This window comes from Indicator indicator, chromosome 4 (genome assembly GCF_027791375.1).
Source record: "Indicator indicator isolate 239-I01 chromosome 4, UM_Iind_1.1, whole genome shotgun sequence".
Classification (NCBI taxonomy): domain Eukaryota; kingdom Metazoa; phylum Chordata; class Aves; order Piciformes; family Indicatoridae; genus Indicator; species Indicator indicator.
Genome location: NC_072013.1, coordinates 28,616,996 through 28,739,995, shown reverse-complemented (window position 1 = coordinate 28,739,995; position 123,000 = coordinate 28,616,996). Strand labels below are relative to the sequence as shown.

The window sequence follows — 123,000 nt, the reverse complement described above, 5'->3', positions numbered from 1 at the left end:
GATATATACAGAAAATTTTAAAAAGTATGCGCATTCCCAAAGTGACGTGAGAACAACAGGGGATGTGATCTGAGGCCTTCTGACCTTTTTCTCCCCCCAAAACTCTGAGGGAGCTCCTGTTTTTCCACCTAGCTGTTGTCAGAATTAATGATTTGTGTCTCATCTCCCCAGCCGTGAGCTGCCTTTGAATCCAGTCCAGCCCAGCTCCTCTGCCAGGCAGACTGGTGTGGGTGGTGCTGACTGTACACTTCACCTAGCACTGCCAGTAAACTGCTGCCCTAGGGTGAGGCCAGGAATACATTTATTGTGAAGTTTTTAAGGAACAAGATGAGGCTACTGCTGAACTGAGGCTAGAAACATGCTGTGAGCTGAAGTAATTAACACTGCTTTGATCCCAGAAGTGTGGATTGCTTTCTGTATGGCTGTATAAGTATTATGGGCTTACAGGTTGGAGTGAAAGGTGTTAGTGATACTTCTTCATTAACCTCATCCTTCAGACTGGCATTTTGGATATTAAGTCCTGGTTTCCATCTCTGCCACCAATGCTGGTGTGTGGGCTGTTTTACCCTTTCCCCACTGTGCCTGAAATCTCTTCTGGGCACAGACAGAAGATGTTATACGGGCACTCCATATTGCTCCCTGAACTGTGGTATCTCAGCTTGGCTGACATCTTGAAAGTGCTAATGTGATGGAAGTTACTGTTTTATCAAAATTGGGTTCATTTGTCACAGAACTCCAGATAAATGAAGCGAGTCTGTCCATGAGAAGGCAGGCTGCCTCCCCTTTGCCTGCAAGGGGCCCTGGCTTTTTGGCTGCCTCTTTCTCACTGAGGGCTACCTGTACTGCTATGGGAGCTCTGGTTTCTGGATTATTCCTACAGACAAGCTGTGTTTACTTGTTTATACCTGCAAAACCATGGAAGATGCAAGGTTGCCTTCTATTTGGTTCTTTGACAAAAAGCAGTTCTGAACAAAGAGTTGACAATGCCTTTTGTTAAGTGAATAAATCTATTTTTTCTCCCTCTTTATTGCTGTTCCTTTTCCTATACCTTTCCCATTGCTCTCCCTACCTTGTGGTTTGATGAAAAGTGATGCTGGATCTTTGACTGCAATAAATTTAAGACAGTTCAAGGCACGGCTTAGGTGGTCTGACAGCATGATTGCCGCTGGTGAAGTGAAATCGAACAGTAGTGACCTTGTGCTGGATGAGCATCTGGCATGCCATGTGTTATCCCAGCCTGCTCTGGCTAGCCGTTGCTTGTTTTACACTTGGATTGCCAAATGCCAGCTGAACTCATGAATATCTGTGCTGAGTCCACATGTTAATCATCATGCCAAGGAATGATCATACAAGCCAGTTCAAGCCTGGGAAGGTGATGCTGACTGTTAGGAATGCTGTGTGTGATGCTGCCGAGCGATGCGCAGATGCCTTCTGCTCACTGTCCAGGCTCAGATACTCAGCAAAAGTAGTGATGTGGACTCTGCAGTGTTCCTGGCTGTGGGAGCTACTCTGGGAAGGTACAGGCCTGCTGACCCTCGTGCTGCAGCAGCTCCATGGGTGCCAGTGGGGAAATACGCTCTAGAAGGGAACAAAAGGGGGCATGCTGGTTTCCCCTTCTCTGCCCCGCAAGGGAACTGGAAAGCCCATTCCTAATGGATGCTTTGGCTGTTTTATGGAGTGCTGCGTTTTGTGTGTTGGGTTGCTTCGTGCATATTTGCTTTCTTCTGAAGACAAAAAGAAATCTTTCTTTATCCTGCGCTCTACTTTGCTCTTGCCTGGCCATCATCACATGCTGCTCACTCTTGTCTTTTGCAGTCTGTGAGTGGCCAGACTGGGACAAACCAAAAGATCCATAGTGCTTTCCCTTCTCCCTGCCCTGCATGCCCTTGTAAGAGCTCTAAAGAGGGCAAAATTACTGTGCTAGTGCACAGCAGTGACTGGGAGCATCTGTTGAAGCCACAGAAGAAGCAGTAGTAGTAATTTTTGCACAGCTACTGAGGGTTTGAGAGAATGGGCGTGACAGACAAGGACCTTTCTGCCCACATCCTAGCAGTGGACTGTGTGTAGTGGCATGTGTTGGGGTGTCCTGCTGCCCCAGGCAGAGCAGCCCAAGCAACCCCAGTAGCAGCAGGCAAAGCAGGCAACATTCCCTGTCAGGGCAGCTCTCCTGGATCTTCTTTCAGATCTGTCAGTGGCCAGCACAATCAGTATCTGCCCTGGCTGTTTGCCAGCACTGCCAAGGGCAGAGGCAGCACAGCTGCTGCTAGTTGAGTGCATCTGCCTTGGAAGGGCACATAGACCCTGTACAGGAAGTCAGCATCCAATAAGCCTGTCTGGAACACTTGGAAATGAGGTTAACAGAAGCAGAAGTTTCTACAGCATGCCTACCAAGTGGCAGCTCAAGTTGGCCCAGAATGCTGGAAAGCACTTTTTGGCCTGGGCACTTTTCCATCTACATCCAATCTGTGCAGCAATCAGTCATGCTAAAGAACAGCGATGTGACTCTCCCTGGGCCTGACTTGTAGAAGGTAAAGCACCATATGGAAGCTGATAGCTCAACCTGACTGTGAAAGGTGTCTACAGAGTGAGAGAGAGGAAACACAGGGCCTACACCTTTAAAGAAGGGTGCATGGGTGCCATTTCCTCAGCAACTGAAGCTGTTGCAATGTCTGATCTATCTGTAGTTTCAGTCTCTCTTCAATAGCACTTTTGCTAAGGGGACTATTGGGAAGAACTTTTGCTCCACAGTAAACCTTCAGAGTAGACCGGGAAGTGATTTTTCTTGTTTAGCTCATACTTACTCAGCAAACACTGTTTTGGGGGGGTTGGTTTGTTTGTTTGTTTTTGTTCTTCTTTTTGGGGGTTTGTTTGGTTTTTCAGATTTGGTATTTTTAGTTTCATCCATGAGATTTTTACTTTGAGCTCTGATGGCTCTGCTTTCCTGCTATATCCTTAAGGTTTTATTTTTGAGTTTCCATCACTCTCTTTTTTTTTTCCTGCTTATTGTTTTACTGTAATCTCCCCTCTGATTTCATGTTTCCTCCTTCTTCTCTCAGAAGTTAAACCCTGGAATTCTTCACTACCAAACCCAAGCACTATTTCTGCTACAGTGCCTTTTTAAAACACTGTGATAGTTGAGTAGTGCCAGAGTTTTAGATGTCTGTCTCGTTTGCTGTACCTAAATTTGATGCTCTTTAGACTCAGCCTTCTAACATAGAAAGTCTTCTTCAGGCAGAAACCCATGGGAAGTGTGGGCACTTAGCACTGAATGAAAATTGAGTACTTTGTGTCTCAAGGTGGACAGCCAGAAATTAAAGTGCTTTCAAGCCTGGAGAACTTGTAGAAAATGTTTTCTCTTTCCCTAGTTATCTTTTTATGATTTGCAAGATTGGAGTAGTTCTGCTGTGGAAGGTAGCTGTGAACATAGTGAACCGGTGGTCATTTTTTGTACTCTTGTAATTCAGAATGACAATCCAGATCATTAAAACTCAGTGCATGTGTGCTTGATATTAAACAAATTAGATAGTTCTGAGATTGCTTATTTCTTCCAGAGATACGGGGATGAATTGAACCGAAGCAGTTTGCAGCCCAGCATGTTTCAGCTCAAGGCTGCTAATGACGCATCCTAGAAACAGAGAGCATCAGCAAGTCCTTTGTACTTTACTAATATTTTTCATGCAGTAACAGGAGAGCAATTACAGCTTGGAAGGATGGGAGCTGGAAGGCTGGAGGAGATGAAAAAAATTTGAAGAGGAAAACAGGATTTCATGATGTGAAGGCAGGGGGTTGTGTGGGTGGGTGAGGCATCTGTAAATAGCTGGCACTGACAGCTGCTTTTGAAATCTATAGGAATTTGGAAAGAGAGAGGTAGAACAGCTACAAGTGTGTATGTCTTTTATGGAAAGAGGAGAGCAGAGTGCAGCTTAAGAGGGAAGGAGCAGCAGAGCAGAGACTCCATGGAAGACATCAGAGAAAGTGGAGCACAGACAGAGTGAAGTTGGGGAAGAAAGAGACTAATTCAAAGAGTTTTTAAGGAATGAGTATAAACTACAGTGAAGCTGATGTGACATTCACTGTTTCACTAGTGACTGCCAGGGAAGGGAACAGTGCTGGGGCTGCCTGGTTCCAGCCTGTCCTCCCTCCCCCTAAGTTATCTTTTGATTTATAGTGATAAGAAATTGCCCTTTGTAAGAGCAGGTCGTGGGGCTCGGCTGAAGGATTAAAGCTGAGTCTTTGACCTCTGAGTGGATTGCAGTGGTCGTGAGTCATTGACTCATCCTCAGTATTGGCAACTTGATGGATTCCTAACTAGGCTGTTAGTGGCATCTCAGTGTTGCTGCCAGTGTGCTTTCTGTGTTTAAACTCTGACTTGGAGAAACAAGTTCATTTCAGGCTCTTTGTGTTTCTCTCCTCCTCCTTTTCTCAGCTTTTGCTTCTTTAAATGTAGACTTCTTTTGACAGATCATCTCCATGGTAACTAACAGGACCAGGCTGCCTACAGAAATTGTAGTAATAAAGTGGTTGGTTTTTACACATGATGAAAAGATGATGAAGCACAATGATAGGTGATAAAGACACAGGTAATTGCTCTAGAATAATATTGCTGCCAAGAGATGACTGAACTCCCACACAGAAGATGAACAGATGGTGTATTTATTGAAATTCATAGGCTGAAAGAAGAAAAAAGTAATTGATGGTTGTGTAGGTTTTGTTTCAGTTTACTATGTGCTGACAGAGCCGGGAGAGCCATGTGCCAGCAGATGGAGCCCGTATGCAGAGCTGCTGGCTGCTGTGTTTTGTGACTGGAGAACTGGCGTTTCACTTGAGATCAGAATTCCAATCAGAGCCGAAGCATAAAAGCAGCAGAACTGCTAATTGCTCTGATGCATTTCACTGTTTTAGATCTGTCATACAGCCCTGTTCTATTTTAGAAAGGGTGTTACACTTTTGTAAGAACAGTAGTGGTAGATTATACTAACGTACCGGGAATGGCAACATAGAAGGTAGAAAAGCAGATAGTTGCAAAACTTGTGCTCAGTACAGGTTTGCCAGGACCAGGTATGTGTTTGTGTTAGCAAACAGCAGCTCTAACTTGTTTGTGAACCTTGTTGCTGGAGACTCTCTTCTGCTGTGGCAGTCTGCTCTGCTGAATCCACAGGAAGGCAAAGGCAGAGTGTTTTGCTCTGGTTTCTCTCTCTGTATTCAAGTATAAGGGATAACTGGTCAATTTGATGTTGAGGCTCTTGTGTTGTCTCCTGTGTGGCAGTACCATGGCTCTGGTTTGAATCGCTGCGTTGCTGCTTTGTACTGTGGTGCAGTGGTCCTAAACATGGAGTACTGTGGCATCCCCTCCCACAGGGCTTGGTACATTCAGCTTCCCAAAATACTACTTCAGTGCTGCCAGAAGAACATAAATGTCTCCAGGAATCATTGTCTGAAAGGTCTTTCTCTGAGAGGTGCAAATAACCTTACTCGCTACAAGGAATACCAGCTATGGAGCATAAATTTTTTCTCCCATGTGTAACAAATGCTAACTGTTGAGAGAAATACTGTTGGGAGGAACTCTTTGAGGTAAAGTGCTGGTGGCAGGCTGCTGCCTTCCATGTGGCTGGTCTGTTCTCAGTAGCTTTAGCACCCCTGTTGTGTCTCTGCTGACTCCCATAGCACCATGATTTATTGGTGATAATGTCTGGGTGCTGTTTAGCACATAATATAATTCTCTCTTCCTCTACAGACTGGTGCTACTTTATTGATTGTATAACTCATTTTCTCATCGAGTTTGGTAAGGAAACTGCTTCCCTCTTGGGTTTACATCCAGCTGCACCTACTCACATATTGACTACATTTGTAGGACTTGCATGCAAGGGACTTTGAGGAGGCGTATAAATAAAAGAAGAAACAGGTTCTTTGTGTTACAATGGTAGTGTCAATGAGAATGAAAATAAATATGTAGGTAGTACAGAAGAGATTCTTTCTCAAGGACAATTTGCCCTAGGGAAGAAACTAAAAGTTGCAGGTTTATCACTTGACAGTGTTTGTGTCAAATTCACCCTTCTTTTTATTTCTTCCCTCCAGATTGGCAGGGCCCCCACATCTTCTGTGGCACCTGAAAAACCTGATTTGCATGCAAATTGCTCCCATTTAGGTTAAAACATTGCTGTCATTCTTTCTTCAAACTTCTTTCCTTTTTTTTTTCCTGCAGAAAAGAAAGGTTAGAAAAAGTTACTTAAGCAATACACCTTCTCTGTACAAGATTAAACAGAACTGAAAGTGGAAAGACATGCTTTTTCTGAGACCTGTCAGCCAGCCAACAAACAGCATTAAGTTAGAGATGCCAGAGAGATGTGCTATATTCATGAAAGAACAGGAAAAGAAGGGAAGAGCATGAATCTGAACTCTGAAAGAAACCTGGGCTACCAGATATATCTGGGCAGTTATTCCAGTGCATGAAGCATGGCTGGAGTCATATTACTGCAGCTTGGTGATTGTCATTGTGCTGACTGGTTCCTAACGAGCCTTCTGATTTGTTTTTGGCACCAGCCATTCCCATTGATATATCCAGGCACCTGAGAGGCCCTGCAGACCGTTCCCAGGAAGCTGCCAGTGTCTGAGTGATGTAGGCAGCCTTATGGGATTCTCAAGATGGTACAGGGCATCCTTCAAAGGATAAGCCTTTCTTGAGATAAGGGGCACTGGATGTGTTCACTGAACACAGATTTGTCAGGTGCTTGGTGGCCTGGGTGCTGCCAACTTCTCTCTTGTCTCTCTGGCTTTTTTTGCTGCCCAGCTGCTGGCCTCTTGTCTTTTTCCCCTCCCCGCTGCTGCTCTATCCTTCAGGGCTAATTGAGTGTTTCAGGCAAAGCTGGTCAAAACGTTTTTATTCAAAACTTACTTCCTGGCAGCTAAGCTTGGCAATATCAAATAAGATAAATAAAAAGATACTGTCATTTTTCTGGGAAAAATTCAAAGGTAGAAGCTGAACTGTTGTCACCCGTTGGAGGTGGGGGGGAACATTTCTGATTGCTTTCTCCTTTTCTACTTTCTCTCCCTTATTCCTTGTATATCTGTTCCCCCTCCTCATCTATCCTTTTTTTCCCCCTTTTTTTTCTTTTTTTTCCAACTCCTGCTTGGCTGTGTGAAAACTGCTGGAAAGGTCAAGGTAATCTAGACTGATGTGAAGACTTCCTCTCCGAGTTGAGTGTTTTTCATTCCAAAAATAATTGGATGTTTTTCAATCTGCCTTCTCCCAAAACGTAATGGTTATTCCTGGATTGGTTTCTGCCTCAGATGGACTAAAGTTTCTCTGGTTTCCTTGCCCATCAGGCAAGTAACAGCCACTTGTGCAGAGCTGGGCTGGTGCTGTGCACTGGCTCCTAGACTTCTCCAGCAAGCAGCAAAGCCCATCCTTGAAACTATCTGTCCCTTGGGTATCCCACTGCTTATGTGCACATGGCTGAGGCTAAAGGGAGGATGCTGCTTCGCTATTGCTGGGATGACCTTACCTGGCCAAGAGAACTACTGCTTGTAAGTGTTTATCCTTGTGACGGAGGAGACCCCAGGCTGGAGGAGATCGTGATCAGGTAGAGGATTCATTACTAAAGCAGTGACCTTTCCCTGTGCTACTTGGCATGAATTGAGAGCACCTTAGTAAAACGAACCTTCTGAAGATACAGCTCCAGATTAATGCCTCATATGAGTTTAGGGGAGAGCTGGGATTATGCGATATTTGTGTTACTTTTAAATGGCTGAGTTGCAGGACCAAGAGACTGATATTGACTGATGTCACTTGGGCTGGAGTGGTATGGCAACGAGGCTGGTGAGAGGCCTTGAGCACAAGCCCTATGAGGAGAGGCTGAGGGAGCTGGGACTGTTTAGCCTGGAGAAGAGGAGGCTCAGGGGAGACCTCATTGCTGTCTACAACTACCTGAAGGGAGGTTGTAGCCAGGAGGGGTTTGGTCTCTTCTCCCAGGTAACCAGCAGCAGAACAAGAGCACATAGTCTCAAGCTGCGCCAGGGGAGGTTTAGGCTGGAGGTGAGGAGAAAGTTCTTCACAGAGAGAGTGGTTGGCCATTGGAATGAGCTGCCCAGGGAGGTGGTGGAGTCACCATCCCTGGAGGTGTTCAAGAGGGGATTGGACGTGGCACTTGGTACCATGGTTTAGATAGTCATGAGGTTTAGGGTGACAGGTGGGACTCGATGATCTTTGAGGTCTCTTCCAACCTTCTTGATTCTATGATTCTATAATTCTATGTTGTGAGTTGCCAGGTGATTAGCAGCATGAACTAGCTTTCAAATACCGAGCTTGAAGCAAATGATCGGAAAGGTTCGTATGAAAGGTGAAGTTACTAAAGCACGTTATGTGTTTGATTGGATGAGCGAAAGCTACAAACAGAGCAGTTAATTTTTTGTCTTTTGTTAACAGCTTGCAATCTTATGGGTTCAGATTACTTTTAAATATAAAAGTAATTTTAAAAGTTAAAAGAAAAAAAAAAAGGAATCTGTGGTGCACTGCCAGAAGAAAGGTTGTGCTGTGTCAAAGCAAAGAGCCCAGATGCTGGCTGGTAGTAAGTACCTGAGGAGATTGTTTAAAAACAGAGTTTGTCTATGTGTTCCCAGCTTCTGTTAGTCACCATAGATTTCAGTGTGGCTTTTGATAGCCCACAATGAACCCATACTTTAATTGTCTGGTTTTTGAACCCATTTATGCTTCCAGCCTCTGCAATGTCCTGCAGCACTGAGTTTCATAGGCTTGTGTTGCATTAAACATTATTACTATGAAACATCGTGTTTTGTACCTGATACCTACTCTCTTGTGGACCCTGTAGTTATTTTCTGGAAAGGAGTAATTACAATTCGTTCTTCATTCACCACCTCCATACCACTTACCATTTTCCTACCCCTCCATCTCTGCTCTGATTCCATAACTGCCTCTTTCTCTTAAAAAGGCAGGCTTTTTCCTCAAGTAGAAGCTATCTCAGACCCCTCATTGTCCAAGTTGCCTGTCTCAGTATGCTTCTACTATGACCTTTCAAGACATCTGCACTGTAATGAAGAAAGGAAGTACAGTATGGATTTGTAGTGGTAATACTGGTTTTGTGGTCTTATTTACTAGTTTTCATAGTATTCTTTATTTACCTTGTTGCTTAACACTGACCTGTTTTCAAAGAACTATTTGGATAGTCACTGAGATCCCTTTTCTGAGTGAAAACAGCCGAATTTTGTCCTTCAGCTTCACTGCAAGTAACACTGGTGCAAAATTTGGCTTTCGTACTCTAGGCCTATTGTCATGAGTGTCCTTGCACACCTTTATCAGCTCTGACCCCACTATTTCTCAGGAAGGTGTCCCATTTCTACAACACTTGAAAAAGAGCTGTAATTTAATTTTTATGCTGTTAGGAAGTTGTTTAAAGGAGTTGGTTTTTTTTTGGTCTGCCCTCCCATGATTTTGCATTTAACTTGCCAGAAGTTCACAATTTATTTTTTTTGTTTTCCTCCTCTGAACATGATATTTGCATTCTGAAGGATATTCTTTTTCCCCTTTTTGTCTCTACTGCCAGTAATTGCCTCAATCTGCAGTTCAGCCCTGAACAACAAATTGATTTTTTTGGGTCCTTTTGAAGTATTTTGAATTGCTACAAGTATCCTGATATTTTCCTATAGTACCACTACAAGGTCTCCTGGAAGTATTTCCACCTCTGTAGCTATTTCTTTTTACTGATTTTTATGTAGTTCTCCTTTTTTTTCAAATCCAAGCTCCTTGCTTAGATTTCTGTGGGCTTTTTTTTCTTTGTATGGGGTGTTAAAGAATAGCTGTTCTCATGTGTCACTAGGGACTAGCTGCTTTTCTATTGCAGATTTTTAACTAGTTATTTATAAAGTCTAAAAATAGTGTTTTCATCACTCTGTCAAGATAGTTTCCCAGTCTGTGTGGGGTAACTGTAGTCTCAAATCATTCCTGTTTTCTGTCTGCATAGGCAGCCTCCTGTAGCCCTCTGGACAGTGTCGCAATCAGGTTGGTTTTAAACTAATCTCAGACCATGCTATTTTAACATGTCATGCCATTTCCCCACTGGCCTTCCTTGCTCTTATGTTCTACTGCTTCTTGTATTTGGGGAACTCCAGCTTCCCACTGGGCTTTTTCTTTCCCTGAGCCTTATCTTGCTGTGTCTCCCTTGTGTGAGTCCCTCCTCTCCTGCAGCAGCATGGGGCTTGCCTGCTGAGAAGTGGGACTGTGTTGGATGCAGCCCATGTCTCTGCACTCCTTGGCACAGAGCCTTTTGTCTCTGAAGATGGGGAATGGCCTGATCTTGTAAGAAGGCTGTCCTTTATTGTAGGAAACACATCACACTGTGGTGTAAACCCAGAATATAGATCAACAGTGTGGATGTGTCTAGAGCTGGGCGTGGTTGATGACAAAGACTTGTAAAACAGGATCATCAGATCACAGAATGTTAGGGGTTGAAAGCATGAAGTTCAACCCCCCTGCCAAAGCAGGATCACTTAGGGTGGGCTGCACGGGAATGCATCCAGATGGATTTTGAAAGTCTTCAGAGAAGGAGACTCAACAGCCTCTCCAGGCAGTCTTTTCCAGTGTTCTGTCATCCTCACCACAAAGAAGTGTCTCCTTGTGCTAAGGTGGAACCTCCTGTGTTGTAGTTTGTACCTGTTGTTCCTTGTCCTGTCACTGGGCACCACTGAACAGAGACCGGCAGCTTCATCCTGACACCCACCCCGCAGATATTTATAGATGTTAATTATATCCCCTCTTAGCCTTCTCTTCTCAAGGCTAAACAGCTACGGTTCTCTCAGTCCTTCCTCATAGGAGAGATGTTCAAGTCCAGCAATCATCCTTGTAGCTCTCCACTGGACTCTCTCCAGCAAACCTCTGTCTCTCTTGAATTGGGAAGCCCAAAACTAGACACAGTATTCCAGGTGTGGTCTTACCAGGGCAGAGTATAGAGGGAGGGGAACCTCCTTAGACCTGCTGGATATGGTTTTCTTAATGCACCCCAGGATGCCATTGGCATCCTCCCACCCTGTCCCCCTGCAAGTTCTGTGTCATCAGTGAACCTGCTGAGTGTGCACTCATTTCCCTCATCCAGGTCACTGATGAAGACATTGAACCAAACTGGACCCAGTAGTGATCCCTGGGGAACACCACTGGCCACAGGCTTCCAACTGGGCTCTGCACTGCTGACCACAAGTCTCTGAGCTGTGTTGTTGAGCCAATTACCAATCCACCTCATGGTCTAATCATCTACCTCACTTTTCTTGAGTTCACCTATGAGGATGTTGTGGGAGACAGTATCAGAAGCCCTGCTGAAGTCAAGATAGATGATACCACTGCTCTCCCTTTATCTATCCATTTGGTTGTGCCTTTGTAGAAGGCTATCAGATTAGTCAAGCAAGATTTCCCCTTAGTGAATCCATGCTGGCTACTCTTGATATACAGAGTTACGCAAGTACGAAAGAAGAGGTGGGCAGGGAGTTCGTGTTCACTGTCTCACAAGGCTTGAGAGGTATCAGAGGGAGCTGCTTCAGGAGAAACAAATCTTCATGCAGTGGATGGTAGATCTGCAGAGATCTCTGCTGAAGGGTGTGTTTGGTGCCAAAAGTTTACCTAGGTTCAATCCAAGGCTAGTTAAGCACCTGGAAGAAAACAAATCATATCAGGCTTAAGAAGTCCTTAGAAATGGACACGTTTGAAGGTGAGAAGGCTACTCAGGAGAATGCACATTGGGTGTCCCATTTCTGCTCTTTCAGCTGTGGTTGGAGAGCAGGCTGCCTGAGGGAAAGGTGTCCTTACAGGGAAGAAAGGCTGCTTGGGATTCACTTGGGCTGAAGCTTTTCCTATAGGTTTTGATTTACGCTTCTGATCTCCACCAGACCTTTGCTGAATTGAGTAGGTTGACACTGTCTTCTACACAGTAGGCAATTAATCAAAGACTGACTAATCAGCTCTAGCAATGGCTGGCACCTTGCAGAAAGGCTGGGAATTCCTTATGTTCTACCTTCACAAACCAGTTTTATGCTCTGAGATTTATATCCAGTTAATTCTATTGAACTCTGTGGATTCACTGTAAACTTTAATTATTAGAACCTCTGAAATATAATAAAAGTTACTTTACTTAGCAACCTGAACTGGGAATTTAAAAACTAAGTTCTGTAGATACTTTAATTACATTGAGTAGTTTTACCACGCTATTAAACTTTAGCTGAAATCTGTCATCTCTCTGAAATGAAATACCTTGAAAAATGGTTGGTTGAGCAATACAATCTAGACTTTTATGTAGGGTTTAAAAGTAGCTTTATTCACAGGTCTTAATTTTCATCTAAATCGCTTCCAAAGTTAATGCTTGACACTGCTGAAACCTAGAACTTGACTTTTGAGCTAAGGTTTTCATTTACCAAGCTGCAGTAGTTAATAATCACTCAGTAATGTTAACTGCCACCTAGGAGGAGTTTTAAATTGAAGATGCACTGTGAAATAAGATAAAATTCAGCAAAGCAGAACAAACGTGTACAAACAGTGTTGCTGCACAGAACAGGCTAGCATGGTCTGTGCTGGGACTAAAGCAAAGGGCAGCAAAAGGATTCAGTTGGAGCCTGTAGCACTGTCCCAAAAGGAGCAAACCCCTGCTGACATCATTGGCCAGAGTGACGTGAAGGTGATTTATTTTTTTTTTTTTTTCAGCCAGGCCTATGTATGAGCTCCCAGGTGGTTTTCTGAACCCCCTTTTGACTTCATTTTTTTCTGCAGCAGAACAGTAAGCAGACTGTACTTTGTGTTGTTGATGCTGAGTTTTACTATGATGCTCCAGAAAATCACATCTGTTCCCTTTCTGGTAACAAATGTTCAAATTTCTGATTTACCAATGATAATACTCTTACTTAAAGTAAATTGCCACAGGCAACTGTGGACACTGTCTCTTAATGTACTGCAACTTTCTTCCGGTTCCCCTCCCTATCACCCTAAACTCTGGAGATCCTCCTCTAACTTTTTCCATTGCTTTCCACAACTGATTGACAAGTGGAGCCCAGATAAACTCATCTCTGCTATGTTGTGTATTGTAGAGGCTGCCACCTTTGCTTGGCTTTTTCTTAATGACTTTGGGGTCTTTTTTGGTCAATTCTGTGACCTAAATCATACTGCCGTTGCTAAAAGCACAATCTTTTTGTGGCCCTCCAGTCAAATCCCAGGCTGGTCTATTCTTGAAACCATGTTTTACTGATGGTGAATCCCCAGTCTACATTTTGCCTGCACTGTTAGTCTTGTGGCTATCTTTTAACTGTATGTTTTTCTTTTCATTGCTGGTAGGTAACTGTGTTGTATTCAAGCAGAGTTCCACAGACTCTGGAAGCGTAGTTAATCTGTTGAAAACGTGGATTCCCTGCGTGTTCAGGGGCATGGGCATTTCACCGTGCATTTGAGTTTTCTCTTCAGAGTTACTGAAAGTTTTTGAGGACCATTGTTTTGATATCCATTGTTAAAGTCTTTGTTCCCCTCCTTGTTTCTATCTGTATGCAAACAAAAAAATTGTTGTTTCAAAGCATGTCTGGAGCTGAACTGGGTTGGCAGCACATCCCTAGCATCCTCCTTTCTCCTGCTTACAGTGGTACACTCCCGGCAGATCCCTGGCTGTCATTCAGGTATGCTGAGCATGGACAGATGACAGTGCTTGTGCATGCCACATAGTGTGAAGGTTTCTGATAACATTCCTGGTGTTTTTGGCTTCTTATTGGCCACCTGTATTTGTTCATGCATCTCCAAATGGTTTTACTGTGTATCACAAGCAGCTGGTCTCTTTCCTTCAGTCTGATACTGCTGCTTATCAGTGTCACTGGAATTAAGTTGCCATGTTTGTATGTGGCAAGGGTTTGAATTATCTAAAGTTGCTTTGGAGGCATCTTCCTCTTATTTGGCAGTGTTTTCAATCAGTGCACGTGCTGCTTTTGGCTGTTGGTTTGTTTTCTTCCTGAGGTACTTTGTTCAGTTTCCCTTATCTTTGTCAAGTTAGCTGTTAGTGTGGATATTTCGCTCTCTGCCATTTATACTACTTTTCATGGTAAAGTAGTTGCTACTGCCTGTAATCCAGGTCTGTCTCATCTGTCCAGCTATATTGATGTAGCCTGTGTGCTAACTTAGTATTTGTGTTCTTGTTTTGGTTACTTCCCTGGACAAAACTATTGCTACAGCTCTCTGCTTGCATTTTTTGAGATTTAGATCTGCTGTTCTCCATACTCTTGCTTGTAAGCTGGACTTGTGTAACCCACATGATCTCCATTTAGTTTGATGCTTTCAAAGTAGCATGAGGACTCAGTTGCAAGGTGAAGGACACTGATCTGTTTCTTGATTTCTGATCAGAACTTTCCATTTTTTGTGGGTAATTCCAGCCTCCCTTCTTCTTGCTTGCAGTTGTACGTTTGGGTTGTATTTCTGGCAAGACTCTTTTTGGGTGCTGGAATATTATTCTTTTTAAACCCATCTACCTTTAGTTAGAAAAAGAAGATCCTTGCCATTGATTTTCAAGTCTCTAAGTGGGCTTGAACCAGCTTTGTGTGCATAAACTTTGGAAATCCATCTCTTATGGAGTTTGAGTTGGACTGCCTGCTTGATGTGTTTGAGTTTGATGTGCTTGCCAGCTTGCTTTTGGTGGGCATCCCACTAGTCTGAGTGTTACACCAGACAGTCCTTCCTCCCACCTTCATTGTAACAGTGAAAGAAACGTGAGTTGCAACTGAGACCTGAGAACCTGGGTTTCCCCTAAAACTTCTGCAAATTTCTGTGAACTGGAATGCTCAGATTCACTTCAGACACTTTAAATCAGTGGGAAACTTTTTCACTGGAATAAGTGAGCACTGGAGTCCAAGACTGGGATAGAAGTCAGGATTGAATCCAAAAACCCATCTGTGAAGTGTGTGGCAAGCCTGCCCATCAAGCAGCACATACTGGAATAGCCACAGGGAAACTGATCAAATTGCTGCTGACTTAACAATCTAAATAGATATTCTCTCTTTGCATGCTTTGGCAAACCAGGTCAGATTTCTCTACTAGAGGCTTAGCAGGCACGTGGATTTTGTTGATATGTTGGATGATAGGCAACGCGGACTGTGTTACTCGTGGGTGATGGCTTATGGTCTCATTTCATTCAGTTTTCAAGTGTGGTTCTGGGCAACCAAAGCTGAGTTTGGTCTGTGCCACTTGATAGGCATTTTTGTGAGGAAGTGCTAGCAAAGTGAAAGCATGAGTTGTTGCTGCATGTGTGCAGTTTTATTGCTATTTGCTGCACAATAATGGCTTTGTTCAGCCACTGGTGAGTGCTGTGTTCATTGACAATGGTTTCACAAAGGAACTCAAATGACAGTGGTGCATGTTGCTGTTGTGTCAGTTACTGGTGGGGTGTCATGGAAGATATCCCATGGCTGTTGCTTTGTGCAGGAATGAAATACCCATGCCAGTGCAAAGACCCTTGGCATAACTGGGTCATGCTGGAGTTGATTTTTGGTGGGGCCCCGGGTGCTCATGCTGTTCAAGTCCTCATGAGTTCTTCACTCCCCAGCAAGGTATGTGGCAATATGGGGCCTAGGGATGGATGGGGGGATGTGAGGGGCAGCTGGTAACTGGAATCTTGGGAAACCCTGGCTCCCTCTTTCTCCCAGGATTTGTAAAGCTTCCTGTTTCCCCTTCCCTCACCCCTTGATAACTCATCTGGGTCAGTGCGAGGATTGCCCTGTCAGGTAGCTTTGCACATAGTAAACCAAATTAATTAAGTAATTAAAGGGAGAGTTGATATTCCCTGGCTGAGTAGTGACTACAGGGAAAGTGCTGGCCTAGTTTTGCTTCAGGGCTTCTACAGGGTAACATGCCTTATGTTCCACATAGATCAGAGAGGGTCTGAACAGTGCTCATCTCAATTTGGCTCAGCATGGCAAGCTGCAGCTTGTGGGGAGGAAAAGTGTGGCATGTGAAGGCACCAAGGCCTTTGCATGGCTTTAAAAAGACAAATTCAGATCAATGAAAAGCTCAGACAAAATACCCTCTCACCAGTGCACATTGAAAAAGAAGGATTGGTAATCAGTTTATGAGGAGTTCTCTGAGGTGCCTTGGCAAAGGGCTTTCAGTGGAGCTTTGACAGAGGGTGTGGCTGGTGGAGCACCAGGTGCTGGACACCTGCAAGGGATCTTGCTGCTCAGCTGAGATGGAAGAACATTACGTTGCTGGGGGAACCAGATGTGCCATGGCTCCCAGGTGAAAAGATGTTTGATCTTTAAAATAATGGCGTAAAAGTTTGTGAAACACGTTGTCCAGGTTTGATATTTAGTGGAACACAAAGGGAATATTTCTATGCTTTAGCTGATGGTTAACAAAGAGCAATAAAAGCTGAAAATGTTTTTGAATTTCTGTCAGTTGTGCTCTAGCTCTTTTAATATAGTGGTTCTGGAAAAAAACAAACAAACAAAACCCAAACCAAACCAACTGAAAACGGGCAGTAGAGTTGAAAAGGATGAGAGTTTATTCTTCTAATGTTATTGTGGCATTCTTTCTGGACTACTTTTTCTATTGCAACTTTATAAATTATGGATTTAAGAGTAAATTTTGGAGTAAGAACTTAATGTGGGAGAGCAAGGAAAACGCATGGGAGTCAGGAATGGAAGAAGTAAATGGTTTCTTGGTTTCTTACTCTCCTTCCTAAATGTGACAGTGCTGATGAATTCTGGAAAAAATTGAGTAAAAGTGAATACACATCATATTAACACAGAACAGTGGAAGTTACAATTGGAAGAGTTCAAGAGTAAGGAAATAGTAGAACAATCCGTGGGAAGAAGTTTGGAGTAAGTGACTTCTCTGTTGCAACGTTAGTGGCAGTGGCATGGGTGGAGGATGTTTTTCCTTGGTGCTGGGTAAGCTGTGTTGAATCTGAGACCTTCCTCCCTCTTTGGCAGCTCATTTTCACTACTTCACTTTTCAAGCCGTTACTTGGATGTTTATTTTCAATCATAGTGCTGAACTGTCCAGAATCCTTTCTCATAGCTGATCTCAGCAGATCTTTAAGGGATTGTTTTCAATTCTGAATGAGGGAGGAAATTTCCCACTGGCTTAGCAGATGAGGCAAATCTCCTGGGCACTGGATGAAACTTGCTTAATCAGTTGCTTCAGTGACTAGTGTGACGTAACTAAACTTTGTGTTTCCCTTGTTGCTTTGCTGCATCCTTGTATATTTTTAGCTCAGTGCCACAGCCATCACCTTCTGCTCTGGGACCTCACAGGGCTTATCAGCATGATTACTCAGCCATGCCTGATGTTAGCATCACAGAAACAGGGAGAGGCTCTCGGTTGGGAAAGAGCCCTGTTGAAAAGCATGTGTCCCAGTAGTGACCTTTCACCTTTGCCTTTTGCCTGCAGCCATCACACAGCCCAGGGAAACAGACACCCTCTTCAGTTGCCTGATCCATAAGGAATCTGATGCAGCAAGACTCACTGAAGTCAGGGGGATTGATACCTGCTCAGTAAGACTTTTTCTCGCTTTTGAGTTCTAAGTAACTTTTATTCTGAAGATGCCATCCTCTTTAAGATCTGCCAGGCAGCAGCTTTTGCAAACAAGGTCATCAGAATGCCTTTTTTTTTTTTTTTTTTTTTTGTTGTGGGTGGGGCAGGGTGGGGCAGGGAAGGGCAAAAGAGTTGCATTAGGAACGCCTGCAGAAAATTGCCTTGGAACAATTTGCCTTAGGCAAGATACTGCTGATAGCTGCTTAAAGCCAGCTTACAAATTGATACAGACAGTGGAGCCAGAAGCCCTTCTGGTTGGGAGCAGTCCTGTCTGAAAGCCCCTGCTGAGCGTACTGCCCTCCTTCCCCCCATTTTCTGTCCACTTTTCCCTCACTCTCTCATGTTGTGAACATTGTGAGTAGATCAGTTCAGATGTGTGATTTTGTTTTACAGCCTTTCTGTGCTGTTTTTGGGGAGCACCAGATATTCTGGAAGTTGAAAACAAAATTTTGTACTCATTAATAGATTGCTGGGACGAGCTCCAGTTTCACTGCAGAGAGACCTTTTACAGGCAGAGACAGTAGAGGAGCGTTTTCCCTGAACCCTGGGGAAAAATAATCCTTCTACTAGGAACCAAATTTACACCCAAAATTCACATTCAAAATTCACATTCAAAGGAGCATGAGTTCACATAAAGTATCACCGAACCTTCCTTAAATATACATTAAAATAAAAAAAAAATAGGAAAAAACCCAGGAGTTGAAATCCATTCTCTTTTTTCCTCTGTATTCCCCGCCCCCCCCCCCCCCCCCCCTCCCCCCCCCCCGCTTCTCCTTCCCTGCCCCCTCAGTGAAATGTGACTTTATGTGTCAGAGGTGAAATCTCCAACTACTCATGGGTATGTGTTGGGATCAGTGCTGTGGTTACGCATTTTGCTCCAAGAACGCTTTTTACCATGGTCTATGCAAAGCCCATCAGCAAGCACAGAACTTCTGGTGCAGCTTTGCTCTTCTAGCCTGGAAGCCCACAGCAATGGAGCAGGGCCCAGCTACAGGCTGGGCAGAGATGTTCAGGGAAGTCATGAGTGGCTGAGGCCTGGCAGGCACAAAGGGTAGGCTGCTTCCTGAGGAGGAATGACTGCTGTGATGCTTATTGTACTTTTTCACTGCAAATCTGTGGGAATCCAGGATGGAAAAAGTACATTTCTGAAGTAGGTCCAAGATATTTATGACCAGAGTGTGACTATAAGCTGATAAATTATATTTGTACAGGAGAGAAAAAAAAAATCACCCACAGTTTCATGATAAATGAATGGTATCTTTTTATTAGGCAAATTTGTCAGCAAGGTAGTTGTTAAAAGAAAGATTTAACCCTCATTATGTGAGAGAAGTAGGAAAGCTACAGGTGAGGCTGTGTATTTTAAGCAAACCCCATCAGAAGCAGTGCCAGCTTCTTTATCTCTTATTTCTGTGGCTAGCATTCTTTTGGTGGCTGTCACATGTTTACTAACCAGCAGCCTTCCTTCTTCCTTGGGCCATTAAATCAACACACACATGCAGGGAAAAGAGCATGAGCACTACTCCTGCTTTTGAAACTCAGGACTTCCCTTCAACTCTGCCCAGCTGTGTGAATGCTGCAGATCCTGAGGATTTTGCAACCTGTCCCAGGAGGAAAGCTTTGAAATGTTTTACTTGTGAGAAAAGTGTTCTTGTGAAATTCCTTTGCTGGTTTGACTTGTCTTACTGCTTTATGTGAGCTTGGTTAAGGTAAGTCTCACGTTTTGAATGGTTTCTGGCTGTTTCTTGGTAAGAAGGCAGCTTTCCTAATTTGTTACTTTGATGACAATTACAGTTTGAAATACAAATCCAAGTGTTGCAAACAGTTGTTACCTTTGACTTGCCGCCTTCTTTGGCTTTTCTTGAAATACAAAGGTCTTGGAAATTGCAAGTAATGAAATAGCAGTTAGGCTTCTCTTCTGTTTTCTGCTTTGACGCTGTGGTATTTCCTGCTGTTGTTTCAGATTTTACTCTAAAGCAATAGTAAGATCATAAATCTAGATCCATAATGAGGAACACAAGTGCAGAGTATTTGCATTCTGCTTTAGCAGAGAGCACACCTGATCATTGTGCAAGGGGAAGACATGGATACTTGCAGGTATTTGTGAGTGAGGTAGGTTAAGAAAAGGACCTAAATGTAGCACGGTGGCAGCAGGAGGAAATAACTGAAGGGGTCCAAATAAAGTAGCAAACAGACTCTGTAGCTTGGCTCGTCATGTCTGAAAACATCCAGCGAACATGTTGCACTTTATTCTTGTGGTCCTTTACGTCAAGTGTTTTGCAGAATGCATGTGTGGTTGTTTGCTCATGTGGGCTGGACCGAAGCATCAGAACTGCAGAAGCCCTTGATATATGTGGAATCTATTTTAGTCTCTCTCAATTGCATCTGTTTTGGCTAACAAACACCTCTCTCTTCATCCCTTCTTCTCACTCTTCATACTCTGAAGCGGCTTTCCATTTATTCCTGAGAGTGGTCCAGCATCACAGCTTTAGCTTGAAAGAAACTCTGGGCAGATGCTTTGAAACTTGTTAATGCAAATGAATCCAATGAGACAGCATTGTGGTTGCTTTCATCTAGAGGGGGGCCTGTCTCACAGATTTCGTAGAGCCAGGATCCTGCCTGGCACATTGCTTTTTCAAAGGAATTATGGATGATGTCTTGCATCATCAACATTTATTTTCTCTGAGATCATCCCTGCTCCCCATTAGCTGGGTGACAACTCTGCTTTTGATTTCCATGTGTTTGATTTTCAATGCCCTGTAGAGACAGATATTTTGGGCATAACTCCCAGGGTCCATTTTTGATGCAGTCTGCTGAACTGAGATTAAGCAAGGCTGTGGAGTGCCTGGAATAGAAAGAAGGCATGATATAGGAAAGAGTAAGGTTAGGAAAGCAAGTGTAAGGAGCCAGCTGTTTTCCTGGCCATGGAAACCGGCTCTGATTCCCTCTTTCTCATGCCTGTGGGACATCATTGCTTCTCTCTTATCACAGAGCCTTTGGTTAGCTGAGCGATGACCTTCTCCGTGCAGTTAACTGGTGTGCTATGCTAATGTGGAGAGAGAAATGTTCACGTTGATGTGCTAGAAGGTGGCAGTACTTGCTAAGTTCTCCACTCTGTTAAATATCTGACTCTAATAACCACTGGCACCTTTTCCCCCAAGCATTTATTTTAATGGCTTCTGTTATTGTTAGAACATATTTTTCCAGGGTGTAGGTCACTTGGTCAATACCAGAGGCATAGAACTCTTCCACAATATGCCCTTTCTTTGAAACCACACCCTGCTTTATGAGCCTTCTGCTTTTAAAAACTAACAGTTCCTTCATCCTGTTCCTCAAGAGCTGAAGCCTGAGCTTGGTAACTGGCCCAGGTCCCAGGGAGCCACATGGTGGGACAGCATCTCCCTTGCAGGTGTCCTTCATACCAGGACAAAAAAAATATCTAAGGGTGCCCTGCACCAATTGTGACAATACAGTGAGTTAATCTGGCAGCAAACAACATGTGTGGAATGAAACTCAGTGTAGGGCCTGTGGCTTTTAGGTTCAGAGGGTGGTGGGTTAGTGTCCTCAGAGATGCAGTAAAGGATGACCCAGGAGAGGTCAAGGAGTGCCAGAGTGCCATGGTTGAGTCTGCTGTTCAGATTCTCTGATTCATTTTGGCAGTTGCCTGGAAAGGTCATAGTCAGGTGATCTTAGGTCACAAAGTGCTGAGGGTTGTTAGATGGTAATTGGTGAGTTCATGGATATGAATCTGATCGCCACCAAACAGAATTTCTTGCTTTAGCACCAATGTGAATGTAGAAAATTCATCTGCTGTTTGTGCCTCTCTTTGTGGTCCCTTGGTTGTGCTAAATGCCAGATTTATCATCTGTCTTTGTGGCTGGGTTTAAATGCAGGGAGTGGAAACCTTTAGTGGGGCTGTAGAAAGGTTGGTCTTGCTTCTTTAAGAAGAATTCTAAAAAAATCAGTTACTGTTTGTGCTTTCAAGGCAAATTTAGCCACCAAAGCTGCCCTTTTAGCACTATCAATTAGAGGTTTTAGAATAAGGCATGTGTTCTATGCTGCAGTTTGACAGCAGTCCCCAGTCTAGGAAGGTCAAGAGATACATGGTTGTCCCACTTTCTCTTTTTGGTCAGCAGTCGGCCACTCCTGCTACTTGTGTTTAATGGGAGCTGGAAAAGAGACAGTGTGGCCTGAGAAGGCTCAAAACATGTAGCACCAGGCCTGCAGGGAGTGTATATTACCAATATTGGAAATTTTTTTTTCCAAAGGTCAGGGGTAGAGGCATAAATTCTGTGATGGTCTTGCTGCCTGCAGGCAGCACTCAGTGGGCAGCCAGCCTCCTCACTGCCTGTTCTCTCTGCAGCCTGCTAGGCATGTGCTGAGTGCAAGTGTGAAGTTGCCATGAAGACCGCAAGCACACAGGGGCCTCCTGCTGTCCCTCACCTCTTTCTGTAGTTGTCAGGAGATAACTGTGGCCTACAAGGAGCCAATAAATGATGGGTTGAGGAGGAGCCAGGGGTGTGTTCAGAGGGTGCCCTGCTTTGTGTGGGTACATGGGCTGCTCTCTGCAGATGGGAAATCATCTAAGGATTAAGAGATTTGGTTTGATTAGCTGAAATCTCCTGTTGGCAGCACATTTCCAGTCCCTGGAGCAATGGAGATCAGACAGGTTGCCAAGGCAACGCACAGCCTTCAGTGAGAGGTTTACTGCAGTATCGTCCTTGGTCAGTTGATGGAGTAGGGTTTATTTAGGTCTTTGGGGAAAAAAAATGCTGTCCAGCCTTTTGATATTGTGAGTCATTCTGCCTTGGGTCAGATCAGTGGAACTAAGAACAAGGTTTTGTGGATGAGAAAAATAGGTACATGAGAGCATAAAGATCCCAGTTAGATTCTTTTTTGAAGAGGTGAGAGCACTTCAGTTTTGAGTGGAGACAACTGATTCTTTATTATCCCCCAAATAAGAGAGAAACAGCAACTGAGATCTTCCTTTCTTCTCTCACTTCTACTTTTTCCTTTCTCTCCCAAATGTAAAATACTTGGTTTTGTTTGCTAGAAGGCTCTGTGCTCACAGCTGAATTACTGACCCATACCAGTGATCCTTCCAGTTTGACCTTCTGTCACCCTCCATTCCCCCTGTTGCAGAAACCTTGATAAATTCAGCTTATGTAAGTTTTCATGCCGTTATGTTATTCCTCCTCTTTGTACAACTTGGGAGATGGAAGCTCATTAAGTCACCACTGTGTATTGGCCTTACAAATATCAAAACGTTCTGGTGAAACTTAAACTAAATATAGAGGAGATATTTTTAAAAAGCTCTAAGCTCCAACTCTCCAAGCTGATTTTGTTTGAACAGGAAGAGCAGGCTCCAACTTCAAGCTTCCATTGTAATTAATGATTACAACACATTCCTCTGCTGTATCAGATTTAGCACCTCATTAATGTGTGTGGTATTTTGCTTGTACGGCACAGCTGTAGTTAAAGTTGAATTAGTGTTTCCATTATAAACCCATGCTTTTGAAGTTTATTACTCAGACACATAAGGTTTAGTCTGAAATGAAAATTGCCATTGAGTTTGTCAGTTGGGAAGCAATTTTTGGTCCTTCAAAATTTGGAAGGAACAAAACACACACACAAGTAAGCCACTCCGCTTATTAATAATCCACATTTTAGAAAGCATTGTAAATACAAGTTTACATGATAGCCTGTGACAGCTCCATAGAATGTCAACACCCACACACTCCTGGGAGATGTGTCATCTTAAAAACCAAAATAAAAGCCACTTCTTTACACCACTTGATGGGAGGCAAAGAGAAGGGAAGAAAGACTTAATATCAATGAAGGAAACTTATTAAAAAATTCAATATATATTCTTTATTTAGAAACATTAAAGTAGGACCTTCAATGGAGAAAGGCATGATTAGGAATAATTTCAAATACCATTTGTACTTTTAACTTTTTGGTGCCTGTACTTGGCTCAGTAAATGCATTTAGCAAGAAGCAGACAGTCTCATTGTCTTCTTATCACATGTAGCATCCCAGCCTTTGACTGTCCCTAAATACTGGACTCTTAAGGTATGACCAGATCATGCTGTTTGCAGCAGCTATGCTGCACTCAGTGTATGAGGCAAAATGTACAAGAAAAAAAAACCTCTAGGGGCTCCACAGTTTGTGACTGTGCCCTTCTACAATTGGCTTTAAGGCTGAACCACTGAGAAGCAGAACTTTTAATTGGGATGCTTCTGAGGCCTCTTCTTGGCTGATTATTTCAGTGGTTATACACTTATGACATGCAAAGTTACAAACAACTCTATGATGAAATTACCAAATTCTCAGTTAGCACCATTACCAGAATGGATGGATTTTTTTTTTTGTTGGCTGAAAAATGGTAGAATGTTATTTTTGTAAAAGAGTAAAATTCCCAGTTAGTTTGACTCCAGAACTCATGGGTTTACCCAAGACATAATGTTTCCAGACAAGAACAAACACATGAAAGAGGATGTAGTAACCACTGTAAGAACACCAGGATAGGCATATCCTTTCTGAGCAGAAAGGTAGCGTTGCTACTCAGAACTGCTCACATTTTGCTATTCTCTGGATTAGCAAAACACTCCCACAACAGACAGAGAGTGGGGAGTGTGCTTTTTTTCCAGTGTTCCCCCCCATTTTTCAAGAGATTACTTCAGACAACAAAAGATAACAGGAATATGGTAGCAATCACGTGGCCATTAAATCATGTTTTGGAGGTTATGAGAGCCTGTCCAAAACCCTGCTGTTTTCCACACAAATAACCCAAGACACAGCAAATGGGTCTATCTCCATCCTCCCACAAAGGAAAGCCTCAAGAAGATTCTGCATATCAAAAGCAGCATACTACTGTGATACTTAACAAGGCCCTTATGAACTCTGGACTTTTCTTTGTAATATTTTATTGCCCCTTGTTGTTCCAAGCAGAGCATCTTGTTGATGAAGTGGAAGAGGACTGCAGGGAGGATAATGAAGACTCCAACTGCAGACAAAGACCCAATGGCCTCAAGAGTAACTAGGAACAGAAAATCAGAAAGAAAACATCAACACAAGTGGGAAAAACTACCCAGTGAAAGATGTTACTTGACCACATCTGTATCCATGTCCAGCTTCCCCATCCTGCCCCCCAGAAGAAATAGCACTGAAATTCATCAGAGCTTGGACTTGCATAAATTGGTAGTTGGGCCAGTCCACTAAGGCCATCAACAACATGGTACATTACACCTGAAACTTGGTTCTGATTAAGGTCTTCATTTCTGTCACAATAGACAGTCCAGAGGAAAGACCCTAAGTGATAAATTTTCATATCAATCAGAATTCTACCAGCTTCATGAGACAGTCTCAAACTGTGCTGCATACTCTCTATTTACTCTAAAACTGTCAGATTGTACCTTAATGGTAGTCACTAACTTCATTACATTTACTAAGAACCAGGTTAATGTATAGCCTGAGATCCTCATTAAACTGCTACTTTACCCTTAAGTAAGAAGTATATTACTGGACTACATAATTATTATTTGCTGCAAAAGACCAGCATCCATCTTAGGTAATTAGTACAGTTCTCTTCGTGTCAGGTTTAGCCACATGCAATGATCACAGTGGTTCTGCACCAGCTTCTGACACGGTCCCACATATCAACATTGCTGCACTGAACTGTGGAGAAATAGTTTTATTTCAATTTATCACATTCTGCCTGTCCTATTGGGTCTGCAACGAACTGCAGGCGCCAGCAAAAAGCTTTTAAAGCTATTTCATCTCTCTCACACATATCAAAATGCCAAAACAAGGGGCAAACACTACATACATCATCCAGTATGGATGGCAAGGGCACACATGTTGAAAACAGTTAAATGCCATCTGCAAAAACATTTAAGAAGTAAATTAAAACCAAAACATCCAAAACAAAACAAACAAACAAAAGCAAAGGACTTGTTATTCTGGTAATTACCTCACCAGGACAGGGTGAAGTTCATTTGTTCAAGTCAAAGACCTCATAGAAATTAAACATCAGCAGCATCAGTGGCACACCAGGGATGCCTGTGATTGCAAAGCTGCATCTCACAGATGAGTTGAGCAGGGGGAAAGGATGTAAACAGAGCCAGCCCCGCTTATCAAAAATTCCAGTGGGAGTTTACAAGGCTTGACTCAGTGAAAGACTTAGGCTAGAAGAGCTACACTGTCTCCAGTTACAGCCTTGATTGTATGTAGTAGGACTGGAGTCCAGGGAGTTGAAAAAAAACCAAACCAAAAACAAATGAATACAAGGCAACATACCTCAGTTGGAAAAAAAAGATTGAATAAAATCACCCATGTGTAGCAGCAGCCCACATGGGAAACAGATGAGTGTTTGAGACTGAACCTAGAGGAATAGGGGTTACACAAACTTCGGAAGTGACTCTGACCTTGCTCACTCCAGCCTAAGGAAGAAAGAGAAATATGTGCTGAATTACAGCAGCTTAAATGGCAACAAGACTACGTCTATGTTCCCATTGCTCTCTTATGCATGGGCACAATTTACTTCTCTGTAAACTATTTTCTGTGTCTCCCTTGTGCCATACCAGCACTAAGGAGGGTGCATGAAGACAGTGGGTCTCCCTCCCAGCCCTGAAATTTGGTGCCACAGCTTCTCTGGGTAACTTGGCAGACACATACCAGTCATATCTTCCCTTCATAGCTCAAACCAGGGAGCCAGGCTGAGGATATGAAAGTGGCCAAGTGATACATCTACTCTGGCTATTTTCAGCTGCTGAAGTCACCATTAAGTGGCTGCAAGAGCCAAGTATAAATCAAAGTAGTCATAACCTCAGAATATACATGTCAGCCTGGCTGGATCCCATCACTTCTTTTCTTGAGTTTAGCATAACCAGGAAGAAGGATTATGTTCTACTTTATATATAACAAGATGCAAGTTCATCACATCTCAGCATATAGGGGTATGTGTGCAGGCCTGTGTATGCACAAGCTCTCATGCATGCATGTCTGTAGCTGGAACAGGTATGTAGCAATCTGACAGTCATGTTTTGAAGGTTCTGTGTGAGTGATTTCATTGCAAAGGTGCAGCAGGATACCGTTCATACTATTTATTAAGCTCTTTGATAAAAATCTCAGTTCAAAGAGATACCAAGATACCCCATCTTGGACAGGACACAAGCAAGTCAACAATATTTTCAAACACAAATTGTCCGACACATGCCCCGATACACTACATGACCCCCAGCTGCAGAAATCCTCAGAGTGCCCCTTTCTCCAACAGACTTGCATGGTACCTTGCAAAATCTCAGAGGAAAAAGCAGAATCTTGACTAGAGCAGGTGTTTTGAAAGAAAGTTTGGAGACTAATGTTCAGCTGCTCTCCACTTGGTTTAAGGGATCTCAGACTGGCACAGCAGCGTTATTGCACACCTCTTCTTGTCTCCTAGTCTGCCTACAGAGGAAGAAGAATGTAGTATTATAGTGGTGTAGGACTCAGCCTTCGGGCTTCTTCTACTCTTCTGCTCCTCGAAGAAGAGACATAAAAGGCACCTCCTGTCAGAGCTCACAAAAAGTCCAGCAGCAGCTTCTAGGAGGAAGCTTTCAAAGCTTAATTCTAACAACTGTGTCCCTACAGAGGCAGAGGTTTTGAGAGCACAAGTATTTCTGTCTCGACACCTGGTTTCAAGCTGGAAGCTTGTAGCCCTCTGCGATGTTCTCTGCTCCTTCATCAGTGAGAGGAAAACATACTGCACCTGCGTGGTCCTGACCACGTGGTGCAGCTCTCCTCTCAGTCCTAAGCTTGAAGTGCTTTTTCTGCAGACTTGGAACTGCTGGCTAAGACTATGCCCCAGAAATTATTGTGAAACTGGAGTGGAGCCTTGTTCTGGCTTGTGGTGAGACGTCTGGGCCTGGGAGGATGTTGAAGGGAAAGAGAAGCAGAAATGCACATGTCACTTGTATTACATAATTGCTGGAGTGTGTCGGTTTCTCACATAAGTGAAGTCCAGCCCTACAGCAGTAGACAACAAACTGTACCTGAGGGCACGAAAAGGAGACTTAGTGAGGCATGCAGCTGCTGGTTCAGACCCTGGGCACCCAAGTCCAGGAAAGGAGCTGGCCACCACCACACTTTTGAGACATGAACAGTCTGTTCATCCAGAACTCTCTCCCACTCGTGTCTAATTTTAAGCTGAGAAATTAATGCCACAGGTGCTTTTGTGTGACGCTGCAGTGAGTCCTCACATTCTGTTGCCCCAGGTAAGAGCACAAGCCAAGAAATGCTGTTTGTGCTGCTGGCAAGTTGAGGGACACAAAACTGCACACCTTCCTTTGTGTACACTGCTTAAGAACAAATGAGGTGCAGTGTGAAGGGCCCCAAGCTGAGAAAGAGGAGATCAGAAGTTGAAGAGAGGTCGATACGAGACATATGACAGAGGAGTCAGGGAGCACAAGACATTGCAATGTTCCTGCTCTGACCTGTCCTTCAAAGCTACCTCCACACTACAAGATGACTTCAGAGGAGAGTCTGTCTGGAAGAGCAGGAGTGGAGTATTGGCCACACTGTTAACATGCATGAAATCTCTGGGTATTTTGCTCGTAGCAGGTTCCACAGCAATTCTGGTCACAGACTTGGCCCCTCCAGACCCACCAGGACCAGGAGAACAAATGCAAGAAGTGCCACAATAGATTGATTCAGAGTCCACCATTAGCAAAACCTTAATCCATTCAGCTTTGCAAGGGTTAAATTTTGCATAAAATCCTATTCCAGGCAAACAGCTCTTTAATTCCATTTGCTACCAAGCTTCCTGCAAAAGGAATGTTTACCGGTACTTTTTAATTACAAAAAACCCCATAAATTGTCTGTTTTACTGTCTGTGCTAATTGCATTTCATTATATATCTGGAGTAAGCTATGATTTTCCTGCTGGTTCCCATGACATTTTTCATTATCAACCACTAATTGTCTAGCATGCACACTGCATTGTGAACCAAGTAGGCTGATGCGTGGGCAGAAGTTCTAGCGAAAGCTGCAAGGCAGTAGAAGTGCACACATTATTACTACTGTTATTACTATTATGATGTATTAAAAGTTTCCACCTACTTGCATACCTCCATATCCTCATCCCTATAGGCAGTGTCACAGCAAAGCACAGGAGTCCCTCTGTAACAAGCAAGGCTCAGCAGCCATTAAGGGAAAGTTAAATCGGGTGGAATGATGACAGCAGCCCTACTGTAATGACAGTTCCCTGCTGGGTACAATGGAAAGAGCAAGAAGGTTTCTCAAACACTTCTTCTACTAGTCCACACCCAAAGCGTGTGGGTATCAAAATCCTGTCACTCTTCCTGCTCACAAGCTGAGGACAAGATTATAAAGGAAAATAGTGCCATTTGTGAATTTGCAAAGGAATGGGATAACTAAGGGGACCTTTCTGAGAGAGCAAAACCAAAAAAAAAAAAGTCTATGTTTAGCCTCTATCTGGGGCTAAATTTTAGCCATTGCTCTACTACCCAATGACCCTTCCCCAGCACAGAAGGAGGATCAAGACAAGGAGAGAAAACCCATGGATTGAAAATAAAATGTATTTAATGCAACAACAAAGCTGGTAACAATGCATGTATAAACTATATAAAGTTAAACTCAGCCCAGCAAAGGTACAGAAGTCACAATAAATGGGGAAGGAGTCCTTGGGAGCAGAAGAAGGAAGAAGAGTAGGGTCAGGAGTCCAAGCAGGAAGTCTCAAGAAGGTCCCCTCTCCTCAGCAAGCTCCCCCCTTTAAAATGAGTGTGACATTTATGGTTTGGGATACACATGTGAGCCTTGGCTGACTCCGAACTGATAATGGCCTGCAGCCCATGGCTGGCCTGGGATTCTGTCCCAGCAAAACCAGGACAAAAAGGTTAAAGTTTTCATGAGCCACAACTAACATTGCTTCTATTATAGGAAAACCTCTAATGAATCCATATCTATGCAAGCTCAAAAAGTGGCACAAAGGGCAAAGCAACTCCTTGTGTGCAAGATTTCATAAAGTCAGGCCAAGGGGAGCTGTAGGCACCGATTCTTCATGCAGCAAACTGCTAGAGTAAGGAGCACAGGACCACTGCTCCCCAGCTCATCGTTATCAGCCTCGGACAGGTGGCAATTCTATTCATGTGCACCACACACACACAATACACAAACACTTCAGAAATAAATGTGTGTTTTCACAGGATTGCAGTTCTCTCCTGATATCGTTTTCAAAGGAGACAAAGCCCGACCCTTCTTAACAGCACTGTGAGGGAACAGTTGTATAACTCCTCCTCTTCTCCTCAAGGTGATCCACAAATACATTATCAGAAACTAAATGAGACCACATTCAGCACTGAAGCAGAAGGGTGAAATTCCCACCCAAGGCAGGAGGACTTGCCCTGCATTGGGGCTCAGTTTCACACACTTTATGTGCTGATTAACAGATAGCAAAAATGAGGAAATTCTCCAGTCCTTTTATATAAGGAGCACGAAAGACTGTAAGGTACTTTCGAACTGATAATACTTCTATGAACTTTGACTGCAAAGCATGGAAGAATGAGCCCATCCATAGCTGATGCTGCTGTATTTGCAGGTCAGCTTTAAAGATTTAAGCTTCCCTTATGGTGTGACCTAGGCATGAAATTTCAAAGGTCTCAGAGACAGTACAGCATCTTCATCCCCCTTCCTTCCACAACCCACATAACCATAGTACTCAAACACCTTGCAGGCTTTAATTTGTTTATCACCTGAGCAGCTTTATGAGACAGGGAAACACTCACACAACAGTTCCACAGAATGAGAACCCTGGCACAGACAGAACCTAAAATGATGGAAATTAGACTCAAAAAAACAATCAAGAAAAGTCTAATCCATTTACACAAGCACTTCAGTGTCTAGAAGTATCTCACATTTCACTCCAAGGCTGAGGATCCCAAATAGAACATCTATAGCAGTTTCTTGGAGATGACTCCATCTCAACAGGCAGGGACCTCCAGGCATCTTCTCAGTTACTTCAGATCACCTGAAAACAGGACTGGAATTCTTCCCTTAAAGCCTAATTCTTCTTAGGGATACAATCCAGTAGAGGTGCTTGACACCTTCTGGCAGTGCTGAGTTCAAGGAAAGTCACATCAGGCACAATGAGGAATGAGGAGACAGTGAAATTAAGCAAGAGCACTCACCTAAGAAATGAAAGGCCTGAGATGAATTCTTCCTTAAACCCACATTTTCCTTTTCTCAGTATCGTATCCCAGGTGCCCTCTAAGGCTGAGCTTGGCTCACTGTGCTGCCTGTTTTAGGGCCAGCTCTAGGGCCATCTCAGATACACCTGATTTTTCGAGCTGCTCACCTTCATTGGCATTTGCCAGTTAGAAAATATGAAGTATTAGTTTTACTGGATGTGTTTCAAATGCCTGTGAAGCACTTGTTCAAGTCAGCAGCAAGTACGTGGTGTTTGCAAAAAATGATGCCTGGTGTTCTGCATCCAGAAGAGTCCTGACTTTCACCTTGTTCCTCCATCTGTAAGCACACACACCACAAATATGGATAAAATGAGGGAAGAGAAATGTGTCCTAATGGGCAAGGGAGCATTCACGCTAACAGAGGTAACTCAAGTAACAACCAACACCTCCAAAGGGTGATTCAGAGACTAATTGTCAGTTGTAGTAATAATCTTAGAAAAGGCTCTAATTCAGCATAGTATTTAAAATTCATTGAAATTAACAGGGCCAGAGAGACTGAGAATTTGAGCAGCATGGCACATGGATTGCCATTCACAAACTGAAACTGGTCCCCTCTGTGTGAGGGCTGAAGAGGTTAAACAGGGACAGCACAAGGAACTTGCAGGATGTTATGCATCCAGGCCTTGGTTCTCCTGTACCAGTACTGGTCCCTGCCAGGACTGATCTCAGACTTAGGATAGCAGCTGAAATAAAGTGTAAACCACAGCCTTCACAACTGTTTGTCTCAATCCTCCTCCAGACCAGTGAAGAAAAATTAGAACCAGGCAGAAAATTACCTTCCTAGTCCATAGTCTAAGAGAAACCCTTGCACTGAAGTAATTTCTTCTCTGTCTCAACATTCACGCTAATCTCCAAGCAATGCTCAAATTCTCAGGTTTGCATGCTGTAACTATTTTCCATTGTCAGAGCAGCCATCATAGAAAGCAATGAGGGAACTAACTTGGTGGTCAAAGCTTTCACCTAAGATGTAGGAAAGCAAGAAAAAGGCAGTGCTGATGACTATATCTATACAATCTGAATTGGATCAAACGAGAGAAAGAAACTATGCCTTAAAAGCCAATCTCCTGCTGCTTAGGGCTCTCATGTTAGAGATGAGACCTGTACTCAAATGAAAGTCTGTGTCAAGCACTACAGAGACTTGAGATTGCCCTTTCCATGAGACCTTTTGAGGTTTGAGCTCCAGAAAACCCACCACAGTGCAAGTGACAGCTGGTTTCTCTCACCATCCCCATGCTCTGCTCAGAGACAAATCCCATCCTGAATAAGGACGCAATTTGAGTCTAGGAAAGTATATTCATGATCATGTATTTCTTAAAAAAGGCTATAATTTAAACAGAACTTAACTGTCCAACAAGAGCACGTTTTCTCAGAAGATTCTCAGCGTGCTCATGCTGTAGTAGATTGTCTTTGATCATGTCCCAGGCTTGTTTGCAGTCATAGTACCACACAGAGTTCATATCGGATACATCTTGTCACAGCTGACACCACCACTGCCTTACTGGTAGAAAAAGAAGGCTGAGGCTGTCAGTCTGTCACCTTTCTTGAATGCTGAAGTCACACCTTTTTTTTTTAAATTTTTTTCCCCCCAATCCTTTTCCTTAAAGACAGCTTCTTTGTTGCCATGGTATCACTAATGCAGTATTTTGAGACAGAGAAAGAAGATAACCATGCATCATCACAGTGCCAAATCTATCAATTGCTATCCTCTCCAAAAGGCTAAATAAGTAAAGATGCCAATGCAGACTTTTAAAGGTTCCTTCACTCTTTTAAATTTTTCTCCTCTCCCATATAAATTGCTGTCTGCAAAGGTCATGCCTTGGTCTTATGACAGAGAAAGTCAGGATTTGTCTCTCAGCAAGCAGTGCCTAGATTTATTTTTTAATTCCTTCTCCTTTCCCCATGCTGCATGACACCAGCTGAGGTGCACGTTCACAAGAGAACAGAAGCACCCTCATGTCAGAAAATGCCAGCCTGGCTCCCTATGTTAAACCATGTGGTGACTGCTTCATAATGCTTGTTTGTACAATGACTTCTTCCTGAACTAACAAAGTATCTACTTGCTGAGCACAACCCACATTTATCCCAACAGTAGGAGAGATGAAAAAGGGCACTCTGAAGGTGTCTTCCATGTTCCACCTTCAACTCACCAGGTGTGGTCCTGTTTGCCGTGTAGTATGTCTTCGCTATTGCTGTCAGAATTACTTTAAAGAAACCTTTAGCAGCTTAGAAATTCATGGGCTTGCACTGAGCACAACAGCACTTCCCTCCTTGACCATGAATATGAGAACGTTGCATCAGGTCTCTTCCAAAATTCCAGGGAGAGCTGGCACAACCCTGTAAAACCAGAGAACAGTCACACAGAGAGATGCTCCTGTCCCACACTCACTGACTTTGAGTCCGTATCAATGAACAGGCAAGGACAGACTGAATATGCATATATGAAATACTAATGCTTTTAAAGGACAGTAGCATGAAAGAATAGGTTAAACCCTGGGCTAACATAGCATGTCATATGGCAAATGTAAAAACCTGGGGCCTGAGCTTGGGCTGGGAAGCCAGGAAAGGCTGTCTCTAGCATGGCAGTTGCCTGGTAAGGAAGCTCTCCCAAGAGGAATATTGATGAGCAAAAGATTATTTCAAATTCAGAACCTGACTTTGCTGGATAGAAAGGAGCAGGATGGGAGTGTTTGTAATGTGTAACTTGGTTAGCATTCACTTTTCATCTTCTCAGCTTCTGATGGGCTGTGTCTTGTACAAGGACATTCTGATTCTAAAGGCTCTGCTGTTCTTTAACATGTAACCCACTAATGATTGTTCTTCCAGTTCTAAGTTCTTAAAATGGGAAATCTTTTTGTTTCTCCACATCTGTAATTTAGAGTGGTTAGAACATCCCTGTCTGTTATGGCTATCAGCTTTATAACTGCCTAAACAGGAGAGAAGGCATTTTGATCCCTCTGGCGTAACTGTAACATCTGCAGTAGGACAAACCCCAATTTGCAACAGCATAGGTAAATGAAGGCTGTAAACAAAGAAGCTGGGTTTGTGTTCAGTACATGAGATGTTTCTCTTGTCCTTGGATCTAGTTGAGTTTTGAGTTATCTACCAATAAAAAAGAGAGTTGGTATAGGAACATAAGCAAATCTGTCTGCTTTGCGCTTTGCAAGTGCACAGGCTGATATTCTGAAAACGTACCATAAAGTGTCAAAGTCTTTGTTGTTGTTTTGCTTTTCTGTGTAAAGCCTGAGCTCAGAATGTGGCAATTGGCAGAACGAAATAGGTGTTTCCATCATCATGGCTCTAGGATGCATCTAGCTGGTTTGTTCCTAATTTAATTTTAATTGCACAGTTTATGTCCTTATGAAAGGAACCAGATAAGAAATCTTTGTGAAAATCAATAATTAATTGAAAACTTTTCAGGAGACTCCAAGACAAAAGCTCTTAGTTACTGGAACATAATGGATAATGGTTTTGATACTACAGGTTTTTGTGGATGCTGTTCTTGAGTGCCTCACTGACTTTAGTCATGAGTCCATCTCTTGGGTGAGGATATGCTGCCCTGATTGCCTCTCACTCAGCTGCAGGAGTCCATTCACTGCAGGGGCTGGAGCTCACCTGAACAGAGCCAGCTTGAGTTTATGATGGACTTGGCACTGCAAAGGAGAGTTCAGAGCAGGTCTGCAAAGCTTGACAGAGAAGCTGGTAAAGGCTTAACCAATAGGAGGATAGCACAGAGTTAGCTTCATGTGTATCAAGCTTACTTGGCTATCCCTAATCATGCGCAGAAGGTGGCATGAAGCAGTCCTGAGCTGACTGAAGCAAGGTAGAGAAATGCAATTTGTGTGCAGAATTCTTTAGCAAGAGAAAAATCAAACACCACACCTTTGGTCTTAATGGAGGCAGCTGGAGTGATTCCTCACAGCACTGGTGATATTTCAAGTGTTGGAGGAGTGTGTGTTGGTGAAATCTCCCCATGGAGCATCTCCCTGTGCAAGGAAGAAGACCTGACAGGTGAAAGTGCTGTCTCATGTGGGTCCTTTTGATGCTGTGATTGTTTGGTGTCCCTTCCTGTTCTGTGAATTTCAGGACTAAGGCCTGATGCTGCTGCTCTTATGTATGGAGTTTATAGTGCTGCTGAGCCCTGAGCTTCCAAAGTTCAGGGGTGAATTGAACTTCATAGAAATGTGTGACAGTGCTGGGCAACCACTTGTGTAAAGAGTAGTATCTAACAGCGTGCTTCAGTTCTGTGACTCAAAAAGAAAAAGGGACCTTTTTGGTCTGTTCTGTAATCTTTTTATAATGATGTAACCTGAAACCAAGAAAGAAACTAGTTTCCTGACAGTGCTTTCTTCAAAAATGTTCCAGTTGTGTTTTGTCTTGAACACTTGTCATGATAGAAAGGATGTATTCCTGATATGTGAAGTCAACTTAAACATTGTGAAGTTTGAAGAAATTTTTTTCCCCATGTTTTCCTTCTATCTTCTCAGCCTCAGGAGCACTTTCAGTTCATGCTTTCAAGCTGTTCTGCCCTGCCTCTGCTTTAGACTCTGGGTCTAGCAGTACACTTAAATAAACAGAGATGCAGTTCTTATATAAACCACTCATTTCCTGCAGCTGAGGCATTAAGGAAAGCATCAACACCTGTAACACTCAACAAAGGCAGGAGTGTTAGCAGTCCTTGCTTTGTCAGGGCAGTCCTGGACCCAACTGGCCCTGGGTACCCATTGTGTGCAGTGTGTGGGACTGTCACATGCTAGCAGAGGCTGAGCTTCATGTTTAGAAACAAGTAATGTGGGTGAGCGTGACCGTACCAGTCTGGAGTGCACATTAGACTGGCTTCCTGCTACAGCATTGTAAGTCATGGAAAGCCCAGGAACATCTTTCTCTAAAGAAATGCAGTTGTGGTTGGTCTTTGTAACCCTGATGCTGAGTACCCAGTACCTCTGTTGTCCTCAGCAAGGTGCAGATTGAAAATGGGACCATGGTTATTCAGGTTACATTGTTGAGATATGGAGCTGAGCCCTGGCGTTAGGTTCCTTGACCAGCCAGTGGAAGGAGGGAGAGGAGCTCTTGAAAGGGAAGTTTATCAGTACCCAAATGTCTTTTTTTCTTGGTTGCTTCTGTAGAGGCTCAGAGGAAATGTGGCTGGGTGTGGGAGTTGGACCCAATGATCTTGAGGTCCCTTCCAACCTCTAATATACTGTGATACTGTGGAACAGTGTGACTGTTGCCACTGATGCCTGTCCTAGACAATAGACAGCCTGGTTTGTAATGAGGCTGAATTAAATGAAGCATAAGAATAGTTGAGGGAGCTGTTGCTAAGTTGGTAGAGGCAACTGCCTTCTCAGTTCTGTGGCTCTAAGTTCTTTTTGGAACTAGGTCTGTTTTTCCCAGCATGTCTGGCTGGACTGGTGGTTAACTAAGCAGAAGTGAAAGGAGATGAAAGCTATGGACATAGCCATGTGTGCACACAAAGATGGATCACTAGGAATAGGCAATCATCCACTGTGTTTGCCTCTCAAGGCTGTGGTTCCCAAACAACACTGTCTGCACTGCTCAGTGGTGGTCCACACAGAGCACTTTGTATGATGGAATGTGTGAGGGGGAAGAGGGAATAACAGTAATTGTTTGACTCCTCAAAGTGTTTCTAAAATATCTTCATTGTGTTAAACAGCTAGAGGTGCTCTCCCACTGCTAATTTCCATACAAGTAATTGCTCTGATTGACCTTGGCTTGTTCAGTTCTGCAGTCTGGGTAGTGTGATTGCAGGCAGGGTGGTGACTTGGTCTATTGGGTCTGCTCTGTGCAACAGCTTGACAGTGGAGGTGGGTGGATTGGAGTGGTGGTGGTGTAAATTGGTATTTCTCCAGGAAAGCCTTTGGAACTTGGGATTTTCTTCTGGCTCCTCTGTCTTCCTGCAAGCTGACATAGCAGCTCGATTACAGAATGTGCTGTAATTTCTGACTGCAGGTTTCTTCTTTCATTCTGCTAATCCAGTAATTACAGATGTTTCTCACTCCTTTACCATGAAAAAGCACAGTTGCCACTACTAACACCACTTTTCTACTATGCTTATGATTTGTGACTTTCTTTATGCCATTTTTGTAACCCTTAGTTTGAGAAATATAAATAAAGTTATTCACTGTTGGTTTTTTGTACTACTACTTGGCACAGAACTGTTAGTGTTTTGTGCCTATGGTGACAAGTGGCTCTTTAAAAGCAAAGGACCTTAATTTAATTTGGAGGATGTCACTGGCCTCAGTGGAGTGACTCTGGACATAACAGGAGTGCCAAGGCAGAATTCTTCTCTCCAGCATATCCAGGCCAAATCTTATTGTCAAGGAAGATGTTTCTGTTTTATCCCTCCTGAAAAGTCCCTCAAGTTTTCTATTAACAGTTTTGGTGGCAATAGTATCTATGCAGTCACAGATTCCTGTTGGAAACAAATACAATTCTGAGTTCAAAGTGTCTTATAATCTAAGCCAAAACAATGGGGTGAAGTGATCAGGATAGGAAATTACCATCAGCCTCTCAGCCCCTTTGCTGGTGGAGCTTCTGAGCATAACATTAAGATGCTGGTCTTTCCAGGAGCGCTTTTTTTTTTTTTTTTTTTTTTTTTTTTTTGCTTGAACATCAGTGTGTACTCTATATGGCAGAGACCTGGGGTTTTTGAAAAAGACCTCACAGTTTTGAATGATTAATGTCACATTTGCATAATTCTTTTTCTCTTCAATGCCTTTCCTCTTCTCCCTATCCCACTGAAACTGTGGGGATCATTTATTGTTGCCATTATTTTTGGCAAAGGGAGAGTATACAACAACGGAAGAGGATGAAAAGAGAAGACACCATGGGGCTAAATATCCTGATCAAAACCACTTCTGTCATTTGGGTATCAGTTGCTACAACTAATTTGGCAGAGCATCACTAGTAGCAAGCTGCTTGCAAAGACATGAGCTGATTTGGGAGTGACAAATAAGTCTGCAGGCTTCCTCTCCGTAGGCTAAACCCCATGCAGCAGGGTGCATTGCTGTCTGTCTGATCTCATCTTTGGTTTCGCTTCTCCCTTTTGAGGCCTGCAGGACCAATGCGTTGCTGCCAGGGGTTTATTGCCGTGTTGATTTGTCACCCATCAATGTTTCCAATGAGATGTGTGCTAATTTATTGGCATAAGCCATTAGATCTTCCTTGAATGCCCTGGCGTTTTTGAATCATCAACTGAAAACTATTATTACAGAGCACATAATCACTTGGAAAGTGCCTCCGCCTTCTCTTTTTAGGCCAAGAAGGTACCGAAATGTTCTGTATTTCTGTTTTGTCTTACTTTAGAGAAATTTGCTCAGCAGTGACTCTCACCATTGATGTCAGCTTTGAGTACCATCTCTGAACTTTCTTCATAATGCTTCAGTAAGAGGCTGCAATCAACTGAACAAGTGCACAGGCTGCTTTTGGCACTGTGATAGATTTAACTGGAAGGACAGTTTCATTATAGCAGTGTTTGATTATCCTTCACTGCGAGGATGAAAGGGTTTTGCTAGCATTTTGTTAAACGTGATTCTGCCAGCTACAGGAGTGAAGAGTCCAGATTGTTTCCAGAACTAGGGTAGAGGATTTCTTGGCCCAGTGCTGCTGCTGCTGCCTGCCTTCAGCAGAGTACATTTCTAATCTCCCCTCTGCTAATGTGTGCTAATCAGGCTCCGGTCCAACAGGAGTATCAGGCTCATTATAGTTTTCTATAGCCTAAAAAGAGTTATTAAATCATCTTACCCCTCCAAGCCTTCCCTAATTCCTCCTTTTATGAACAGCAAAATGACCTTACCTTTTGTGCAGACCCTTGATGTTCTGGGCATCAGCTTAGATTTACACCTTGTTTTAGGTCTTTCCTCCTAAGCTTGGAGCAGGCCTTTATGGTGGGTCTGTAATGCTCTTCTTATGTGTCCTCACAAATAAAGCTCCTGTCCATGATTGTGGTGTGGGCATGATGGGCTGATGCTCCCTGTGTGAAATCAGGAAATAAAGGTAAATCATTATCAATGTCTTAATTAAAATTTCTGAGAAGTGAGGAAGGCAGGAGTCATTTCTCTGGGTGCAAGTAGTATGGCTGACCCAGCACAATGGTCAGTTTCAGCTGTGGACAGATGGATTCACAACTTGGCCAAACTGTTAAAAAGGTGGTTTTGATACAAGTTTCCTGACATTGACAAAAGAAGTGCATCTTTCTGAAGCAGTGGTGGGACAAAGATATCTTCTCATCTCTGGAAGCTGGGAGCTGATTTCCTCTTCTTGAGGTTCTGTGCAGGACAGTATGTTCCTAGGCAGAGAGGTGAGGCTGTGTATTTCTTCCTCACCTAGTGCTTCAGAAATAAGCACTCACTTGAAAATTGGTGTTATTATATGTTGGGGCACTGTTTTCAACTTGTGCTCTACGAGGGGGAGGTCAGTCGAAACTTTTGCAAGGGCTGCACAAGTGACTGAAGAAAGGGAATTTTGTGCCTATGATCTATAATAGCTTGAATAAGGGAAATCATTGTGAGAAATGCACATCTGATGGCAATTTTTTTAGGAGGCTGCATATCAAGAGGACTGAAAGACACTTTGCTAATATTACAAACCTCTGCATTGTGACATTGTTCGAAATTCTGCTAATAGTTGCCTTTTTTTAGCCCTCCAGTAATTGCACCTCTCAATGGGAGTGCTACTCAGGAATAATGATCCTATCAAGATGAGGGAATATAGATTGTAGTAAAGGTTATGATGGTTTCTGCAAGAGTCTTAACATTGATGATTTTAGGTGTCTGATTTTTCAGGAAGATCTTACAAAAAACCCCAAACCAAACAAACTTTGAGTTAAGTAGACGATTTGGTGTGAAAATTCTTGTGGTTAGTTTTAGAAGATGGAACTTGAAGTGAACTTGCTAAGATCTTTTTTTTTCCTATTCTTTTCTTTTTTTTTTTAAATGGATGCTTTTAAAAAGAAATTGATTTTTCTTTCTCCCACATTTTAAATGCTCCTCTCCGTTACTTTATTTTTCTTTTCTAATGCAAGTCAAAATTGTTAGAGCATTCAAAAGTGAAAATCTGTGATGCTGAAAAGGCCATGTTGTGAGATATATCATAAACAGCCCATTAGAGCAGGGCTCACTAATTAAGGAAGAGAGCTCCTGGGAAACAGCAAGCTTATAACAGAGCTCAACCCCCTTTGGTCCTCTGTTGAGTTTGTAAAAAATGTTGCCTGCCTAAACTTTTCTGCAGCTTGTTACATGTTTTATCCATCTGCTGCAAGACCAAAAATAAACAATTTATATTTCAGTTCAACTCCAGTTGTTCAGCATATCACTGAGTGTGGAATCTTCAGTAAGAGGGAAAGGATGGGAGGAGAAGCCAAGCAAGGGTTAAACAGAGTCAGGCACCCTAGAAATGGCATTGCTCTTACCTGTAGGCATTATGCAGGCACTGGATTGTGAGTTCTATTGGTGTGTTGTAGGAGTTTTAGCAAAGTGGATGAAATATACTTCAGTGTCTCTATTGTCTATAACTGAAATCAAACCACTTGTTAGGTTTGTGGAGCCCTGGAGCACCTCTCCTACAAAGACAGTCTGAAAGAATTGGGGCTGATCACCCCAGAGAAGAGAAGGCTCAGGGGTGACCTTGTAACTACATTTCAATATCTGAAGGGGGCCTACAAGAAGGCTGGTGGGGAGGGACTGTTTAGGAGGGCTTGTAGTGATAGGATAATGGGCAATAGTTTTAAACTGGAGCAGGATGGATCGGAGTTGGACATCAGGAGGAAGTTCTTTACAATGAGAGTGGTAAAATACTGGAACAGGCTGCCCAGAGATGTGGACATATTAAAGATAAGACTTGATGTGGCCCTAGGCAGAGTGATCTAGTTAGAGGTATCCCTGGTCACTGCAGGGGGTGTTGGACAAGATGACCTTTGAGGGTCCTTTCCACCCCATTACAATCTGTGAATCCGTACTCGTGCTTTAATCCAGACAAATTTCCAGATTTTGGGTAAAATCATGGATGTCTACTTAGAGTGAGATGATTGACCACTTGGTATATGAAAGATACACCTTCAAATATTGTTTGCCTCTTCTGATTACTGGGTGACCACATCCAAGCCCTGCAGGTGGTTGTAGATCACTGCTTTAATTCTGACTGAAGTAAAATCTCATCTTGAAAACCTCCCTCCATCTTTATGGGTGTGATAGCAAACTCCCTAATTTGGATTCTCTTGTACAGGACTATGGTGATTGCCTGAGTTGTGGAGCTATCAGCCACAGCTTCTGGGAGAAGCTGGATGGCTCTGTTGGAGCAGTTGGAAGCTATTGCTAATATCTAATAATAAGAGGAGCTAAGTATTCTGTATGTAAATATCACAAGCCTATGTTCTTTTGGTTGTTAGAACAGATTGACACTTAATTTCAGCACCCATGTGTTTTATCTGCATATCCAGGAGCTATCACTCCTGGGTGCCTGCATCCCTCCAAGGGCTGCTGCTGTCAAGTATCTTGCTGCTGAGACAGAGCATTATGAAGTTCTGGTTTCACCAGAAATCAGAGATTCGTTTGCTGTTGCCTATAGATAACAGACAGGTTAAAATTGCCTGTAAATAAATGACAGGTTAAAAGTGCACCCATTATCCAGTACTTGCCCAACCAAATTTACCTCCTTCTGTGGCAGGGAGAACCCTGCTGTGACAAGTACCATCTCCTCCCAGTGACTTCATCACTGCTGTGACATACCAGTAGTAAATCTGCATTATGCTGAAAATGTGTTGCATGAAGTTTGTAATCACTTCAGATCTGTGTAAAACTAAGCTGCATAAAACATAGAGGCTTTACCAAGGGCAGGGTTGGGAAATGGAAAGTCAATAAAGGGCCCAGCTCACTTAGTAGGTTACTGCCATGACACTGTCTGTGCTTTGCCAAAGATTTAATGTGTGGCAGGGAGTGCTTCCTGGGTCTTGGCAGCTGAGCCAGAGGCCAGCAATTGACAAGTGGATACTGGAACAGTGTGTGTGCCCCAAGCCCAGAGAGTTTGAAACAGCCACCAGCTTTTAAAATGGTTTTAGTAACCTACATTCATTGCCTGCCCTTGTTAGGACTGTAATCCTATTACATACTGAAGCTGATAACAAACTTGTTGGAAGTGTCTGCAGCATAAGACATCACTGGACAGTTATTTCAAAAGGTAAAACTTCTTAAGTCACTGATATCATCTGTAAAAAAGCGGCTCACCAGGCAAGGTGGGATCTCCTTAATCTGTGCTCTGTTGAAAAATCCAGACTGCTGCCATTCACATTACATTTCTCTGGAGACCATTTCACAAGGTAACACACAGAGCTGCTGAGCTTATTTTCTTGATACTTATACTTGCTTTATCCTTTTATAGTTTGGTTTCTCCTTGACCTCTAAATTCAACAAGAAACTGTTATTAAATTTTGAAGCTTTCTTGCTTCTTTTTAGTTGTCATTCAGCCTAAAATGTGCATCTATTTAATTTTTTCTTTCTAAACCCATCATCATGTCTGTAGGTTTCTTCATTTTTTCAGAGTTCCTAAATGTATATCTGTCTTGTGATGATGTGGGAAGATGTGTACCAGGCAAAAAGGTTCCTTAACTTTTTACCAGTTATTGTTTTAATTAGTGTTTAAATGAGTTTTGAGAAAACATATCAACATGACACCAGCCTTTTTGTTAGCTTGCTTCTGTTCCCACTAACTTCATACTTACAATATTTCACCCCCTGTGCTTTATTTTCTTTCCATTTCTGTGAGGGGTAAAACACCTCTAGGTTGTTGTTACTCTGTGGGCAGAGTGCTTCTTCAGAGCCTTTCTGGAGCAAAGCATTTGAGTTAGCTGTCTGCCATGAGCTGGCTCTGCATGCTTTAGGCCTGACACTTTAATCAAAATACAATTCTCCCCATATTCTTCATCCTTCAATTTTCCCATCCAGGCATGCTAATGTAAGCCTGTGGTAGAAGTCAAGGCCAGGAGATTATTTGAGATTTCTGACTCGTGTTTTGTACTTTTTTTCACCAGGTCTGTTGACAGCGGTAACCAGAATGTGCACACTTCAGGAAAGGTACTTCTGTTCCTATGTTCTGTACTTTGATTTTTATATGAGGTTGTATGAATTAAAGCTTTCCAGATCTCTGCAGGAATATGTGTAATTTGCCCATAATTTCTGGATTTTTAGTGATGTTCTCAATGGGTAGAAGTGCTTTTTCCATTTCTCTTCTCAGTTCTAGACATCTTACGTAGATAGCATGTCGACAGGTGTTGATGGACAAGCAATTTACAGTACTCTCTTATGGTGCTTATTCTGTAGCTCCCTGAATTGTAAGTGACATGCTGGCAAAGCTGAACAACTGATCACCAGATACTGGCATAGTGTTAAACATGGCTTCTGAGGCTGCTCAGCATTTCCTTCAGCCACTGTCTTCTTGGATGTCTCAAATATATGAAGCTATCCAACAAGCAGGGGACTCTATATCTGCTTCACTGCTGAATTTGAGTGGAGTGGGTCGTAAGTCAGAAGAGGAAAGGAACCAGGACTTGGAGAATAATGGAGGAGTTTATGAGGATTATTCTGTGGAATCAGATGATGAACAACACCTGGACCTCTGGGATGCAGAATATTTATATCCTAGTGGTCACATTGAGGATCCTAATCTTGCTTCAGAAGACCTCCTTTGTGGCTCTGACATGGGTCTGCAGAGGCAAAAAAGACTTAAAAATACCAACAGGTTACCAGACCAGCACATTGAAAGCACCAGGTCTTTGACAGCAGATGGGTCCTACTGGATGAATGAAGATCTCCAGCCACTCGATCAACTTCCTCCCATTGCTGAGGAAGAAGGTGAGCCCTCTATGAAGATGGGAGGTCACAAGCTCAACCTCAGCTTGCATGGCTCCTTAAAAAGTAATAATGGCAAGGCAAGTTTTACAGGTAAGCAGCTAGCATGTACCCCGACAGTATACACTGTCTACCCAGACCTCTCTTTTTTTGATATTGATTTGGTAGCTAATCTGCTCATTATGTTATGTGTTGTCTTTGTTTCCCACAATGAAAATAAACCTCACCAAATCCCAAACAAAAGTCTAACCTTTCCTCTTCTGTTTCCATTTCTGCTCTCATTTGTGAGACTAATCTCATTGAACTAAGTGAAAATCTCTAGGGTGAAATGCTGTGTATTAGAAGGCAATTGGGCCCTGTTGCTGTAGCAAGGAATTTTTTGCTCCCCCCCCATTCTGTTTCTGGTAGCAGGACCCTTCAAAGGGAGTGTTTAGCCTCAAGCCTTTGCTTTGAGAACCATCTGCCTTTGCGTCACTGCTATTAAAGATATATATAATCTCAAACCTTGTTTCTTTGTGCCAGGAATCTCAAGATGTTACTGTGCCATGTGCTGTGAAATGCTGTACTAAAAAGCCAGCCATATCTCATGATTTTATGGATGAAAGGCTCCCAAATCGCTTTCCTCCCCTCCTACCACCCCCACAGGCTTTTCAAATAAGACTGAAGAGGACAGCAGGCAGGAGATTATGAGAAGGAGATATTTTCAGTTTTAAATAGGCCTAACTATGACTTCTGATCATTAAGTGACATGAACAGCTTTTCAGGGGATTGTGTTCAGGTCTGAATTTCAGCCATGCAACTGGTACTCACTAAATATCACTGTAAATGTGGTTGGAAGTGACCTGGGTCACTCACAGAAGTGTATGTCCTGACCATATGCAGAAAAACTGCAGGCCTGCTGACACCATTGTTGGATGTTCTAAAGCTGCTCTTTATGAACATCTTAGGAAGGGGGAGGAGTGAGGATAGGGGAGGGGGGAGTAGGTCTACAGTGTGGAACTGACAAAGGACGTGAAACTCATTGAGAGTCTTCAGAATTTGGCTTCAAATCTCTAAATACCTTTTTTTGAAGCAGGTAGTAATCTACTCTTGAATGTGACTGGTTTATAATGACCAAGAGCTTTGCATCACTCTTGGCTTCTAGGGAAGTCTTACATATTTAGCCTTTTCTGAGCAGACTGCAGAAGACCAGCCTGTTTGTTTTCATATTTAATAGGAATATCAGACTGAGGGGGTATAAACCTTGACGGTGCTCTTTAATGAATGTCAAAATTAGCTCTTTATTACTATTCCTCACACTGTTGTGGCCAGGAAGTAAATAATTAAAAAGCTTTTGGTCTAGCCATTCTGTCTTGCAAACTAGGACTGCTTATTTCATATTCCAAATGAGCGATTGCCACATCTCAGGTTAAACACTCCAGAGCTGTATCTCTTGGAGCACAACCCCTGACTGGTACAGATCCTCCACTGTCTGGTACTCCTCTACATTGCCTTTGTGATACTGTGCACAGAGAGTTTGTTCATAAGCACCATGTCAATGCTGTAGGGCTGGGTTTACTCTGCATGCTTAGACTACGTGTCCAGTGTACGCACAGATGCCATGGAGCAGGGCATATAGTGTCCTTCCAGGAAGTGTTGGGGCCATAGATCCTCCTGGATATAGATCCTCCTGCCCTATCCAGGGCACAGCCTTGTCTGCTACGGAGCCTGTATCCCCAAGAAGGACTGTCAGAGTGATTAATGGAAAATCTTGTGGCTCCTCAAAGCAGACTGGGGAGCAGCCATGTGCTGAACATATTATTCCAATGGTAGCCTCCAGATCTTTTTCCTGTTGCTCACAGTGGATGGGAGACGCAATGGTGAGCTCTGAGGGAAATTGGGGCCAGGAATGGGCTGCTGTCACTCTCAGAGCAGTTTCTCACCTGCAGTCTTTCTGCAGGGACATCGGAGAAAGAGGGTCCTTAGGATGTGTTGTGGACCAGGTGAATTTTCTTGCTGAGAGACACAAAGTGAGACGCCAGAGTAACCCATCACTGCAGCTAAAGGAGAGGGCTACGCTGAACCTCTCTCCCACTTAAGAGCTGGTACTGATCAAGTTGCTGTTGGACTCTCTTAATATTTGTTTGGCTTTCCTACTCAATAAGCTGTTGGAGTTGTTGTGGACTGAGAAGCTGGCCTTATGGAGCTCCCCAGCACCTACCTTGCTGCTGCCTAGAGCTATCTACTTCCATACAAAGCACTTTAGAGAGCATTGTGTAGCTTTATACACCAGAGGGAACATGACTCCTAATGCTCTCAAGTAGTCTTTTTTAACCTTTTGTCTCTGCAACACACTGTACAAATGGCTATTGTACATCCAGTGGTCTCAAGACTTTATAGTCATGAAAGTTGGCTGTTGGGGTATTAGAGGGCTGGGAGCTGATGCCTTTTTTTTTTTTTTTTTTTCCCCTCCCCAGAACTATCTAGGTTGTACGATAGGAGAGAAAGCGCTGAACTGTGACTTGAAAATGTCTTCCACAAGATCTCTGATGTAGAAGAGCTCATTTTGCTCTTCTAAGTGACCCTCCACTTCCAAAACACACACATGCTCTTTCTATTTAATTTTTCAACTCTTTATTTCCTCTTTTGCCTTTAGATTCATCCTCTAGCATTAAGAGTATGAGCTCTTCTGATGGTTCATGCAGAGAGCTTGTAATAACCTGGCAACTTAAAATCTCAGTCATGGATTAAAATGATCAAGAGAAGATATTTGAGGTATCCTTATGTCTGTTAGCTCTGTACCTAACCCTAAGTCACAACGCAAGTGAGCATATGGACTTGCTGACATTCAGTAAAGGCATTCAGTAGCATCAATATTAGCTTTGGACATTTTTCTCTTCCATTTGGCTTTTTTCCCTGTTTCTGCAAAATACATGTTTCCTGTTTATCCTTGTATTCTTTTCAGAACATTGCATCTTGACTTTATTTCACTTAATGTACCATATTTCTCTCCACAACAGAGTATTTTAAAGCTAAATTGGCACAAAACAGCAGCAATGCTGAATGCTTTTTGTTGCCATGGAAATATTTCTGGGCATTTACTGAAGACCTGGTTGCCAATAGTAATGTAACAGAGAAAATAGATATGCTTCATTTAGCAGCCACTGGTGATTAAAGAGCCACAGAACCCCGTTACAAGGTCATTCCAATATTGTAGTTTGTTTGGTTTGGGGGGGGGAACCCACCAACCATGGATGAGAATTGTTTTGTTTAAAAAAAAAAATGCGAAAGAAAATCCAATAGTTGTTACCCTCTCTTAAACTTAGAGCATGCTTCTGAGATGAAATAAAATTCAGTTAAAAACTATCTTTACCCCTTCTCCTTTTTATCAAATATGTTTTTGATCACATTTTTGCCTCCTAGGAAATGTTTCCTAGCTTCCAGTGTAGCTTCTCTGAGGCCCTAAAGTATCACACTCATTACTGAAAACAATTTTTAGGCTTAGGGATCTAATGAAGTGCTTGAGCAATGGAATTCTTGTGTTCTTAAGTCAAACATCTGTTAGATACTGTGAGGCATGCTAATCAGCAAGGCACAGGTTTGGCTGCTACTGAGACCTGGTCTTTTCTTGAATGATGCTGGTAACATGCCAAGGTTTCAAACAAATGCAGGGAAAAGTTTTTTCACTTTGGATGCTTTTGGTCCATGGTTTAAAAATGAGGTAGTTCAGCAGGAACTACTGCAATGCCAGATGTTTGCTTTGAGAGACTGATGATGGGAAGACTGACCCTTCCATGCATGCAGATTCCTGCCACCATTTGCACATCACGGAGGTGTAAAATTTGAAAATGCAGATGAACTTTCTTTTGCACCTTCCTTGAGACCCTCCTTCATTGTCTAATCTCAGTGTTTCAGACAGGGAAACTGTCTACCATCACAGAATGGGGAGAGCAGTGTTTGCATCCCCCCTCTGCAGCTAAGATACTGCTGCTCAGCTGACTGGGGGTGGCTGGCAAGAATGTGGCTGCCAAATTCATCATTGCGCATTTGACTTAACTGAAAAAAAAAAAGCAGTGGAGCAATAAGCTACTTCTAAAAGTAGTGCAGTGCAAGCAGAGGGGTAGAGCTGGCCAGTTGCTCTGCTTCCCAGTCTGAATCTGCAGAGGGGGAAAAAAAAAGAGTAACATTGAAACAAGTGAAGAATAGCAATAATTGTTCTGTGAATGCAATGACTTTATCCCACTTCTTTCTTGGGCCCCATGTCTTTGCAAACAAAAAGTCAAAGTAACTACTAAGCAGTTTCAGAAGATGCTGCTCTGAAAAGGCATGGGGACAGATACACCAGCAGAGCTGAGTCTTCTGAATCACAGCTGAACTGGTTGTGCACAGCCAGTTCCATGATGGAAGAGTCTCCTGAGCTATCTGGCACTGTTCCTAATAGCAGCATACCGTACAGGTGGGTGCTACCTTTAAACTGCTAATCTTTGAAGATTCTTTTTTTCCCATCAGTGCTCGCTGAAGATTGCATTTCTGCTGCACTAATATAAATGTTGACCTTGGAATGCTAGAAGGTTTGACATCCTAATAGGAATCTTGTCTAGATGGCTGGAGAGTTGTCCTCAATACATGTGTAACAGGAAGCGCAGAACTGAGGCTCTGGGAGTTTTTAAAACCAGAAAGAACTACTGCTACCTTGGCCTCCAGCTCAGCAAGGTCATTGATTTTTGCCGGTAATTGCTGTAGTAGAGGAAATTATTCTTTCTGCTATATATGAGCACTCTTGGCCTCAGTAAATGACCCTTCATACAGCCAGGAATTCCTAGGCAAGCAGTGAGTTTTCATTAGATCCTATAAACCCATGTAGCAAAATATACCCATAACAAAAAGATGCTGCTTGTGTGAGAGAAATAACTTCTGCTTGAACCTGAGGCTAAAATAGATAGATGGCCAGATTCTATGTGAGGATCCTGAGTGATTATGAATTTTCTCACCTACAGAGCCAGCCAATACTCCAGCCAGAATGCAACACAATAAAAATCAGTGCCTGTATTCAAAGCAGGACATTTAAAGAGGCTACACTGAATCAATAGCACCACTAGGACTGAGTGAAGGAAACAAAGGCAGCGGACAAAAGCACTTTACAGAAAATACTCCTGGCTACTTGAGTAGGAGAAAGCACTAATGTGACTAGGGGTATGCATCTGGTCTCGAAACAATGCAGTGCAAGTCCACAGCTTTCTGAAATGAAGTACAGATGTGAGTTTGCATTGAATGTGTTCTCTTCGGGAAATTCAGAACCACTCAGTGTTTGTGCACAGACTTTTGTCCTCGTGAAGGTAGTACCATGTTCCTTTTTTTTATTTAAAGCTCTCCTTTGCAGTTCAGTCTTTTTAAAGCTTCAAAATGATAAGGGGTCTGCATCCATGATGCCAAAAGTAAGTGGTGATGACACTATGCAATAGTCTTGACAGGAGAATGGATGGAGGTGCATCAGCTTTGCAGCTGCAGGAATAAAACCAAAGTGTGGTTCAAAGCACAGATTTTCAAAGGTGCCAGTGCTGTGGGCTCTGTCTGAGGCCTGCCAACATTGCTGTTCATCATCATTTGGTGATTTTTAGATACAGTATCTTTGTAAGTCCACTGTGGATCAGTGGTTTGGGTTTTCACCAGGTTCCTTGGTTGGCAAGAAGAACTTCCTTGTGCCTAGGTCCCTATGTGGCACAGGGAAGGATACTCTGTTCAGGAATACTAGTCATATGCTCTTGCCATATAGACAGTTGCATAAGCTATGTGGAAAAGAATGTATTTGAGAGGAGGATTTTGCCATTCAGTGCAGTTACAGAACAAATTGTGTGTGTGAGCATGTGCATGCATGTATTTTCTGATCCACTTTTGCTAAGTGGCATCCTCTTCCCACTCCCCATATGGCAGTTGCGACTCTGTCTTCCTCTGGGAAGGTTGTTTAGTACTCAAGAGGCTTCATTTACCAATAAACAGCATCTTGGCAGCATCTGGGAAGTGCTGCCTCTCTCCTAGAAGCTCTGCCTCTTCACCTTCCATCTCCTACTATAGGCGAGGCAGGTGTGAATGATCTCATTGCATTGTGGTGGAGGTTACGTGCAGGCATACTAACAGCATTCTGTGCAGAGCTGGAACATAGTATTTCTGTGTGCTGATACAAACAGTGGTACTTTTGGTCTTTTGGCTTTTTTGTTGTGGTTTTTTGATTATTATTTGTTGTTGTTTGGTTTTTTGAATTTTTTTTTTGCCTTTTTTGTTTGGTTTTTTGTTTGGGGGTTTTGTTTGTTTGGGTTTTTTGTTTGTTCTTGTGGTTTGGGGGTTGGGTTTGTTTGGTTTAGTTTGGTCATTTTGTTTTTAGTTGCAGGTGTTGCTAGCTTGGCTTGCTAGCCCAGCAGAAGGATAGTTGCATAAACCCCAGTGACAGGCAGGAGGGAGACACCATTAGGACTTTTGGAAGCATGGGCAATCCATTTCTGTTTCTTCCTATTCTCTTTACATTGCTTAACAGCCTAAAAAAACACTGTTGTAAGCTTAGATGAGATGAGATCACTCTGCCAAAAGGTGAGCTGCTATTGGTTCTCACCTCTTGCCAGACAGGGGTGTGGATATGACTTCATTATGTCCAGATCATTTTTAGCTGTTATTATAATGACCTGTTAGCAACAGCCATCGTTTTGAGTAGCCTCATAGACTCCTGAAACAGTTTTAGTAACCAAGGAGAAAGACTGCTATGAAAGAAAAGATTGCAGTCATAGAGGAAAAAATGTGCAGTGTTACAGACAGTGAATGGCATGGTTGGGCTGTGTGGGTCTTCCAGGTAATGAGGGAAGCGTGGTTGGGCTTTATCTCTGCAGATGCTGTTGGTGTGATTCTCTTCCAGTTTCCTCAAACTGAGTTAGGGAGGCTTCATCAGTATGTTTGCAGACCAAAGTGAATGACTTAGGTTGAATCTTAGATCACTCCATAGCAAAATCTGTAGAAAACCCCTTCTAATGACCATGAAAATAGTTGATGTTCTCATGGCTTCCTCACCCAACCTGAAAGTTCCCTGGCATTCAGATGGGTGCTCCCCTGTCTAGAGAGCTCAGTATTGACATGAAGTGAAACATCCCTGGAAAACTCATTGCACGGGCATGAGTGTGCCCACTTGCCTGTGCATGCTGGGTGCTCAGAGACATTTCTCTCCTCAGGTTCAGAGACTCGAGCACATACAGTTGATATATAACAGCATAATCTGTGTGGGAGTATTTTCCAGCAAACGGTATGAGTAGTGGTGCTAGAGAAAAAGCCCTGCATTTGGATTCAGGAGTACTGGTGGCATTGCAAGCTCTAGGTGAACAATTGCACTTGATGATCTTAATGGTCTCTTCCAGCCTCAACGCTTCTATAGCTTTATTGCACTCGATCTCAATGGTCTCTTCCAGCCTCCAGAGTTCTATGGCTTTATACTTCTATGGAATAATGAGAACTCTGAGGTTTGCTGAAGGTCTCTGTTGCAGGGTCAGTTTTGAGGGCTAGACTTATTGACATCAATAATGTATCTATAAAACCCTTAGGCTTCAAGTTGCGGTTTTTGTCAAACTACATCTGAGATATATTGACCTTTCCCAATCACACAGTTGTGCTGCTTTCCATATATGGCCTCACAAGCATCCTATTGTGTGGTGAACCCAAGCAGATCGTTGCTCCAGCTGAGAGTCATCAGGCCCTTCCCTGTTACTTTTGAATCAGGTGAGTAGGCTACGTGCTTGATAAAGCTGAAATAAATGGAAGAGGGGAAGGGAAGGAGATGATGATTATCGCTTTTGTCTGACAGCTTTGGTCCTGAATGCGTGTGAGTCTTATTGCACCACATCCTCACCCACTGCTGCTGCTGAAGTCTGATTTTCCCAGGAGTGCCATGGAAACAGTAGTGTTACAGCAGTTGTAAAGGAGGGCTGTGGTGAATCAACCCTCTGGTAGCAAACAGAAAGTTTCAATTAGAAAAATCAGTGGGAAAATAAATATCTGCCTTGTTGCAATGCAGTTGTTATCGGTAGCAACCCCAAACAAATATCTTTGTGAGGGAGTTGATTTCCACCCCATTAATCAGCAGACAAAGACTTGTGGGTGTGAAGCTAATGGCTACAGCTGGGGTGCTATGAATGGTGTGCAATCGGCATACGTACGCTGGGTCTCGAAGGTCGCGAGCCCTGTGTAGTAAAACCACTGTAATGAGGAGCAAGAGTCAGTGTCCTGGGTTCCCTGAGCATTCCTTGGCCAGTTTGATTTCTTCTGGGTTCTAGCCTGCTTTCTGGAAGAAGCTACTGGTAACTCAGAGAAACTCTGTGGTGGAGAGTGTTTACAAAGTGTCTCCCTTGTGTTAGAAGTGGTGTTTGTCTGAGCCAAGAAAGGAAGGAGATGAGGCGATTGATGTGGAACCTGGAGGAATTCAGCTCATCCTGGTGAAAGCTACTAGGAAAACCATCATAAAAGTAATGCTTATAAAGTGAAAGCTATTTTGTTAGGAGGAAGGAATAGTGTTTTTTAACTCATTGGCCATTGGGATCTAGCAGCTTGTTTAGTTTCTGAGCATTTACAGTCCCACATCTCACATCATACAGTGCTACACCTGTGCCATGCAGTGTCTCCAGTGTAGACACAGCATCTGCAAACAGGAAGTGCTTTGCTTCTGCAGCTGCATGTTTGCTTCAAGCAACGTAACCTGGGCTGGCAAAGGCAGGTAGGCTGACTCATGCTTGTAACTGCATCCACACCAGGGGTTTTCTGGGCTTAGCAGTGTCTCCTACAGTGTGTCATCTCTTTTTCTCTACCACTTCTACACAGATCCAAGACCAGTGCTAATAAGACCCAGTAGCACAAAAGAAGCCCGACTCATGTTTACTCCACATGTAAAATGTAAAGTAGGTGATTGGGGAAATCAGGGAAGATTGTGCTTCTGCTTCTTGGCTGCCATTTCCTTTAGCTGTGGAAGAACCTTAGGCAGCAAAATGAGAGTTACTTGGAAGCTGCATCCCATGTTCCTATTTTAAAAATCCAAATTTAATAGTAGGAAAAAAGCAATAGGAAGGTATGATGATTTTCATGCTGTTTTCTGTAGGCAGTTCTCTATTTCTTTGCACAGCAGTATAGAAAATTAGAGTTTAGTGCTCTGACTGCTATATTGTTTGGCTATAGAGCTGCTTGACGGTCAGAGCCAAATAATGTCTTGTTTCTGATTACTGTCTGGCTTTTTTTTTTTTCTTGTTAGAAATGTCGCCTGGTATGAAAGCTGCCAAGTTGTGATTCTCTCTAACCTACACTGTGTGCAGACACCCAAATGTGTTTGCCTCTGAGAATGTCCCAGATGGTTTGATCATGGGTTGAGGACAGATGAAAAGGTAGAGATGGACCTGTTGCAAAAGTAAGATGCTGTCACTTGACACTCAGCAATTAGTGGTGGGCCTTACCTTTGACACTGGGCACCATATAGTTCTCTGGTAGATACACCTACCAGAAAGGGACAAAACCACATGTGTCTGGGTGCAAGGAGAAAGCCCAGCTGAAGGCTGCCTTCTATTAGTAAACAAGCAGTTGCTGTTAGTCAATGGTGCATGGTCACTGTGCACAGTCCTTTTGTCCACAATGGCATGTGTAGAAGCACAGGTTTACTGTTTCATAGTGTGTTTGACATCAGTTTTAAATGCATTTAAGGTCTAGGGGGATGGTTTGGATTTTGTTTCTGTTTTATAAAAAGAAGGCTTTTTGGTGACCAGATTGTATCTCCAAATAGCTTTGTGCACAGATGAAGCTATGGGGTGCTCTCTTCCTTAGTCAAGCCCATAAATCAGGTAGCTGTGTTATTTTGTACTTCTGTTTGAACTCCCAGTTCAAATGGTTAACAGCAAGAGTGAGAAGAAGGCTCCAGACTGAAGATAGTGCATGCAGATCAGAGCTGTAGTTACACAGGAATTGGTAGTAGCAGCTCCACATGTGTTGCTGTATGTTCCCTTTGCAAAATGTTCCTCCTTTCTTCTGTGAAGCTTTAACAAACCCCTTGTTTGCATCAAACCTTTCCATTTTTCTGGAAGAAACCCCCTTTTCTTTCAGTGTGCAGTTCTGTGTTTTGCTGAATTAGGAGCTGTTGTAGATTGCTGCTACTCTATGTCATCCTGATCATGAAAATTTTAAGGCCAGGCTTATGTGGCTGCTTCTATAATAGTAAAGAACATGGCACAGAACACTCCTGGGATCTGCTGAGTGCATTATTCATGGATGTCCTGGTATTTGTCGTTGGTTATATGATCAAATACTTTTTTTTTTTGTATAGCACTTCTACTTCCTTCAGGGTTTAGTGATGCTCCCATTGAAACTCTGCTGACTTCTGTAAAGCAGAAGGAAAATCTAAGAAGAAAGTGATGCCTGTAAGGTAACTTTGTAAGTGATTGGGTGTTTGAAATTTCTGAATAAATAGTGGTAGTTTGAAATATCTTGTCAGAAAAAGAGGTCACTCTCTTTCCTCTCCCACTGCCTCCTTGGGGCCAAAAAACTCTCCAAAACCCAAAAAAACTCCCCCAAAATTCCCACAAGCCTCCTTATGAGTGGTGGGAGGTTGATTTGCAAAATAGATGCAGTATAGAAGTAATTGAGTTGAAGTTGCTAGAAATATGTACATGGTACACAACATCTGTGGATCTCAAGATGTATTCATTATCTTCCCAGAATTGAGATTGTAATTATGGGTCCTTTATTTAAGTTTCCATGGTGATACAGAAAATGTTCCCCCTTGTCCTTTCCTAATCAGGGCACTTGTATGTTTGAATGGTGAACATTTTCCTCTCCCCTGGGTAAAGTTGGTTTTGTTATCACAGAGATACTAAGCTGACACGGAGCTGTCTGCTGCTTAGGCAGAGATTCAGCAGCAGACGTATGAAGCATTTGCTACAGCTTCCCCAGTGCCACCATTTAATTAGCCTGTATGCTTCCAAATGCTGGTAAGGACCAGCATCCGGCCTCATCACAAGTGATGCAGTCACGCTCTAGGGACTGGTAAAGTTGAAGTGAAAGTCAAGTGGCCAAGAAGGATGAACTCCTCACCTCCTTCCCCCTCTATCTTACAGAAAAGGCTCTGCTCTGTTTTGTAGGGAGCTGCATGTAGGTCACCCCAAGAGTGCCCTTAATGGAGAGGTCCAGGAGTGTTGCATTCACATGGCCTTTGTGAAGTGTCTTGAATAACAAGAATTGCACATGATGTTAATGCAGGTTTATTTCAGTATACAGCCCTGTGGCCACAAACTCGATTTCAATGTTATAGATGTTTAAGAAAATGGTGAAAGATGTGGCTTAATTACTAGAGATGATATTTTGCTCAGGATTTTTGGCAAGCTGTTAGTGAAAGGTGAGCTTCTGTTTCATCTGGAACAACTTTTAATTTTTATCTTGGCTACCCCAAAATGTATACATATAAATAGAACTTAGCAACATTTAAATTAATTTTGTGGAGATTGCATGAGCTGCAAGTAGTGAATTTACAACACAGTAGGCTGAAAAGGAATATTTCGTTTTGTGTTTCAATTATTTGAATAGATCATAGCATGTTTAGGCCATAGGGTTGTTACAACTTGAAGTACTTTTTATTTTTTAAAAATTCAAAGAAGATTATTTTTAAGAGCTTACATAAAAATAATCTATTTTTATGGTATCTGGTCACTGACCATTTACAAACGAAACACTTTTTCATTTTTATCAGAATAGGAGCACTTAGCTTTTTCCTCCAATTGAGAGCAATTTTCTAGAAGGAGCAGCAAGCTTATTGTCAAACTGTGGCAAATCAGAGCAAAGGGTCAAATCTGCCAGCATGGTGGCATGGAAGAAGGTAGCTTCCTCTGGGCTACTGGTGGGAGCAGTTTGCTACAGTACTGTCAGCTTCCTTGCTCTGTCCTCTCTGCTCAAGTAGCTGAGTGCTGTCTTCCATGCAACAGCAGGTAAATTTATGAGGCAGTAACAGCAGTTGTCATTAAGTTTATACTGCACATTTTTAATAGACCTAATACAGTGTGTAAAAGCAGGATCCAGGTAGAAGTTATTCCCTCCCAAACCAGGCTATGTCACTGAGAGAGCTCCTCTTGACCCATTTGTCTGCAGTGCTTGTTTGTTCATCTGCTTGAGTTTGCCATGGCAATTATCAAAGTGAGTCTTGGCAACTGTATCATATACTCCATGCTCAAAGCAAGCAGTGGACCAACCACACTTGGCAGCTGGCTCATTCACACATGTACACAAACATGCACACTGCCTGTCTTCCTCTGTGCACAACGTCAGGCCTAAATGTCCTGCTGTTCTGCTTCCTTGACGCTGATGGCAGAGAGATCAGCAGAATGTCTCTGCATTTTTATCCTGACAAAGCAAGGCCAAGTATATATAGTATGTATTGAACCCTTCTTTTCCCATCTGGCAGATGCTCAGGCGCTAATTGAGGGTGCAGTCATCTCAGAGTCCAAGCACGTGTGGGTAGCAGGAGGGGAAGGGCACTCAATGGGATGTGCTCAAATGCATATCTTCACTTTTAAAGGTTACAATTTACATTGGTCTCCCAAGTTCCTCTGCTGCTAGCAGATGGACTCAGCAGTGCCTGTGAGCCACGTGATGTGTTTATGTCTTCCTGACATAAATACTCAGAGCAGATTACGTCTGAGATGCTTTTTCTGCACAAAAGAAGTTCCCTCTCCACCTTAGCAGAGCTGGAGAATGGAAGCATGAAAAAGTTTGCAAGTCTTTTGCTTACTACTTTGTCTTTGCACATGCTAATGATTTACAAATGGTTCTCGGTGTGTCTGACTTTGTGTTCTGTTGATTTTTTTTTTCCTGTTTTTGTATTTTTTCCCCAATAAACAGGGTAGCATGCAGCGTTGAACAAGGTCTAATAGTATGTATGTTGCTGATACAAAATATGATACTCACAAGCTCTCCAAAGGTTTGAAGAAGCAGGGATTCTCAAGTTTTATTCCCCAGTCCTCCCTAAAATCTGGGTTCCGTTTTTCTCCACCTGAGAGCTAGAAGTGTGCCATGTCATCTGGCTTCTTGGCCAAGGGCAGCAGATTGTCTAAAGCCTAATTTGTGTTTTTCTCCAGTAAACAGTTAAAAGGAAGATGAAGAACAGACAGTGTCTTCAGACAGCAATCACGAGGGGTTAGGCAGTTTGAGATCTCAGTGTCATGTTCACAAAGTTTTTGATCAGAAGTACCTGAAAAAGCAACATCAGCAGGTGTGGAGTGCAGACCCGAATTCAGCCATTTTATTTCCAGCCATGAGGAGTACAGTAAAGAAGTATCTAAATGCAAATATATTGTTTGCATGAAATAAGATTAAAGAAGTTGGAGTCTAAGACCTGCAGCCTCAACATGAAGAGGTCCTCTTTTTGAGGAGGACAAACCCTGAATCTTGCTTTCTGTCTTACTAAACTTGATTTCCTTCTTGGTAAACTGCAGGTCATTTCCAAAATACTTAGAGGGAAGAGTCTGGATCCAAGCCCTGCTGAAATCCGTTAAGGTCTTTCCATTAACTGTATATGGCTTTTGAATTTTGGCTCCTAATCCACAAGAATTTTATTGCCAATTTTGCCAGAATGTAGCCTGAAGGACTTCATTCTAATTATCTTCGATCTGTGCTGCTTAAGTTATTCCTTTAGCAAGCCTTTTAGCAGAAGTTGAATGTCTCCTTTTGTAACAGCTTTGCAAACACAAGGTGAACAGTGAATGAATTATGCTGCATCATTTGCCAGCACATACGCCAAATGTCAGGCAATGACACAAACTAAAAATTTATGGCACAGAAAGGAAGAATTTTATGATCTTCTATGGACTAATGTAATGACTTTCTTGTACAAACAGATGAAATGCGTTTAAAAATGTAGCTACTCAGAAGATTGGCCTGAACATATTATAATATCTGGAGAAGTTCATTAGAGGGAAGAGCTGTGAAAGTGCCCTTTGCTTTTAGTTCCATAGAATGTTTAAATTTTGGAATACAATTAGAATCATAGAATCAGTCAGGGTTGGAAGGGACCACAAGGATCATCTAGTTCCAACCCCCCTGCCATGGGCAGGGACACCTCACACTAGATCAGGCTGGCCAGAGCCTCATCCAGCCTGGCCTTAAACACCTCCAGGGATGGGGCCTCAACCACCTCCCTGGACAACCCATTCCAGGCTCTCACCACTCTCATGGTGAAGAACTTCTTCCTCACATCCAGCCTGAATCTCCCCACTTCCAGCTTTATTCCATTCCCCCTAGTCCTATCACTACCTGATATCCTAAAAAGTCCCTCCCCAGCTTTCTTGTAGGCCCCCTTCAGATACTGGAAGGCCACAATAAGGTCACCTTGGAGCTTGGTTTTAGTGCATCCTCTTATTGGAGCGATCATTTCAAGATATGGCTTTCCACTGAACTCTTCTTCTGGCATGACATGGTGCAGAGGTAATACTAATACTGTTTAAATAGCCATTCAGAAACTAGGTGAAACCAGGTGCTGAAGCTGCTTTCACTAAGCCATTAGGCTCTTCACCTCATTCCTCACAAAGCTCAAGATTAGACCCTGCGTGAGGAACAAATGCATAGAATCTATCTTTGAGTATGTCAGGTCTCCTTCGAACCCAGAGAGGGTTCTGAGGCATGTAGAGTGGCTGTTACTGGATGTACAGTGACAGCTGCACACACCCACAACTACTGATATGAGAGATTTATATGAGAGCTAAAAAATGAGTGGTTGAGGTAAATCTTGGGTAATCCCATACCCTGATTTCCTCCCTTCCCCCCCAGTTGCTGCTCTGAGAACTCTGCATGTGTAAGTGTTCATTCTGGCCCCTAGCTGGTGCCGTGATCACAGAACACAGAAAGGTTTGTGGGTGTAAAGCCATCACTGTGCCACGAGGGTGTATCAAGCACTGTTTCAGTGGAACAGATCCTGTGAACCTTTTTGGGTGCAGGGGATGAAGGACCTTTTGAAAGTGCTGAGTCCAAATTGGAATCATGGCACTTTCAGACCTTCTTTAGACTCATACTGAGAATTTTCTCCTCCTTATGTTCTCTTAACAGAACTTTTACTCATAGCTGGTAGTTGTCTTTTCTTACAGAAACAGAAATCTGCAACAAACTTAATCATACGGTGAAGATGAGAATCTCAAAGGGCCCTGAAGAGCTTCTCTCCCACTCAGCCTTGACATATGGCAAAGTCTTCTCACATCACGTTCTTACATGAGATCTTCCTTGACTGTATGTTTCTCTAATAAATGTTGTTACAGTCTACACTTTGGACTCATTTAGCTTTAACTTTTCACCTGTTAAAAACCTTTATAGTAATCTAAATAGCGATTGGAAAGAGGAGTGCACACTGCAGGAAAGAAGTGTTTTAAAGGTGCTCTGGGGAGCTGAATGGCTTGGATGCCAGCTCTGCCCACAGCCTCTCCACAAATCACCCTGTTAATAAAGAGCCTATTTTAGTTCTGGAAACACGGAGTCTTCTCAGGCTATTACCCAGCATGTGGTAAATTAAACAATCTTGGCCTGATTGCATAATGTCACTTGAAATTTAAGATCCCTTTTCTCTTTAACCCCAAAAATTTACCAGCCATTTTTGTTTAGATTTATTGTAATTAGATAATGATTCTGTTCCCATGAGGCTCTTCCAGGAAGTTTTTCAGCAGTTTCTGATGGCTAATCTCAAAATAACCAAGGGCAGGAACAGTGCTCAGTCTCCCTGCATCTGGTTTGTTCAGTGCAAGGGAGGACATGGTGCTGTGGTACTGCAGAGTGATTTGGAACTTGGGCTGTAGCAGGAGCCAGGAAAGAGAATTACTGCTGTATGAAATCTCACTAACTTGTATCTGCTGCTGTTACTGTCTTTAAGGAAGAGGAGTTTGAAAATCACTGCTAGTAGCTAGGACATTTTCAAGTCCAGAAGTACCTAGATCCATAATGAAATCTTTTTTTTCTTCTGGACTGTATTTAAACAGGTTCTTAGCTTTCTGCATGTGATTATGTCCAGAAGAATGTATCAAATTTTTCATTTTGGAAAATCACAACAACATGCTTTTTCTTGTAAAACCATAGCAAACATCACCTTGGCCAGCAGAGGAAGTAGGCACACATTAAACTCATCTTGTAGTGCTTTATAAACTCACATTGTAGTGCTTTAGAGAAGAGAGGGATTGTATATCACTGAAAAAAATAGAAAGGTACTGTAGGTTAACCAGGCATTTTACCTGCCTGGGGTGCTTCATGGTGTTTTCCAGACTGATTTTCAATGTGTGATGTGCTGGCTCTCTCTGTACCTTTGGAAAGATGCTTCCATAGCCCAGTACTTGTTATAGTCCTATTTGTAGATGATGCTCATCCTTTCATCTGGCAGAAGTCACAGACTTTTTTTCCCAGCTAATTCTCCAACCTTGAATACAGACTTCCCTGATTTATCGGTGATTTCAGTTCTCCAGTATTCCCCTTGCCGCTTTCTTGATTGGTGAACATGTGTGAGACAACAGAGAAAGTTTCGGGGGCAAGACTGGAAAAAAAATAATCATACTCTTAGTGTACAGAACTAGTTGCCCTTAATTTTAGAGTTGGCTGCTACTGCTCTGCAGCAACTTTTGGCTCATTAAAGTTCAGATAGTTAGATAATGCTGTCTCAATGGATATCCCTGATGCATGCTTATTCACATCAGGTATTCATAAGACAGTTGACATTTTCTTCCTTAAAGATGTCTCAGGTAAATTACAGGGATTTTACTGCTCTGACCTTTTCCTTTACATGAAGAACTTCTGTTTTCATGCGTTTTTTTGGTGAACATAATGTTGGAATGGATGTAATTGGAGAGGTGTAGTTGTTCTAGTTTGGGCTATTACCTGAAATGATCCTCTACTAATGGTGTTTATAAGTGATTATCTTTTACCAAACTACTTTAAAGAAAAAAGTCAGACTGTTTCACTGAATGGTTTTGGTGAATCACCTTTTCCTTTCCTTTCCCTGAATACTACATTCGCTTTCCTGAAACATTAATTTTGTGCATGAGTCTCAGGAAGATGACTTGCTCTATTAATATATTTCTGGAGTTCTCCTGTTATGAATAGCCTTTTATGGCTTTAATGTAGATTTTGAAAATTCTTCTATTATTGATCTAGATATTATCCCAGCAGGAGTCAAAACCACAAGACGATTGTGTGAGGATAATTTCTTACTACAGTAGCATTTTATTCTAAAAGCCTGCTGTGTGCTGTGTGCTTTGATGGATGACCCACTGTTTAAAATGTGTATTAGACACTGCCTTGCTAATTAAATGCCTTAAGGAGTGCCTGTACCCATTCAGTCTCAGTAAATTTGTGGAATTTCTGTTATTTTATTTTGTACTTATGTTCTTGTGTTCACTTCTTTCTGTTTTCTGACTTTGTAAAGAAGAATGGGAATAATGGCAAAAAAATCAAATTACTTTCTACCCTCAAGAGTTTCAGCTCAGAACAGGGGCAACACAATGAGGTTTCAGGACTGTGTCTGCCAGATGGATGGATGAGGAGGAGAAGAGGTAGGTTTTCCATTTCATAAGGGAGTGAGAAGAGCACTCACTTGGAATTTGAGATCTGGATTTGGATCCCTCTTTTTTCTTGAAGGACCATTTCCCACATCTCAGAAGACAACCATAATTACAAAGCACTGAGGTGCTCTCAAACTTCTCTGTTGAAGTGCCTATGCTTGAAATGTTTTAATGGGAGGGAAAGTGTGGTATTATTCATACTTGAAGAAAGGGGAAGAAGTTATTTTCCTAATCCCTGAGTTGTTAGATTGAAAGAGCCCTCCTGGAGAGGGGCAGGGACTTGTGCACACCTCCAGTAAATGTTTCCTAAGTATAATTCCCATTCCCCTTGTTGGATTCCTTTATTTATTTGTTTGTTTGTTTTATTGATCAGGTATGAATCAGAAACAGCATGTTTGCTGCTAAGGCCAAGCATTAAACTTCTGCTCAGAAAGGTTTGGATTTTTGATTTGGACAGAAGGATATGTAGAGAATCATAGAATAGCTTGGGTTGGAAGGGATCTTTAAAGATCCCATCTAGCTCAACCCCTCCTGCCATCAGGTTGCTCAAAGCCCCATCCAACCTGACTTTGAACACTTCCAGTGAAGGGGCACCCACAACTTCTATAGGCAACCTGTTCCAGTGCCTCACCACCTCGTAGTAAAGATTTTCCTCCTTATATCTACTCTGAATCTCCCTTAGTTTAGTTTAAAATCATCACCCCTTGTTCTATCTCTACAGGCCCTGTTAAAAAGTCTGTCCCCATCTTTCATATAGGCCCCCTTTAAGCATTGAAAAGCAGCAGTAAGGGCTTCCCAACACCTTCTATTCTCCAGGCTGAGAAACCCCAACTTTTTCAGCCTTTCTTCATAGAAAAGGTCTTCCAGCCCTCTGTTTTCATGACCCTCCTTTGGACATGGTCTTACAGGTCCATGTCTTTCTTTTGCTGAGGACTCCAGAACTGGACACAGTACTCCAGGTGAGGTCTCAGCAGAACAGAGGAGCAGAATCACCTTCCTTGACTTGCTAGCCACACTACTTTTGATGCAGCTGGTTTTCTTGGCTACAAGTGCTCATTGAAGACTCATGTCCAACTTTGTCCACCAGTACCCCCAGGTACTTCTCAGCAGGGCTACTCTCAGTCCTTTCATCTCCCAGCCTGTTTTGATACTGGAGATTGCCCTGACCCAGGTGCAAGATCTTGTTTTTGGCCCTGTTGTTCATACTGGCCCACTTCTCAGGCCTGTCCAAGTTACCAAGTACAAGGGATAGCATTTCCTCCCTCAGCTGTCTCAGCTACACCACTCAGCTTGATGTCATCTTGTTGCGGTTGCAACTGATCCCACTGCCAATGTCATTAATAAAGATACTGAAGAGGTCCTGATATGGACCCATGAGGGAAACCATGGTGTGTCCCTGATCTCTGTTTGGATATTGAGCCACTGACTGCAACTTTTTGTATGAGATCTTGCAGCCAACTCCTTATCAATCAGATAGTCCATCCATCAAATCCATCTTTCTCTAGTTTAGAGACAAAGATGTTGTGTGAAGCCATGTCAAAAGCCTTACAGAAATCAAGTTAAGATGACATCTCTTGCTCTTCTAGCAATGCAGTCACTCCATCATAGATGGTAACTAGATTGGTCAGGCAAAGTTTGCCCTTTTGAAGCCATATTGACTGTGTCTAATCACCTTCCTGCAATCCATATGCCTTGGCCTATCTTCCAGAAAGATCTGTTTCCTGGTCTTACTGGGCACAGAGGTAAGGCTGACTGATGGGTAGTTCCTAGGGTCTTTTTTTTTAACCTTTAAAGAATGGGTGTGAAGTTCTCATTTTTCCAGTTACTGAGGGCTTCATCTGGACTGCCATGACTTTTCAGGTATTATGGAGAGTAGCTTAGCAACTCCATCAGCCAGTTCCCTCAGGACCCTGGGATACATCTCATCAGGTCTCATGGATCTGTGTATCTTCAGGTCCCTCAAAGGGTCTCAAACCTGATCTTCTTCTACAACACCTGGGACTTCATTCCTCCAGTCCCTGCCTTGAGATTCAGGGTCTTGAGAGATGTGGAACCCTCAGCTGCCAGTGAAACCAAGACAAAAAAGTTGTTGGCTACCTCAGCTTTCTTCTCTGTGTCACTTGTCACCAGGTTCCTTGTCTCATTTATCAGGTGGGGAGTGAAAACATCGATTCATCTAAAACAAAGCAAAGAAATAATTTTCTATTAAATGTAGCAAAAACTTTGAATTGGAGACCAAATTTGAGGAGAGGAAAAAAAAAGAGAAATTGTTCTGTAGTAACGGCCTTCTTGAGGAAAAAAATCTGCAGGTCTGAGAACAAACAAGCAGGTGGTCTTGTTTGGTCAGAGGAAGTGGACAAGGTGACCTCCAGAGATGTCTTCCAACCTCAGCCATTCTGTGAAACGTCTGAACTCCACATAGCTGTGTTTGCAAAGGAAGTCATTCTGTTTTCAGTATTGTTGACGGCTGTCTGGAAGCACAACTTGTTTTCTTTCACTGCTCCTCACTTATTTGAAAGAGATGGAGGCCAAACCTAGCTCTTTGTGTTGCTAAAGCAAGGCCTGGCATCAAATGCATTAGGAGGAGGAAGGTCCCTGTTTTCCTTCTGAAAGTGCTTGCAGAACACACTCAAGGCCAAAATATGATATTATCTGTATCCCTGCACATGTAATTATCTGTGTCACTCCACCCTGAGAGCTCTTACTGATGCCTCCAAGTAGAGAAAAGTGCCCTGTGCTCAAAATAGACTTTAGTGGTGCAGAAAAGGAATCTGTGGTGTGAATCACAGAAGATTATTTTATTCTCCTTAATGAACCTTACTTTATCCCATGGAGTAAGTGTGTAGGATCAGATGAATTAAAACTAGTAAAAGCAGATGGGAAATTGGAGAACACATCTCCCTTCAGTTGCCCTTGGGACAAGTTATCCCAGGCATGGGATTTGGAGATTCCTATCTGGCATATAAGGCTGATCATGCACACCCAGGCTCACAGAGATGGAAGATAGAGTTGGGAGGCATTCTTCTTGTCTCCATGAAACTCCTTTCCTTACCAACACCATCCCCTTAAAGGTAATGCTAACTTCTGTCCTTTCCTCCTTCTCCTCCTGCACAGAGGGAAATTGCTGGTAGCTGTTCATCAGGCTTATACCATGCTTTTCTGTAACTTCTGACCTGTGTTTTCATGGAAGTGATTGCTCTGAGGCTGCCCCAAGGCACTTGAATATCCCAAATACTCCATTGATAACTGGATTTGGTTGTTAACTTCAAGTAAAGGCAACCAGTTTCTCAGTTCAGGATAGGGTGAAAAACAGCTGTGGTCCACTCCATCAGATGCTGATATGTACAGGATTTGTTATTTTTTAAGGTCAGTGCTGCAGTACTCAGAAATTCTCTCTTGCATACACTGGAAATGTGGGGGGGGGGGGAGGGGAGGGCGATAAAAGAAAGGAGAGAAAGGCACATTTTGGGAGTTAGAGGTGGAGAAATTTATTCTAATACTTCTGAATTTTTTTTTTTTTTTACTGAACATTGTTAGATCTGGATGGACTAAGCCAACTGAGTTACCAAGACAACCTATCCTGTTGTGAAGATGACTGTGTATCTGTTGACTCAAGAACAACAGCTGAGAGTAGGGGTGCTGGGCAGCATAACGGGCCTAGGATGGAGACTGGCATTGCTGATGGTGTTAGCCAACAAGCCACAGAAGGACCTTTGGAAATGGAGACAGCATTTACCAACCAGGGATTTGAATTAAATGATGCTACTGACAGCTCATCAGCTTGGAGCCCTGAGGTATGGTGAATTGTCCTTTATTACATACAGTGTAAGCTTTTGAAGGATATCAGGGCCAAAAAGTGTTCGAGGAGAAATGAAGTGAAAATTGGATCAACACAACACAAGAAAATGGTACTCGTGTGCATGAGCATGCACCTCTCTGTGTGTTTTGCCCCTCTCTTTCTGGTATTTTGTGTTTTGCCCCTCTCTTTCTGGTATTTTACCTCTTGCTACTAACACTCATTCAGAGAAGCTGTTTTACTGCTCGGTTTCTGACTGCAGTCTCTGAATTGAAGTTGGAGCCATTATGCTCCAAATGATATGGAGCCAAATGATAGTAAATGCCTGTCAGCATTTACTATCATTTAACAAAAAGCACTCTGTGGTTTCCAGCACTTTGTTACTGGCTCTAGGTGCAGGGTGTGTGTCTAGGGACATGGTGTGTGGTCACTGGGTTGGATCTGTGCCTCCTTTTCCAGGTGGTTTCTACAGCTTAGACAATGGGAAGCATCTGGAAAGCTGGAGGCAACACGTGGGGGTGGCCCATGACTTGGCCAAGTGACCAACTGATACCAGGCATCCTTCCAGAGAAGAGGAGAGCCTGAAAGCTTCTCTGCTTCCCCTTACTTCTATATTTTTATTTTGAAGCCTTAAGAAAACATCAGAGTTTTTAAGGCATTGTAACACCTGGTGACTTAACATCCCCCTTTTCTCTCATAATCTTTCTGCGTGACTATTCTTTTGCCACAAGACTAAATTTCTAAAAAAATATCAGCTTGCATCAGGCATTAAAAGATCAGCAAAAAGGTCACATCCTCTGCCTGAGTTAAAAGAGGCTGTTCTTCAGCTGTGGAAATTAATACTTCCATCACACTCTGAGCAACAAAGCTTTGAGGAAAAGGTTCCTTTCCTCAGAGCATGCTGTCTGCAGCCAATTAAAGATATGGAAAGCAGCTCCTTGGTGCACATGCTCCAGTCCTGAGGGATGCTTTGAGCAGCATTTTGGTTTGCTGCACAACCCAGCCCCACAAAATACTGTGTAACTTGTGGGAACTCAGTGCAGTGGCAGTAGCAGCCCTGGTCTCTCTTTGCTGTGTGCCTCTGACCACGCAGTTTGTCTACCCACCTGAAGCTCACTTCTCCTTTTCCAAATTTGACATATGTTTGCCATGATTTGCATGTGCTGCAGTGTCTCCACTGCCCTCCTGTATTTCTTTGGAATACATCTCTCATTCTGCTCCTGGCATCTACATTTTGAAAATGCAAAGAATGGTTATAGCATCGGGGGCAGATATGCCTAGATCCCAGCTTATCTACTTACAAGCAGCTTCTCATCCAAAGGTATTGTGTGGATTAATGAAAGACTTTTTATTGCAGGAACTAAATGTTCTGACATGCCAGAAATGTCCAAACGTTATTATGTTTCATTCAAAGGACCTCTCTTTAGAGACAAAAAAATGATCGTTTTATGCCCCTGCAGTGGAACTACAAGTACCATTTCAAGCCTTGTCCATAATTAGCTACTCTTTCAGGTTTCTCTGGCAGAAATGGACTTATTTTACCTTGTGAAGTGGATATTGGCTGTCCTGAATGACCGGGTTAGACATACAGTATCAATCAATATTCTCAGTCTGACCTCCCAACAGCTCTGCTGGGAAGAGGGAAAGAAAGAAATTCAGATGAAGTATTTGTCCTTGAATTCCTGTTTTAAGTGTCTGTATAACCAATACCTTCACAAAGGACTCATAGCCCCATCTGAACTCTGAAAGCTGAGGGGAATTCTGTCAATGATTTCCACAGAAAGGTGATTGTGTCTGTTAGCTTTGTGGTCTCAAATCCTGTACAGGAATGAGTCCCAGGTAGCACGGTGCTCTCTAAAAGGGCCAACCCATGAGTTCTTTAAAGCTTGGTTGCCCACAGAAAGGTCATTGCCACAGTTTGGCATTTCTCTTTTCTTCTCTGTCTGCAGTTCATGCGGTTTTCTCTGCAGTGGATGTGGCTGCAGCTATGGTAGCACAATTTGAGATTTCCTCAAATCCAGATACCTTCTAGCTGTCCTGTCAAAAACTGGATAGCTGACCTTCAGTCTGCCCTACATGCTGCCAGAAGATGAGGTATTCAGCCCTGTTGGGGCAGGAAAGTGCCTCTTGGATCTTGGTACCTGTGGGTTTGTGATGACGCACAGGAGCTTGCATTCTTCGGTTCAAGCATTTAGATGAAAGCAAAGCTATGCCGCAAGCACAGTTGTCTCCACACTTCAGCAGCAGTTCTCAAACGTGCCTTGATTCCATCTCCTCAAAGCAAATGTGCAGATGAAAGTGGGGTGGGATGAAGATGCGGAGGGAAACATGAATCAAGCACAATCCCATTACATTTCCTTCTTAAATATTATTTCATCAACCAGACCAAAATAACTTGACAGCTACACAGCAGCACTTAGGGTTTGCGTAACATCACATTCTCTCCGGGCAACCTGGCCTGCTGCTTTGTCTTCGCAGCCTGCTGTTCTTACAGAAGGCATTTTTCTGGGCTACCAGGTCATTTCATGTGCTGCCCAAGGGGTAATCTTTCTCTTTGACCTTGCTTCTGCAAGGCGTATGACAGCAAGTCTTCATCACTAATGTGCAAACGTGGACTTTCCTATTCACATGCATGGATCTTAAACAACTATGAAAATACAAAAAACTGGAGCTTTACTCATTATGGCAGATGAGCCTGAGCACTTGAGAAGTTAATTAAGAGGAAGTAGATATAAATGCTGAGGTTTGTCCAAGCACTTGTTTGAGACACATACCATCCTAGACACTTTTCAAGGGAATTACATCAGAAGTCCTATGGCCCATTATCTGTACTCTAAACAATAAGATACTTGTGCTGAAAAGAAGTGTTAACTTGAAACTAGAAAGAAGATAAAAGTTTGAGGAGGAGGGTGACTCAGACCACTAGTGAAAGGCCTTAATTCACCTCCTGGCTATTAACTGAAAATCTTTCCCTAGTACAGTGTATACTCATGTTTAAATACAAATCATTTATCACTATAGCAACCCCTTTGTCACACGGAGCACATTCTAGCTCTAAGATAAAAAAGCACTTTTGAACAGAAACGCACACGCCCACTCATCAAAAGGCTAGGTGAGCATCCATGTTTTTTTACCTTGTTTTATCAAGATGATGTTTGTTTTGGAAGTATGTGAAAGATTGTGTGTGAATTGGTCTGCACGTTTTGATTGTTTATTGTGAATTTTTATTCTGCATGTATTAGTATCCAAACTGAGCAGAAGGAACACATGCTTCTCTTGGGATATTTAAAAAGGAAATAAAGGATCGATGTGTATTTAATCAGACTGTTTTTCTTGATTTTCATTCCTTTATCTGTATAAAAACTGTTGAATTACAGGGTAGTATCTATAAAAGGCATTTACATTCTACAAAGAAATTCTGACATGATGATTTCCTCTGCCATCAAATTGAACACAGTGCTTAATCTTTTTGATTTCCAGTAGAATGAAATATCAAAGAAGCCTAGCAGTTTTGATTGAATATTTTGATTTTGGTAATGTAAAAAAGAAAATACTTTTTGAAAAAATTTTTTTTTTCTTTTTAACCAGATGAAACCAAAAAGTTTTATTAATGCCTCAAAACTGACATGAACAAAATTTAAACCCCCTTTGGTTAGTTTTTCCCTGTGTAGAATTTTTGCTAAGTTAAGTTTCCCACTAATCGTGTAAATACTGTTAAAATGTTTTGATGGTAATGTTACAAGTGCTGTTGCTTACTAGATTGTTATGGGAATATTATCCAAAATTGGGCAATTAACTATCAGTGGCCTTTCAAGAAACAGTGGGATCCTTATTTTGCAGAGCAACTGCCTACACTTACAAGCACAAGTGAGAACAATTTTTTTGAAATAGATTTGGAGTCACAGAGACACTTGAACTCCAGTGGAGCTTTTGCTTCTTTTTCTTTGCAGGAACATAATGAAGTGAACAGTATACCAGCTCATCATAGTGCTCATGAGCCCATTTGCAAATGTGGTGATCTAGATGTCATCTTCAACTATAAAGCTTCAAGTCAAAAGCTAGTAATTACTATTTTGGAGGCCAGGGATATCCCAGACAAAGACCGCAGTGGTGTGAACACCTGGCAAGTGCACGCAGTCCTGATGCCTAGCAAAAAGCAGAGAGGTAAAACGAGTGTTCAGAGAGGACCCATCCCCACGTTCAAGGATAAAATTACCTTCAGTAAGCTGGAGCCAGAGGAGTTAAGCAGCCATGCCATTCGTTTCCGCCTCTATGCAGTCCACAAGATTATTGGAGAGAAGATGATGGGAGAGCAATTATTTTACCTAAGCAACATCAGCCAGGAAGGAGAAGTGAAGTTGACAATTGTCTTGGAGCCGAGGAGTAACTTGAGTGTAAGTTTGACAAAAGAAATATGGAGTCCCTAGAAATTGTTTTTCTGGTGAATGGGAACCAGCTGGTGAATGGGAACCTGATATCTTTCATTCAGGGCTGTTAGAATACAACTGGTAGATCTGTCTTAAAATGTTATCAGTAAGGGGAAGCATGGGGCATGTTGTCCATACAGAAAGCTGTGCCTAATTAACACTGGCTCAGCTAGCAAGCTTACATAAAATCATGTAGATATACTACATCTACACAAGTCTTCAAATGCTGTGCTATGCAGAAATAGCAGGTTGGTCCTGGAACCACCAAGGCTAATTACACCATAAATTCAACAAGAACAGTAGTAGTAGTTCTTGTGGATCTGTACTACTGCCAGTGGAAGAGCTGCATCATCTGGCACTAGCTGTTAGCTTGTGGATCTCTGTGTTGTGCATATTCTGTGTAACCAGGAATGCTTAGTAATGCTCTTTTTCATGACAGATGAAAGTGAAGAGGTGGGTCATGTGAGGAGGAGCTGGCTGTGCTGCTTCACGGTTTTCCATGCACATCACAGTTGTATCCAGCTCTGTCTATGCCAATCAATTTGTGTGGTTGAGCTCTGTCATGGTTCTTTGTCTACAAAAAGCTCAGCGAGAGGCTGTGCACATGGAATGAAAAAAGCATGATACTCTTTGTGAAGAGGGGGTACAGAAAGCATCATGGTAGCAAGGAAAGAAAGTAAGAAAATACACAGTATGTGGGCAAAAAAAACCAAACTGCAAAATGCATTCCATCCAAAAGTCATTGTCAAGGAGATTTACTGTGTATTTAAAGTATTATGATGTATGCTTATCTCAGAGGCTTTTATTTACACTGGTGATAACACATTATGCAGAGTTCCTCATCTTTATAGAGAAAGTTCGGAGATGTGTTTTTGTAAAAGTGATGCTCTGATTCCTCTGGTGCCCCATCATAATTCATTCTTAGTCATTGTCATTTCTTGAGAGAGATCTTACTAAACAAAGCTAGAAGGTATAAACTAAGGGAGGGTGGTGGTGAACATCCTGATGAGACTTTCAGTGCTCTTTCCTTGCAGAGTGCAGACTCTCAGCTCAGTCTGTCAGCAATCTCTCACAGTGATAGCGCTTCTTCAACACAGTCCCTGTCGCATGGAGGGGTGCCAGAGCTGCTCGTGGGATTGTCGTACAATGCCACTACGGGGCGGCTGTCAGTGGAGATGATCAAAGGCAGTCACTTCCGAAACCTCGCAATTAATAGGCCTCCCGGTAAGTACTTTTACTGCTATTAAATGACAACATTGAGTCAAAATTCACTTTTTTATTTTCTTCCTCAAGTTATTCAATTATGTCATTTCTGAGCTGGGTTTTCTTGCAGAGTTTCTGACTGAAAATTAAAAGTATTATTTCCAATACATGTGCTGGTAAATTTTATAGTGTAATTGGAAGTTGCTGATGGGACAGTAATTCCTGAATGTCTCTTTTATTGCATATATCTTTACAGCATCTGATTGTGGCAAAAGTGCTATTATACCCAGAGCAGAGAGTAATTCTCACCAGGTCTATAAAATGAAAGAGCATTTCAAGTGATTATGTTACCATGTGACCTACAGAGGCCCTGCCTGGTGCCATTAGGTGTTTCCCAGAGCTATACTTTGGTTAGTTCCCTTGCTGTGCTGCTGAGCACTCTCTGACCTGGTGCTTTGGGCCCTTTGGGGATCTTGCTCTGTTGAATTCTTTGCTGCACAAGAAAATCTTCTACAGAAAGAACATTTGAAAATTGTTTTTCTGGTTTGCAACAGTTGAGCTCCCTTCCTTCAATACCTGAAGGAAACCATGGAAGTTGCCTTACAGCAGGTTTAGTTAGTGCTTGAGCTGTGGTTAGTCCTTGAGATGGATAGTGGGTCGATGGTACTAATGGCCACACTACAGATGGGGTCATGCAGCTGTAGTGTATGATGCCTGCTTTGCTGCCAGGGTGCCTCATTGAAGGGTTCAATGTGCTGCTATGTTCATCTCATGTTGTCCTTTTGCCTCCTGTCTGAAACCAGCAGCTAATGACAAAGAGTAGCAACTTTTTTTTTTGTTGATGTGTTTGATTTTTATGATTTGTTTGCCTGATTGTCAAAGACAATAAGCTTTAACAGTTCCTTGCACTCACTGGATTTGACATTGTATTTCCAGCTTTCAAAATGCCAAGATCGCTTTTGCAAGATGCTGTGTCTTTGGCCCAGAGCTAGCAAAATATTTCAGTATAATTTCAGTATATATAAAACTTAGGTTTCTGCTAAACTATTCTTCAGTATATTACAGAAATAGTCTGTGTCATCAGTCAGTCCCTCAAGAATTAAGAGTAGGTCTATGCAACACTAAAAGATATGAACCCAGTCTCAGTAGTCCTAGCTAGCCTTGTATTAGCTGTGGCAACACAAGTCTCCAATGCGAGCTAGTTGAAGACATGTTCTTGTTTGCATGCACATGCTTTATTAAAAGGTTTCAAGTTGGGACCTTTTTAATAATTTAAAGTAAAGGTGGACTAAGATGAGAATTTTACCACACGCAAGCGAGTTCCCCGGTGTTTATGTATGCTGTAGTATAGATTCATAGAATGGTTCAAGTTGGAAGGGACCTTAAAGATCATCTAGTTCCAGCCCTCCCTGGCAATGGCAGGGACACCTTCCACTTGACCAGGTTGCTTAAAGCGTCATACAATCTGGCCTTGAATGCCTCCAGGGAGGTGGCACCCATGACCTTCCTCGGCAACCTGTTCCAGTGTCTCACCACACTTACCGTAAAAAAATTTCTTTCTAATATCTAGATACATCCTAAAGTTTTATTCTCAGAAATTAAAATAAAGTAGTGCAAATACATTTTTTTTTTCTCCCCCTCCCCCCGGCATGTTTTCATGTGTCTGCTTGTGGTATTAGAATTTTGTCTTTTAGCTGGTTGAAGATGAGGATTATGCAGCAATTTTGTTTTTAAATCAGGCCCCGTGCAAGTTGTCATGTATCTGATTGGGTCAGGCATCTGTAATGCCTGCTCTTTTCCTGTAAATGAAATGTCTTTATTGCATAGAAATCAAGTAATCACCTTCCAATTTACTGCCTGCAACGTTATGACCAAATTACTGATGTTTATTGGCACTGTTCTAACAAATGTCTTTCTGGGTGCATGTTGTATAGTTCCATGTGTTGCAGTAAGATGAGCAACCCTATAACTCATTGTCTATGAGTGCTGGAGAGTTGTTTCTGTCCTGGGCCTCTGGTGGGATGAGGCTTGGCAGATTAGCCATGTGTGCACAGTTAGCTTTCAGCATGGGAAAATTTAACTGTTTGGATTAGGTGTCGCATGTATCTTTTGAGCTGGTGACTGCACCAGAGTGCTGTAGTGTGGTCAGCAGTGTCTTTAAACCTGATAAGTGTTTAGTGTTTGATGAGATGAGAACAGGAATTTTATATAAGGAAAAAAAATGGCATTCCTTGATGGAGTTTTAATTTTAAATTCTGCCTGAATTTTCTGTTTTCTGTGTTTGTAGGGCTTCAGAGAAAATGGGTTAAATAGGTTTGATCAGCTAGCCAAAGTTTTTTGCCACCTGAACTAAATAGTCCTGGCATTTGTTTCTTAGCTGTTCTTCGGTCTTTGCTTTTAAGACTATCTTGAGTTGTTTCTTTGCATTGTTTCTGTATCCAAATCAGCTTTAGCAATGTCAGACCAGTATTCGGAGTGTTAGAGCAGTTATTAGGTGAAGGATAGACATTCATAAATGATTATAGGCAATTTGGAACCAATCACAATCTGCTTTGTTTGTTCCAAGTCACATTGTTTCTTGTGCATTCTGCATTGTTCTTCTGTGCCTATAAAGTTCCTGGCAGTATAGTGAGAAATGGAAAACCCAGTGAAGCAGAAATGAATACAAGTTAAAAAGAAGAAAGAAAACCAGTGCTTCTCTCAGATGCTGGAGTAGCCTTTCACTGATAACTCCTGTAGGCACCACAGAGGAGTGCTGTGAGGTCCAATCGTTACTGTCTGAAACATGCTGGTGGCTGAATGAGACGCTCGATAAGTCTTTCTCCAGGTGAAAACACAAACTGTTATCTCCCTTTCTGGAGAGTGAGCAAATAACTCTTGTGTTTTCTCAAATATATCCTAGCTGTGGTTCTGTTGTTTGAAGCTCAGAGGGAGTGATTTATTTCTTCAAAGTATCATGGGGATTTCAGATGTAATAGCACTTCAGAACACTCACATACCAAGCCCAAACTGCTATTGAGGGCAGCCATTTATGGTAAAACTGAGAGAAGTCAGTGGGGAGAATGCATCTCCATTTCCAGCCCTGCATGTGCAGAGCCTGTGCAGTACCTGTTTGTGGTCCTGTCACAGTGGCTTTCAGAGTGCTGCTGCTGGTAGCTGCAGCTATGGGGAATGGCAAGAGAGTCTTGCAGAATAGCAGATTCTCCAGCTGCGTTTTTTGCCCACCTTGACCTTGTCTGCCACCTGGGGTCCTGCACAGGTGAGCTCAGCATCTCCTATAGCATTTGTGCTCCCTCCTTGGTGTCCTTGTGCAGAGATTTCACTGTGTGCAGAGGAAAGAACTGGACTGGGGCACTGGTGATTTTAGGTGTTAGAAACGGCAGAAGTTAAACCAGATGGCTTTCTAGAGAAGGAAAGGAAGATTGTACATATCTCAATTTTTCCTGGGCTTGTCTTCTCCTTCACTTAAACCTTTAAATGGGATGCAGGTAGTTAAATTGAGTCAGATAAATATCAAAGTTTTTGGTGCTTACATGGGGAGTAAATAGGTTAGGAAACAGCTGGACATCTTACAGAGACTTAAATTTTGCAGGCAGTGTCTTCTCTTGAGGTCACACATGGGATCAAGGGTAAATGTCTAGGTATTGTTCAGGGGAACACGCTGAGTTATAGGCCTGATCACTCAAATATGTTCATTATCACTCAAAGCACTTAAGAGCACTCAAGAGTATGGCTGCAGCATCAGGCTGTAAATTACAAACGTGTGCCAAAAAAGCCTCATGCAGAAAAGCATCTACGTTTTTGTCCACTGTGGGCACCCTAGGTATTTTAGTGCTAATGGTTTGTGTGCTCTGCGCCTCATTCTCTTTGGTTCTCGTAAAAATTACTAACTTGTGCTAGAGGTTCATATTTTGGTCTGTGGTATTTTATCTTAGAACAAAACCCAGTGTGTTCATTTAAAGGATGGTTACTATAAAAAAAGTAACAAGAGAAGACTACACCATTGGCAGACACATCTTTAAAAATTTATAACCAGTTACATGCTATGTCCATGGTAGTAGTACCTTGGGATTGTAAAGATGGACCAGGAATCTTTTGTGCTAGTCAGTGTATAAGCACAATAGAGAAATGTTCTCTCCCCACACGATGTTTAACCTTCATCAGCTGCTTTGCTGGGTGCAGCTTGCTCTTCTCTAATCCAGCCTTAGTTCATTCCCCCTCTGCCTTTCTTTTGGTGTTTACATTGTTGTGTAATGCAATTTGAGAAGGACTGTAGTAAAGATATTCCCTCACCTAAGAAAAGTCTTCCAGGCTTTCAGCTGCTGCAGAATTAATCACACGTAATAATTATATCCCTACATGATCATTACTATACCAGCAGCATATTAACCCATTAAACAAATACAATAGTGTTAATGCTGGAAGAGACAGGAGGGAGAGAACAAGATATCAGGATTTCTATTTGGAACAGGAGAAATTCTTGGAGAAAAGACTTGTCTGAAAACCTGAGCTACAGATAATGCCAAAAAGTACAGAAGATGCTCCCACAGAAGAATTAAGACCCTTATGTGGTATTTGTTGTTCTGGTATCAGAATGCTTGAAAGCTGTTAGTGGATTTATTTTACAAGCTTGTTTGTGAGGGAAGGAAAGTTATTATTCCTGTTTCATTCTTGAAGAACTAAGGCTCAGGTTAATTAATTACTCCCAATCAGATCAGGAAGCTGAATAAAAGAATTAACTTTTAACCTGTGTATTTTGCTCTGAATGGGGAACTTGCTTGAGCTCCTAAAGCTTTGTAGGTCATGCTTCCATCTCATCAGTAAGAGAAGGGGAATCTGCACCAGGGCAAACTGGAGCAGATTCAGTCCTTCAAGAGAGCTTGGATACAGAACAGTAGAGGGTAGAGGTGCTGGGCAGCTCCTTGCTGCCGAGTACTTGTCAGTCAGTCACAGTAAGCTTGTGCAAGACCACTTCTTCTGCATCTTTTCATTGCCCATCTGTGAAAGCAACTTGAAAAAACTTAAAGTAAGATCAGCTGAGAAAGTTTTGTTCAGGGTGGTAAAGATGAGACCAGATGCAAGGAGCCTCAGAAGGGTAGGTCCATAATAAGCAGCTCGATGGTGAGATGGAAGGTGAAATGTAGATTAATGCCAGGTATTGCATGGGGTGGGGATTGGAATTCAGACTTAATCTAGATGGTCTCAGAGTTGCTTAGGAGTAAATTATTAGGATTGTAGTAAATACCTCCAGGAAAATGTCCACTCAAATATCAGCAAAAAAAGTGAAAGCAACAAATTATATATTAGAAATATACAGAGGACAAAACAAAAACCTGATATTTGGATGCAAATATGTAATCACCAGTGTAATGAATACTGTGAACAGTTCGGGTTCCCTCTATTTGAATAGAATATGGCTGAACTGGATAGATGTGGTGAGGAGTGTCAATCATGGGTGTGGGAACGGCTTCTAACAAACCGCAGCTGAATAGACTGTACCTCCTACGACGCTATGACAAAGGGAGATGGAGGAAGATTTCACTGAGGTCTGTGAAATCATAAGTTTTGTTGAGAAAGAGAATTGATAACAATTACTCATTGTCTCTCCTGATACAAAACTGAAGTGAGGAGGTTGTGAACCCTGAAGAGGAGGCAACTCTTTACTTACACTGTTGAATTCCTCACTACAGTGCATCATGCATGCTAGAATTCTGTTTGAGTTTGGTACAGCACAGGACAGGTTCATGAAGCAAAATTCACTGAGGATCATTAAATTTGAAGACACTGGAAGTTCTTGAGTCCCAAATCACTGGAGACTGGGAAAATATTTGGGAGAGAATCAGCATATGCTGTATATTTGCCATGTTTTTATAGGTATATTGTATTGGGTACTGTTAAACTGGCTTGGTACAGCTCTTCCAACCACATGAAATGCCTCTGATTAGGCTCAGAAAACCCCCCTCCCAAAACAAGCAGAAGCCATTGCTTCCAGGGCAGAACTCTGCTAAATTTCAGCTTGAGCTGGACATTCAGTGAAAATCTACAGTGACTCTGCAGAGCAGTGTTTGCAGAAGATCTGATGGCAGGCTGTATAATAAACTATTCCTGTGGGCGCCACTGCTGGAGGTGAGAAAAGCAGGCTTAAGCATCCTGAAGCATCCTTATATCATACTGCTACCCTGGTTGAGAACATGTGCCTTCCTGCTAAGGCAGCAGCAATATGTAATGCCCAGTGTATGTTCTGAGAAGTGCTGAAATGCCCTTAGCAGAGGAAAGTCACCTTGTGCATTTGGATGGGAGTCTGTGTTCTGCTTAAACTGTGCAAGCCTGGACAGAAGCTGTACCTCCTCAGGGCTGGAGAGTGCTGGGAGATGGAAGGCTTGCTTCACAGCCCATATGAGAGCTGGCATTAAAAAATGGAGAGGACGTGGGGTGTTGTGGCAGCAGAAAAGAATCACCAAGGAGCTGAGCTCAGAGATTCTCTGGAGGAGAGTCAGAGAGACCTTCCCAAGAGACCTAGATATTACTTTCAGGGATCCCTTTTCTTCTGCCCCTCTTCAGCCCATTTCCTTGCATGAAACAAGTCACTGATGCCTGCAATTCCCTCCCCTCAGCACAAACCACAGAGCAATGCACTCCTTTCCACTGCATTTGAAATTAAAGGCACTGCTGATCTTTTCTCTGATGACTCGCATGTCATGAAGGTTGCCAGATCTCAGCTGCTGCCTTGCTTCAGAGCTGCCAGCCATGGCAGAGGGAAAATGAGCAGCATAGACTTGGTGGAATAGGGGAAGAAATGTTGGCTCCTCAGCAACGCAGTAGGCAGCTCTTGGCTCTTGTACAATGTAGAGTAGACCACAAGCTGCCTCTGACCTAATTCAGGCTTTCATAATGTGGAGTTGGAAACAAAAGCTTGGGCCAAATTCTGCTCTTTTCCTGATCCAGCTGCAGTGAGCCAGGGTCAGAGTATTTGTGCCCCACTGCTGGTTTAGTGGGGAGGTAAAGCCATGACTAATGGAGCAACAGCCTTCTGGGTCTCAAACTGAGACCTCACATTGAGCCACACTGCACAGAGTCAAGCTTTGGGGCTGCCTTGCCATGAAATGCTGCCATTTATTATGTAGGCTAGTAGCGTGGGCATGCCAGCTGGGTGAAATTAAGCTCTAGGCCCAAGGCTTTATTTTACTGCAGATGTTATTAGTCTGGATTGCAGCATGCTGACATGGTTATGCTGCTTTTGGAAATGAGTTAGCTTGCCTGGAGTGCGATTGGGAAAGTCCATAAGGCACTGTCTTGTACCCTGCAGTCCGCAGACCCGAGGGGTCAGGAGTCTTTGGTTGGTTGTTTGCTTTCTGAATATAAATTCAAGCAGGGGGTTAGGCACTTTTGTATTTGCAGTGTTTTTGTTCACGGGTCAGCTTTATTAATAGTGTCGGAGCTTAGGGGAAATGAAAGCAGAAGGCTTACGATGGTCCCTGCTCCAAACACAGGAACATATAAATTATAGTTGATTATCCCCCTGGGTTGTCATTATCAGTTAGTTCCCTTAGAAGGATGATGACAGAAATGGGTCATTAGCAGAATCGCAGATAAACTGATTGCCTTTGCAGATGAGCTCTCAAGAGGTGTTTTATGGTTGGGGCAGTGTTGATGGAGAGGGAGCAATCTGCACGAGGAGAAGTTTGGGCAAACCTCTGGAGTAAGATTATGCAACTCCAGCCCAAAATGTGTCTGGCTTCTTGCAGCATTCCTTGATTTAGTGCTTTTCACTCTGGTATTAAATGCAGAGGTGTTGATATTTTATGTATATGTGAACATTGTTCAAATCACTCACACCAGAGGTGAAAGATGAGTTTAGAATAAAAATGATGTGTAGCAAGAATTTCTGTTCCAAAGCTTATGTGGAAAGGAGAGCCTTGTGAATTCAGTGCTAAAATCGGTTTTGGCAAAATTAGACTTTGTTCTTGCCTTTTCACAGACTTTTCTGTAACTGTGGGCAAGCTGCAGTCTCAGATGCTCCCAGATATTAAGAGTCTTGTTCTTCATGTCAATGAGATGGGTGCCTCAATGCAAGGTGAGCACTTAGGCATTGTAAAGAATTCAAGCCTTAATCTCCTCCTTTTGTACTTGACAGAGGTGACGTGAAAGTAAATACACTGGAGGGCGTAGAGTGCTGAGATACCACAGTAATGAGGCCATTACTGAATCTGAGCATGTAATTAGATGAAAAATGTTTGCCTTCGTAATGAATACATGCTCTCACACATACATTCCTCAGTAAATGTTCAAGTTCATCCTTGCTGTAGTCCCACTAATTTCACCGTCTGTCCAGGGATGGATTTTCATTGGCAAAGCCAGCTGGAAAGGAGAGCTTTCCATATCGAAGGACCAGACTGGACCACAAAGGGAACTAGGAAGTGTTTCTTGATGAGACACCTAAAAAGAAGTGCAAGAAGCACAATGCAGTAAGGGCAAATCTTAAAATGTAGCTAGTGAAGCAAAATAACAGCCTAGCCTCATGCATGTCAGATCTGCAAAGCAAAATTCAGACGCTAAATATATTCTCCACACCTACTCTTTTATTTTTGTTCAGGCAAGCTTGATTCTTTTGGCTGGTAAAATACAACCAGTGGAGGTAATTTGAGAAGAATTAGCAGTGTGATTTAGTTGGGGCTTGCATTGGGTCTGTGCCTCTGTTTACATGAGGATGAATTGAGGGCTCCTGGTATTAGCCCTGCTCTGAGTGTAGTCTCCTTCCAGCCTGCGTGTTCTCTCTTGATCCATATGATACATTCCTCAGTCAGGGATATGACATGCTAGAATTTATGACTACAAGAAGCCAATCTCTTCATTGCCTGGAAAATTAACTGGGACGCCCTGAAACAGCATCCTGGGAGGTGTTTTAGCTGTGGCATTCACTTTGGTGTTAAAACCTAAATCATCTGTAATGGTAGCATTGCCTACTAGATCACTGCTGAATTATGCTGTGTGCTTCTTTGGCAATATTGATAATAAGTTGGTTGACCCCTTTGGGGACTACTTGAATTTGCCTGTGTGATGAATCCCATGTGAGCCGCCCAAATGGGCAGCAATCAGAAGGAAGAATGACAGGAATGTTTACTGAGAGGGAAATCTAGACTTCTCCCTGTCTTCTCAAAAGAGGAGATACAGTCATGTGTGGGTGACCTTTCTCTCAAGTACCATGGGAAGATTATCTAAAAAAGTACTTTGTCTGCTCTTAGTTATGTTGCACATTGACATCCTTGGGTGGGATGGCAGTGAGAGTGTTTGCAGCAGTACTTGGCTGTATACTGCTTCTCCATTCTGCCCATCACCTGTCTCAGTGCCTGAGGAAACCCTTCCAGGAGGTGCCAAGGGATCCAGGGGCAGGATTTTTTACTGCTGATTCATGCCCAAGCTCTGCCTTTGCTGACCATTGCCAGCCCCTATTATGATCCCAAATGCCCTCACCCTCAGAAAAGCAGTTCTTAGAGGGTTATGAGGAAAGCAATGTGTCAATAAGGACATATCTAGAGGAAAATTGGAGATATTAGGACAGGAGCAAATAAAGAGGGTCTTATCTTCATGATGAGGTGTCAGCACTCACTTCTCTTGCATCTAAGCAGAAATGAGCCCCTTCAGCCTTCTGTTTGTAAACATGATTGATTTGAAAAATGCATTTAAATTACATGGAAAATGTAAGGTTTTAATTGGAAAGAAAGGGAAAATTTAAAATCCAAACAGAGAGTTGTACTAATTAGCTGCTTGTTTATCTTTAAAAATCAGCCTGGCAGAGATTTTTTACTATTTTGAAATTTTCTCCTCACCAAAAAAAAAAAAAAAAAAAAAAAAAAAAGTGAATACAGTAAAAAATTCCATCAAGCTCATACTCCACACTTATCTTTATTTGCAGGGAGTTCCCTGTAGCCTCAAACCAGCAGTCAGGACTTCCTTGTGAGGAATGCTTTAGTGTATGTTATGATCTGTCAATGTAAAGCAAAATGACATCTCTACAACTACTGCAAGAGATTGTGTCTGGTTGTTATCTTGCACGATTTCACACTGAGTTGAGCTAGAAAAGAGAATGAGGACTCTTGGGTTTTGCGTTTCTAATGCATCTGAGGTTGTTAAAGACTTCAGTCCTTCAGCACCACCAACATTAAATATTGGTGTGGGAATTAGTCCACCTCTGGGTAAAGCAGATCTTTCTTTCTCAGATACGATCAGGACACTGTCTCATGTCAAAGCTTTGCATTTCTGTCTAATGAGTAGGTCTGTGTTGGCAAGATCTACTTCATCTCCAGTGTTACACTGGGAGCCAAGCTGGCACCCCCTAGCTAATGATGGGACTGAACTTTCCCCGCAGTAACTTGATAGCTGTACAGCTGTGCAGGCTCACAATTTGCTCCTCAATTGTCAGTCTCCTGACAGCTTTTTCAGTGGAACAGTTTGAGAGGAGCGGAAAGCCCTGCTTTGGAGGCACACAAGTGTTTTCACACCTGAAGTGTAATTTCACACCTTGTGTTGCTCAGTGCATAAAATAGCACATCAAGCAGGAACAGAAGAGGATAGACATGTTGTAGACAAGAGACGGAGGCTTGTTATTTATTTCCTATCTTCAGCACACCCTGAAATAATACTCACTTGCAGAGTCTCAGGCACAGATTATGAAGGGGTTAGGAGGGGACTTTTCTAGCCAAATGATCTGTTACCCTTACATGCAGAGTGAGGGGAAAACTTATGCTGAGCTGGATCTGTGGAGCATTGGAACCACAGGGCCCTTCCTGAGATCACAGTATTAGCAACCACCTAACAGAAGGGAGACAATTAATACAGGAGGCAGCAAGAGTTTTAAGGGTGGATTTATAGGAACACTGACTTGAACCATCCCTTCCCTCTATCTACTGAGTATTTTTACTCCTTGTATTGACGTAAAGAGTGAATAAAATTGACCTTGAGTCCACCAAAAAGCAAGATGAGAATTTGGAAAAAGCCTTGAAACTATCATGTGAGATCAAATCATTTCACCATGTCTGCAGGTTTCTTTCCCTCTTTTTCAGGACCTTGTGTTTGCTTTCACACATAGTTGGTCATAGAAGCATTCTTCCAAAGGAAAGTGTTGTAGAGGCAAGTGCAGACAAGGGAAGGCTGGTAAGACAGCCCCAGAGAAGCTTGATTGTGAGAGAGAAGTAAAGGTGGAGATGCACATTTGATGTGGAGTGTCCATAGAGATGCTCATAGTTTTGATTAGTCTTGGACATGTTTGCTAGGCTTGGGAACCAGATTTCCTTGCTCTTTCCAAGAGTGTGGGGCTGAAACATGCATCTGTTTCCTTCCTTTTTCTCCCTAGATGAAGAAATCCAAGAGGTGTTTTCACCTAGTGCTTCTCATCCTGTGAATTTTACTAAGGAGAGCAGTCTGGTCCTCATCTGGAGTCCTCTACAGACAAAATGGCTGTACTTGGAGTTTCTGGCAGTGCTTTTTGACTGTTTGAGGCTTGTATTTAGTCTCTCACTTATGCCAAACATTATTTCCTCTTTTTTTTCTTTTTTTTTTTGTCTTAGATACCTATGGAAAACTCTGCCTGCTCGACTCTGTGGGTCAGGAGATATCTCGCTGCAAGACCTCCATCCGTCGAGGACAGCCCAACCCTGTCTACAAGGAAACGTTCATCTTCCAGGTTGCTCTCTTCCAGCTCTCTGATGTCACACTGATGATTTCCATATACAACAGACGCAGCATGAAGCGCAAGGAGATGGTTGGTTGGATTTCTATGGGTCAGAACAGCAGCGGAGAGGAAGAGCAAAGTCATTGGCAGGAAATGAAGGAATCAAAGGGTATACAGGTCTGCCGGTGGCACACACTCCTGGAGTCCTAGAGGTTACCAGGGCAGCCTGTGGGTGCTGGGACTACGGGCTGCCTTTCCTTGTTCTCAGTCAGTAGAAATCAACTATCCCATGGCATGCATCATGTTCTGACAGGTCACGTGCACTTTAACCTGACTTTACAAGCATCAAAGTAGCAAGGCCTGGGAAACATGCTTAGTTCTTGTCTGTCCAGGTTGTCCTGCATTTTCTACATCCAAATAATTAACCCTAGGGAGAAGCAATGGGAACATAGACAAAATCCCTTCCTTGGTCATTATCTTGCTGGTTTTGTTATAAGCTTAGTCATCACAGACTGATTTTAATGCTGTTTTCTTCTGGGGCAAACTGTCTCCTCCCTCCTCTGATTTATATTAATGAAGTTTGCAAATATTCTTGGCACACAGAGAGCTAACGGTGAGGCTAACCTGCATGCATCCTCACCCTCTTAGTATCCTGTTCCCAAGTCCTACAAGTAAGCGTTTGATACCACTGTAGACTGGGTGATTTCAGGCAGCATTGGAAAGCACTCTTGAATTCTCTGTCAACTTCACTCTGGAATTCTCTGTCAACTTTTAAGTGCCTAGACACTACTACTGTTCTCTTGTACTAACAACTGCTATTAGGACTAAACACTACTGGTGTTTTTAATTAAAGGCATCCTTTGCACTTGTTATCCTGCCTTGCCATTGCAGCCTGTGTAGCCTGTGCGAGAGATAATGAGCATCCGTTTCATACTGCAAGTATACAATGCATGTTTAGATGCTTACTGGAAGTTCATGGCTTCTGTCATCACAAATACCAAAAAAGACCAGAACAAGCTGCACATCCACCTTTGTGCCTGAATCACTTTTTCTGCATCATTGTTTTACTCATGTGTAACTTGGTTTTAAAGAGAGGCTCATTCAGAAAAGCATTTCTGTGAGCATTACACAGGAAGGCTTCAGATCCTTGCTTTCTGTGACATTCAGTTAAGCACAATTCAGTTTGCCGAGGGCTCTTCAAATGTGCTATCTTCCTGGGATCTGAAAGGGGACAGGTTTTGAAAGACTGAGCAGTAGAAAATGCCAGACCATGTCACCTCATCCTCAGGGCGAGCTGTCCTGTAGGCAGGGACTAGGATCTGTGTGATCCTCTTCAAAGGGCTGCTGGCTCTGCTAAACTAACACCAGAGAAAAGCATTGCACTTCCTGCCTCTAACTGAAAACAAACAAGGAGCAGGCTTGCTGGATGAGGTGATGACACTTTAATGTATTTACTCTTTAGACTATATTGTCATTTTCCACATTAATCTTTTTTCCTGTTTCTGTGAGTTGAAGTCATGGAGATGATGGATAAGGAGACATTTTTGTTAGCTGCTGTGGTGGATGTAATCATATTATAATAATATAGTTAATTATTTATTTAATCATAACTTTTTGATATTTCGCCTTATAATTATCAAAATATAAACTTCTATTTATAAAAACAATTTTTATAATCTTCCCTTCCCAAAATATCCCTTAAATATACTTCATCAAAAAAAATATAAAAACATCTCAATTCCCAAATCAACTTACTTCAAAAACAACTTTTTACCTTTTTATACAAAATTTATTCATATTCCACACCAATATTCAATTATATTATAAATTATATATTACCCATCACTTCCCCCTACATCCTTTCTATTATATCAAAACCTTAAAAAAAATTATAACTATCCTTAAATACATATAATATCCTACCCTCAACCCATAAGATAGAATACTCTCGTGTATGTCATAAGATATATACTCCGTATTACTCCTATGTTTTCTCGATGATCTCATGTGTATAGTTAGTAAATCTTCATATACTCTCCTGATAAAAGATACTCATTTTGTAGAAAATTTAGCTATCTTTTCTCGCTTGTTATTTTTGTTTATAAAGTAGATTCATTCTTTCTCTTTTATACATAATCTATCCCATTTTTACGCGGTCTTTAATTCTATATTTCTCACACATATTAAAAAGTCTTGTTCGACTCTATTACGCTAATTATTGATATATAATACCTCTCTAACTTTTATTCACCATCACCTCTCCTGTGTCACACTGTATACTCTCTTGAAAAGCTCTCGTATCATAGAAAAATTTAAATTTTTTTAGAATATAGATAATGAACAAGTTTTATATAAATCTATTGAGAGATAGAGAGACTCCTCTATGTAAAAATATTTTAATCTACTCATCTAACTCAAAATTACAAAAAATTATTAAATAATAGTAACAACTAGCGCTCGCTGATAACGGAGATAGAGAGAAGAGAGATAGAGTAATAGACTAATAACTCCCCCCGACAGAGCTATCATCAGCTTATTCACGCCCAGTAAATCTCGTCTCTCATCGCTTCACCTTCTATCGCCCTTTTTAGACTCTCTATCTATCATCATCAACAACAATTTAATACATACACAACCCCCACTCCTATCGTCCTCTCTCCTCCACTCTCTTCAATCTTATATATAAATCATATTTGTCACTCTTGTCCCACGTAATAAAAATCGAGTGTGTGTGTATGATATAAATACATACTCTAATAGAAACGCCCCTCTATACGCTTCGCCTTAAATTAGAGTTAGATCTAATAGCCCTCGCTAGAGATAATTGAGAACAGCACAGATCTTTTTATGTGTGTGTGTGTGTCACTTCGTTCGTCTGTTCTACTCATTTGTGACGCAGTTTCATTAATTATAATTCTCGCCGTATTAGCATTCGACGTTTTTAACCCTATGACTATATAAAATTCTCACTGCTCGCGCTCTCAACTTAGACTTCATAACATTATAATCATTTCTAGCTTGTGTGTGTGATTCAGCCTCCTTCCTCTCACTCTACTCGAATGTGCTATTTTATAAATTATCAAAATTTTAGAGAGTAGAGAGTATGATAGAGAGATTCGACGCGCGCTCTCTCAGAGTGTGTGTGTGTGTGTGTGTCATATATGTTTTTTTGCCTCCTATTTATGTGTGTGTATCATATGTCTGTATTTTGATAATAGAGTGTGACGACGTAGAGTCGGCGACTAGCGGGGTTGATGTGTGTGATGTGACTTAGAATTTATTGAGCTGACAGCAAGTGGATGACATTAGGAATCTTGGAATGGACACAATGCTGGGAGTGCTCATGTTTACTAGGTGAACTTTGGGGGTTTTGTTGCTTTTGTGGTTCATTTTTCTTTCTAGTATTGACTGTCTGTGAAATGAAAGCTGTGCAGCAGCTTCCCCATATTCCAGAGCTCCCATAATTCTTCCCATTGACAGATTGAATTAGTCACTGCTAATATTGATACAGGGGCCTGTGCTCTTGGACTTTCTTAAGTAAATACCACTGCCCTTTCAGTCATTGCTTTAACCCCTTGTTTCCTTTGAAAGTGGCTGACAAGACTGAGTTTCCAGAAAGATTTCCATTTATTTGGAATCTTAATTTGCATTTGGCTTGCAGTTGGTGATGCCCTGTAGACTTGGTGCCCTGTGCTCCAATCCATGTGGTTGCTGATGCTGGAACCTGATCTTTGCTTCTTTGGAGCTCCAAGTTGTGAGAAGAGCTGTGGGAGTGCCATGGAGAGTTCAGCAAACAGGAAAGTAATGAATGGCTGACCTGAATCTGGGAATTGTTGGGCACTTGCAAATCCAAGCACTCATCTCATGTTTTTTAATATAATGCGTTCCCTTTTGACACCACTGTCTGGAATCCCTTTATAGCTTATTTGAATTCTCTTCTCTTGGGGAAAAAAAAAAAATAAAAAAATGCCTGAAAAGCCCCAAAAGCACTGCGTGGGAAGGAGCTCACTGCGTTGGCATAAGCCCAGCATATTGTGGGCAAGTGGTCTGGATACCTCTCTGTATCTCGTGGAGCACTGTTCAGCTACCTGCAGTCTGTTCCCTCCTTGGGCTCTCTCCAGCCAGCACACTCCTGCCCTGCTAGGTTCTCTGCTCTTATTTTATTTTTTTGTTTTTAATGTGTATCAACAGCAGAACAGAATGACCTCACCATGTTTATATTCCCTGTAATAATGGTGACTATCAACTGATGCCCACAGAAATGAGTGCCTCTTTTAGCCCACTGCATGTTTGTAAAGGCTTTATCTGCTATGTGGTTTGATTTATTTGGGTTTCCTTTATACCAGTGCCTTTAATTACCCAGACCCTGCTGTGGCCTACTTGCTCCTGTTGCTCTGGCTTGTCTGCATTTCCCTTGCAGGGTAATGTGGGCTGTGCAGCTCCTGGGGTACATGGACAATACTTGGAAATATTTTTAGCAGCTGCAGATCCCAAGAAGTTGTTTAGTGTTTTACGTAGTTGACTGATCTTCAGTCATGAGTGTCTTTAGATGTTCTTGGATGCATGAAACCAAAGGGCGCCAGCTGCTATTGATCATTTCTCCAGCATAAAGGCAAAGGTGGCAGCTTGGCAGAGGAACAGGCATTTCCTCTGGTGGCAGTTCATTTTCTCCTTCAGTTACAGCTGATGACGACCTTGGAGCGAGTGTGCCTGCAGAGCTTTCTTTCCACTCCCATATTTATCATCATCTTTAATCTGTATGATCACTGCATTTCATCTCTCTGCCTCTCAGCTACCTTCTGCCCTTCAGCACAAAAGGTGGACAGAAAGGCTGAGCAAAGACTATGACCTTCCCTATTGCATTACTCCCCCAGGCTCAAGGGGAGCTGACTTCTAGAGGGGTCATCTCAAAGTTATGATGCTCATTATCAAGATCTTGCCTCCCTGACCTCTAATCTGCTTGTGAAGTTTGAAGCTTGATGGTTGGGCTGTGATACTTCAATAGTTACACAGTAGTGACACTTGTTCACCTCAATGTGAACCAAGGTAATGACAGAGGAAACAAACTGTTCTGTATTTGTTTCCTTCTGTTTTTTTGTAAGTGTGATGTTCTGTAAAAGGACAACAGCCTGAAGGAATTAGTATGCAGGAGCATCAGCTTTCCATTTAAAATGTACTAAGTGTGATGTTTGCAACTATGGTTTAAAGGGGAAAAAAAAAGCAGCAAGCAGCCAGGGTTTGTAGCAGAGCTCACACTTTGAACGAAGCAAGTTTTTATCTTCAGCATGTGCTACCTCAGCAAATACATTCACGTACCCCAGGCAGTGGTGCTGGCTCCCAGATGATCTGCTTCTGTGACTAAAGCAACCAGAAGCTGACAGATCCTAAAGCTTGGAATGACATACAGGGTTATTCATCCTAGCTGTTTTTTTGTTTTGTTTTGTTTTGTTTTGTTTTTTTTAATCTGGTGTAGATTTAACAAGCTGTCATGCAAGAACTAAAAACCCGAAGTAGAGGCCTGGCAGGTGGTGGGGAGGGCAGGCACTCAGTGTGCTTGTGCTGTTGCAGAGCTGGAAGTTTGCTCACTTCATTCTCCAGAAAGCAACACAGCCAGGCTTGCAGTAGCATCGAGCCTGAGCTGAAACCCAATTTCTCTGCATGATTCCTGAGCTCCAGATTTGCTCAAGGCACAGTTTTGTTTTGTTTTTCCCTAGCTTTTTTTCTTCAGTACAGAGTGACTTCTTGTCTTCCTGCAGCCTATGCTGTAGGCCTTAAGAAATGAATGTGTAAATATTTTGTCTCTCACTGCAGCCCAAGGTCATCTTTCTGGAACAGCAAACAGGCACAGAATCCAAAGAAGATCAGTCTGTCATGTGAGTAAGGTTAGCATCTGCACTTACAAATGACAAAGGCTATTAATCCTCATGCTGTAATCCCCAAGCTGTTTGCCAGCTGGCAGCAGGAAGATGTTCCTGCTCAACCCACACAGCTATCCATGTTTTTTCACCTTTATGAAGCAGATATAGGTCAATACTGTAGCCTGGATAAAGAACTTGGTAGATACCATTCATCTCTCTAGCATTACAATCCCTCTCTTCTCCATACAACTCATCTGTACAAATGAGAGTATAAGAGAAGAGCTGCAGGCTGGGCTTTCCCTGTGCTGCTCCCCTAAAACAGAAGGCTGAAGGTGACATTTTCCTCCCCCACCTCTGCTCCTGAATTTGTCATCCTGAATTGAGATCTTACTGAGAAGCCAAACAGCCTGAGAAAAGCTCTGTTGCTAGAGAGGTCTTTTTAAACAAAGCAGGGAAAACCCACGACTTGTAGAAGGCAGATAAAAGCCCATTGTTGAGACTTTTTATGATCTTAATTTGGGAATTGGATCTTAATTTGAGATTTGGATGTTGCCCATGACAGGGACATAAAAACTTGAATCCTATGAGGTGCCATCACAAAGCAGAAGGAAGTCTACCACATGGCATTGGTGCAGGTAAGCTATGGTGGTCCATATGAACTTGCACAACAGAAAACTGCATGGTCTCCTTGTTGCATCTAGTGAGTATTAGACATCTGAGGTTGGAAAAAATTGAAGAAAGGCCAGATGGGAGCTATGAAACTCCATTCAGAGTTGTTAGTTGCTCCTATCTGTGGAAAACTAGAAAGAGAATTGTTGGGTTTTACTTAACAAAAGTAGTTTAACAAATATCTCAGTTTCTTGGGCAGCTGCAGGTGTGAGGAAGTGAGAACATTACCTCTTGGCTCTTAGAGTTTCCTTCTGTCTGTAATGGATGACCACAGAAGAGAGTCTATTGCCTGCAACGCCACACCCATCACGGGCTGATCTCATTGATTAACAAGAGACAAAAAGCAGATCTTGGCCATAGATGGAGAATGAGAAGGATTCAGCATTCAAACAAAAGCTAAATTATTTTGTGATTCACACAACAATTAATTAGCCTCAGTCTCCAGGGATGACATTTGATTGTGCCAAATACTTCCCTCTCACTTCATTTCTCAGACTTAGGAGAAGGCTGCAAATTTCTCTCTTCATTAGCAAAGAGGCAAAATCATTTAATTTTGCCAGTTTCTCTCATCCATGGTGTGTCTCGTTAACAATTTCCAGGTGCTTTTTTCATGCTGTGTCCATCATTGCATCTCCCATCCTTTCATTAATATCTGTAGAGGTCTATTCTACCTGTGCCTGATAGCAATATTTTTTGTTCATGGTGCTTAGGAGAAAACCTATGCCCCAGTGTGTTGACACCTCAAGCACAAGTTTTCCACTTGAATCAGTGCCACATCTCTTCCTTAGTCCTCTGCTGGCACTGCTGTGTTTTTTGTCTTGCTGGACTGTGTTCTCAGCTGAAATGTCATTGACATTTTGCCAGCAGAGGGCTTTGTTTGTCAAGAAGAGTAAATGAAGTAATAATTTGGTAGTCTTAGTCTTGAAATAGTGGGTGGCATTTATATATATACATATAAAAATAGTTTTATGGTAGAGTTCCCCTGGGCATTTGCATGAAGCACATCTCAGTGTATATTTGAATATTGATTTTAATATACTATATATAGTAAGTTATTTTTAGTGTATGTTGGCTTCTTTCTATATTGGCAGGATATATCATTCCTGGCAGGTGCAAGCATTTGTTGTCTCACAGGTGGACACTGATGATGCAGTGGCTGGGATGTGCATGTGCCTCCTCTTCCCCTACATGCCCTGTGATGTGGTAGGTCCTTGCCCTCCACCATCTGAGGGTGGACATCCATTGGTGCCGAGGTGCATTGTTGTAGGGGACAGAGTTTTGAGCCTGCTCACTGCATCTCTCTCCTGGTGCTCCATGGAATAATCCACCTTTAAGGGCTGTCATTTGACTGCTGTCATACCTTCATACCTTCAGCACAGGCCATGAGCAGGTAGCAAGATGGTATTAATTCAGGCCTGTGGCTGGGGGTGATGAAGAGTGATAGAGATCTCAGCTCTTCTTTCCCAATCTGAGACGTACAAGCACAACATTTTGCCACAAATTGATCACTTAAAAAAAAAAACACAAACAACAAACAACGATACAAATTAATATGAAATGTGAAGTCTCTAACTTCTGTCAGTGCAAAACCAAGTTTTCTAGAACTTGGATTCGTTGCTGAATTATTTTAATGATAAATACATCTATAAAGGGGAGATTTATTTGTAGCATGGAGGTTATAAGAAACAAATTCAGGTCCCCGATTCTGTTCTGTGAAGTTCAAAGATTTGCACTGAAAATTGTACCTTCAATCCAGTTAATAAATGGCTGATACTGACTGGTGAAGCCATTGGAATGATTTGAGCATCATTTCCCTTGCTGTGTGTCTGATCGAAAGAGGTATCTGAAGTGCAAAACTGTGATAAAAAAGATGAAAAATACGATGAAAAGATGTTTGGGTGTTCAACAGAAAGAGTGGTACGGGTTTATTCTTAGCTTTTCATGTACTTGACAATGAAACATTTTTATTCTACTTAAGTGCTAGCGTGCATGATCATACAATATATTGCCTCTCGCTAATTATATGCTGCGTTAGGAATACTAATGTCTAGATGATATCTGACTGAAGAAAAAGAACATTAAACCCAGCTTCTGCAGAATTCTGGCCTGAAATTATCCACACATACATACAATCATCCATGCCTTAGAAACAGTCTGATTTTGTTATGGTGAACACTGCTGTTACAGGTTTTTATCACTAAAATAGAAGCAGATGGCTCATGTAGACATGCAAACCCAGCCTATCTTCCTCTTTGTGCTACTGTGGCAGAACCAAGTGAATATGCATCTAGGAGAGGTGGATGTGTTTTGTTCAGGACAAAGATGCAGGTGTCCTGTGCATAATGAATGAAGGAGAAATGGGAAATATCCTCTCTCCTGTTTCTCTTGTCCATCCCCATGGACAGAAGGGTCCTGCAGCAGTGGGCAGAGGCTGCTGGAGGGTTTTGGGGGACTGAAGAAGTTCCTGTGCTCTGCTGTGTGTCTTTCCCTACCCCTGGATACTGCCTTTCATTTAGCTCTGCATGGGGAAGGAAAATGCATTTGGTGTCTGCTGTCCTCCCATCTCTCATCTATGTCCTGGCTGGAGTTGGAGCAGCTCTTCATGTTCCCTCTGTGGTTGTCCCCCAGCCATTTTTTCTCATCTACACTCGCAGATGTGTGGAAAACCTCTACCAGGGCACATGGAGGCCAGTCTCGCCGATGTGTCTGGGTGTGTAGATGTATGTAGTTTTGTTGGCATCCTGGCCATATGTATGCCACATGCACCACAGATGCCTCCTTAGCAGTTGGAGTAGTCATGAGGCAGTCCATTCCAGTGTCTAATTGCCCTTTCTGTGAGGAAGTGCTTCTTAATCAACCTAAACCTCTCCTGGTGCAGCTTCAGGCCATGCCCTCTCATCTTGTCACAAGTTGCCTGGGAAAAGACCCTGACCCCCACCTTACTACAACTTCCATTCAGGTAGATGTAGAGTGTGATAAGGTCCCCCTGGAGTCTCCTCTTCTCCGGGTTGAACAACCCCAGCTTCCTCAGCCTCTCCTCATAAGACTTTCCCTCCAGTCCCTTCACCAGTCTCATTGATCTCCTCTGGACCTGCTCCAGCACCTCAATATCTTTCTTGAAGTGAGGGGTCCAGAACTGCACAGAGTACTGCAGGGAGGTGAAGCCTCACCAGTGCTGAGTTCAGGGGCAAAACTGCATCCCTAGTCCTGCTGGCCACACTATTCCTGATACAAGCCAAGATGCCAGTGGCCTTCCGTGCCACCTGAGCACACTGCTGGCTCATGTTCAGCTGGCTGTCAAGCAACACTCTGCCAGGCTGCTCTCCAGCCACTCATCCTCCAGTCTGTAGCCCTGCATGGGGTTAGTGTAGGACCCTTTTGGCCTTGTTAAACTTCATCTTGTTATACTTCCATGTACCTTTGGTCATGATGTATATATGTGTGTTTTGTACTTCTGCCAGGTTGCTGATGTAATCCATGCCTACATGAAGACCAAGAAAGACAGAAGCTAAAACAATTTCCAAATTGGTGATTTTGAGCTGGGGGTAGTTTGTTCTTCTCAGAATAGCAGTGATGTCTTTGAAGAAGACAGGAGAAACTGAATCCCTGCTGACATCCACAGGACTGGCTTTTCAGGACCAGCCCAGAAATAGAGTTTCTTATTCTGGTAACAGTTGGTAGCTTCAGTCCCTGGAAGCCTCAGCAATGGCAGCTGATACGAGCTGCATCTGGGTACATGGAAAACCCAGCCCAGAGCTCTTAATCTGAAAGACAGTGAGGATATGGGCTACACTGGGAGGCTCAGAGAAACACAAAGCTGTAAACTGGTGATGAAATATGTGTTTTGCTAAAGACTAACATTGGTGAAATGATCATACTCAGCTCAGAGGGGTGGGAAGATACTGGTAAAGTTTTACATTTTTGGAGACCTTGGCAGCAGGGATGGCTGCAGAAGGAATCTGGGGGTTTTCTCTGGGATGCAGTCAGTCCCTCCACAGCTCCTCTGGACACAGAGTGGGATATGCAGAACACATCACCATCTGTAAATTGCTCTGGGAGCTTCAGTGAGTGCTCCTGCCAAGGCAGTGACAGGGCTTGAGTTGGAATGAGGGCAGCACTTTCCTGGCCTGATTATTCATAATACTGTTTTATCCCATGCATTTTTTGGAAAACCACTTAAAATTCACTCTGCCTATCAACTGGCCTACCAACTCCACCCTATTTCTGCCACGTAAACTCAGCACCAAGGGGTACCAGCAATTACTTAAGGGCACTTCTGGGGACACCACACTTGCTTCACCATGTCTACAGCCTCACCATGTCCTTGTAGGAATATCCTCAGCTACTGTATGGTGACAGAGGAGCTGGCAGTACTGTCACAGTGGGTGAGTTTGCTTGCAGTCATCACCAGTATGGGGCTAGCCAAGAAGGGGTTTGTTTCATCCAGCAGGTGGGACTTGCCTGTCTCCCCGTGCAAGCTCAGCATGCACAATGGTGAAACTGCTGGTGTTGAGCTCATGGAGAGCAGGGAATGGGCCACGTGTCTTGGTGCCAAGGTTTGAGCAGCTTGGCCTGAATGAGGTCACCCATAAAATCAGTGGTAAAATACTTTGGCTTTCTCTGTGCTCAGTGCAGAGACTGCTGTGCAGATACAACAGCAGGCTTAGCAATCCACTTGTGCTGCTCTTGCTGTGACTCCTGCTGTTCAGCACAAGCACGTGTGGGCCTTGCCATGCTCCCTAGGGGCTCTCAGCTCTGCTTTGTTTTATTGTTCTGATTACCCTATTCTGCCTCCAGCTGCATTTTAATTCCCTGCTTAGAGTGGCTTCGTTCCTTGGCGCAGCCCCAAGTATTGTTTTGCCAAGACTTCCCTGATGTCATCCTAATTTTGACCAGTTGGAAAAGTCACATCTTTAATGTCGGGAAACTAAGTTTTATATTTCAACAGAAGGGTGATATCATTTTTTCACGAGAGGGTGAAAGCATTCCCACTTCTCAAGCAGCTCAGCTGAGGCTAAAGAAGCTGAGCTGTCTGCCATCTGTTTTCTTGCCAGTCTCTCTTCCACCATCATGATTTTGAATAGGTTAGCCAATTTCAATCATGTTTGAAAGAAGGGTAACTGTCTCAAAGACATTTATGCTTCTGCAAATTTTGTCACCTGGAAGAGGATCATTTACAGAGAAACAAAAAGAAGTAGGTTTGATGACCAAGGGCTGGTCAGCTAGTCAATCATGATGGTGTGCAGCTCTGGACTGGCAACAGCCTGTGGTGCCTGTTATGCTGTCTGGTTGAGCTGGAGATGTTCAAAGGGATGTTGTGGTACTTGCTTGATGGTGCTCAGGAGGATGAAATCATAGAATAATAAAGATCCCTAAGATCATCAAGTCCAACTGTCAACCCAACACCACCCTACCCACTAAATCGTATCCCAAAGTGTCATATTTAAATGTCTTTTGAACACTTCTAGGGATGGTGACTCTACCACTTCCCTGGGCAGCCTGTTCCAATGCCTGAGCACTCTTTTGGTAGAGAATTTTTTCTTAATACCCAACCTAAACCTCCCCTGGCACAACTTTGGCACATTTTTTATGTACTATCACTAGTTACTTGAGAGGGGATACAGATCACAGATATGTAGGAATAGGGGCTTCATTAACTCTGCTCTTCTCAAGTAGTTTCAGATTTTTTCCGGAAGGTTTTGAAATGCAAAGAAGTAAGACAACCAAACAAACATCAAAAAGCAAACCACAAAACCCCAAAATTTAAAATACTGACAGATTTTCTTGTACAAGGAATTTGCAGATAGAGCAGAAAAATAGAGTTCTAGTACTGGATGAACAGAAAGAGCTGGTCTTTTAGGAAGAAATGCAAAGGCTGCAGTTTAGATGCAAGCAGGATTAGCCTCCCAGTTACCCAGTCCCTCTGAGGCTGGCCAATTATTGGGAGGCATGAACTGGGTTCAGAAACTTGAGGTACTCATTTCTATTTGCTGTGACAAGCCAACATCTGGGAAAGCCTTTGAGGGTCTTTGTCTGTCACTGAGTGAGCCAGGCCAGGGATAAAAATTGGTCCAGGACATTGCTCCTCATATCTGAAGCTGCTCAGTGTTTCAGGTACAAATGCTAAACGTTTCAGGTACAAATGCTAAACATTTCAGGTACCTTTTATCTTTTGGAAATACCTTCTGCAGGCCATGTTCAGAAATACAGCACCTGTGCAGGTAGGCTCTGCCTGGGAGGACTGGTGCTTTGATACTCATCTTCTAACTGTTTGGTGCTTAAATTCAAAAGGGCACATGAATTTAATTCATTTTTCTTTAACAGTTGGCTTGAGGAGATCTAATGGCTTTGAAATGAAAGGACTGATGTTTTTTTCTAACTCTATGAGGCAGTTAAAGTAAAGTAAATGCTAATGTTCTGGGGGTTTACATTCCCAATTGCTCTAAACCATTAAAAAACATGTATTTGTGATAGCACTGACTATGCTTGGCAATCTTGCTTTCTAAAGACTGAAAAAAAAAAACCCAGAGAAAAAAAGCTGCTCTTCTATTGTCTGCCTGTCCAGGTTTTATCTTGTACAGTACACATTTAAAGTCTTATCTTCTTGAATATTATCACTATCAACAGAGACTGTGGTACCATTTTACAGTTCTGTTTCATTTCCATTGTGTTACAACATTAACTGGGCAGTGATTCCCACCCAGGCATCCCTGGCAGAGGGGAAAGCACCTCTTCAGAAGAGGGGGGGAGGTGGTCTCTTTACTTCCATAGCAAGAGGAAGAGGATAAGATGGTCTGGGCTGGAGCATCTGCTGTTCATCTTGATGGAGGTCACTTTCAGGCAGCAGATCAACGCTGGTTTATATTGGCAGGAGATTTGTTTCCCTGCACTCATTGCCCCCTCAGAAAGGGGACAAAGAAAAGCAGCTAGACTTTGACTGCAGAATAATTTGCTCTGGGCTGATCAGGGAATGGAAATGCTTCTTGGAGCCAGCTGGGGAAAGATTATCTGACCTTTTGGGTGTAAATTATTGTCAGCTAAGAAGTCCTGCTTGAGTGCTGACAGGAGAGGGGAAGACGTGTCTTTGCAGCAGAAGTTGTGTTGAATGTTTGAAAAAAAATATACAATGAATTTCAGGAAGAGTGGAGTAAGGAAGCCTGTCATTCATTCATCTCTTAGATGTAGAGTAGGTGCTTCTGTGTCTTCCTTTTCTATCTCTGCTTACAGAAGTGATATTACTGAATTAATTATGACATCTTTGTGAAGAACTGAAGAATTGCTCAAGTCCTCTATTCAGCAGCAGAGAAATGTCAGATTCATCTCGCAGTAAATTTAAAATTACACCAACCTGAACTATCTCTACTGGCAGCATAATAATAAGGCAGGTGTTCAAAATCAATTAAGTTCCAGTGCCTTCCTTTTGTCCTAGAAAATTCAAATCTGAAATTACTTTGAGTTCATTTGACTTCTCAATAAAAGAAGCAGAGCTTCAGAGATAATTCGAAATAAGTATATGGCCATGACTGATCTTTTCTCAAACTGCAAAGACCAGAGGAGCTGTCTGTGTGTACATACTTGTCAGTGCACACTGAGCACCAAGTACAACCTGACACTCAAAGTCCATGGACTGACTGGATTGAGGCTGCATTGTTGACCTATGTTAGCTGGGACTCGGGCCTGCCAAAACTTAGTTTGTTAAAATTTGGGTGAGGTCATGAATGCCAAATGAATGCCAACCTCCATTCCAGCTGGGTAAGAGTAGAGCCTCTGCATGCTGCTCTGCAGAACCTTCATGGAGACCCTGGAGCAGCCAGAGGGAGGGGAGCTCTGCTTGTCCTACCAGCAGTGACATGGCCAGATATGATATGCCCAGGAGCTTCAGATGCTGCCAAAATGAATGTTTCTGTAGCACTTTTCCTTGGTTTTGGCACTGGCTGAGCCTTTGAGTCACCTTCATTTGTAGAATGGGGCATGGGTTGGAGAGAGGGCTGCTCAGATGGGGCTACCTGTGGCAGGACCATGTTCCCGGGAACAGCAGTGCTATCAAAGTTATTTTTGTGGACGTAGACACACCTGGGAGACACAAAAGAAAATTTATTGTCTAAGGAGGCTTTCTCTTGGGGAAAGGTGATGAACATAGCCCAAGCTCTATGCTGGGCCTAATCTAAGGCAGTGTTGTGCTGCAAACTTCAGTGCAGCCATTGGCACCAATCTGTGTTTCCAAAAAATCTCATTTTATACAACCTCTTTTCTCAAGTCTGGGAATGGCAGACTCTTCCAGGGAAGACCCCTGCACATAACTGGCTGGAGAAACTGGGTTTAAAATTAAATCTTTATTTTTTTTATATCCTCCTATCCACCAGCATCTACCTATAGAGTTAGGATCTTTGGGAAAGGGGATTTCCTCTCTTTGTGCTCACAGCCTTACGCTGGTAAGAGGTACTTAGTCCTTTCATTTTTTTTCTGAGCCTCTCTGGCTTGACCCTTGGTTATGAGGCTAGGCTGAGTCTGATACCTCACCTATTGCCATAAGAAGGGTGCTCAGTAGTAAAATCCTCCTGTCTGAGATGCAGGAGCTGCCCCGTTCCACAGTGACCTGATAATTTGTCTGGGAGAACAGGAGGTTTGGGTTGCTTTACTGTGTCACTTCTGTTCCTGCAACAATCCCTGTTCCTGCCCATGGGATTTCAGAGTGCTGTGGTGCTCCTTTGGGTCCAGGGTGCTCTGGTGGAGCATCCCAAAAGCTGAGGGTAAGAACAGTGTGCCAAGGTGTGGTAGTGGGCATGGGGAAAGGAGGGAGTACACAAGTTATAAAGGAAGAGGAGCTTGACTCAGAGAGCAATAGAGCTCTGCTCTCAGCTATTACTGCCACCAGTTCCAAATTGGATTCATTGCTTCCTCCAGTTCTTACGGTCACCAGGTTAAGTTGGTTATGTTTCCCAGTCTCACCCTGAAACAGGCGTTTGGTACCTCTTGGCTCGTTCCCTGTGGCAGCTGCTCTGCTCCCTGATCCTCCAGCCTGCCCTGACGGGAGGTTTTATTCTCTCTCCCCCCCCTTCGCCTCCCAGATCGAGCATTTCACATCCCCGTGCCTGCCGCGATGCCTCAGGCAGCTCCTCACGCCTTTCCAGCTCTGAGCTGCGGCCTCTGCTCCATCCTCCTGCTTCTCGGTCAGCCCAGCAGCCCGCCTGCCCTGTCTCGTCCTGCCAAAGAGCATCTCGGTGGCGGGACCTGCTCCTCCTCCTCCTCCTCCTTCTCTTCCTTCCTCCTTCCCTCCCGGCAGCCTCGAGTCGCGCCAGTGATGGAGAGAGCGTCACCGCCTCCTAGCAACGCGCCTAGCAACGCTCCTGGCAACCAGGCAACATCTACTCCCGCTGGACCAATCCGCGCCGGGAACATCTGGGCACCCACCTCCACGGGCTGCGGCCGGGAGGTGATGCGCTCCTCAGTGGCTGCAGGGACCCACAAGAGCTGCCACCTCCGCTACCACCTCCTCCACCACCACCTCCTCCACCTCTTCCAGGAGCAGCAGGCATCGAGGGAAGGTAGGGAACAACCCTCCTTCTGAAGCCGGGGCTAGCTGGGTGAGTGCATTGAGCTGATGGTGACTGGGACAGTGAGCCATTAGGGTTAGCCATGGGTCTGTCCATGGCAGTGAGCTGGTGTGGGGCTTGGCCAGTGGGATCTGCCCAAACAGCTTTAGCTGGTAGCTGTTGGTGTGGAGTAAGCTTATTTGTGAGCTCTGGGTTTGCTGCGTGGTGGAAGCGGGCAAGGAGCTGAGTGGGAGGCTTGCCACAGTCCTGCAGTGCTATGGGCTGCGGGCAGAAGTTCCTGCTGCTCTGATGGATTCTGTCCTGTCCTTTGAAAGATCATTTTAACCAGAGTATTTTTTTTATGCTCAGAGCCAAACTCTGAAAAGTAACCACAGCTCCTCTTTCATTGCCTGTTAGTGAAGTATCATCCTGTGAGATGAGACAACTGTCTAAATATAGATGTTGTAGAGCTGTGAGACATGAATACGCACACATCCATGCCCTCTTTGGCTGTCTCTCTTGCAGGATTCAGACCTATTTTCATTCACTGACATAAAAAGCGTGAGTGTTTCTGCATACACGTGAAAATGTGGAGCTGAGCTATGCACACGTTATATCTGTGATTGTTTTTCCTTCAGGGTGGGAAATATTCTTACTATGGTGTGCCAGATACTCCTCCTATGAAGGGAAGCATCAGCCAGATGCTGCTGAATCTATTTGCAGCCTGGGATCTGTACTGTGTGTGAGGCAAAGTCTGAAACAGGCACAGTGTAATGATTCTGTTAAATAGAAATGGAATTCTGACATTCCCCAGCCCCGTGTTACTCTGCAGGCAGTGTGGGCATGTATGATGATAGGAAATTAATGCTACTACTCAAAATAATGGTGTGTTTTTAATAGTAGCCCTTTAGCTTTCCTCCAAGGCTGACAAGTCTTAGTGGAGAAAATGATGTGCTGTTTTAAGAGGCGGTGTTCAGGGCAGTAATCACGTTCTAGCTCAGGAAACTTCCGGATGTTGAGAGGAGCAAGCTGTATTTTTGCAGCATTTGCTCTGAGAGGATTACAGCTATACCACTGAGAGACTGAAGTGATTTCACTTAATGTTCTCTTTTGCTTTCCTGATGTTTGAAAGGGAGTCTAGGAAGCAAGGTTGAAGTTAGAGTACTGGATATGACATCAGAACTCTTGTTTTTCCTGTTACTAAGCTCTGTGAGGGCTGCTGAAATAGCAATTTTCTCTCTTACAGTCCAGCTGCTAACGGTGTGTGTCTGGACTTTGCCACCTGAACCATGCTTGTCTCTCCTTGATCCACCTGACAGGTAACCCTTCAGCAGTGCTTTGCTGCCAGAAATGCTCACTGAGCCCGTGCAAGCAGCAAATCTTACCAGAGCTGCTGAGATCATCCCAGAGAGACCCTTTGCAGATTGACTCTGCATCTCAGGTAAGTAACAAGTTTGCAGACTTTATCTTGTTGGGCTTGCCTTCAGGGTGAGGAAAATGACATGGATTAGGGATGAAAGGGGGTGAAGCTGGAAATCCAATTTTATTCTGTTGATGAAAACAGTGGGACTATGGGTCATGAGACAGGAATAGCCACGCAGTCATTAAGTCTCACGTCTTTATACACTCATGAGAGATGTTCAGGTGCTTGTACCTCACACACGTGAGCCTAGGGAGAACCTGCAGTTAGGGAGATATGCAAAGAAATTATCAAGCTAAAATAAAGGCAGCTGCAGCCAGCATGCTACAGCAGGGCTATGGATCCACCTTTCCATGGATCAATTAAAGGGGACTTTCTGCTTCGGAAAGGAATAAGACTCGATACTCTGGAAGGACTGTGATCAATTGCCAGTCCGTGTGGAATCCTGGGGCTGGCATGTGTTTTCGATCCACATGTTCATCTGCCTGTGGTCTGGTAGCTTTGCATGATAAACTGGGAATCCCACAGTGGGACCAACTGCTTTTCCCGTCCCTGAAGAGGAGAAATGCTGCAGCATAGCATATGAAATCAGAGGAAGGTTTCAGCTGAGTACTCCCTAATTGCGAGTGCTGCTAAGGTTAGAGGCAGGGGAATTTATCACTGCAGTTTGCCAGCAGTCGCAAGGACATGGTGATATTCCCTGTCATGTCAAAGTCACGTCTCCTACTGGTAATAAATGCCAATTTCTGTGTGCTCAGAAGCCTCAGGTTTTCTGTTTGTGCATGCAAGAGACACTCTGAATTGGTCTCCTTCTCAGCCAGCTTTATCTTGCATATTGATTATGCTCCCTCACCTTATGAGAGCAAACCCTGCAGGGCATCAGCACATTGACTCACCCCCTTCCGTGCCCAGCCTCGCAGGTCTGCCTTGGCCAGAGAGCCTTCTTGCTTACCTCCTGCAGACGTCTGCAGCAACAAGCCAATAGCACCTGCTTGTACAACCCTTTTCACTGCAGCACTGAGCAGGCAGGGATGGATTTTCATCCCAAGGAAAGGTAGGAGAGGTGGAGGCACAGGCAGGTGTAGGAATGCTCGCAAGCTCTCATGCATGATCTCTAGGGCAGTGCTGCTGTGCAAACACAGGGTTTGCAGATCCCTCTCTGCTGCCTGAGGTGGAAAAGCACAAGCTTTGTTGTCAGTTATTTTTTTCTTTCTTTTATTCTTTTTTTTTTCCTGGCTGTTCAATCATTTGTTGCCTCCTGTCTGGGCTAGCTTGCAGCCCTGTGGAAATCACCCGGCACTAATTCATGCCAAAGAGGAGCTCCTGTCGCTGGGGTGATGCGGAAGCACAGGGGCCACATGAAGAGCATTTCTTGCACTTTGCAGTTCAACTGTGAAGTTGCCGTGTTATAAATCTATTTCCAATCCAATTTAGATAAGATAACCATCTGTGCAAACATGCCTAATAACTCTGTGAGTACTACGCTGTAAAGCACCGCAGTTATTCCTGGAGAAATAAATAGAACAAGCACATTTTCCTCTTTTTAAAGTACAATTAAAGCCTTAGTGAAGCTGCCTCTGAGAGATTCAGACTTGAGACAGAGGCATCTATTCCCTCACTGCCCCGTGTGGGATTTACATTTCAAACTTCCATTAGCATTAATGGCAGCTTCAGCTGCTCTGCTCCCATGTGCCATGCATTCAGAGCAGGCAGGCACTGGCAGGATGTAAACACTGGCCAGCACTTGCAGGAAGCACTTGCCCTGGCAAGTGACAAATTCTCCCAATCCTTGGTGGGTAGCAGAGGGCTTGCGGCTGAGTTGCTGCCAGGATGCTGAATGTGCTTTTCCGAGGCTCATCCAGGCTGGAAGGACAAACCTCATGCTTGGGACTCAGTGCTATGCTGGTTAGCCCCTGTGGGGAAATTTGGCCCTGTGCCTTGACTTGTGGTGTAGCACTGAAAAAAAATGTAATGTGATTAAGATGTATCTGTCTCCGAGCTTGACTGAGGCAGAGGCAGTGACTCATACCACCTTGCTGTAATTGTCAAAACACTTGGCTCACAGGGAATAGCCTTCTACCCAAAAAGCACTGATTCAATATGTTTATATTTAAACAAAACACTAAAGGTCTGATTCACTGCAGCATTACCACAGCCTTGTGTGCCTGTAACCCTGGCCAAGCAGCCCTTGGGCATGCATGGACCCACTCTGCTCAGACTTTCAGACGAAGTATTAGAGAAAGGCTTGGTCCTTGCAAGCCTTCTGAAGGGAGAGGTGCCCTTGTAGGCTTTAGTGTTGGCACTGGTGCTGAGGGCACAGTGCAAGGGCATAGGTAATGCTCTCATTTCCCTGCACCTGCAGAGAGTTGTGTGGAGAGCCACAAAAGATGATGATGATGGGATGGGTGGTGGTGGAATGGCAGGTACACTGTACACAAGTGCAGAGTTGAGCTTCTGGTGGAGCAGCCCTGAAATGGGACTTGCTTGCTTTTGATTCACTGTCTAGTCCTGCTGCTGCAGTTGTGCAAGTAGCATCCCTTCCCTCCCAGAGAGAGGAAGGAGAAGTTGCACCAGCTGTGGGAGCTGCTGGCCTGGGGAATTGGGTGCCCTGGGTTCGGCAGATTTGGAATTACTAGAATTTGATCACAGCTGGAGTGGTGTTGAGCTGCTTGTGCCTACTGTGCACTTTGAGAGTAGCCTTCCACTTACAAGCAGGAACACATTTAAAACCAACAATACAGCCCAGAGGTGCCCTTGGTGTTCATTTGCTGGCTGTTTCTCTTGCTACTAAAGCAAGTTATGAAGGTTGTTATGACTGTGCCACTTCGTCTGATGTAAGGTTTTTAGGAATTTAAATACAGCCAACTACTTTGCACTCAAGGTGTTTTCTCCATGTTGCTGCTGAGCATAACCTCAGAAAGGAGATGCCAGCTGGACGCTCGAAGAACCCACTGACAGGATGGTTTCATGTGTTCTTCTGCAAGATACAATTCTTTCCATCTGGTTCTGCCAGCCAGCAGCAGCCCCCAGTTTTCAGTGTGTACTAAAATCATCCTGCTCTCCCTGCTTCACTCCTTCCCAGGGTCAGGGCTCCAGCACTCCAGAGCTCATTGTCTTACCCTGGATCTCTGCTGTTTGCTAGTGCCTCCAGGATCACTTATGCTCGAGGGATGCTAAATGCCTTAATGTCACCCTCCGTCTCTGAGACAGGGAAAGGGATGTGTGCATCCAGGATCAACAGGGGAGAGGTTTACATGAAGCCAGCAGAGCCAAAGGACTGAGCTGCTCTGTGATGCTCTGCACGCTCTTATTGTCTGTCTTGCCCCTGCACTTAGGCTGACTTTCTGCTTGTGCTGCACACAGGTGCTGCTAGGTCTGTTCTTCCAGCCTTTTCACCAAAACCCACCAGGGACTGAGTTCTAGCATTTAGAAGCTTGATTTAAAGCAGAACAAAGGGGTCATGGTTGGCTTATCAACCTGTGCACTGGGTTCGGCTCCTTTCCCAGTCCTGACAGCCTGGGTAGCCAGAAGAATGTCGTTTCATCTTTCTGTACCTTTGTCTTCCTCAAAGTAATGTGAGAAAAACTATAATGTTCTCCCATCCCATGGTGCCAACAGGATAAATGCATTTGTGCTTGTGCTCAAATAACACAGCAGTGGGTTTTTCACCTAGTAGAACCTAGTATCAGAGTAGTTAATGTCCAGGCTGTCCAGGTTCAGATACTAGAGTAAAGCTTGCAAGCTGTGAAGGTTACTGCATATCAATTTAAACCAGTGCTTGCAGCTACTCAGTGCTAACAGAATGGTGAAGACCACACCTGTACCTTTGCCCTTGAGAGCTGAGGTCAGTGCAGGGAGTGTCTCTGGTGCATGCAGTGTCCAGGCTGACTAAACATAATGCTATCCCACTGCAAGGGCAATGGTCCCTTTCATGGGAAATGTTGCTATCTTGTGCAATGTGCAATCCATGTTGGGCTGAATCCTGGAGCAAAGCTGGGGGTCTTGGCTCCAAATGAGGTTTTAATCCACCAGTTGAGAGTTTTCTGCCCTGATTTGTAACATCCTTTATGGGAAACCTCCATTGTCACAGACTTGAAATTCAGGGAGGAAACACAAGAAGTGTCTCATATGAGGGGATTTCTCCTTCAGCCCCTTCTTGTGGGTTTTGATGTAGGAGAAGGAAGGGAGAGCACATTACTCCTTTTACCAGTGAAAGAGAGATGTCATCAGTCCCTGAAATAGTTGTGTGGGTATCTTTTCACTCCCACCTGCAGCTAAGAATCGAGGAGCTCCTTCATGCCCCGTGGCAGGATCCTTCTAGTGACAGGAGGTCCATGTTCTGACTGTGCAATACCTTTTGGCTTTTCTACTGTGGCACATAAGAAGTCCAGAACCAAGGTCTTTTTATTTTCCATTAGAAAACCTAAGTTTCAAATTCACCCATAAGGAGATCTCTGTTTGGGGAAGAAAATGTGTCTTGTAGAACCTGACTTTGATTTATTCTAAACCATGTCTCCTGACACTTTCCTTCCCTGGACTGCCTTTGAATGTCTGCATAATCAGGTTTTTTAAAAATAGTGGATTTAAAGCTGAACAACAGAAATTTCGTCCAAAAAAGGCGATTTCATACAAAAAAGGCAACGATGCCACTCACAAAGGCACGTGCCTCTTTGTATTGTCTATTAGTGAACAGAAAAGCAAAGGCCAGTCCTGGCTCTCACAGGGACCCGATGTTCACCAGACTGAATACCACCGAAGTTATGGATCTCACTAAGATGCTGAATTAGCACCATGTCACCTTTTCATAGGGATGAGCGAGCTCAGAGCAGCCAGCCAGGTCCTGCTGTGGGTGTGCAGAAAGCCCTGGCCCTCTGCAAGGTTCTGCTCCAGGGGAGCAGACTTCCACTGAGCTCCTGTCACAGGGCAAAAGGCCACTAGTCCCTTCTCTTAGCCCAAAGACTGTCCTCTGTGCCCTGAAAAACTGGAACGACTCAGACCAAGCCAGCTCCATTACCTTCCCACTGAACTGGGGCTCTCCTGCTTCTCTGGGACGACACTACCATCTAGTGAATATGTTCTGTACTGGTCTTCCCTTGAAGCCACACGGCTCTATGCCTGATGTGTGGAAATTAAATTCCATCCCTCATGCCACACATACCAGAACAGGGAACCCTGTTTTGCAGACAGGGGACCCCATCCCAATCCCTCCTGCAGTGCATGGAGACCTTCCTGACTTGGAAATCTCTCTCACCCTGTTCCGTGATGCTGTAGCTCTCCAGGGGTACCCCACTCAGTTTGTAGGACCTGGAGACCTTGCCCAGCAGTGACAGTATGTGTCCAGTACTGTGATTGTCACTCTAGTGCAGGGCTTGCTGTACTGTCAAGCTTCAAAACGGTGGCTCAGAAGTGCCTTCATATTTGCCGACCTCTCATTTTTTTTTCCCAGTGGGTTAAGAGCTGCAGGTTGAGGCTGATTGCAGTCCAGAAGGCCTCCCACCTCTGGACCCCTCCTTCCCCTATGCACCCTGGACCATAATGTTACAGCCACTGTGGCAGCGAGCATCACTGACCCTTTTTTTTCTTCCTGTTTTGTGCAGAGCTGATCTGATCGGGGCCTACCAAAGACATTAACGACGTCGAAAGTAGCCTACTTTAAGAGAAAATATGCAGAAGAAGAACATTTACATCAAGATTACCATGAGTATTGTCCAAAAGTGAGTATTGGAATTATAGAATTGTAGAACGGTAGGGGTTGTAAGGGCCCTCTGGAGACCAATGAGTAACTGCTCTGCCAAAGCAGGATCACTTAGGGCAGGTCACAGAGGAATGTGTCCAGACAGGTCTTGAAAGTCTCCAGAGGAGGAGATTGCCATGTTACAATCTGAACTTCAAGCCCCATAATACTTTGCTCCAGTTATCAGTTTCACTTCTGAAGCTGGCATGACTGCGGCATGGTATGAATAACATCAGCAGCTTCAATTCAATCCATGATGCACAACCTCTCTGGGCAGCCTGTGCCAGTGCTCTGTCACCCTCGCAGTAACAAAGTTTCTCTTCATGTTGAGGTGGAAGTTCCTGTGTCCCAGTTTGTTTCCATAACAGAGAAAAGCTCTCTCATTCTATACCACATCCTGCCCTGCTTTCATTCCATGATGCTGAAGACCCATTTGCTTCCTCTTTACTCCCCAGCACCTGATACTACCCGAGGACCGGACCTGTATTCTAAAACTTTCTCTCCAGAAACTCCGATTCCTGGATGACCCTGAAGCCTATCTCCGAAGGTCTGTATTAATTAACAACCTGTTGAGGAAGATTCACCTAGAGACAGAGAGGGAGAGCTATGAATACTTTAAGGAGGCTCCGTGCTATAGGACTGCTTACTCTGACGCACGAAAACGGCTGAAGTTTATGGTGCAGGAGTGCTGTTCCCAGTCGCTCTATTATGAAGAGCTGCATTCGTATCGCATTGTGCCTTACTCTGCAGAGAACGCCGTTTACGGAATGGGCTACACGAGCAGCCACTTGGAGCAAAATTCTCAATTGCTTATTTATAAAATGAATTAAAAGTAGCTGTTAGACCCACTGATGTTTGTTTCTGAATGCTTGAACTGCTTGTTGAGATGTTAAGGTAAGGCACTAATTGCAGATATGCTTGTGATCAAAGGCGGATGCGTTCAGAGCTGAGTGGAAGGTACTTTGAATAATGCTCTGCAGTCCCTGCTCTTACGCCCCTGGTTATGAAGTACCTTGGCTTACACACAGAGCTGGTGCAATGTGGAGGTCCTTACCCACAGAGACTGTGTGCAGTGTGTTTTAAGTTATCTGTGTGTAGATACAGACGTTCCAAATCACTTTGCAGTTAAATTATGCCATCCCCGGTTGAAGGGGAGCCCCAACGTAGTGGAGTTGTTTAACAGTGAGGAGTGAAATGCAAGTAATTTACTGTAAAGGTATAGATAGAAAGTTTCTTTGAGAAATGCCTTGAGCATGAAAGAGTTAGTGCCAAAGGAAACAACCTTTTGCCTAGGATTTTCAGAGACTTCACTTGCTTGCTACTTACAAGACTCTTCATAATGTATTTGCAAGTTTTTTTTTTTTTTTTTTTAATAATTACATTCACCTTTTGCTTACACTATCTCTTAGCTGATACCTACTTTGCTATTTTAATATAAACCAGAATGACTCACAGGAAAGACTGCTTTTTCAGCCCATCCTCAATGTTTCCTTAACTTCATTTGATTCTCTCCCTAGTTGTCTCTCTGATACTTCTTTGCATGCTAATTTGCTGTTTGGCCAGAGGTTCACTTTGAGAATACGCAGTAATTTCTTTTTATGTGGAATATGAAAGGCAAGAAAACAATGATTACTCGTAGATAGAGAATGAATGAATGTATCTGGCATATGCTAGTAAGACCTCAGAGGTTCTCCTGATGACACTGCTCAGCATTAGTAATAGTGTTTCAGGTGGAGTGAAATGTCTACTTCCAATCTGAGAATTGACCATAGAATATGTAAATATATATTTCATGAGCTATGACAAGAGAGATGTTCAGCAAATTGATGACCATAAGTGGAAAGTTTTATAGCTGCCAAAGCTATGTCATGAAAATACCAAAGAGTAATACAAGGGAAAAGATGATGCTCCAGCAATGGGGTCAAAAGCAAAGGTTGCACTATAACCTGGAGAAATGTGATTAACAAGCCTGAAAACTGGCCATTACCAGTACAACAGATACATGAGATAATCCAAAACCTGTCAAAGTCCTAGAGGTTTGTTGGCTTACAGTGAAGAAACAGTTTTTGCCTCACTGGCTGTCTCCCCTTTAAAGCAAAGTAAATAATAGCACACACTCAGCTGGAGGCAGATCTGTATCTGAGAACTTGATTTCTTATTTTGGAAGGCTTTGCTCATGCAGATGTGGCTGATGCTATTTCTGAAGCATTATACAGTATGAACAAATACCATTGCTTGCCAGGGACGTGCTTCATGTAGGATTCCTCCTGTAACCCTGCTTAGAGCATCCTAGTCGTATGTGTTGCACTTGTCATCACAGCTCTCAGGCACACATTAGTGCTGGAGAAAAGACAGAAAGGCAAAGGCAGGAGCTGTGAAGAGCAAAGTTAACTCTGATAGCAGTAGTTAGAAGATAGTACTGGTTTAGGAGACAGAAGAAAGCAGTGAAATTCACATATTTTTTTTAAATGAAAAAAAAACCTAGGCAGGCTACAGCCTAATTCAACACAAAGATAACCTGCAAACATAAACAGCACAGATACTGTGGGAAGGCTGGAAAAACAGGGCAGTGCTGTTTGGGAGGTGCTGTTAGTCATGATGAATATTGAGGTTTTTGTTTTTATTTTGAGACTTGTCTGTTACAAAAGGCTGTCTTTAAACCCTTGGCCAGTGTAATTTGGTGTCAGAGCTGCTTGACTCAGTGGTTATATCCCTGCTGACCCTGGGCTTGCACCAGCCCCAAATCATGGGAGTGATTATGTTCACGTTTGGTGTGGTTTGGGAAATCTCCAGTTAGAAGTGGCTGTGTCCATCTTGACAAGGACTGGCTGAGGAAGGCCAGGCTAATTCTCAGGTGTGTCATTAATGCCCTACCAGTAAAAGCTGGCAGCAAAAGCCATCTGCTGTATGAGCTGTGGTCTTGATGATATGATGGCTGTTGAGAGAGATGCTGTCATCCCCTCAAATGCTCTTGGCCTTGGCTGGTGACTTGCATGCTTCATGAGGATGTAGGGCCTCAGGCAGGGGCATCAGAAGACTGCTAGGTGCTGAAAGAAAATTGCTTCTGCCTATTTGATTTTTCAAAATATGTAATTTTCCACTCTGAATTGATCTGATTTATGCATGTTATTTTCCTTGGGTCCATTTTCACCTGAATTTGTAATGATCTAACAGCTCCACGAAATGACAAAATGTTTGGTTATTTATTTTTTTCTCTCTCACTGACCTACTTTATTATATTCATAGGATGGTTCTGAATAAATAGAACATTTTTACATAGAATTAATAATGTTTCAATGGAATGAGAAAGCTCAGGATGATTAAAGCCTCTAACCTCACCTTAAAAAAATATTGCCCCTGTCATACTCATCTTTGAAGAGTCACTTCTTTGTCTGTTGTAAGAGGCAGATATGTTCTTTTTATCAGCTTCTCTGATAAGATGTTACAATAACCAAACACATGTAACAGACAAAAATCCAGATCAGATAACAAAACTCCTTGGCTTACCTCTGAAAGAGGACAATATTTTACTCATGTTTTTTTATGTGTTTTTTTTTTGAACTAAAAACATTGTCTGATGTTTTTTTCTTTTATTTCTCCACGCTCTAGGATCTGCTAAAATGGATTCTTTCTTTTGAGAAAACATTTTTGGTTTTTTTATGGTTGACTTTTTGATACGAAATTGAATCAAAGGTCCCCAATTCTAAATGTTTTAGATCTGCTCAAGTTTTTACTGCCTTCTGATTTGCACAGTGATTTGTGCTGTTGAAAAGTGGGTCTGAAATATTCTCCTTTAGTGCTTAAAAACCATAGTTTATGAGCTGATAAAGAAGTATAAAGGTGCAATAACACTGCAAGTTACTCCTGAAATATGTGACACATTTTGAATTACAGACTGATTTTAACATTTAGTTACCAAGTTGCTGGGTACCAGTGTTTTAGTACAGCTACATACAGTGATTTTTCTTTTTTCGGGGCTTATAGCTACAGTTCAGCTCTTCTGGCTTCTGATATGTGAGTGGTCAACTTTCAGTGATACATATATATATATATATATATACACACACACACTCTATCATGACTGCATTAAGAACTCCCACATATGGGCTATGTTTGCACTGGATGTAAAGAAAGTCCTTCCTTCCCTTTGATTCAGTTGCCTTGGAGATAGTATATTCATTGGAGAGAATATAGAGAAGCTGGGTGACAAGGACAGACTTGGTAATGACAGATGATCATTTTTTAAGTTACTGGCTTAGGACAATTAATTTTTGTCTGGGAACAGCAGCACACTTGACTGTAATTGGCATTTCAATGAGTTAAGTTTTCTTTGTTCTGCTTTTCCCTAACTGGCTGTAAACGCTGGGCCTGATCCTGGATGCAGAAGGGCCAGTGGTGGCTCTGTGGGAGGCACAGTGTGGGTGGGTAGCTGTGTGGGGTCACCTCTGGAGCTGGGGCTGAAGGGTACCATGAAGTGTGCACATGCCAGAGGCAGCTTGGCTCAGCAGGGCACCTTTTCTGTCTGCATGACCTAGTGCAGATGCCCCAAGATATTAGGGCCCTGATCCTGTAAATGCTTCAGTTATCATCTAAGTTTCTGTGCAGAGATCTTCCTGCTGAAGCCAGAGAGGCTCCTTGTGTGCTTGATGCTCAGCATGTGTGTGAGTGTGTGCGGGGCTGGAACTGCTGCACGCTGCAGAAGCACCCCTCAGTTGCCTAATTATCAGTGAAAGTGATCATCCAGCTGCTGCTTGAGTTCTTGAATACATTTATATTGCACTGTAAATGGAACTTCTGTTTTCAATGAATGTGTTGAGTATATGGACTATTGTGCCTTAAAGTCCCATCCTCATAGGAGCCTTTGTATATGTTCTGTAAATCTGCAAACTGTCTATAGCTGATAACTCGGTGTGCTCTTTACAGGCACGGTTAAGTACTTGGCAGGGCCTTGGGAAACAAGACCCTGACCTCAGTTTGCTATGAACACAGAGGGGATATGGCAGTTCCCCCTTTCTTCTTTTTCAGATTGCTTTTTTCTTTGCTGTTCGTGCCGCTCTGTTTTTCTGGTTTCTGTCACCACTGGGTTCTGGGTTGCCTACAGTGCCAGGCACCCCTTAGGAGAACTCAGAAAGTTGTAAAAAAAGTTGTCTTCAGCTTTTAAAGGCCATCTGTACAGCATGCTCTCAGCAGGGAATCACAACTCCATATAACAACTGTGGCAGATGTTGTCAAGTATATCACCATATATTTGACGTGACTAACAAAGCAGAAAAAGGACCACCTATTTCCATGGAAATGCATGAGCCTGCATTATGTTAAATACATGGTGATTATACACCACTTAATTGAGATAATACCTACTGGTTCTGTAATAATAAAAAAAAAATGGCTTTTTAATGTTTAAAATCACTTGGGACCTGATTAAAGGTTTTTATGAAGTTGTTTTCTAAAGTGAATAGTAGAAAAATGTATATGTATTTTAAATATACATATGATGTGCATGTATTAATAAAGATCTATTTCTATTGAACCAGATGGATTCTCATTGACTGCATGATGTTTGGTTAGCAAGTTAACATGTTACCAAATAATGGTTCTGAACACCATCAATCCTCTGAAAAATTTAGAAACCACAGATTCTTTGTGGGATCCGGATCCTAGGGGTGAAGCTGGACCCACCTGACATATCTGATGGGTGGAGCTGGAGCAACTCCTCCAGATGCTGTGCAGACCTCAGCATTCACTTGTCCTGCCCTGATCCCACCATTTGCATCCCAAGTTGCCTGTGGGCTGCAAGACCCTTTCTTCTTGTCTTTATTTACTTTACCTAAAAGTCTGCAAAGAATCATCTTTCCAATGATATTCTGCAGGACACATTCCAGATGCTGCAGAAAGGTGAAAGATAAAATAGGTCATTACTGAAGACCTTCAGAAAATTATTAAAAATACTGGTTAAAATGGAGATAGCTCCCTCATCCTTAAGGATTTTCTTTGACATTCTTTTTCCTGAAGAAACTGAAAGAAAACCCTGAAAGCATTTTAGGGATATTGGAAAGAACTATGAAAGGACAAACATTCCTCACTGCACTTGAGGCTTCCAAAGCAGATACAGGGAAACATCTTCTAGGACCAGATACCATCTGAGGATTGTGGGCTCAGTTTTTTTAAAGACTTAACATTGCAATCAACTGCTGTAGGCACAGCAGTAAATTAGTCACCTTCTCTAGTGGTGTTGTGCTAGGAGAGAAGAGCTGCATGTGGTCAACCTGAGGACACTTTTGAACCCACCAATTCTGGTGTCCTCCACATACCTCATTTGAATATGATTTTTCCAGAATTAAAAAGCACCACTCAAATCCTGAGATGTTCCTCACTGGAGACAGCCCTTTACCCTTCTCTGAGCCACTCCTCTTGTTAATCAAGAAGCAATACCTAGACTTTGGCATGGGTACGTGCATGACTTAGAGGAATGGGCTGCTTAAAAGAGGTAGGCTGCATGCCTGCATCATTGGCCTGTTAGCTCCCTGTGTTATATGTGGTTGGCCTAGAGACTCTGGGGTTATGTACCCCTGGCACAGAGAGATGTATTCAATTGGCCAAAATTCCTCCTAGATCCTGGGTGGCAGCTGCTGCCTCTGAGGATACACCACAATGGTAGGAAATGCTGAGCCTTGGGCTTGGTCCAGTTGTGGAGACAGCTGCTTTAGTGTGGAAATTAAAGGCAGTTGTAGCAGCTTCCCACCTCCCAGCACAGCCACACTACGTTGTCTAACCCATGCAAATTCTTTCCCACCAGAGATATTTTCAAAGTTGTGAGAATCATCACACCACAAAGCAAGTTCTGCTGCAGACTGAAGGTGGGGCCCTCTGTGCCAGTTTCTCTGCTGCTAAAGGAGTTGGTGAAAACATCATGACCAGACCACCTTGGGCCTCCTTTCCTCTCAGATGTGTTTCCTTGTCTGCTCTTTATGGCCTTTTGCAGCCAGTTTGAACCAAAGCAGCTGCCTGGATGCCCAACCCTGGCACTGTCATCTAACAGTGGTGGAGCAGCTGGTGCAGGACCCAGGGAATCCCACTGTAAGCTGTAATACACCATCACATCCCACACTCCATGCATTTCAGGGCTTAATTAATTCTTGGCCCAAGATAAGCCACACTGTTCACCAAACTAGAAGATTCTTTCAGCTGAAGTGTGCTGCAGAGCACTGCAGCCTCCTAGCTTTTCTAGCCCAGCAGGAGAGTCCACATGGCCTTGCTTCCTGCAGGCTGATGTGCCACTGATGGTAAATTATCCCCAACTGGTCTGAATGGTGACAAATTGTAGCTCTCACATGTGGAAGGAGGCTTCTGCTGAAACAAACTGCTCAGAGGAAATTGTTGTCAATTTGCAGCAAGAAGCACTGTGTGTAACATCTGCTGTCAGGGAAGAGGAAAGATGGCTAGGAAGGTAAAGGTCTTTCTTCCTGTAAGGTGCCAGAATGTCCTGTTCATAGGGAGCAGATGATACTGCTCCCCCAAGTTGTCCTTTGAAGCTCAGGACCCCAGAAGTGGGCTCAGGTGAACCTCATGAGGTTTAACAAGGTCAAGTGCAAGGGCCTGCACCCGTGTCAAGGCAATCCCTGGTATCAACACAGACTGGGAGATGCAGGGATTGAGAAGAGCTCTTCATTGAGCTCAGGTTTTGAGAGTGCTGGTGGATGAAAATCTGGATGTGGACTGGCAATGTATGCTCACAGCCCAGAAAGCCAACCATATCCTGGGCTGCATCCAAAGAAGCATGGCCAGCAGCTAAAGAGAGGTGATTGTGCTTTTCTGCTCTTCTCTCCTGAGGTTTCATCTGGAGTCCTGTGCTCATATCTGGAGTCCTTAGCATGGTAAAGCATGAACCTGATGGAGTGGGTCCAGAGGAGGACTACAAAAATGATCAGAGAGTTGGCATACCTCTCCTATAAGGGCAGACTAAGAGTGCTGGGGTTGTTCAGCCTGGGGAAGAGAAAGCTCCTAGGAGACCTCATGGAAGCCTTTCAGAATTACAGGGAGCTTTTAAGAGAGACAAAGAGTGACATTTCAGCAGGGCTTCTTGCAACAGGATGAGGGGTAATAATTTTAAACTAAAAGATAGTAGATTGATACTAGACAGAAGGAAGAAATTTTTTACACAGAGGGTAGTGAAACACTGGCCCAGATTGCGCAGAGAGGTGGTAGATGCCCCATCTCTGGAAACATTCAGGTCAGATTGAATGGGGCTCTGAGCAACTCAATCCAGTTAAAGATGTCCCTGCTCACGACTAGGGGATTGGACTAGGTGACCGTATAAAGGTGCCTTCCAACACAACACATTCTATAATTCTGTGGCAATGCAAAAATTTCAGCTCTGCTGAGATGATCCCACTACACCATCCCCTGTGGTGTCCTCTAATGTGAATACCTAGTGCTTGCAGCATGATCTGGGCATCTGGCAAGCCCATAGCCCAGGGTGAGCCATGGGAGTTTTGAGCATGTCCCCCTACACAGCTGGGATCATCAGTTCCATACTTAGGGAACATTTCCAAAGGGTGATTACACTCTGCTCTAGGAAGACAGGACCTTTCCCAAAGCTCTACAGTGCAGACAGGGTTTGTGGCTTGAGGTGGTGTTCAGCAGGGAATCCTTGGATTTGGTTGGTGCATGGAGCCACAGGGTGGGATGGTGTGAGTATGTCTACCATGACAGTGCTGTAAGGACTGTCCTGCATCTTGGTAGCATATGTTAATTCAAGTCCTGTGTGCTAGGTCTAGAGGCTGATACCCCCACATCTGCAGTCTCTGCATCATGGAGCCCCATTACTGATGATCCCAATGAGATGGGCCCCTTGCTGACAACATTATTGTAGCTATTTTTCCTGCAAAATTTTGTGTCTAAGTCTGATGAGCATCTTGGTACCCTTTGGGGGCACAAGTGTGTATGAAGATAGCTGAGATGAAGACGTGGCTGCTCTGGAGGAGAACCAGAGCCTGTCTTTGGTTGTTGGTCAGATGCATGGGCTGAAGGATAGAAAGGCTTTTGTGGGAGTAGCTGAATTAGGACAAAAATCTGGATTGGAAGAGGTGGAAGGTGTCAGCTTGCAGGAGTGTCTTGGGACATGAATCTGAGCAAAGTAGTGACCAGGGCTGATGGACCAGCTTGCTAGTGTCTTGCCTGGTTCCACCTCAGATAAAAAAAAAAAAAAAAAAAATCATTGCTGTGAGCCTTAGGAGGGAGACTTCACATGAGACTAAAAAAAAAAAAAGCTCTTGTGGATCTGGCAATTGCAGTTCTGAATGCTGAGGACTATCTGGAAAGTGAGGGTAAGCAGCAGCTAACATGGAGAAATAGTGAGTTAAATGCTGATTGAGGACTGGAGTCGGCCCTGCAGCACACCTTGTCCTGGCTCCCTGGCAGGTCCCTGCGCTGGCAGAGGATGCAAGGCAGAGTTTCTGCCAGAAGATGGCGCTGATACACTGAAGGATAGGTGGAAAATCGCTGTGCTAGAGCTGTGTCTAAAACTAGACTGGGAGAGCTGTGGACCTGAGCTCAGCTCTGGGTACAGTGATGGGTGCAGTCCGGATTGTACCCTATTTCCCAAGGACAGGCAGCCTCCAGACAAGACTTGCTCCGTGTTTTGCAACATCATTTTAAGTTTTTCCTTAGCAACTGGAGCCAGACCATACACAAGTCTTGCTAGCTTAGTATAAATACTTTCTCTACTGCTCTCTTAAGAAGTATGATGGGTACTGGTTGCTGAGCACTGCAGAGGTCTGACATGAGCATAACAAAATGCAGGGAGCTGCCCCAATTTGCTCACAAGAGACCCTCATAATCCAGTGTCAAGAGAGTGGACAGAAACATGACACAGGCTCTGCTCAGGTGCTTACAGCAACTAAAACAGTGGTAATCGGAGCTACAAGGTATGAATGGAGTTGTCCTGGACACTGTGCCCTGCTGCTCCTGCCCCACCTCTCGAAGGACCTGAAGTAGCAGTAAATAATTCCTACACTGTTCAAATGAGAGTTAGTTCATACAGTGGGGTAAATGCCCCTGGCTGACTGAGATCTTCCAGATCTGTTGTCTGAGCATCAATATTGACTATTTCAATGCAAAGGTGATGGGAGACTGACTGCAGTTATGGTAGGTGAAAGGACAGTGATGTCCTCTGGGGAGTGAACTTGAGCATGAAGTAGCCCAAAGGCAGTGCCCAACCTAAGCTTGGTGGGTTTGCCATTTCCTGTATCCAAGAGACTGAACAGGTAAGACTGCACCTGAATTAAGATGAGAAGGTGCTCTGATTGTCAGGGTGTGGCACACCTTGCATCCGGTTTGTGGGGGTCCTCGGAAGAAGGATACTATGCGGGGTCTGGTGAAGCTGTGCACGGAGAAGCCTTGCTCCTTGGGAAGCTTCTTGTGGCTCAGCTTGGTGCTTCTGTCTATCAGCCTCTGAGCCATGGGCCTCGTGGGGAAGAGCCCATATATCCACTTGCAGATGGGGCTGGATTTAGTGTTTTCTGTGGGCCGATATCCCCCAAATGCTATTAACAGAAAGGAGAAGAAGCAATCGTTGCCCATTTTATGATGGTCCTGTCTCCGAGCACACAGTAAAACTGCATAGCTGTATGTCTTCAAGTTCACCACTGGAGGGCTGCATCTACCGTTGTTTAGGTTACACTGAAGCCAGAGCACCTGCTGCCGTGAGAAATGTGTGGGGCCAGCCTGTTTGGGGAAGGTTGAACTGCAGAAACTGGGGAAAAAACTGGTTGTAGACTTCATCAAGTTGTTTTTTTTCCCCCGTGTTGGAAGCTTTGTGGTTAGTTGTGAGGGAAAGGGGGAAATTGCCTCAGGACAGTGGGGCTGTGAAAATAGGAGCTTTAGTGTGTTTTTAGGCTGGGTTCCCTCTTTCATAAATCAAGTGCTGGAGCCATGATCTTCTGACAGAGGTCCCTGATCTCCTGAACATACTGACAGCCAGTTATTTATGTCTTGCCTGAGCTGGATGGTAGGAGCTGCTGGTGCAGTGGCTCAGTCCCTCTGATCTCTAGACCTCAGCCCTCCTCAGCCCTGGTAGGCTGGTAGGTTTCTGTAGAGTCTAACTGAAGGGCTGAGCTACCTTTTTCTGATTAACTCACCAGAGAGAAATGTGGCAGGTGAGCATCTAAACTTGGCCAAGGCAATGTCTTACCTGCAGATGCATTACAATATGCTAAAGAGTTGTGCTCCTCTGAAGGTCTCTGGTCAGCCTGTGGTGTTTTTTTTCAACATCAATGACACATTTGCAGGTTTCTATTCCAGCTTTTCATTCCTATAGCTTACAGACAGAGCAAAGCTTCTAGAAACTGAGGAGCAAGGCAGGTACTGTCCCCTTTTTAAATGCAGGTGATTCCTGTGAAGTTTTATTATTGACCCTTGGGAAATGCTTCCATGGTGATGGGAAGCCCTCGGGATGATTCCCTCAGTGATGACATGCACTTAACAGGGTGACTTTGTTGCTTGCCCAGCTGGACTTGTCATCACTGCCATTTTCTTATGCCATCTTGGGCCCACACTTTTTAGGGTCAGTGGAGGGATTCAGTTAAAAGCAGAAATGGATTTAATAAAAAGTTCTACTTGGTCTGCAGAGGGCAGCAAATTGTTCAGAATACAGTAGACTTCTCCCATGCTAATTTTAGCAGCTGCAGCTATTTTGGAGAACTTTGCTACAGCTGAGAAGAGAAATGTAGCTCCAGTACAAGGATGAAGCACCAGCCAGTGTGGGTAGAGCAGGCACGTCCTCCCTGCTGGTATAGCATGTTGCTCTTCTCCACAGCTGTGGTGGAAATGGGTTTGCCAGCTCATAGAATCATAGAACGTTTTGTGTTGGGAGGCACCTTTAAAGGTCAGCTAGTCCAAACCCTACTGCAATGAGCAGGGACATCTTCAACTAGATAAGTTGCTCAGAGCCTTGTCCAACCTGACATTGAACGTTTCCAGGGATGGGGCAATCGCCACCTCTCTGGGCAACCAGTGTCAGTGTTTCACTGCCCTTAGTGTAAAACTCTTCTTTGTTACACCCAGTCTAAATCTCCCCTCTTTTAGTTTAAAGCCATCTCCCCTTGTCCTGTTGCTACAAGATCTCCCTGGAGCCTTCTCTTCTCCAGGCTCAACAATCCTAACTATTTCAGCCTGTCTCATAGGAGAGGTGATCCAGCCTTCTGATCATCTTTGTGACCCTCATTTGGACCCACTCCAGTGGCTCAATGTCTGTCCTGTGCTAAGGACTCCAGAGCTGGACACAGTACTCCGGGTGAGGTCTCACCAGAGCAGAGTAGAAGGACAATAGACCAGTTAGAAACTACTTGGTATAAAAATAATAGTACTTTGTTTTTTCCAGGTTACAATTTCATTACAGTATTACCCCTCACACACATGCACACATGTGCATGTGCCTTCTCCTGAAAAGACAGAGGAGCAATCAAAGAAGGGCTGCCAGGTTAAAACCACAGGCAAGTGCTTCATGGATAAAGTCCTCCTTGCATTGTTTGCAAGGGGTTGCATGAGCCTACAAACCCCTCTGCGCCTGTGTGTTTGGCGCTTCTTGCTAGATGTTGGGTAGGTAGGTGTTTCGATAAATGCTTTTGAGGACTTCTTAGAGATGTCTTTCATGGAACTTCACATTTTTGAAAATGCATTCTAGAGGAATGCCACACCTCTGTGTGTCTCTCCTTCCCCTACTGCATGACACGTTTCCTTTAAACTCCTTAAAAAATATGATAAATCAATCAAACAATATCATGCTTCAGAATCACTAATGGGATCCAGTGCTGGTCAGTGAGCAAATGGTTTCCTTAAAACCTCTTGTAGGAAGGGAACCACTGGTAACAAGGGAACCAGTTGTATTATATGTCTTATGTCCTCTTGGCATAAAAATTTTTTGTAGTGAGTTCACTTGGGAACTTGTGGTATTATTTTCTTTTTGGTATACAGAAGCTGGGCAGAAATGTGCCAGGAGAAGCAGTCGTGCAGCTCAGTTTATTCCTGTGGAACCCCTTCTGGATCATCTAGAGCTTTTATAGGCATGTAGCTGGTGGCAGCATCTCCCTGTATACTGAGTAATGATGGACACTGTTATGGGGAAGGCCAGCAGTGCTTGCTATTTAGCACAGTGAGCTTGAATGTGCATAAATGGAGTGAAGTGTGGGTCTGTGCATTGTGCACACTTCTAGTCAATCCACTTTTCCTGTCTATAGGATGCTGGATGCAGGAGAGTGTTATGGAAGGCTGTGCTATAGTTAGTTGTAAATGTATTGCTTTTCTATGCAAGGCAGCTTCTGTTTCAGTTCAAACATACGTGTAAATGGATGATAGCAGACAAGACCCAGCTGGGATAAGGTATTAACACAGTAAAACAGGATTGAACTGGTTGTTTTGGGGTGGTGTCCTCATTTCAATGATAGTTGTGATAGGGTGGTTCAACACACAAGCTTGTGTGTTGATATGGGTCAAAATAGCACTGCACTCTCATTGCTAGACTTATTCATGGAACTGTTTTAGGGGCTTATCTAAGCTTAGAAGAAGATGGCAGGTGAGATTTTGGTAAATTCAAGCTCGATATCTCTCTTGGGCTAGGTGGTGACTGCAGGACTCCTCAAAGAGAGCATCCAGTCTTAACATGGAGACTTTCTCCTTTCCAAGCAGACTGTCCCAGTGGTCACAACCACTTAAACAGGTGGCTCTCAAAATTTTTTCCTTATTTTATGGGTCTTGTTTCTAATTGGAATTGGTCTGGACTCAGCTATGAGCATCTGGCTAAGCCTCTCTCTTAGATTAGGAATCCCTTTTAAGCGCCCCTTATCTTCCCCATGTGAAGACAGTGTAATCAAATTGACTCCCACTCTCTCCCTTCGGAGACTAAATAGATTGATCTCTCTGCCTGTGGTTAAAAGGCCTTTTCTAAACCTTCCATCAGAGCTTTTCTTGGGTGTCTGGGGCTGAAATGGGACTGTAATCACTAAGTGAGTCTTAGGCTAAAGTGATTTTTCTAAAGCATGGCATGAAGCATTAAGGATTTCTTGGACAATACAGTGAAGTCTTTTTTATCCAGTTTATTGACTCTTGCCTTTTTATGTTTGGTTCAGTATTTTGGACACTAAGATACAAAATTGATTCTGGATCTATCACTCTACAATGTCAGGAGCAAGCTACATTGGCTAGGGGTGCAGATGCCTTCATCAGGATCAGATTAACCCTTCTCATTAATTTCAAATTGCACTGGAGAAAGGAAATGAAGCCAGACATATCCGCTGGCAGGGGCTTGGGAAAAAGGAGCTTTGAAGTCCAGAGAGCCTAATGCTCAGTATGCCTTCTGCAAGAGCTAGTGTGAGAGTTATAGGGCACATGGTGTCAGACAAAGGTTGTATTGGTTCCCAATTGGGATCAGAATAGTTTATCATTGCCTTACCTCTGCTGGGAAAATACTATCTCAAATTCTCTGCAGGTAAGATATCCATTTTTACCCCTACACCAAGGGCATAAAACCCCCACTGCATATTGAATGAAAAAATAACAATAAAAAAGAAGATGGACAATAAAAAAAAAGAAAGAAAATAGGCAGGAGAAGTGGCTTGCATTTTCCCTTTGAGTGCTGCTCAAGCTGTTGTCTGTAATTCACCCTCCTCTGTCTGGAGAGCACTGGAGTTCAGCAGGTCATGCAAGTCCCAAATGCCTTGGCACTTGCAGCCATCACAGGTCTCTGTGAGACAGCAGAAGTGGTAGGCATCAGTGTTAATTAGGAAATCCCAAGCCTGGGAAATCTTATTCTGTCCCTCTAACATGAACTTTAAAAAATCTGAGTGGCTTCTGTTGTCAATGTTAGAAGCTGCTACTGTAGAGCAAGAACAGGAAAACCAGTTGTTAAATCAACATTACATGAGTATTTATAGTGCTATGACTGATGAGGAGACAATCTTACTGAGACTAAAAATCTATTCCCATTGCTGGATCTGCTTCTCCCAGAATGCCTTGTGTTACACTAATTCTGTCCAGAACATGCCCACAGTTGTTCATGGCAGTAAATCCTTCTCCAAGGTGATTGGTGTGTGACAGTAGGGTGACCCTCATCCTGTTATGTAATATTACAAGCTTGATGATTTTTTTTTTAATAACTGGTTTCATATTTGCCTATTTTTGAAGTGCTTTGTGGATCTATGCTTCTATTTCTCAGTGCTTCCATCAGACTTCAGGAACCACTGTGGTAGTAAATTCCACAGATAACTTTGGCATATAACCAAGTGAACTTTTTGGAAAAGATAAAATAAAACAGAGTATTGGATGGTAGAAGCCTACAGGGTCTGTTTACTACCTTTTTCATGAAGGAATTAAATGCATTAAAGTGGTTCTTGCTTTGGGATGTGTGTTTAGGGCTGTGTTATTCACGGGAGCCCTAGAACTGCACTTTGTCATTTGCTCATATTTTGTGTACAGTCTAGTTTTAATCCTCCTTGTCCTGCAGCCTGAATTCCAGTTGGGTCCAGTTTCAGATATGAGCACCACCAGTAAACTGCTTGTGCAAATGAACACTAAGCAGGCTGCACAAACTGTATTTGGATAGGAACGGTTACCTCTGTGGGCTAAACTGAGGGTTATCGGTAAGATTTTTATAGTGGAATAAAAACACATCTTTGTGCATAAATTAGAGTGTCAGAAGCAAAATTTGTTGCTTCTCTTTATTCCTCCTTTTGTTCCCCTCTCTCTCCCCAGACAGCAATGTGCAGGTTGCTTTGCATTTTCAAGCTGTGCTCTCGTTTCTGAGTTCAGGGTGCTGTGCTGCCTCAAATCTCTGCAGCAGCCTGGGTCAGTCCTGCCCATCTGATGGGCTCTTGGCCATTCTGCTGTTAACAAGATGTAGACAGTGGAAAGGGCATTTCTGTGAGTGACAGCATTACAGGCCATCAGTCTGAAACAGTAACCCATAGATGCTCACACAAAATGTGATGCTTTCTGCCATGGGAGAGAAATGACTTCCACAAAATTACTGTGGAACAGCATTAAACTTGAGTAAAGAGCTGAATTAATCACAGGCTCCATCAGTGCGCTAGGGAGAATGGCACAGATGAAGGAAAATGAACCACTGCTGAGAGCTGAGCTAGCACCCAGCTGATGAGGTGCCCTCCTCCCTTCCTAGAGACTCGCAAAAGGATTTTTCTCCCCCTTGGAAGTCAGGTGGCTTTTCAAATGTGGGGAAGAAGATGACACTAAACATATGTTCTGCTTCCTGTTAGCTGCTGTCTGAGATTTTGTTCCTCCTGTGTATGATTGATTCTTGATTTGTTTCCACACTTCTCTTGCTGTGCCCAAAAGCAGGAACAAAAGGGCAGAGGAACAGCAGATATGTGAAGATCAAGAACAGCATTCACCACCTACCCGTCTTACTTTTGGGTTTTTTTGGTCATATTTTTATGCTGGGTAGGGGCTTAGAGCATTCATTGATTCCTTGTTCCTACTTAGTCACTATATCACTTGGTCTCCTGCTTCTCCAAATCATTCTCACAAACTTATTTCAGCCCTCACCTGGAACTTTTCACTTTCTCCCTCTAAAATATTTTAGCCAGTGTTTCCTGATAACTCCCAGATCTCTAACAGCATTTATTCATAAAATGAGATATTTTTGGACCATATACTGCGTTGCTTTCAGAGATTTAATATAACACAGCTTCCCAGACTACTTGCTTTGGGCACAACTGGCCTGTAAAGAAGGTAAGTAGTGGTTTAGCTAATTTCCGTGCCATCAGAGAGGTGTTTAAAACCCTTTTACAATACAACCTAATGAAGAATTCACTCCTAAATGGCAAATAAGGTGCAGCATAGTCCACAGATGGGCTTATGCACTACTGGTCTACTATAAAGTGGTACTGACTATGATGAAATCATGGATTCTTAGGGAACTTAGGGATCTGGATTTAAATAGTGCCACTAGAAGGACTAGGGGCAGAGAAAGCAGAAGTTTGTTTTTATAATCCTCTGTTTACAGGTATCAGTCACAATCCTCTTGAGGCTTTAGTATAACTTAGGGATAAGAGCATTCCTAATGGGATGTAGAAGCAATTATGTAGGATAGTTGACACTGCTGACATGTGGTTCTGGCCAATTGTGAAATCCAGCTCTTGAAAGGGCTTGTAAGGAACTCTACAGATCTAATTTAATTGCCTATCTTGGGTTTGACTCTGTTTGACTCTTTGCTTATAGTGTTCTGCAGAAGATGGAGGTTCTGCCACCTTTTCCAGGGAGTGTATTCCAGTGTTTCATTCTACTTAACATTAGAAAGCTGACCCTTAGGGAGAGCTGATTTAGACCTCACTGAATTTAAGGCCATTGTTCCATCCCCAGTATACAGAGGAGTTTTACAGCCTTTCTTTGTGTATTATCTTTTAGATGTTGGCAGCCTCTTCCATCCCCATCCCTTCTTTTCCTCTTCAAACTGCAGAAACTGCAGTTGTAAAAATCTG

At 43.1% G+C, this 123,000-nt stretch overlaps 1 protein-coding gene across 1 annotated transcript; it reads left to right on the top strand.

Moving 5' to 3' along the window:
- The first annotated feature begins 1,416 nt into the window (after nucleotides 1-1,416).
- SYT16 (synaptotagmin 16) lies at nucleotides 1,417-82,507 on the top strand. The gene is made up of 7 exons (XM_054400670.1): nucleotides 1,417-1,517; nucleotides 42,829-42,842; nucleotides 43,169-43,738; nucleotides 64,741-64,997; nucleotides 68,950-69,393; nucleotides 70,461-70,650; nucleotides 82,194-82,507. Exons 1-7 carry the CDS (start codon nucleotides 1,417-1,419, stop codon nucleotides 82,505-82,507), a joined length of 1,890 nt encoding a protein of 629 aa, XP_054256645.1.
- Nucleotides 82,508-123,000: the final 40,493 nt, after the last annotated feature.

Excerpts from the sequence above, each read along its gene's own strand:
- SYT16 (XM_054400670.1), top strand. The coding sequence starts at position 1,417 with ATGCGCAGATGCCTTCTGCTCACTGTCCAGGCTCAGATACTCAGCAAA. Across the intron at positions 64,998-68,949 it reads CATCAGCTTGGAGCCCTGAG|GAACATAATGAAGTGAACAG; the intron begins GTATGGTGAATT and ends TTTTCTTTGCAG. Across the intron at positions 69,394-70,460 it reads AGCCGAGGAGTAACTTGAGT|AGTGCAGACTCTCAGCTCAG; the intron begins GTAAGTTTGACA and ends CTTTCCTTGCAG.